The sequence below is a fragment of the Acomys russatus genome, chromosome 23, assembly GCF_903995435.1.
Source record: "Acomys russatus chromosome 23, mAcoRus1.1, whole genome shotgun sequence".
Taxonomy (NCBI): Eukaryota; Metazoa; Chordata; class Mammalia; order Rodentia; family Muridae; genus Acomys; species Acomys russatus.
Genome location: NC_067159.1, coordinates 46,931,773 through 47,075,951, shown reverse-complemented (window position 1 = coordinate 47,075,951; position 144,179 = coordinate 46,931,773). Strand labels below are relative to the sequence as shown.

At 44.9% G+C, this 144,179-nt stretch overlaps 1 protein-coding gene across 3 annotated transcripts; it reads right to left on the bottom strand.

Annotated features, from left to right (window-relative positions):
- Nucleotides 1–62,691: 62,691 nt before the first annotated feature.
- Lpar3 (lysophosphatidic acid receptor 3) lies at nt 62,692–126,545 on the bottom strand. 3 transcript variants are annotated; one of them, XM_051165683.1, is made up of 3 exons: nt 126,416–126,545; nt 105,375–106,131; nt 62,692–63,047 (listed from the first exon to the last, which is right to left on the bottom strand). In XM_051165683.1, exons 2-3 carry the CDS (start codon nt 106,108–106,110, stop codon nt 62,719–62,721), a joined length of 1,065 nt encoding a protein of 354 aa, XP_051021640.1. In that variant the 5' UTR covers nt 106,111–106,131; nt 126,416–126,545; the 3' UTR covers nt 62,692–62,718. The 3 variants fall into 3 exon arrangements, with proteins under 3 accessions (XP_051021640.1, XP_051021638.1, XP_051021639.1); XM_051165681.1 differs by lacking the exon at nt 126,416–126,545 and adding an exon at nt 125,912–126,018; XM_051165682.1 differs by lacking the exon at nt 126,416–126,545 and adding an exon at nt 109,835–110,035.
- Between the last annotated feature and the right edge of the window lie 17,634 nt (nt 126,546–144,179).

The following is a 144,179-nucleotide window of genomic DNA, read 5'->3' as shown; positions in this document are numbered from 1 at the left end:
ACATAAGCTTGTGCTTCCGCCATCACGCCTCCGGAGAGATATGTACAGCCCAGAGCATCAGCATCCCGAGACCCAGAGAGCGAGGGCCTAGTATGAATGTCTAGTTCCTTGTGGCTCCAAACCATCTTCCCCCTGTCGGCTGTTATGACTTCAGCAGGTGCATTGTAATTCCTTGTGCATTGTTACGATGCACAGAGTAGCTTCAGCTGAGGAGGCTTCGGTGGATGAGTTGTTTTTTTGGTTCCCATCAGCTTGGCCTATTCTTGTTCAGAGATGTCATCGGAAGGTTTGCTGATTCCCGGAGCAGGCCCAGCTTCCCTGCCTCCCCGTCTCCAAATCTGCCCAGGGGATACTTCACACACGAGTCTGGCCTTCATGTCCAATGCAACTCATTCCAAACTGAAACTCAAATGTCTATCTTTGTCACTTGCACATTCTACATTTTAAACTATAGGAATGGATGCACGGCTCTTCCATCTGTTCACTTGCACAAGAACACGATTTTGGAAGTCATCTTCATTTTTTTCTTTTGTCTCATCTCCTAATGTTATTCTTTACACTTGTATAATACCAATAGACAATGGTGACAGCCATTTTGAGTGCCTGCTATATCCCAGGCTTTGTTGCTATGTGGTAATAAAAATACGTTATTGTAAATCTTGGTAATCCCAAGAGCCTGGAGTGCAGAAGCGGCATTTGCTCCAGGCGCACGTGCCAGACAGTGGCAATCAGGGTGAGAATTTAAACTCATGACTATAGAAATTGAGCCTGTGTTTGTCTACATATCAGAATGATTTGAAAAGCCCTGAACAATAACCCATCGTGGGCCTGAAATGCGGCTCAGTGGTTAAGTACTTACCTCGCATGTGAGAGGCCCTGGTTTCCAGCCCCCTACTGCAAAAATAAATAAAAGTGTAAACAAAAGCCAGGGAAGACCAGCATACAGGAAGTCCTGTGCTGATGTCACACTTTAATAGCCCTCAGGGTGATTCTGCTTTGTAGCCTGCACTAAGACCCAAACAACTGGTTAAAACAAACAATAATTGGGTCCTTAGAGTACAAGCCCTTGGGACAGCTGCGTATGTAGTGTGGTTCAGTGACAGAGCACTCGCCTAGTTGTACAAGGCCCTCAGTTCCATCTGTAACATGGGGTGGGGTGAGGGTGGGGGTGGAGAAAGAGAGGAGAGAGGAGGGGGCGGGAGACACTGAGCCAGCAGCTGTCATCTATAGAAGGGAACCCAAACCAAGGTTCTCTCTCTCTCTCTCTCTCTCTCTCTCTCTCTCTCTCTCTCTCTCTCTCTCTCTCACACACACACACACACACACACACACATTTTGCTTTTTTTTGAGACAGGGTTTCTCTGTGTAGTCCTGGATGTCCTAAACTAGCTCTGTAGGCCAGACTAGCCTCAACCTCCAGGGTCCTCCTGTCTCTGTCTCTGGTACTGTGCTGGCCTTAAAGGTGTGTGCCACCACACTTGGCAATAGCCAGCCATTTATTCATCCAGTTTAGATTTCAAAACAAAAATGTTTTAACTTTACTGAATAATATAAAAAACATTTGTAAGTAGATTACAGTCATGGCCAAAGCTACTGTCACCCAGACCAGCTCTGCTGAGTCATATTGATTTTATTCTTAGAATATTTATAGAGGCAATTCCAGTCATTAAAGGAGAAATAGACACATCCATACATGGAAAAGAAAGGGCAGACTGCCTCACCCACTGCCAGGAAGTGATTTCAAAATGGTGGCTCATTCTCATTTTGACATTGTGATTGTTCGTGCTTAACAGTCATAGAATTGGAAAAAAAAAAAAGAACAAAACCAAAAACCAAACCTAGCCAAAAACCTAACAATACTGTCCTTGAGCTTGAAATATTTTAAGTCACGTTATGACTATGCATTAAACTATATTCGTAGCTCTTCTTGGATTCTTGTGACCTACAGGCCATGGGCTGGAACACAGTTTAGGAAACAAGCCAGGTTGCCTCATGTGCTGCGCTAGTTCTGGCATCCACGGATCTGCACCTGGACTGATGCAGACATGAGGCAGGCGACAGCACAGTGTGGGTCATTTCAAGGTCAGCTCCTTCCTGGGGAAATCCAGGGATGGTAAACAGGTGAACTGCAGGACATAAGCTCAGGGACATAAGACTCAGCATTTGAACCAAACTGTTCTTTGACCCTCCTACAGAAAGATTCAAGAACCTTGGAAAAGCTGTGTTGTGGGTTAGTGGTGGACGACAGAATTCAAGTTGGTCTGCGTGATGGTCGGTGTTAATTATTAACCTGAGGAAAGTCTAGAATGGCCCAAGAAAAGGGCCTCTGGGCATGCCCTTGCGGGATGCCCTGATTCCTTAAGCAATGTGGGAAGACCTATTTTAATTGTGAGTGGTACATGGCTGCAGAAGTGGATAGAGTGAGCAGAACACCTCTTTTGGCTGGATGTGATGTGACTACATCTCTCGTCACCCTCTTTTGGCTGGATGTGATGTGACTACATCTCTCAAGCTCCTGCCACGGCAGGAACCTGCCTGCTGGGATGGACCGTGGCCTGGACAGGCGGCCTAAACCTTTCTCCTTTAAGTTGCTTTTGCCAGGGTATTTTACCACAGCAACAAGAAAGTCACAAAGCAGCCTGGTATCTAATGACTTTCCTAGACTCCAGCTCTGGCTATGGCCCACAGTGAGTGCTGCTCATTCTGCAGGCCATGGTACCTTCAGCCCACGAGGTCACATCGTTTTGTGAGAGGCTGTAAGGCAGGAGTCACAGCTTTTGAAAATCCATGCTGGCCCGTCTAGAACCAATCAAGTATCTAGAAATCTGAGAGAGAGATGAGTAATTGTTCATCTGAGCAACTTTACCAGCTTCCCAGTTGGTGCTGCCTGATAGCTGTCCCTAGTAGTACAAAGGTGAGTTGAGTCTGTGAGTGTCAGAAGCCACAGTGGCAAGGCCTGGAAGTACTTCAAAGGGCTCTGCAACTCTGAGAGGCTCTGAGTGGCTCCCATGAGGTAAGACATACAGGACAAAGGGTCACGTTCCGCAGAGCATTGCCATTAAGCCCTTTTGGCCAGCTATGGGAAAGACCTGTGCACACTCATACTTGCACTGGAAAATAAAATTGGGAGTGTTTTAATGCTATACCAGGCAAAAATCTATCTGAGAAATAAGTTTATCCTTAGAACAAATATGCACTTCACTAAGTTGTGTCACCAATTTACATTTTCTTGGGCTTCAGGAAAAAAAAATCTGAGCTTAACAGAGATCTTCTCAAGTCTATGAAAGTTCAGAATTGCTTCAGAAGTAGCACGGTAAGAAAGCTTGTGCCCAGAGCGAGAGAAGAGTCGCCTAACAGGGTGGCCATTACCATTACCTAGGCTTAAGTTAGAGCTACAAAGTGCTTTAGCAGTTTCCATGTTATTCCACCCTGTTTTAGGAGTGCTCCTCACACCCACTGTATTGATTGCCTGACCTACTAATGGACTGTGACCTGTAGTGAGAAATCCTCCTGCAGGAAAAAGGAAGATAGGCCACAAACTAAGGACTAGTTGGAAGCCAAGTCCAACTAGGCTGCTCGGAAGTCTTTGGGGATGTGGTCAACTGTATACTCAGGATAGCTGGTCCATGAAGGCCTGTGGCTCTGGTCTGAGAAGCTGGGCTGTCTGGGTGAAGAGGGTGGTTTGTTGTCCGGTATGACTGTGGTGTTCCTTGGCTCCCGACCGTAAGTGTTGAGGCTCTGCTCTGAGAGGTGTCCCGTCAGGAGCCTAGGAGCAGCATAAAGTCACACTAGACGAACAGAGCTCTCACAAGACACTTATTTGGAGGGACGAACCCAGGATGGTGGCTGCTTCTACTTAGGAGAAACAGCAGGGCACTGAGCAGAAAGCAGGGTTTACATAGCATTGGGAGGAGTAGAGATTCCCAGGGTGAGGATTGGTGGGATTTCAGTTCCTGAGCTTGCGTGAGCTCAGAGATTGGTGGCGTTTCCTATTCAGACACTGATGAGTTTATATGCTCAGTGATTGGGGGGTTTCTGTTTCTTGGCCCTGGTCTTGGGCTTGGGGTCAAGTCAGGGTCAGGGTTTTTTGTTTGTTTGTTTGTTTGTTTGTTGTTTTTCCTTTGCCCTTTTACCCTACACTGTCTGCCAGGATACCTTTACATCCAAGCTGTAACACATCTCTCAACCCTGATGACACTTAACCCACACCTCATTTTACATACATAATACTTCCTAAAATTTGGGTTAATTGCATTTTGGGTCTGTTTCCATCAGGGGCTGTGAACGTTACCAACACGATGAGGTTTCACTCACCTTTGTGTGATTTTCATATGTGTGTTTAACACAGACCCCTGTGTCTATAGCAGGTACTTCACCTATATTTGACATGCACAAGGAAGGAAGCCGTAAAAAAAAAGATGTATCAGCACTTCCGAACTCCTTACCTTCTGCCTGTCAATCCAACCATCCCTCCCTCCCTCCATCTGGCTGTTTCTCCTCCATCTATCCAACCACCCCTGTCTCCCTCCTGCCAGCAAGCCAGCCTTTTCTCCTTCCCTCTCTCCTGCTACCCGCCGCCCTCCCCATCCAACACTCCCTGTGTCTACCAATCAGGGTTACTACTAAGACAGGTGAGGTTCATCAGAGATGGTTCCAAAGGAATGAGATCATCAGAGATGGAAAACACCGCAAAGAAGACCACTCACTGAATCTCCTCTCTCACCAAATGCTTTTACTTCCTCAAACTTCTAAAATTCTGTCCCATCAACTCGATGGCCGATATCTGTGTTGTGACAACAGTCACATAAAGGGGGGGTCGGGGGGTGGGGGGACCGCTCTCTCTACACTGTGAAGCACAAACTATGCAAGTTGAAGGACCCCACTCCTCTGCGTCCTCCTCCCACGCTGCTCCCCTCTGGTTAAAAAAGAAGAGATCTGACCAGAGTCTAAGGCTTCTCTCTCTGCAACCAGCCACGTGGCCCTGTACTGTCCTGCTTGCTGCTCAATTCCCTCCATCCTTTAGGCAAAAGGAAAAGGCGGTCACTGCTCAGCCGCCTCGGATCTCAGCCTGATAATTCACAATCGAGGTCTTCCCACACCTTGTGTAAAGGCGGCCGCCCACCTCAGTCTCCATCCCGGGCAGTGCTCTTTACAGCCACACCTAGCCACAAGCTTAACGATTCCATTTGTTTACTTCCTGGATTCTGACCGGCACCGGCTGCAGGTCACCGCTCTATCCCAAGAGGTTTACAGACTCGGGCACGGAGCAGACATAAACACGGTTAAAGACAGGAATGTTAGGGCAGCTCCGAGGAAGAAGCGACCAGGGAAGCCCTCTTTCTCCAAGGAGCCAGACCTAGGCGGAGGCAGCGGTGGAACAACAGCGACTCCAGGCGGTAAATTGTCATTTCCCAGGAAGCGCTTCTCGCCGGACTTGTCAGGCCTGCGAGGGCTCTTGTTGGCATTCTAGCATGGCTCTTAACCCACTAAACTTGGTTCTTTATGCTTTCGCTTAATTAAAAAACTCGAAATCTGCCCTCAAACATCTCCCCACAGAGAAAGACATTTGGAAACCGGCGGTGACTAGGACTGGCGTTGCTATGGTAACTCCCACCCTTCACCCCTTTTAGTGAACCATTTGGAAATCTTCAGATTTGCATTCTTTAAAAATCCCTGCTTACATCTGTGTTGCTTTTTTTTTTTTTTAAACAAGCTTTCCTTCCTTCGAATTGTTGTATTTAGTTCGTTTCACCTTTTAAATGGTTAAAAAACAATTGTTCAAATTCCTCATCCGGGCATGGTGAGCCTAATTCTGTCCCTTGGGCCCACCAGGTAGAAGAGAGCTGCCTTCTACAGTTGTCTGGCCTCTACACCTACGCAAATAAACAAGTGTAATGGCAACTTAAAGTGCCTCCCCACCCCCCGCCGAGGTAACCAGCAGGAAGCTGTACGGAAAGATGTTTGCGGTGTATCCAAGCATCTCTGACAAGAATTTGGAAGCCCCTTAGGTTCCAGGAGATCTACCGAGCTCAGGATTGGAAGCTGCTGGCCCTGCCTTCCTGAAGGTGGTCACCACCGGACGATCTGCTCCGCAGTACTGACTGCCTGTTGCACACACAGTTTCTCATTATTAGTCACTCAGCAGGACAAGCGAGTAAGGGCGAAGGGAAACAGAGCGTTGGCACCTTAACTAGACTGGCCCCTGCACACATCCCTGAAGCCTGCCCATCCCACGGCTGAGAGGAACACTGTCACAGAGCACTTCAGGAACGGCCAGGGGGTCCTTCTGGGTCTGGTAAATAAAGGTGATTTATTGATGTCGTGCGATGTAGGACACTATGACAAATGGAAATATTATAGTGGAAATACTAGGGCGGGGGAAAGCTGTAGGAAGCTTTCTGATGTTTATAGAACTATGAACCCCATCCCAGAAGACAGGCTAGGGTAAAATTCCTGCATCCGAAGGAAGTTAGATACAACACCCTCTTACAAATCGTCAAACAGGCTGTCCTGTCCTTTCTAGCAGCTTCTTCCAGCAAGGCCCAGAGCCCTGGTTAGTGGTATGTTTATCACTTCGCCCACTTCAGATTTTATTTTTAAAAAACAATAAGTGACAGTTGTTGATTGGAACGCTTGCTGCTAGAAAACCCATGCACAGAATTACATGATGAAAGTGTTTTCTCATTTCATACTCATCTTTCCAAAGGCTGCCTTGGTGGGTAAATACATACATGTGCACACAAAAACACATAGGGTGCATGTGGCTGCTCAGCCCCATACAATTAGGTATGTGACTGATGCTAATGAAAGTGGCAGTGTGCAATTTATACTATTACACTGAATTTGAGTCCATAGTCCTTTGCTCTTCTGTTTCTGGAGAGTGACTCTCGCGTCTGCCCTCTACTGGATCCTGGCCGTACTACACTTAAGTCCTTGGTCCCTGTTGGATATCAGCCTCACCAAATCACAAGTCTGGACTTCCTCTAAGCCTTCCTGTTGCTCCCCCACCTCCCTTTTAAGGGTGGTTAATGACATAAGTAATGGAGGAGGATCCCCATTCTAATTCTGTCATGGATTTCTCATTTTTTAGTAGTGGGTATGTACATAAAAGTATATCCATAGGGAAAATGTAAAATCCAACGTGAAACCCCACATCTTCAGAATGGCTGTTCTAACCAATTTGGGGGGGGGGGAGGATGTTTATTTTATTTGCAAGTTATTTTTGTAATAAAGAAAAGTTAAAGCAAAGATGTGACAGTGAACATAGGCCCCACTTTATTTAAGGAAGGAGCACCCACCCCTTCAGTTATTGTTGGGTCTAAAATGTCCTCCATCCACTCTTATGCTTGAACCCCACCAGAACCTTTGAGACTATAAGCTGCAGGACGTTTGGCCGATAGGGGTGGGTCCACCGACCCTGAAAGGTGATACCCACTCTTGCTCTCACTAGACTATCCACGCCCACCCAGCTCTGCGCTGTGGCCGGCCACAGGCCCTTCTGGCAGGGACCAGGCTAACGCAATCACCATTTTTTCTCCACCACGATGGACTGATGTGCTCTAAAACTGAGCCAGAAGGAGCCCATCCTCCCTGAAGTTGCTTTGGACAGGTATTTGGTCATCACGGCAGGAAGAGCAATGCATGTGCCTTCCTTTGTCCCACCCACAGTGTCACAGTCTTCCACCGTCACCCATCACCTCTGGACACATTCTATCACCTCTGTGGGCCCTGTGCTCGCCTGAGCTTTTCCCCTCAAATCTGGCTGATACCTTGCTGTCTTACCATGCAGGCTTGTGTCTTTTAGCTCTAGGGTTTCCAGGATAGACCGAGAGTACAACACACACACACACACACACACACACACACACACACACACACATGGTCTGTCTACTTGGTATATGATAGCTGTTTGGCTTAAGATGAAAATGAGTAGGCAACAAGCAATGTCTCATTGAAGCTCGTGCAAACTGCTTCACTCCAAGCTCACGCTGTTCTTTGTATCCAAGCGGAAGTGTAAGGTCTAATGACTTGTAGATCTTCCACCCTCATGCGCTGCCCAACATCTCCTTCACATCCTTCATTTTTTTACCCACAAGACCCTACATATTGAGAGAGAAGGGCTGTACTTAGGAGGTGACCCTCTGCTAGACACCGTGAGGGATATGAAAAAGCCATGGGGCCAACTCTTTTAAACCGGTGTTAATTGGATTTTCCCCCATATAAAACCCCCCATAGCACTTTATTTCCTGGCTTCGCTTCTCACAGTCAACTTCATTTGCCCATTTAATGCAATTTGCTTCTCATGATAAGATTCTATTAAGTGATTATTAAGACATTCCGAGTTACTGCAGCCAAGTGTGCCGATCATCATTCCCTGCCTCCTGGGGGTGATGCGAGGTGTAATTAGTTAAAGCTCACTATTACCTCCCAGCATCCAGGACTACAAACAGAGACCATTCCACACAGCAGCCCTCCAGCTCCCAGCCTACTCAAGCATCAGGCCTGATGCAGCCTGCTCGCATTTGCATAAGTCCCATAGATCCGTGCTGGATGAGAGTCAAGGTTGAGTGAATTATGTGAAAATAGCATACTGGAAATTGCCTGTCTTTATTTATATCAAATTGTATCCCTAAGGGTTGGTTTCTTTTAGGTTCGAAACCATATTATTTAATAGTCCTAATCTTAGTGTTAATTAAAGAAACACACACAAAACTTCCACTGATAATTGAAATATCCTGAAGCAAATATTCCCAGCAGTACCCTTAAGCCCCCTTTTTTTTTCTTCCCTGAGACAGGGTTTTTCAGTGTAGCCTTGGCTGTCCTGGACTCACTTTGTAGACCAGACTGGCCTCCATCTGCCTGCTCTGTCTCCTCAGCTGCTGAGGTCACAGGTGTGTTCCATGGTGCCTGGCAACTCTCAAGCATTTTATTCTCAAAGTGTCCCCAAATTCATCATGTGTGTGAAACACTGGACTGGGATCCAAAGGTAATGTTGAGAAACAGCCACAGGCCTCTGCAGGAACTAAAAGCCAACCAAGTACAAAATGCTAAGGGATGACTCCGCACACCCCCAAACCTACCTAGGAACTAAGATACAGAAATACAGAGAAGTAGAAATGGAGATGGGGAGAGTGAGCTAGCAACTGGGGGTGGGGTGGGGGTGGGGAAATAGAGAGACAGAAAGATGGAGAGGGAAGAGGGAGACAGTGAGAGGGAGAGAGGGAGAGGGAGAGAGGGAGAGAGAGGGAGAGGGAGAGACAGAGGGAGAGAGGGGGAGAGAGAGAGAGATCCTCCAAGTGGTTTAAATACTTTGCTAATGAAACTGCTCAAGTCAAACAGCACAAACCCCAGGCCCCTGGTATGTGTGCTCTCACAGTGAGCTGGTTTAAAGTCCAGGGACAATGAGAGGCATTTAATTAGGAAAGGGAGGTGAGCTGTTTCAGTAGACACACAGACGGCAGTGAGGACGGACACGGATGGCATCCTTATAATAAGGAATCAGGCAGAGAAACTGAGAAAAGAAGCAAGAATTCATGGAGCGTTGCAGTGTGGCAACATTTAAGAAGGAGGCAAATGGCTCCACAACCCTCAGCGGCTCACGAGGGTTTCTCTGCATTGCAGCGGGATGCAATAATTTATTTCCATAATGGCTCTTTCACATCAAGAAAAGTTTACAACATGCCCAGTGGGCAGGGGAATAGGTCATAGAAAACTGTTCCATCAAAAGACATTTCTAGATGTTTAATCAGCACTTAAAGTAATTCTTCGGTAGTAAGATGAAGTAGGCAAATTCCAGGATGATATAAAAGTGCTTTCCAGCAATCTAAGGTGTGTGGAGTTGGTGACTTTGAAAGATAGTGAGTTTCCCACCACTTGGAGGTATTTAAGCAAAGCACTGATGGCTGACCAGGTGAAAGCTGTGCAGAACTGCGGAAGTCTGCCTGCAGGCTGAAATCCAGCCTCATGTTTCATACAGCTTGAGAGCTAAAAATCACTTTTCCTTTCTAAAGGTAAACTGTCAGATGAGAAAAAATAAAGCCTTTTGCCGGCTCAGTTTTGCCTCAACCCATAAAGCCTAACAAGTCCCAGGCCTTAGCAGAAGTTTGCTGAGCATGGCTGTTTTGCTGTTTCCCAACAGGAGCACAGCTCACTCTCCCATGGGCCTTTACCACGAGTCTGTGTGGAAATTGCCTCACAGCAGCTGGCCAGAGTACTTGGTTCCTAGAGAGACTGGCTGCCTCTGGAAGTGAACCCAGACTCAGTGTTGGGTGATTATTTTGGAGACATGTCATATCAGATTTCCTAATTTCCTCCCTCCCTCCCTCCTCCCTCCCTCCCTCCTCCCTCCCTCCCTTCCTCCCTCAATCTGATTGTGCTGTATACATTCAGATTTCACTCTCTGGCTGAGAGAAAGATGGCTCTATAGTTTATACTAGACAGACCAAGGGAACAGGGCATATTTGACTCCCATCCATGTCACCAGGACATTCCCAAAGCATCCTATACATAAGATCCTGCAGGGTCTGGAATGTTCTTGGATGGCCACAGGAAGATGTGGAAGGAGCAGGGGATGTGCACAGGCCAGAGGCCATCGCGTAAGTTTTACTTTTAAAAACAAGCAGTCACAAACCAAACCAAACCAACAAAGACAACAGCAGCAAAAACAGTACGAAGAGCAAAGTGTTTAAATTCCGATATACATATATATTCTTTGTTGTTGTTGTTTGTTTGTTAACATGTCTGGGGGAAATTCTTAGAGAAATGTTACTGCCATCTGCTTTACCTTTGCTGGGAGATTAGGAGCCATTAAGAGGCCTTAGGCCAATGGCATGCTGGGGCCAAGAAGGAACAGCTGTTTTTGTTGTTGTTGGGTTTTTTTTTTTTTCTTCACAGTCAGAAGTGTGTTTACAGTTTCAGTAATGTCCTCATGATCCCAGGGTCTCTGTGAGAAGAAACAAACAGGGGTATGTTAGTTACTTCTCTAGATGGCTGTGACAAACCGCCTGACAAGAGCTTCAGATGGAAGCTAGGATGGTTGATCTTGCCAGTTTTGATGGAATTTAGTCTCACCATGGAAACAGAGCTCTAGGTGAGTCTGTGAGCAGTTACCTGGGTTTGGTTAACTGATTTGGGATAATGGACCTTCTTCCCTGACTTGCTTTTGTCAGGTGTTTTATCTCAGCGATTAAATGAGTAACTAACACAGAAGGGGTTGCTTTGGCTCACAGTTTGAAGGTACCGTCCATCATGGCAATAGCATGAGTCATTCAGGGACAAGTTCAGAGACAAATGAATGCCGTCATTCAACCGAGGAACCCAGGCCATGGAATGGCACTGCCCACATTGTGGTGCATCTCCCTGTTCTCATGAACCTAGTCTAATCCAGGAAATTTCACACATCCTCAGAGTCTAGTCTCATTGCTGACCTTAGATCCTACCAATTTGACAATCAATTTAACCCAAGGGGCAGCTCTGATACAACCATGACTCTTAGCATAGGGTGTTATGGTACACTGCTTGGAGCTCAAGAGGACATTGATCTTCAGTGGTCCCGTGACCTCTACAGACAAATACAAGTTCCCAATTTCTTCTTGTACGTGATACATGCTTTTACTTGGAGACTGTCTGTAAAAGGGGAGTTTACTATCCGGGACTAGGTATAAAGAACAGATACTTGAAATAGATTCATTAAATTATGCTATGATTAAACCATGAACAATTGGACACAGTTTATATAATAAAGTCAGCAAAAAGAGAAATACCGTTTACAGTGCTTACCACTGAGCCTGTAAATCAACACACATTACAATGTGGCCCTGAGCACAGATTCAATCCAATAAGTCATATGTTAGAATTTAGAGAACATAGCTTGAATTCGACGTCAACAATAGTCATCAAATAACCTTATAATAAGATTTTCAAAACCCAGATCCTACCTAGTCTTTTAAATATGTATATATGAGTGATTGGACACTTTCTGGTATCAGTGTGCCTAGACACGGGCCTCTTACTCATGTCAACAATATCGACATGTAACATATTTTAAGTGTTTTAATCACTTCAAAGGAATTGCAGGCATGCTCGATCACACAGCAATGCATGCAGGGATGCACATAGCCTCCAACCCAACACTGTGTGATGTTCATCCGTGCCTCCTGTTCTGCTCTGTTTCCAATGACAGGGGCACGAGGCAAAGCTGAACACACATCAAGCGCCACACTAATGTCACGAGGCCCGAGGAGACTCTGAACATCTTTCATTCATAACTTCCAAGCAAGAGAGGGTAGAATTCCTGTCACATTTTACTAAGTGTTCAGTTTGCTGCACAAATTACTCCTGGAAAACACTTTCCATATGACCCCGAGGATGATCTCATTGCTACAGCTTCCACAAGTATTTCAGGGAGTGGTAGAGGAGGTAATGGCTGTCAGACTACCATGAGTGACGAATCATGATCAGGAAGCCCGATACAGAACCTCACTTTGCTCCCAGTCACCCTGCCCTCTCCTCTGCCTTCTCTTCACCTTTGCCTCTCACCCCCAGATTTCCGCCCAGTCTCACACTTCTTCCAGCGAATAGACTGGAAGTCAACATGTAAGAAATGACAGTCAGGAAAGCCACATTTTCTCTGTGGTTCCCTGCCCTCCCCTCTCTTCCTCCACAGCCTGTTCTGAAATTAGAATTCAGCTCAGAGAGAAATAAGTGACACTCAGCAGATGGCTGCAGGCGGTCCCCCCATGCAACCTGGACACCCACTCCAGTCTTCAGCTGAGGGAGTCGGGAGTGACAGCCATATGCTGGTGTGCCACTGCAGCCAGCAGAAGACAGGCTTTGTTCTTTTGATGGAAAGGGGAACATAAGTAATACACTGCTACTCTTTCCCCAGCAGTGTTAGCAGAGCTTGCTGGCAGAGCTCCTGGGTGCTGGGTGTGAGGGGCGGGGCTTGGCCAGCAGACAGATAAACTGCCTTCAATTGCCAACACTAAATAATAATAAATAATAAATTGCTTTCCCCCTATTTAATCAGTAAAGAGCTTTTTGCTGAAACAATCGTGTCTCTCTATAAAAAATTAAAAGCTGTTTTTCACACACTCAGAAGACTTCTTACCAAAATTGCAATGATGGATGAACCTCCCCACTGGCTACTATGTCTATCGACATGGAGAGGAGGGGATGACAGAGATGTGGGCAGATGGGCTAGGACCAGGGTCAGCATGCCCTCACAGCCCTGGAGGAAAAGATGTCTAGTGAAGGAGCTTTCAGGTCTGACCCACCGTCAGCCAGATAACCTTGCTTCCTATAGCAGTTCTACGTCCTCTGGAAAGGCATTCATTTCAAGTGTGAAGGGTCCCCAAACCCTCCTGAGGGGTAAGCTGCGCTGACCTCCATCCACTCCTAGTGGTGCTGAGGCATGTGGGCAGGCTAAGTGCCCCATGGTTTCTGCTGGAGAGAGAGAGGTGGGGGAGGGGGCTGCGGGGGGGGGGGAGGCTCAGCGGATGACAGTTTCTTGGGCTAGACGAGTTCTTGACAGTATAAGATGTGTTTTAGGAGTGTGTGTGTGTGTGTGTGTGTGTGTGTTAGTTGTAGAGTTTGCCCCACTGGAGTGAAATCCAGAGGCTGAGGAATGGCTCAGCTGGGAAGTCAGAGCCTCAGCACCCCTGTAAAGCTGGGCAACTGGGTATGGTGGTGTGTGGGTGGAGCCATTGCTGGAGGACCAAGGCAGGCAGAACCCAGGAGCTCACAGCCCAGCACAGCTGAGTCAATGAGCTCCAGCTTCAATGAGAGACTTTGACTGAAAAGACACCTGTATCAACCTCTAGTCTCCATATGCACACATGTGTATGTACACAGGTAAGTGCATCCAGAGACATACAAATGCACACATATACATACATATACCACATACAGAGACATATATATATGTATATAGATACATGCATATAGACCGACACACACGCATACACACACTGACTGATAGGCACATACATACATATAGACAAAAATTCATATGCATACATACATACACAGACTGATAGACAGGTACATGATGTATACAGAAAGTCACACATACACACACACACACACACACACACACACACACACACACAGAGCTCTAGAGGCCAGGCTTGGTAGTTTACAAATGTAATCATAGCTCTCAGAATTGCAACCCACCTTCCAGTGCACACACACATTATTCCAGGAAGATTGTTGTAAATGTGATGGCAGCCTAGGCTACACTATGAGTCCATGTGTGCAAAAGCAAAGCAAGATGAGTGAACCAGAATGCAAGCCATGGAATCTGGGTGGTAATGGTGTCTCTAAACAGCTTCATTGACTGTAACACAGCTCCACTCTAGTGATGATGATGATGGGATCTGTGCTGTGTATATCCAGGGGGAGAGGGCCTTATGGGAGCTCTCCAGACCTACCACTTAATTCTGCCAGGAGCCTAAACATCTTCCATCTATAAAGAAGCAAGGTCTACTGTTTTAATAAAGTATATGAAACGTGCAACTAGTTCTTAATTTTACTTATTGCCCCCCCCCCCTCTCTCTGTCTCAGCCTCATGACTGCTCTTAATATTAGGGGGGGAAAAGCTTCATTTAAGAAGCAAGATACAGCATTTGCCTACCTATCTCCAGGCCAAAGAATGCTGGCAGGAAAGAACTGTAAGCGAATGCACTGTGTGTCATCAACATAGCAACTTCAGTTTACAAAGAGACCGTGCATGCCCTGTGGCAAGTGGAGTGTTATAATGCATGCAGTCACACAGTCACGCCCACTAAAGAAATCTGCTAATGAAGACGATTTGTGTTCTCAGTGCATAATGCAGAGATATGTAAATGAGCATGAACACAATCTTGTTATACTTCAGATGTATGTAAAAGGATTGGTTATCAAGGTGGTGCTGACCAAAGATGCAACACCTCCAGGATATTGGACTTAGGACTTAGGTGGCTTCACAAGGGGCACTATGATTCATCCATCACCTTCCCCCCCTTCACTTCCTGCCTTTAGTGTAAGAGCTTTTGTTCTACTGTACACTCCGACCACAATGAGCTATCTCACCTCAGGCACAAAACAATGGGGCAATTGATCTTGTGCTAGAGTCATCAGAGCGTGGGCCAAACTAACCCTAATTATCCCGACCATGTTGTTCTAGCTGAGTAACAGAAATAGGCAATAATTAATCCAAAGGAGTATGTGGACCTGACCATTAGGCTCCAGTACAACCAGGGCCTCCTGAACACAACACTGGCTAAGAGTTGTGAGCAGAGATGGGCAGCAGAGATGGGCTTGAAGGTGGAACATAGCCAGTGGTGGCTGTCCTTTCACACATCTGCTTCTGGATTGTCCAAGGGGTAAGAGGTAACACTTCAAGCCATTCCCACAAGCCCTGCGTAAACAAAGCAACAGCAACAAAATGATCAGTGTAGAGGCCCGAGTGTTAAGTCGGTCCCATGGCAAGACATTTAGCTGTTGTCTGTTCGTTTAGTGTCTTTCCCCCAATTGGGAAGCCACGTCCATCCTCTGCCAAGCGGTGATACTGGCTGGGACTTATGCAAACAGCACAAGATCATCCAATGCCTTTTGAGGCACTGCTGTTCCTCATCTTCTGTTCGTTGCCATAGTGGGATAAGATGGATTTTATTTGAAAACTTTTATTTTACTCCATCCCTCCCAACACCAGGTAGAAGGGGAAAAAAGGTTAGTGGGGAGAGGGGGCATGGAGATATTTCTAGTCTACTTCCTGTTGATTAGGGGTGTTGAGTTCTTGGGGCAAGTACGACCTTCATTTAGTCAGGATTTCTCCCATTTCTTCCTACTGTTTCTTTTCTCTGGACCACTTGACAAGCCAACAACAAACGGTAACAGCAGGAGGAACCAGCAGCAACCCCTCCCTTGGGGCTCTGGTCTTTTTATAACCCTCTCCAGAGTCCCCAGAATTAAACTATCTTCAGCTGCCAGAATCACGCCCCTGACAGAGCATGCACGAGGCAAATAGTCAGCTGCTGTGGACAATCTGAAGCAACCCCATACCCTACTGTACCTGGAATTAAAACAAAAACATCTTTACATAACATAACTGGGTTTTTAAGGACACCAAAATTCTCAGTAAGTAAGCTGTTGGCTGTTTATAGTTCTTTTGAGCTAGGAAATTTAATGAATCTGAGCTAAGAAAGACGTGTCAAGAGGCTGAAGATCTGTCCTCTAAGGCAGGGATCCTTTTGTGTGTGCACAGTGGACACTGGTCCTGTGGGATCACAGAGTCCACGCTCTAGCACAATTGGTGGGTCCACAGTGTCACTCTGACCTCTGAGAAACAATGAATGGGAGCTGCATTTGGTGGGAATGAAGGAGCAGAATCTGTAGGAAGCGCCAGAGAGAGACCGCGGGGGAGTTTTAACACTCCCCTTGGAAAGCACTGAGCCCTTCCCACCCCGGGCAGAACACAGAGTAAGTGTGCATCTAATAAGAAGAGGAGAACTGCATCGATGTGACTTAACAAGCCGATGGGACACTTGTTATGTCCGCTGCACCCTGATCCCTGCCCTCGGTGAACTTGTGGCCTAGGACATCGATGCAGCCAGTGCCCCAGATGTTGGGTGCCCCAGATGTTGGGGAGAAAGCAAAGACTAGAGGAGTTTTAACCATACCAAGCATCTAGAATAATTGTCGGTTCAGAAATGACCTGCCTGTCAGACACTGCACGGTGGGCATGCAGGAAGGGCGGTGGACCTTTCATGGATCTGTTCTCTTCTCCAGGCTTCTTTGGTGCAACTAACTCTACTTGGGTTCCCTCCACTCTTCCTCTTGCTGACAGTTACTGTTTCACAATGTTGAGCCATAAACCTCCTGCAGGAACCTCTCCCCTCCCCCCCATACAGTATCCATACCCCTCTGTAGAAAGACCTCCGGTTCCTTTTCTAGATGCATTCTATGTACCCCAAAATGAGAAAGGGGGCATCCTCCTTTGGTTGTGGCTCAAGATCTTGACTTTTTGGAGGGACATGTTCTCATGTAGCTCAGGCTATCCTCACTAATTTAGCTGAGGATAGCCTTGAGCTTTCTGATCCTCCTGCCTCTATTTCTTTGGGGGTGCAGGTATGTGCCACTATACCTGATTTATTTGGGGGACCAAACCCAGAGCTTCATGCATGTTGGGTAATCGTTCTTCCAACTGAGCTGCATCCTCAGCCTCCTCGACTATTTTTCAGTTTTCCACTGGGCTCTCTATTTTCTCTTCGCCATAATGAGCCAACTCAAATATTAGCTTTCCTACAGAGGTTTCTCTTATCTTATAAATTCATTTAATTTAACTCAATGAACCTTTTCCTCCCACCGTATTCCCTTGTCCCTAGTGCCTGTCTGGTGCACGGCCTGCGCATGCCGGTGAGCTAATCCAATACGAAACTATTTAGAATGAGAGTGCTAGGAGACGACACGAATTTGATGACCCTGTAGGCCCCAAGCAGAAACTCCACCTGATTTTCATGCAGTATTTAAGTCATGCAGAACAGTATGGTGCTTCAATCGTGATGTGCACTGAGGTCACAGGAAGCGAGTGACAGCACATGTGACATGTTTGCTTTTTTTCACAGCATACTTTCAGAGAGCACACACTCTGGCGCTGCCGTGTAAACAGCACAAGCTTGGTCGTGTACAGTGTTTTGGGAGTGTAACACGCTCATCATCAGATGAGCCAGCTTTTCAGCTGCCTGCGGATTTTCTAACTGACATCATCCAGGATTGGCTTACAGACTCTCAGAGGCCCCACCATCCACAGCTCTGGTTCAATAGTAAGAAAACCTTTTAGAACCCCAGGACACGGCTCAATAGACAGAGCACGTGTGAAGTCCTGTTCTAGTACGGACCAGGCATGGTGTTGTATCCAGTCCTTAGTGGTCAAGGAGGGAAAATCTGAAGTTCAAGGTTGTCTTTGAGTAGCAAATTTGAGGCCTGGCTGAGATTCGTGAATCCCTGTGTGAAACAAACAAACAACATAACAACAATAACCGGTTGTACCAAGTGCCTTCCACATTTAGAATTATTAAGGCATTATCATTATTTGGAACATTTGTTTTCAATAGTCTGAGCCTCAAATTGTCCATATACCTAATCTTGCCTAATGCTGTTTCTACGTTCAGTTAATAATTCGTTCTGGATGCTTAGCAATGAAACTGAGTCTGATTTTTCACCCAGCTACTTGGAGAGCAAAACACTCGCACAAAAGACCAAATATATGTTCTCCCATCCTTAAGTGACTGTGCCCACAGCAGGGAAGTTCGTGCCTGAAGCTCTAGCCAGGTCCCTAGTCTCTCTAACACAGGATCCTCCAATGAGGTCTCTAATAGAAGTGTGGTGGGCCCTGTGGCGCTCTGTGATCAAAACCAACTCACGTAAAACAAGGAGGCCTCCTGAGCTGAGGGTGAAAGCAGGTTTGCTTCACTCTGGGTATTTTTCACTTTCTCCATAAGGCTCTGAAAGTGATTATTTTAGCAATCAGGGAACAACTCTGCAGAGGAAATGCAATCCTTGTAAAGCCGGAGGGCATGCGGGTTCCCTTAACCAGAAACAAGCCCCTACAGTAGGGCGGCCAACTAGGACGTCTCCACTGCCAGGGGAGATTCAGCACAGTGAGGGGGAGTGTCGACGCTTGGCTGGAGGGCAGGCGGCTGCCATTTGAACTAATGCTTTTGAAAATCTCCTGCTGGGGAGAAATGGGGGAAGTGCTAATGGATGTAATGAACCAAGGCTCCCAGGGAAGCCACAGCAAATTCCACCAGCCAGTCATTTAAAACTAGAGCGAGGAAAAATGCTTTGGTAGAGGATGCCTGGGGTGTGGTCAGGAGCCCTGAATCCAAGAGTCTGGCCATCAGCACCTTAGCCCTGTACCCACTTAGCACAAGCATCAGAATGTGTGTGTGTGTGCTGGGGGTGGGGTATCTACAAGCAGAAGGCTCTGGTGTGTTAGGAAGAACTCTGAGCTCTTGGGAAACTGCTGCCTGAAGAAGTACAGACCTAGCTCACAGGGCAGCTGGGCCACGCCCTCACCGAGACCCCTATCCCCATGTGTCTGCCTGGCCATCTTACCTGGCCTGTGTGACCACTCATTTCCTCTAAGTGGTGCAACGAGCTGCTATGCACTCCTCAGTGGCCAAACATCAGAAGTTCAAAATAGGTCTTTGCAGATGGCAAGGTACTGGATGCTGCATGGAAGAGTATTACTTCCTGTCTTTTCTAGTTCCTAAAACACAACCACATCTCTTAGCCCAGGACCTCCTCCCCACCATCAGTCAGCAAAGCTTCTGGATCTCTTCTCTCTGACCTTCCTTCCTCCCCTTTGCCTTCATAGGGACCCCTGTGATTAAATCAGGCTCAGTCAGATGATCCCGGGTATCTTCCCACCCTAACATCTTTCACTCAGATGTTTGTCATGTCAGATTCCAGCAGCGAACACAAGGCATCTATGGAGAGATACCATGGATGGCTTGTTCTCTAGACTGTAATTTCAGCTCCCAGAGTGGAAGAGCCAGCCTGTCCTTGGGTCTGGGACTCAGCAGCCACAAAGAACCATGTGAGCCAGATAGGGACAGGGAGGTGGGTTAGTGTTTTGTTTATTTATTTAGTCAACTTGATCCAAGCTAGGGTCATCTTGGAAGAGGGAACCTCAACTGTAGATTGATGATTGATGTGAAAGGACCTACCCTATGTGGGTGCTGCCATCCCTGAGAAGGGGATCCTGGGGTACTATAAGAAAGCAGCCAAACAAGCCATGAGGAATAAGCCAGTAAGCAGTGTCCTCCATGGCGTCTGCACCGGCCTTTGCCTCCAGGTTCCTGTCCTGACTCCTTTTCGTAGTGGACCGCAAGCTGTAGGCTGGAGTAAATGCTCCGCTTTCCAGGCTGATCTTGGTCATGGTGTTTACTGAGGCAATAGAAAGCAGCCCGAAGCACCTGGCAGACATTTCTTCAGCCACTTTATTTATCCATTGAGCCCTCTGGGGTATGCCCACTCTTCAGACACCTTCTAGCTGAAAGGTTCATTTCCTCTTTAATCCTTCCTGCTTACAGCCATGGGCCCCAGAGGCCCATGGGATTTACTTCAGATTGACTCCCCACCAGAGCCTCACCCTCTCCCACACCAAGAACCAGACCTGACATCACCATGACATAGGTCATCCGAGTCCTGGCACATTTAACTGCATCTTCCAGTAGGAGCCGCATTAGTGCTCGGGAAAGAATTCTCTAAAAGTGTGCTGCCCGCCCTTCACCTTCAGCTCTCTGGCAAAAATGCTGCGGAACCACAGCTTCATCTAAGTGACAGCTTTGCAGCTACTGTGCTGAATTTACCTTTTTGCGGGCATGCCATCTCTACCTCCTGTTACCCTTATGCTTGACTTAAATGGCTGCCTTCTTAGGAGTGTTACTGTTTCCATGATGGCATCACTTCCCTCACTAATGTGACTGAGATGTTGCATCTGGTGGTGATTAACTCAGGGCTCGGGATACCTATTCCTTTTTTTTTTTTTTTCCCCTTATGAGACCTATCACTTCCCATGACCCTGCTTCCTGTTCTGCAAAAAGAGAAATAATGACGTGTCAGCCAATCACTTTTCTTGTTGTTCTGGCCAAGTACCTGACAAGAACAATTTAATGGAGGGGGGGGGGATTTATCTTGGCTCACAGTTTTAGAGGAAACAGTCCATAATCGGGTGTGAGAAAGCTGACCACACTGAATCCATTCTCAGCATGCAGAGAGCAGACAGGAAGTAGGACTGGGCTGTAAAATCTCATGGCTGACCACCGTGTCCCAGGAGACCCACTCTCTCCAGTAAAGCTCTGCCTCCTAAAGGTGTCACAACTTTTCCAGACAGTGTCAGCAGCCCAGGACCAAGTATTCCAGTGCATTAGCGGGAGGAGACATTTTCCATTCAAACTACAGCAAATGGGACTCAATGCAAAGTGAATGGTTGCCTATCCAATATTCAGTTCCTTCCTGCTTGCCTTGAGTGGGACAGAGAGGCTGTGACGTCGAGTGAGTCCTGAAAGGCCACACCCTGCAACACTGCAGCAGTGTTACTCAGAGGCTAACAGTATCCTGAAGATGGAATGACTGAATGTTCAGATTCTGGCTTCTCGTGACTTACAATATTCTAATGAGAGCTCATGGGTATCTTGAAGGATGACATAATAATACCCTGAGGAAAGCAGATACTTACCATGACTTGCTCCTTACCTTCCTACTTTTCCATGTTGTTAGCACATCAGTTCCTCCCCCTTCCCTTCTGCCCCCTTCCCCTCCCCCTCCGTTGGGTTGGGAAATAAGGTGAACTCCCATTGGCTCTTATTTAATGAGGAGAACATCTTCATGTAAGTCTTCTTGCTGCCAAAATGCATCTTATTTGCCAGTGAGTTCTGTAGCCGGTGCATAGGACCCCTTTAGCCCATAGTGCGGGTGGATGGTGGATAGACACATGGATGTGACAGGCTGACAGATGAACTAACCACAGCTTTTACAAAATAACTGCCCATCCAGCGTCATGTTTGGTAGCCACTTCTTCTGCATGTACAGAAAGAAAAGAAAAGCAGAGGAATATTTTTACTGGGATTTTGTGCTTTTAACCTTAAAAACTTAGCCAATGACAATTTATAGTCTACTCCTAGAGGTTTCTATCTGAGCTAAAAATAGCAACTGAGTTGTTTTTCCTGGTCCAGAGTGGTCTGATCTGTCTGTTGCTTTGATGGAATGTCTAAATATGTTGTAAGACTTTTCTATAATGTGGCTCCTCACCGCCCCACCCCCCAAAAGATGACTTGTACATAAGAGATTTTTAAGAAAATCGATTACTGGAAAAAAAAAGATGATGTTTTCATTAATCTACTAGGGAAAATGTTTCCAATACCTTTCTTCTTTTGAGCCTTCACTCTACAAGATAATCTGATTTCTGAAGATCTTGGATGTTCTCTCACTGGAAGAGGGACTTGCTAAGCTTGGGAATAGACCGTGCTTTGAATGCTTTTGAGGCTACATGACAGTTGGCTCAGGTAACATTACTTGCTCTAGCTGAAGGCAGAGATTTCTGCTTCTCTCCAGTCACTCTCTCCACGGGTTTCCACACTTCTGTGGTGTCCAGTCAGAATGTCTCCTGGCTGCCGACGACTGGCCTGGAGTGCTGTGCAGTGCTTGCATCGTTTGGAGGCAGAGAGAATGGGAGTGCCTTGGCAGCTCTGCAGGGCAGTGAGGAATTTGTTTTTTTTTTTTTTTTCCCTCTGCATTTTAGCAGGTGGTTTCCATACTCATGGCCACTTCGTGTTTCACACCCACCCACAATAACACCAGATATTAAATCTGTCTTCCAGATAGGAAGGGGAGGAGAAGAGGAAGAGGGAACTATCCACACCTGTACTCTGCTTATTTATTTTTTAAAAGCTTTTTTGGAAATTAACCCATTGACCAGAAGTAGGAACCATGTGCAAGAGAGGCTGGGTAATGTGGTGATTTTGCTCATTACTAAGGATGCAGAGACTATGAAATACTGAGTAGGAAAATTACCACATGCCTGGCCTCATCTTCATTCCACCTGTCCCTGGTCACCTCCAAATCCATTTAAATCACAATCTCTGACTCGTGTAGCTTTCCCCTTAAACCAGCGCTTCATGTTCCTTATGTGTTAATTACAGTTAAATAAGGAAGATCTGCCCCTTCCCCCTGCGGACACAGTTCTTTATCGGTCACAGCATTGGTTCATCCTGGCCCCTTTAATGGAAGGATGGTGTTTGGAAAAGATGATCCAGGGGGCTCTGTGGTGTAGCTATGAATCTGAGATGGTTTGCAATAATGATACAACTCTGAGCTGTAAGAAGTGTGGAGGCCACCAAGGCTACACAAGCACCCCAGCATTGTCACACAGCTCAGAAGTGGAAAAAAAAAAGGCCAAATCAAAGTAGAAGCACTAATGTAAATTTCCCATTTGTCAAAAATATGAATTCATAGTAGGCAGGGGGAAAAAAGGGGGCAGTTGAGGTAGGAAAAAAATATGATTTCTGTTTGACAGAATGTTAGATAACTCGCAGAAACAAACAAACAAACTAACAACAAACAAACTTGGCATCCAGTAAATATTTTGGGTAGGTTCTGTTGAATGGGTTATCACTCAAATATATCTTGGTCTCTGAGACTTCTGGGTGGTTTAATTGTGCTTCAAGTCCTTTTGGAAACCTGATAGGGCATACAGAATTAGCAAAGACCTCTCTCTTAGTGCCTGCTGCCTCACAGCAGGACCCAGGCAGCTTGTAGAAGGGAGGGTTTACTGGGCCCACAGCTCTGGAGGGGCGAAGGTCTATGAAGGCAGAGGGGAGCAGCGGCAGACAGCGCAAAGCCAAAATGGCCGATTCTTTAATCCCTTCTAGCCCACACACCTTGTCACTCAGATGATGTTTTCATTATTCTACCAGGAAAAATGTTTCTGGTACCTTTCTCCTTTTGAGGCTTCAACTCAGCAAGGTAATCTGATTTCTGATTTCTGATTTCTGAAGCTCCTGGTTGTTCTCTCACTGGAAGAGAGGACTTGCTAGGTTTGGGAACAGATTGCTTTGAGGCACTTGGCAGTTGGCCCAGGTGATGATGTCACACGACTCCTAAGCCCCCTCCCCCCAAGTGGCACCACCAATGGGGACCAAGTATTCAAATGCTGGAGACTACCGGGGTGGGGTGGGGGGGAAGGCATCTCATTTAAAGGACCTCAACCATATGGATATTTTTAAACACGAAAGTGATGGTAAGTTCACTTTCTGATGAATGCCCATGATCTTTGGGTGGGAATTTTCTCCTCTTCCTCTTTAGAAAGCCCAGAAAGCAGGCCTTGGGCACCTGGCCAATGTGAATTGAGTGAGTAGTGAGCAAAATGGAGCTTGCATGCAGGTCTGTTCTCTGGAGTCCCCATCTGCATTCGACCTTCACAAGTATCAGACAGTTGGCGTGTAGAGGATACAAGAGGGTTTGTACTATGTGGCCCCGGCTTTTGGGTCATCTCAGAGGTGGACACCTCGCGACTGGCTCCACTCTTTTTATGCATTTAATTTGAAATGCCAAGCTTTCCCGTTCATATTTTGGCTAAGAACCCAAAACAATCACACCTAAAGAGGGGGAAACTTAGTGCTTGTTGAATAAGACTGTTCTAGAAGTTGGGGGCCTGGATGGTAGTCTTGGCGAGATCTTGTATTTCTCTGAGACCACCTTTTCTCACATAACATGAGAGGGTGGACTAAGTGACTTCTAGGTCCTGTCTTCCTCGGAAATCGCCAGAAGCCTCCAACACACCTGTCTTCGATTTCCCTGAGCATGCCCTGGGCCCGCAGCAATTTCTTCAGTAGAACTCTTTCGCCACCTAGTGGCCAAATTATAGGCATTCCCCTCACCGCGTCTTCTTCCAGGTCCCTCCTCGATTGCAGCAAAAAGAACAAAGCGGTTTTAGCCTTTCCTCCCCAAGAATGCGGCAAACTGCCAGAGCTGGGAGGAACACATGTTTAATTCATGTCCTTGGAAGCTCTGCTGGGTGAGCAAACACAGCGCCACTTCCTATGGTAGAGGCCTTGGTGCAGTGGGCATGTGGTTACAAAGCGGCTCCTGATAGCGAGAACACGCAGCAAGGTGCCCTGATAAATGTAACCCCAAGGAAATGTGTTTGGGTTACTCCCTGCGAGCTAATCTGTTACATGCTGGTCCTTAATGCTTTCAGCTGCTCCCAGTTAATACTCATTAAGCATGCATGCAGTGCGTGCCCTCCTCCAGACATCTGAGGTGGAGGGGGGGGGGTGCTGAGGGGCCCCCTCGGGTCTCCCGCTGATCTGGAGCAATCTTTTATCCTACAGTGGTCCCTATAGGGCTGCTCCTCTCTCCGGCATTCCCATCAGAGGAGAAGCTACTCCTACAGTTCATGTGAGCCTCAAATTTTCATCCATCTGAGCGGTGTGGGGCATGGATTTCACACATTCCTGTATTTGCCGAATGCTACCAGTGCATTCTGGGAATGACAACTCATCTTCTGAGTGCTTGCCATGCAGATCTTGGTGACAGCTGTCCTCTTGGATGGCTTGTTCCACTGTCTTCACTTCCGGCTGCTGTATCTAGGATGATCAGTGCACACTGATACCCGTTTTACAGGCAGGGAAAACAAGGTTAAAACTGGGCTTGGGGACTCCTCAGGTATCTCAGTGGGGAGCGGTGGAGTTATAAGATGACCTAGTTTGAGTAGCTACTGTTTGAGGAAGTCTCACTATTTGCCTTTATAGTCACAATGAGGGGCCATTTCTTCATTATTATTATTATTTTTTTTTTTACCACAAACATTATTGAAAACCATTAATTGCTTGTGATTTAAGTAGCAGTGTGAGGTTTCCTTTTTCTTCCTTGCCAAGCAGGACCGCACCGTGAGCAAGTGGAGGAAACCGTGGGTTGGGACCCTTGTTTAACGTACTCTGTCTACACTGAGCTATAGTGCCAGGGAAGCCACAACTGTGCAGACACCCCATTCCTCTAGAGGGGATTCTTGCCCTCCTAAAGAGCGCAAGGGGAGGGAATTTCTCATTTTAAAAAAGATTTGTTTTGATCTTTAATTATGTGTATATGTGGATGTATGCCACCAGTGCGGGAGTGTCCCAGGGGGCCAGATCTCCTGGAGCTGGGCTTACAAGCAGTTGTAAGCTGCCCACATAGGTGCTGGGAACCAACCTTTGGCTTCCTGGCTACAGAGCCATCTTCCCAAGTCCTGTTTCAGATTTGGGGTATGTTTCAGTGTCTCTCACCTTGAGTCTACTCAGATAAAAATAACCAAGTGAGGATATTTCTGCTTAGTAAGTAGGTGTCATTAACAGGGTCACCATATGGGTTTATTAGCTTATTGTTCTAATTTTAAAATTATTGCCAGGCAGTGGTGGCACACGCCTTTAATCCCAGCAGTTGGGAGGCAGAGGCAGGTGGATCTCTGTGAGTTCGAGGCCACAAAGTGAGTCCAGGACAGCCAGGGCTACACAGAGAAACCGTGTCTCAGAAAAAAAAATCTATATCTATATCTATATATTCTTTGACAAAATGTATATAATGTATTTTGGTCATATTCACCTGCCCCCCGCATTTGCCTCTCTTCTCACCCTCCCACTCCCTCTGGAACCCTTTCCTCAACATATTGTCCCCCTACTTTCACATCCTTAAAAAAATAGTCCCCTGACATTAGCCAGGGTTGCTTGCATGTACACGAGTGTGGGGTTTTCTACTGGATCATGGGCAAGTCACTAGTGCTTATTCCTCTGAAGAAATGTGTCCCCTCCCCCCAGCATCCACTAGCTCCCCAGCTGCGAGGGGTGGAGCCTCACTGGTTCCCACCCCATGCATTCTGGAATGTTGGGGGTCAGTCTTGGCAGCAGCCACAGCTACTGTACAGTTCATGAGTTCAGCGGCCATGTGATGTCCAGAGGGCAGCATTTCACAGCTGTCCACTCGCTCTCCAGCTCTTAACGTTCTTTCTGCCTCCCTCTCCAGCAGTGTTTCCTGAGCTGTGACAGGGTTACTATAGATGTCCTACTTAGGGCTGAACTCTCAATAGTCACTTAGTCTCACAATTAACTACTGTTTGCGTTTGTCACATTTAGCAAAACAATAGTTGTAGCTTCTCCCCTTTGCTCCACCACCTGCCCAGCCATGGGCTTTTGGACCGGGTCCATGCTGCCAAGCACGAATTCCCTCCTGTGAAGCAGGCCTTAAACCCAACCAGACAGTGGTTGGCTACTCCACAGCATCCATGCCATCATCGCCCTAGTGGGCACAGCCTGCCTGGCAGCTCAGCACTGCTGGCAGGCAAGACTTTCTACTGGGTAAGACCACCCGTGGGTGGCGTTAGCTGCCTGGTGACTAGCGTGCTGCCTTCTAGGACAATGGCATTTTGTTAGCTGGGGAGAAGTTCCCAAGCTAGTTCCATCTTGATTTCTGTAAGTGCTGCGGCCAAGGTGAGCCATGTCTTCAGCAGTGTGATCTCATCCTCTGCTTATTGTGGACAAGCAAGTGTAATGGGGCCTCAGGGGCCTCTCTCACCAACAATTCATAGGCGCTATCCCATGTATGACACTGGGGTTTTCACTCAATAATCCAAGACTCCTGATAACATTATCTACATATGCACTTTAAACTATATTTTAGACGAGCTTGCATAGTAGTGGATTCCCAAACGGCCTTTCATACAACCTTAGATTTGGTTACCCTACCTCCCTCCACCCACTTCATTTCTTTAAAAATCTTTCTACTTTTAATATTCCTTCCTCACTTTCACATCAAATGTCTTCTATTATCCCCTTTCTCCTGAAGATCTCTTCCCCTTCCACCTCTCTTGGCCCCATTATAGCTTCCTGACCTCTACAGACATCTACAGACATTCTAAAGCAAACACACATATCTACAGATTTGAAGCCGAACATGGATTTGAAAGAGAGCAAGTTTTGTTTGTGTTTTTGGGCCTGGGTTATTATTTTGTTATATTAATATATATATTTTTAAAAGACAGAGTTTTACTATGTAGCTGGGGTTGGCCTCAAACTCACAGCAATCCTCCTGCCTTAGCTTTCCAAGCACTGTTATTGTAGGCATGTGATACCGCATTTGGAAGCATCTTAAAATTAACAAAAGATTTATTTTAGTTTATATGTATGCATGTTTTGCCATCATGTTTATGTATCGCATGCATGAAGAGGGCATCTGATCTTCTTAGAACTGGATTTACAGATGGTTGTGAGATGCCATGTGGGTGCTGGGAATCAAATCTGGGTCCTTCGTAAAAAAAAAAAAAAAAAAAAAAAAAAAAAGCAAATGCCCTTAACCACTCAGCAATCACTAGCTCTACCTGGCTGACTTAAAAAAAAAAAAAAAAAAAAAAAATCTATCGGGCCAGGCGTGGTGCTGCACATCTTTAATCCCAGCATTCGGGAGGCAGAGGCTGGTGGATCACTGTGAGTTCAAGGCCAGCCTAGTCTACAAAGCAAGTCTAGGATAGCCAAGGCTACACAGAGAAATCCTGTCTTGAAAAACCAATAAATAAATAAATAAATCTATCTATCTGTCATCCATATATCAATTCTTCTATCTATTCATCTGTCTGTCTGTCTGTCTGCCTGCCTGCCTGCCTGTCTGTAATAGTTTTTGAGGGACCTGGACTGTTCTTTTTTGTTGTTGTTATTGTTAGCCATACCTTGAATTATAATTTTAATAATATTTTTACTTTTTTACATATACATTTATATTATTACACATACATAAAATAAACTACATACAGCAAGAAGAACCATGAGACAACCAGGAATTATATTAATGTCACATTCATAGTGTTTTGGCTATTTGTGTTTGGCAACCTTGAAGAAAACATCTTTCCTATCTTGGTGCATCTAAAATTTTGAATGTAAATCTATATCTATCATATCTCATCTCTACCAACTTAAAACATCTATCTAGACCTAAAAACATCTTAACCCCTAAACACTAAACTTAATTGTAAAACTAAACTATCTGGTCCTCAACCCCATCAGAGACTTGAAAAGGAATAAAATTAATTACCTGAGTAAACAGAAAGTGCAAGTTAGCAGCTTCCAAAGTGAAAAAAATTGATAGAGACAGTTTATTGCTTGAACAGTCACCCAAAACTCTCTATAATGTTGGAGCATCATCTTCAGACTTCTGGCAGAATTTATCTGACAGACATATTTGTGAGGCAGGAACTATTGAGGGCTTGCTTACTCTGTCTTGGCAGTGTTTGGACCTGGCCTGTTCTTGGTACTGAATTTTATTTCATTCCCAGGTGATGCATTGCTTTAGGGTCATGTGGAAAATCTGCTTCATCTTGAGTAGCCTTCAAATCACTGAGTATTGATCACCAGGAGCTCTGTACTGATCCTGGTAAGGCCAAGTCTAAGGTTCTATAGGATGGTGATTGATTAGCCATGCCTTCCATGGGCAGGGGCTGGGAAGCGCATAGAGCAAGAACCACACCTTTGTTAGTACTGCAGAACGAAAAAGAGCACAGTAAATGGCTGCAACTGCAAAAGCCAGAGCTGCTTAAAACGGCAGTGGGAAGCAGAGTCTAGCCCCCAACCTCCTTCCGTGCTTAGCTGCGTCTACCAAGTGACTTTTATCCAGTGTGAGCAGTCAGGGCTTAGAAGATAGCTTCTGACACAGTTATGACCAAATGCCTGCCACAGCTGACAGGTGGAAACAAGAAGGGAGGTGGATGCTGGGACAGGTGAGAGGACGAAGGGGAGGGAGAGGAGGACAAGGGAACACGAGACCAGCTCGCCCTACCCAGACAGATACGCTGTACTGTGAAGGAGCATGCTGTACGCCCTGGCTGGTAGCAGCACCCAGCCCATCAGCCTCCCCTGATAGCACAGCAAGGGCCCTGATGGCTTTTTCACAGGGGGCCCTGGAGCTTCTGCCCTGAGCATATGTATGCCTGCGTTTTACATCCGGGTCCCACCAGGTGTTCCCACAGAGGCCTTGTCTAAGGGAGGGATGCCCATCCTTAATCTTTATCAGGGTTGCTATTCTGCCCAAAGTGCAGCTTTCTCATCTGTCAGGCGCCAGGGCATGGAGGATGCTGCCTGACAGCTGAAGTCTGCATCCTGAAGGGTCCTTTTATTTGCAAGGGAAGAAAGTATACCCTCAAGTGAAAGCAAACACTGTGTATATGTGTATGCCACCTACTCGCGTTGGTCATAGGGATCCAACTCGCAACACTAGACTTGCTGGGTAGGTGGTGTTACTCGCTGAGCTATCTGCTGGCCTAAAGCCAACCTCTTTAAAAATCCCTAGCAGATGAGGGCACAACTGCCCTGCTGTGAAGCTGGAGTTCTACAAGCTCCAAACTCCAGACAGTGAAAGCTCGGGGTCCACCAGGTGATGATGGATTTCTTCCCAGGCAGGCAGCTGGGAGGAGATGGGGCACACAGTGACCAGACCCATTTCAGGGAAACAAGAAAAAACTTCTGCCTTTTCCTCTGGAGCAAGTCACCTTCCAGTTGGCCCCTCTCTCAGGAAGATGTTTCCTGCCATTTGCATAACATCCCTACTCAGCTCTGAGAGGTGAAGTTCATGCAACCTCCTCCCCTATGGTCCTGTGACAAAGGGACATTCTGCGTGGGTCCTGACGTCTGGTGATAAAAAGAACCCATTCGTCGTCTCATTCTTTTCTTTGTCACTATCGCCACATGGCCCCTTTTATAAGAAACATAGGGAGAGTGGATGTCTGCCACCCAGGGCCTGTGTTTATTTCTACGCCATAATTATGACCAAAAGTTATTATGAAAGGAACATTTGTGGAGCTCTGAGCAAGTTTAGATCATTCAGAAAAGAGTGGCTTAGATCATCCACACATGTTTATTACAAGCTGGCAGAGACCAGAAACAAAGTTTCTGTGAGGCAGCTAGGGAGGGACAATCACTCCTTGAACTGAAGCTGGAACTCAGCTCCCAGAGCTGTCCCTGACTTCTAGGTGGGAGAAGGAGATTTTTCTAAGGATTCTTGACACCAGCTGTGATTGAACTCTCGTATAAAGGGCTTTACCTGGCTTCTGTCTTTCTTCTCTGGGTAGCTACCCACTCCAGCCTCTCCCTTGTGTAATATGTTGGGAACTGCACAGAGACAGTAGATGAAAGCAACCAGCTTCTTTCTTGAGACATGTAGAACTGAAAGTCATCTTAAAACTAGGAAATCAAGGCGAGATGTGTGTGGGTCTATAGGTTGGCTTGTAACCTCAGTATTTGGGAGCCTGAGGCAGGAAGATCGCCATAAGCTTAAGGCCAGCCTGGGCTAGAGAGTGAGCCTGTGTCTCAAACCAACCAACCAACCAGATGTGGCTCATTTTTTCCACAATCACAGACCACTGCCCACCAGTCTGAGCACCCATCAGCTGCCCCTGTGACCCTTTCCCCTGGTGACCCCTGGGACATAAATGGCAGACTAGCTACCCATCCTCTCAGGCAGATGGCTTTTCAAATAATGACAGGTTCCTTTTAACACCTTACATCTTAGTTGGCTTGTCATGCGATAAGCAGGCAGACTGAATTCAGTAGTGTCCTGACAGGACACTGATTAAAAAAAAAATATTCAACCATTTTGAAGAATTCAATGATTTATTTTTGTTAGTGTATATTAATGGTACAAAGTAACAGATTTCATTATGATATTCATATACATGCAAATAATGTATTTTATGATCATATTTAGCCCCTCTATTATTTTCTGTTGCCCCTCTCTTTCCTCTCTATATCCTACATACTTAGTCCCTCTTCATTTTATTTCTAAAAATTAACTTTATTATTATTGCACATGTATTTGTGTGTGTGCACATGCGTGACATGTGTATGTGTTAATGTGGACATGTGTGTCATGCGTCCGTGTGGAGGTTAGAGGACAGCTTTGTGGGGTGAGCTCTCTCCTCCCACCTTTACATGGGTTCCTGAGACCTAACTAAGGCCAATAGGCTAGCACAGGAAGGGTTCTTACCCACTGAGCCATCTCACCAGCTCTCCCTACTCCTAGGCCTCCCTATTTTATCATCTCCTCCCTCTCCTCACCCTCCTCCTCCCATATGTGTTAGCAAACACGTAATGCTTGCCTTTGAGGGATTGGTTTATTTCACTTAATGTGATGACCCACCCATTATCCTGTATACAGTATAGTTTCTTTATCTTTGTAGTTAAGTAAAACCCATTTGTGCAGCTCTACCACATGTTCTTTATCCACCGATATCTGACTGCTGCAAATAATACCTCTATAAACACGAACGCAGAGGTACCTTCCAGTGAACTGATTCTTTTGGAATGGTATGATGGTTGGATCATAAAACTACATTTTTAGGGTTTTGAGCAACCTCCATGATGTTTTTCATAGTGACTGACTGAACTATGTTTTATTCTTCCCGGCAGTGAAGCCCTTTCCCCCATGTTTTTGCTGATAGTTGCCATCTTTTTTTTTCCTTCTGTGCTGATGTGGTGTGCTTGTGTGTCTCTGTGTGTGCGCATGTGTTTTCTTGATGTCATGCTGGGGCTCTTTACACTAAAAGCATGTGTAGACCTATACCAGATTTTCCCCCTGCATTTTGGTGAGGTATAAATGCACTTTATGTTACCCTCAGACAGTTATGGGAAAACCTATGCATCCAGCAAGTATTATTCACTAGCTGCAGTGTTCCTGGCACCATGCCAGGCTCAGAGTTCCCCACAGGCTCAGAGAGATATGCAACAATTGTAAATGGTAGAGGTGCTGTGTTATCAGCGCGTGTTAGGCTCCTCGTGACACAAGGTCATTTCCATTATAAGGAGAGGCAGTGATAGCGGAGGCCACAGGGATGCTGCCCAGTATCTGGAGTTGCTTTAGACAGAAAGCTGACATATGGAGGTCTAACATAATACGGAGGTCTTGCCAGGCTTTGGTCCTCTTCCAGGCTCTTTGCCTGCCCAGTCTAGTAGGAATCAGCCTTTTGCAGGTATATGAGCCCCTGCAGGTTTCCAGGACATGAAGAGAACAATAGGCTGCCAGTTCCTAATGTTCTGTACCGGGAGTTCTGTGTCCACTGCGGTATGGTAGTCTAGGGAGAAGCCACTTCCTCCTGGGTACAACCCTGCCCCTGAAACTCCCAATAGAAAATTCCTTCAAGAAGAGATAAATCTGGGAAGCAGCCACATTGGTAGAAAATTGCGAAACAAACAAAGAAAACAACCCATCCATCACCAGGGACTTGATCGTTGTCTAGGAAACCCAGGAGGATTGTGCAGCATAAACATTGACTTTTGACTTTGTGTGGAATGGCAGAGGAACACAATTCCATGGAGCATGTCTGCCCTCCCCTTCCACACCAGCAGAACAAGATCAGTGGTCGAAACACCCAAGGTCAGCATTACCATAGCTTTTAACGACTGTACCTGCTCACAGGCCTTGCCCAGAAAAGTTATATTCAACTACGTAAGTTATCGTGTGTTTGTGGTGTGTGTGTGTGTGTGTGTGTGTGTGTGTGTAGACAGAGAGAGAACTGCAGCTTAGATCAGAGTCAGAGAAAATAATGCAAATGAGTACATAAAAATGTAAAAGGAAAGGAAACCAAGCTGTATTGATCAGCTAAACCAGTGATCCTCGAGCCCCAGGACTCTCATCCTCACTGTGGCCATGGGCACGCCAACTTCTCTGGCAGTGATGACCTACTTATGAGAATATGCCTCTTGCAAAGGATGGCTTGCCTTCAGTGCTGCCCAAAGAGAAAAGAAACACCACACAAAAGGAGTAGTAGAGTACTGCATACCTGCCTTGTTGGTATGAAATGTCAGGATGCGGCAAAGGGACTTTGGTGTTTATCCATGTTCAAACAGTAGCTCTGTGTATTGACCACTCAGCCAGCCCACAGGAGCAACAGAACGGTCACTGAAGGGTGTTCCTGTGGGAAGAACTTCCACCAAAAACATCTGCATCAAGACAAGGGATACATATTTCAAGACACACTTCGTGAGCATCCCCTGTTCACTGTAATGCTATTAACACTAGCCAAGACATGAAAAGCCTTAAGAACTCATCAGTGGATGAATTCATAGGGAAAATGGCATAGACAGATGTCATTGTTTGGATGCGAAATGCACCTTCCAGGCTCCCGTGTTTGCACATTTATTCCTCAGCAGGTGGAGCTGTTTGGGGTTGTGGGACATTTGCAGCTGTGGCAAAGGGGGTGTCTGTGGCAGGTCTTGAAGTTGATTCTACCTATGGTTGTGGCCTGAGCCCTCTATGCCCCCTGGCCCACCAACATGACAACAACGCTCCCATCACGAAGGGCGGGTGGGATGCTGTGACTTCCACACCATAGTGGGTAAATGAACCTCCTTCCCTGAAAACCTTTCTGTCACAGCAAAAACTAAGATAGATGGGTAAGTAGATAGAGATAGATGATAGATGATAGATAGATGGATGGCTAGATAGATGGCAGATGGAGAGATACGATTGATATGTAGAATCGGCTTTACAGAAGGAGTGGCCCATTTGGCCATTCAATACAACACAGATGAACCTGTAATACTTTATGTTAAGTGGGGCAAAACAGACCAGACCTCCCCCCAAAATCCTGTGTAACAGAACATGCATGTGGAAAATATAAATAATCAATTACACTAAAACAGAGAGGACGGTGGTGGCTACCCCTGATGGCAAAGATGAAGAATGGGGTTTGCCAAAGGGGGACAAGGTTGCAATTATGTCCAGTGGGTAATTCTAGAAAACTACAGTTACTAATATTGAAAACTAGTTAATACAGTAGATTTCAGGTATGTGTGTGCATGTGTTAGTGAGGGAGTGTATGTGTGTCCATAGAGAATGGGAAATTAAAGGCTTAGTGTGTCAACTTGATTACCTATTATAATCATTTTCTATGTGTGAACAATGACATATATTCATACATTGGTTAAATATGATAAAAGTCAAGTTGAAATAAAACAACCACATTTGGAGGCTGCAGGTGTGACTAGTACTTAGGATTTGGGCTCTGAGACAATGCCTTTGTGTTCAGACTGTGCCTCTGCGGCTTTCCAGCTGTGCAGTCCTTAGTAAATTAATCAGCACCTCTGGACTTTTATTCTTCTCACTAAGAAACTGGCCTAATAGGGCTATTGTGAGTACAAGTAAAAAGGTAAGTGTGTGTGCGGGTGAATATACACGCACACACTTGCACCCACACAGTGTGCATGGCTCCAACAGCTCCTAATGAATTGAGAAACACGTAAGAATTGGTTATTAGCATAAAGGAGAGGTCAATAAATGCTTATGATTCCTGTGTATTAGTAAGAAGAAAAAGGATGCGAGAGACATGGTAGAATCTTGCAGTGAAAAACGCATAATTTAGAGTTAAATTTTACAGACCATGGGAAAATGCAGTCACTTAATTATTCAGGGACCCATTTTTCTCTAGGAAAAGCGACCCACAACACTGTGCTGGGGAAACCATCACCTTGGCTAAGGACACACAGGGTGGCTCTTGGCTGGGCGAGGATCAAAGCGCAGCTCCAGGGCTCTCTCAACTCGCAGAGAACAGCGGGGAAGGCAAGTGCATGTTACACCGTCGTTAATTAATTTCTCAAGGGCTGCAGCAATCAGGGGCTCATTAGTGTGCTTAAGCCTGCCTGTCATTTAGAGAGTGCGCTCTAAGTGTGTTCGCAGTGCACTTAGGGATCTGAAAACTCCTTCAGTGCTTCAGTGGGGGAGAGAGAACCTCATAGCCTGTCTCTGAGGAAGAGGAAAAACCCACACGGGCTTCTTTAATCACAACAAAGCATAACTAATCCAGCAGCCGCGCAGGCTCCCTGTGGCGTCTTAAAATATTATCATTTGAACCTGGTCGTTCCTCTCCTCCTGTATAATATTTAAAGACACCACATTCCATCCATATTTATATTGCTCCCATCGGGGAGCCTAATTCTGAAGGGCAAATTGGAGGGCCTTCCAGAAGGGGCCTACCCTGAGGTCCTTAGATATACGCGGGAAGACCCGGACCATCTTTTACTCGAGGCTCAGTGCTGTGACCAGACTGGGAGCTGAGGACCAGCCAGAGGCTTCTGTAATTCTTCAGTGCCAGCTTCAGGATTACACGTGTAGTCCTTCATTCGAGTCTTGACCTGGCTGGAGTTTCTGGCTCTGAATTAATGCCTTTTCCTCAGTAGTCAGCATGTTTCAAACGCTAAAAGGTTGCAGAAGCCAGAGCTACCAGACAGCTGCCAAGGAGAGCTGCTGCGTACAGGGACTGGAAACAGCCTAACAGAGATGCGTGTTGCAGGCACCGACGTCGGAGAGAATGGAGCCATTTAAGCCCTTTGGTCCTAAAGCCCCAGACACCAGACGCGGGGCTGGTGGGACAGCCCACCTTGAGTTAGCTGTGCCTGGTTTTGGTCTTGCTTTGTTCCAGTATTTCCTCACTATGTCCCCATTCCTCCTTTTTGTGATGGCTTTGTGGTTATATGCCATTGTATGTTGGAAATATGTAATTTGTATTGTATTTTATTTTATGGGGGTTACAGTTATAAGATTGCCTTGCATCCCAGGAGAGACTTTGGGCTTTGAACTTTCCAACAGTGTGTTAAGACTGAGAAGGACTATGGGACGTTTACATCCTGCCTTGTGAAAAGGCCACAGGCTGATGGGCAGTAGGGTGTGCGGGCTTGAACCTTGAACCGGAAAGGGGCCCCATAGGCTCACACATTTGCATGCTTGAGCTCCCACTGACGGCTGTGTTTTGGGAGGTAATGGAGCACTGAGAACCTTGCTGGAGGAACAGGCTTCCAGAGATTATAGCCCCGCCCCTTCCAGTTCTTCCTGCTTCTGGCACATGCCTGAAGACGTGATCTTTCAGCTTCCTGCTCTGACCACCTGCTGTCGTGGCTCCCCCGCCACGGACCCCTCCACCCCCATTTGGAACTGTAAGGCAAAACAAATCCTTCCTTCTGTAAGTTGCTTTTGGCCAAGGTGCTTGGTCCTGGCAACAAAAGTAACTGATACAGCCAGTATTTAGGAGCCCCTGGGATTGATCCCAACACCCTCTAAAACTGGGTGTGATGATACACGTCTCTAACAGCAGCATTCCGGACAACAGGCAAGAGAAACAGAAGTTGAAGGTTATCCTCTGCCACAGCGCTAGTTTTGAGGTCAGCCTAGAATGCCAAGCGACCTGCCATGGCCCACACGCTCCTAGGTGAGCACGTGCCACTGAGCACACACTATGCACTAAGCTCCGTAGTGGATGCTGAGGATGCTGAGTGGAAAAGGCATATCTCCGTATCTCAGGAGGAGCCTAGGATCATGAGTCTGATAAACAGGAGCTCAGAAGAGGGCTGGCAAAGCAGCCTCAGCTCCCTGGGCTTGGGGAATGAAACTGGTTGGTTTCCAGAACAGAGATAGGTTCCTCATTCCACTGAGGGGAAGGTAGGCATTCCAGATATAGGCACAGAGGGACGTTGGGGTGCTCCTCTGAAGTGAGACAGTGCTTGGAGCTGCCTTGAGTGCTGGACCTGTATCCTATAGGACTTGACCCAAGGGCGTTTGAAGCAAATTGCCAGCAGCAGAGTCTTAAGTGAAATGCTTTCCAGTTTATGAACTTCCACTATCCAACAAGAGTTTGTTCCCACTTTCTGTCTACAGCCTGACACAGTCCACAGTCACAATCGTGAGCGGAACCCAGGCACATGTGACTTGCTCAGTGCTCCTCGCAATAGTGCGATCTGAACCAGTTTCTCAACTGTAGTAAGAAAAGAGTCTTAATTCTAGGCCTAGACAAAACTGAGCCAGGGCTGATACTTAAAAGAATGGTGTTTCTTGCAATGTCTACTTTTAAGTTACAGCTGCCCCTCACTCTTTAGGATTACTACATTAAAAAAAAAAAAAATTTATTATGTATACAGTGCTCTGACTGCGTGTGCACCAGCATGCCAGAAGAGGGCATCAGATCACATTATAGATGGTTGTGAGCCACCATATGGTTGCTGAGAATTAAACTCAGGACCTTTGGAAGAACAGTCAGTGCTCTTAACCTCTGAGCCATCCCCTTTGCTACATTTTTTAATGGCTGAAGATGGAATGAAATAATGAGTGAAGGGTTTGAAGTTGCTCTGCCTGTAGTTTGTCGTGTCTGCCCATGTCAACGGGACGGTCTGCAGAGGAGTTGAACCCTTTATGCTCCTAGGGGTAAAGGAAAATGACCTATGAGCTTGTGTGTGTGTGTGGGGGGGCATGTTTAAATGTTGATTGTTTCGACTGTGTTTAATACCAGCATTGCTCTCTATGTTTGTGCCTTAGCCCTATATTCGTTACTTCTGCTTGTGATGGCAGGGGATCAGGCAGAAGCGATGTGGGTGTCAGTGGGTAAGGTGATTCCTTCCATCATGGCAGGTGGCTCCGTGGCAGCAGGAACACCCACCTGGGGCAGCTCAGCTCCCCATTTGTCTGCAGAGTGGGAGGAAGGACTGGGCTGTATGCCTCAAGGTCCACCTGACCTGGGGATCCACTTCCTCCAGCTAGGCTCTACCTCCAGACTGTCCACCCCTAGCTGGGGACCAGGTGTTCAAGTACAGGAGCCTGACGAGGCATTCTGCATTCAAACCACATCAGCACTTTAATGAAATGACAAGAATTTGAAGTTCTAACAAGTGTCTGTAAAACACCACACATTTCTAGCATGTAACCTAAATGACAAACACGTTATTTAGACTGACTAAATGCTAGAAGGGCTCTAGAAGGATATTAATGTGTTGAACACCACAGGACTCGACAAAGCGATGCCTGACAGTCTTTTACCTTACATCTCAGGTGGGTAATGAGCCCTGGAGACAATGCGACCAAGCCAGCCTGAATATTCATTGTGCCACTCACCCACACTATCCACCAGCTCAGCAAACATTTTGACCTCTGACCTCCAGGCTCAGCATCTGTTCTCCAGGTTATGCTGGTAGAGAAGTCCAAAGGACTTTCTTGGAAGCCAGGAGATACATTAGAAAAGAGACCCTTCAAGCTGGGCACGGTGGCCCACACCTGTAATCCCAGCACTTGGGGAGACAGAGGCAGGCAGATCTCTGTGACTTCAAGGCCAGCCTGGTCTACAAAGTGAGTCTAGGACATCCAAGGCTACATAGAGAAACCTTGTCTTGAAATAAAAAAGAGAAAGAACCCAACAAAACAAAATAGCAAAGAGGAGAGAGAGAGAGAGAGAGAGAGAGAGAGAGACAGAGAGACAGAGAGAGACAGAGAGACAGAGAGACAGAGGGTGGAGACTCCTCTCCCCTTAGCACCTCAACAAGTTGGGGCAGACAAGGTTGGCTCTATCTTCATTTTGAAATAATGAACCATTCAGTCTTGGGGAGAGAAATGAGTCAGCAACCCGGGGCCCTTCCAGCGGGACAGACAGCTGCCAGCTGGACAGCCTGTTTCAAACAAGCAATTATGATGAACATGCACATTGACTTGAGCAAATCCAGGCGCCTCTCACCGGACTGGCATGCATTTCTGCGTGAAAAGTAAAGTTGGCCTTCAGTGCCGTTGTTCCATTCCAGAGAATAAGCTTTATTTCTCTCAATACTCGCCATTCTTTTCACTTTCCTGATAAGAAAGTATGTAAAGTCACTGAAGCCCACTAAGGGAATGGATCCAAGCAGAAAGAGAGGCATCTTGCCCTGTTTCTCTAAACATGTCAGCTAGTTGGTCTTGTGAGCAAGACAAAAATTCTACTATCAGGTTGAGACAATCTATTTCAATTATCCACTGTGGTAGACAAGCAGCTAATGAAGGCTAGAGATGCCAAATCTAGTACACCAGCCCCTGCTTCTGTTTTGTTTGTTTGTTTGTTTGTTTGTTTTGTTGTGGTTGTAGCTGCAGTAGTGCAGCATTCTGCTCTGGGATGAAAAGGCCTTTCTCTTCAGAGTGGAATGAGTTGCAACTTATTCTTCAGTGTCTGATGGAGAGAGAACATAACCTGAAGGTCACGTGGATGAGAAAAGCGCACAGTGTTCCACGCACCCTTCGTCCAGCACTCCCCCGGGTATGAAGGCATGTCAGTGGGAAGTGGAGAACTATGAGGTTGAGTGTTAGTGAAAGAAACAGTCACATAGAGATACTTGTAGCTCCATGCTGCAGTCCTAAGGATCTACAGAATTTTTATTTAGTATCTTCTTTGCCATGTGTATGAATGTGTGTGTGTGTGTGTTCGTGTGTCTTCCTCCTCTTTTCCTCTCCTCCTCTTCCTCTTCCTCCTCCTCTTTTTCTCCTCCTCCTCCTCTTCTTCTTCCAGGGTGTTGGATCCCTGGAGCTGGAGTTACAGGCAGTTGTAAGCCAGTACTTAGGACCAGACTCACGTCCATCCTGAGAGCAGCACCATTCTTAACCACAGAGCCATCTCTTCAGCCACTCTACATTATATTTTGAGACAAGGTTTTCTTCTGAAACGGGAGCTTGACATTTCTGCTGGACTCGATGGCCAGTAGGTACCTGGGCTCCACTTGTCCCTCTCCATGCCCTCTGTGCTGGGGTTACAGGAAGTGTGTGATGTCACATTCGCTAACTTCTTTTGATTTTTACACCAATGTGCTTCTGGAATGGAGGAGAAGAAAAAGAGTGGTGCAAGAAAGTAAAAGCCAGGTCCCCCTTGTTCCGGGAAGACATTGATTAAGCTGAGCTAATGGGGCAGGAGAGACTGAAGGGGCTGGGAATCCTTCTATACCTCAGTGCAGCTGATGCCTCTGCTTTGATTAGTGTCTCTCTATGTTATCTGAAAAGTCTATCACAAAAGCAGAAAGTGGCAGTGCTTCAAGGAGCAATTGATGAATCTGTGATCAGTGTGTGATTTATCATCTTTCATAGTAATTGATAGATCAAATAGCCAAAAAGCCCCAGTGACATTATAAAGACTTTGATAAATATGATTTAAAACTCTGATATGAAACTCTTAAACGGAACACTGCATTCAACCATCAGATAATATATGTTCTTTTCAAAATTGCACACCGCATTTATGAATGCTCATAGCAATTCAGGACATAAAGGAAACCTCAAATTAAGTTTCAAAGAATCAGTATCAGAAGGTCACATAACAATTAAGTTATAAACCAGTTAAAAATGTGAATTAAGGTTCTGGGGAGATGGCTCAGTAGGTAAAATGCTTGCCATGCAAGTGAGAGGACCTAAACTCAAGCCCCTGGATCCCATGTTAAGCTGGATGTGGTAGGTAACACATGTCTGTAATCATAAGACACCTGTGATGAGGTGGGAGGTAAAGAATCCCAGGAGGCCTGAATGCCAGATATACCCTAGTGTATACACTGGTGACAATAAGAGACACTGATGTCAGCAAGATGGAAGGCCAGGACTGACAGAGACACAGCTCTGCAAGTGTATGCCATGTGCACATGCCAACATTCCTACACATGAGCACACACATACATACATGATACACATGTAAAGATTACTATATATGTATAACTAAACCCATGACCTCTCTGGAGAGACAGGAAGCGGCTTGGAAGAAAGGAGAGTTTCTTTGAGTTGATGAGCATGTGTAGACGCTAGACTGCTGCTGGAGTATATACACTAATACGGTTTGATTTATATTAACTCATTCCTACTGAATTAAAAAATACTCAGATCTCTGTGCTTCAGTCCTAACGTGTGGATACGTGAATGTGCACAGCTGTAGAATTTAGCCAAGCTATACCATTATGAGATATACTGTTCTGTATTATATGTTCATATTATATGTTAATTGTATATTCATATTTCTGTATTATGTTTGATAAGGAAGTTTACAAAATAGATATAATGGTGCACACTTGTAATCCTAGCAATTGAGCAGGGTAAGCAAGACGATCAGGAGATCAAGACCAGTGTTGTCTATATGGCAAGCCCAAGGTTAGCTTGATCTATGTGAAAGCTATCTCAAAGTGCCAAGAAAAAGAAAGAATACAAAAGTTCAAAAAGAGGGCTTGAGAGATGGCTCAGAGGTTAAGAGCACTAACTGCTTTTCCAGAGGACCTGAGTTCAATTTCCACCAGACACATGGTGGATCGCAACCATCTATAATGTGATCTGGTGCCCTCTTCTGGCCTGCAGGTGTAAATGCAGACACAACACTGTTTACATAATAATAAATAAATAAATCTTTTTTTTTTTTAAGTTCAAAAAGATGGAAAACCATGATAGCCTTTACATCAATACATTTATAAAGGCACACTAAAATGAACTGAAAATATGATTTAAAGAACCCCCCCCCCACCTAAATTAGAAAGCTCGAGTAATAAGCAATAAAAAGGCTAGGACAAGCCCTGAGCCAAGACAGTGCTGTTTGTGTGTTTTTCAGAACACTTCGATTACAGGCTCACGTTAGAGCCAGTGTGATAAACAGACAGGATTATGGGTGTGATCAACAAAGCTATTCCACGGTTGTATCCTACTGTCCCTTTAAGCCTTTCATGCACTGGTTGAAAACAAAGGCAAGATTCTGACTTGATAATCTATATAATATTTTATGGTTGTTGTCAGGCAACAGAGGTACCTGTATTCACTTTTAGATGCAAGATTCAGACTCAGATGAATAGCTGGAATGTCTGGTCTGATACAGAGCCAGGCTGTCAGTTGAAAAGGTGTGACTGTATTCCACCTTTCCTCTTCACCCAGGGCAGCGATAGGCCGTGTGCCTGCTCTGAGGAAGGGAAAGTCAGTTTTCTTTTTTCCTCTCCCATTCTCTTTATCACCCCCTCTCCTGCACCCTTTGGAGCTTCACCAGGAATCAGAAAACACTCTGGTTATCCCAGAAAGAATTGGACATAAAGAACTATTAGCTACACGGAAGACTGCAAGCTAGCTAACTGAAGCAATGATGGGAGAACTCTAAACTAATATCAGCAATAATTTCAGGAAGCAGATACCACCCCAGGGCTCCGGACATGCAAGGAAAAGGTTAGAATTCTTACATCCTTCAAGATTTTATGCACTAACAGCCCATAAGTGATGTGACCCCAGGATAGCTAGAGTCCCAGCCAAACCCCAAATCAGATGCTTACTTTAAGTGTGTGTGTGTGTGATTTTTAAAGATGCTTTGCAACTTGATGGCGTGGTTCTCCAGCATAAACGTTGTAGGCGACAGCTGTTCTGTTACAATATCAAAAAGCTGGATGTCCCTGAAAAGAGAGTGAAACTTGGTTAGCGCTGGGGTTTGGGGGATCAGAGGAACAGCCCCAGGAGACCAACACTCAGTTTTTGAAAAGTAGTCACTGGGTGGCATGTAGGACAAATGAGGCTGAGTAATGAAAGTGGGGCTGCCCTCTTTTCATAAAGACACGGTGTCTGGAAGACACAGAGCGAACAGGCAGGAAGCCCACAGCAGCCAAGGCCAGGGGCCGTGCTCTCTCTGCCCCTCCAGCCTTCCCACCTGCCTCTGGCAACCCATCATCCTGAAACAGCTGGCAAAGCAGAGCAGAGGTTACAAGGGTGTTGCGTGGGGGCTGAAAGCTGAGACACAGAACCGGGGCATTACCCCTGGCACCGCCCTTTACCTAACTGGTGCTCCTCTCGGAGTGTTTTTCTCTCTCTGCACCAGCCAGGGATTGGAAACTGATTCTTCCTCAGACTGCTTTCATCTAGACTTTGGAGAACCTGTTTTTCCTCCCCCACCAGGACTGCTTTCCTTTGATCTGAATGAACAGACCGCATTCTGGAAGTTGTCTGCCTTAGTGGCCAGTGAAGTGATGTGCGAATCCAGTGTCTCCTGTAACGAAAGCTCTTCACCTCTTCAACCGACGACACAGTATTTGGATTAATCTATGGTGATCGATCGCCAAGCTCTTGTGTGCACATCTGGCTATGCCCTAGGCAAGAAAATGCTAGACTATTCTTAGTCCGGGCACATTTGGGAACAGACTCAAGCCCGGCAGCAGCCTTCGACATCACCAAAGCTGCTAGACAGTCCTCTTGGCTTCTGAGTTTTGGGCGGAGCCAAATGCAATGTCCCAGGATGTGCCAAGACAATACGAGGCAGGAAAATTATAGGCCGATCTCACTGATAGGCAAAGTTAAAAAGTTTAAGCCAACCCTTGGTTGTGCACCAGAACTGGATGGTAAGACCTTATTGATAAAGTCACCATGGGCTGAGGTTGCAGGACTCAGGGACACCAGGCTTGAACTGGGCTTTCTTCTGATAGGCTAGTTTTCATAGTTCTGCAATGTCCTACGCAGGCTGTTGGGGATGAACAACTAATTAATAACGGTGAGACTGATGCATCTCTATCTGTGCTCACAGCATGGAAGCTAGGTTCTTTTTCAGAGCCAGCAAAGAAGAGTGTCTCCTAGCAAAACTAATATTATCATCAGGCATATCATAATCCAAAAAGGGCATACTATTGTTTTCACGCAGTTCCATTTAAAATAATTACAGATCTGTTTGTTCACACTCAATGCAGGAAGCCCTAAACAGATGGCAGACTGTGTAGCAAAGGAAGATTTTTGGTCCAGTTGCTAAACATAAGGAAATCTCTGAAGCAGGCGATGGTAAACAGGGGCTAAAGTTCTAAAGAGAGACACGGTGACCACTTCAAGCTGTATTGTCCTGTGGTTTTCTCTTTGGGGCACAGGATTTATTTATCAATCAAACAAAAGAAGTAGAAAGAAGAAGTGCGTGATTGTCACATTTGCATCCCCGTCTGTCCCAGCTTGGGTTGGGGAGCAGAGACAAAGATGAGAGGACAGATGTCAAGTTTAGTGGACTGCCCATCGTCTGCTTAGTCGGCCTTTGGACTTGACATTCCCCACGTGGGAGAGGATGTTTTTCCCCAGAACAAAGGCCCTCACCAGTGAGGTCTACAAGCCCCTGCTGCAGCTTACCAGGTCTTCACACTTTTTACACTGATTTATGTCTGTGGACCATCTTCTCTGGCCCCGATCCCACAGGATGGAATAAATGAAAAGGTTTCTTTGTTTTTATGTTGCTTCTATTAGAAGTAAGCTTTTTTTTTTTTTTTTTTTTTTTTTTTTTTTTTGTGCCCTTAAGTGGTTCTTGAGGGCAGTAAACACTATATAGAGCTTAGCATTGCTTTTAAAAATTAATACTCCATTTATTAAAGTTACAGATTAAGAAACCTAACTTTTCCCAGAGTTTTTAATCATTGTTTCTTGTAAGTTGCAAGTAGCCTACGTGATCATTTGAGTGAGAAAGTTTCCCCATAAGCTCAGACATTTGAACATTAGCCATTAGTTGGCGAGATACTGTTTGGGGAGGTTTAGGGTGTGGCCCTGCAGGAGGAAGTATGTCACTGGGTCAGCCTCTGACCTGCTTCTGGCTTGCTCCCGGCTCTGTGCTTGTGATTGAAAATGTGAGTTCTCAGCTTCCTGCTCTTTCTGCCTTGCCAGGCACCAGCCACCATGCGTCTGCCAGGGTGACTCTCTTCTCTCTGGAACCTTAATCTCCAATCAGCTCCCTTCTATAAACTGCCTTAGTCATGGTGTTTTATCACAGCAACAGAAAGGGAACTAAGACAGCCTCTCATATTTTTAAAAACTATGCCAAGAGCTTTTGAATAACATGTTACCCTGCTTTTAATCTTAGCTAATATAACACTGTTACATATTTTAAATTGCATTCATAAATCAATGTGTTTCCTTAAAAAAAAAATCAGTTCAACGTTTTGATTAAGCTAATATAACCTTCTTAATATAGCCTTCTGGAGTATGAAGTTGGAGAGCAATAAATCAAAGTCACAAATAAGGCTAAGCTTAAGTTTAAAAGAATTTCTGTAACTGCACATAAGCAGTAGAACTGTCATTTAAAATTCTAAAGTGATCACACACACAAGCTAGAATTTTAAATTTATTACTCACACTATTGGCTGAAATTCTTTTAAATATGCCAGGCACATGAGATGCAAATTTGGATCTCCTCACACAAAATGCTAATATATTTAGGCTAGGTTCCTCGAACACTAGTTGTGGCTTCAACATGCCTTGTGGGGTGTCCTCATAGGCTGTGTTTGAATGCTCGAACCTCAGCTAGTGTTGCTGCTTGGGAAGACTGCACAACCTTTATGAGGTAGAGCTTTGACAGACTCTGAAATCAAAGGCTATTGAGAGCCTGCTCCCTCTGGAGGAATGAGAGGGAACCCCCTAAGGGATGCTAGCACCCCTTTCTTCCTTAGCCTTTTGCCACATCACTAGACCTCCATCTCTGTCTCTACTCACCTTCTCTCAGTGTGTTTTCTGTATCTTACAAGGCCATTTATCCTTGGATTTGGGGCTCATTTGGGTTTCATCATTACATCACAAAGATCCACCCTCCATCCTAAATAAGGTAAAACTCACTTCTCAGGGACTTAGAGACTGACATATCTCCCTAGCGCATCATTCAAACCACTATCCCTGCAGAAAAGCTGCCATTCCAGTGAGTCAAGGTAGAGCTCAGACCTGGTATGGGGACAGTGACAGCCTTCCTGGGAGCCACATTTGTGAGGTGCACTTGCTACTATTAGAAGCAGCAATGTTGTGGTGTTCAGATGCAGCTGTATTGCAGCCTATGGCCCCAAGTTCAACTTCTGCTTTATAGACAGGTGGTAGCACTAGGCCAGGTCTCTGGGGTCTCTTTAGTAAGGCAGGAGCTATTTTCAGTCTCAATTTGCCTCTCACTGTCTCTGTTGCTCTCTGTCTCTCTGTCTTTGTCTCTAAGTCATTCTCATTCTCTCTCTCTCTCTCTCTCTCTCTCTCTCTCTCTCTCTCTCTCTCTCTCTCTCTCTCTCTCTCCCTCCCTCCCTCCCTCCCTCCCTCTGAGACAGGATTTCTCTGTGTAGCTCTGGCTGGCCTGGACTTGCTTTGTAGACCAGGCTGGCCTTGAACTCACAGAGATCCTCCTGTCTTTGCCTCCCAGAATGCTGGGATTACAGGTGTGCACCACCACACCCAGCTCAATTTCCATCTTAAAAGCGCCACCCTGGGTATAAGGAAGAAAGGGTAAAATCTGGGAGGCTAATCATAGGATATGTAGGAATCCAGGAAAAGTCGAAGATGAGAGAAGCTTAGAGTGGAAAGTAGCCTGGCAGGTCATGAAAATTAGTCAAATGTTTCTTCTACAACAAAAATAGTTACAGTGATTTGTTGGTATTTTGGAGGCAGGCTGCAAGACAAAGAGAAGCTAAGGCAGGTAGTGGGTAAGCAGAGAGGGTTTGGGGAGAGAAGAAACGCTCTCTAGACACTGGAGTGGAATATTCCCTATGGGTTGAGGTTTGAGAAGGAGAGAACTTGGTTCTAACTATACATTTAGGTTGTCAATATGCAGAAGATACGTCAAGCCAATAGACTGCTTGAGATGACCACAAGAGTGTAAGTAAACAAGGAACAGGCCAGTGGAAAACCCAGCAACATTCAGAGACAGGGAGAGGACCAAAGCCAGTGAAGGAGACTCAGGAAAGACAGCCAAGCGAACACAGTGCCCTGGAGCCAAGGGGCAGGGTCCCTGTGGCGCTAGGGTCTGTATCTTGGACTGTGGAATGGCCTTTTGTAGTGACTGAGTGCTTCTTAACAGCACTCGTCATAGGTGTCATTGTCCTAGCAGCCCAGCTCTTGTCTTTATGTTTTCTGCCTACACTTCTATAGAAATAAATTTAAATAATGCAAAAAAACAACAAATTAAAAAGATCAAAGATCATGCCTCAGGATAGTAATAATCTTGCAGTATACTGTAACTTATTTGCATAATCTGCATATCACCACATCACATGCAAATACTCCTGCAGCTATGGATTCTTAACCACTTCAGTAGCAGTAATGAATTTACTATCAGACAAAGGAAGTTCTCCTGGCACTTTTTGATAGCCACGGATATGAAGAGAGAATTAGTCCTGTGGTTTGGACAGTATGGACAGGCTGTATGCAGGATCCCCCCACTTCTATGAACACCTACTGGAACAATAATATGTTCTTTCTGAACTCCAAGCCTTGTTTTCTTTTCTTCAGTGTCTTTCTTGCGACCAGCACAGTGTCTGGCCTGTGCTAAGTGTTTTAGATTTGCCCAATACATACCAGAACGGTGTATGCTGCATCTGTGATTGACTTCAGCTACTTTTTAGGATAAATCTGAAGCTCAGACAAACACAACAGTTATACTTAGAAGTTCTCATTTATTTACCTAATTCAATGCATAACTTTTAAAAGATGTATTTTATTTTTATTTCTGTGGTTGTGTGTGTGTCTTTGTGTATGTATGCACATACGTATGGGTTCCCTCAGAGAACAGAAGAGGGAAGAACCTGATGTGGAACATCTGTCAGCTTCAGCCTCTGAGCCCTATCTCCTTAATTTGTTTAGACAGTTCTATTTTATGTATATGGATGTTTTGTATGTATCTGCTCACTATATGCATGTAGTGCCTGAGGAGGCCAGAGGAGGATGTTGGATCTCCTGGGACTGAAACTAACAATGACTGCTGACTACCGTTTGGTGCTGGGAATTGAACTCTGGTCCTTAGGAAGATCAGCCAGTGCTCTTAACTGATGAGTCATTTCTCTGGCCTCTCTAGTCTCATATTTTAAATAAAATCACCTGTACTTTTTGTGTGACATGAAAAGTTGAAAGTGGGTGATTTCGACCAACAATATGTCTTTCACTTTCTTTGGACCACAGATATTGCAGAAGAAAACAGTAGGTAGATGAAGAAGAGAGGAGAGGAGAGGAGAGGAAGAGAGGAGGGGAGGGGAGGGGAGAGAAGAGCAGAGGAGTAGAGGGGAGGGAAGGGAAGAGGAGAGGAGGGGTGAGGAGAGAAGAGGAGGAGAGGAAAGAATGGGAGGAGAGGGAAGGGGAGGGAAGAGATGGGAAGAACAGAGGAGAGGAGAGAAGAGCAGAGGAGAGGAGAGGAGAGCAGAGGAGAGGAGAGGAAAGTTCTCTTGAACAGTACCACTGAAAAAAGAGGCTACTTTACTTCCTATCACTTTCTTTTCCTACACTTTTAGGACTTAACAAAGTCCTGTGACTGTGAGACCGTAAGTGAGATAGTATGAGTGAGAAATGTCCCCATAGTCTCAGACATGTGAATGTTTGGTCCTCAGTTGGCACTGTTGGGGGAAGTTTAGGTGGTTCAGCCTTGCTGGAGAAAATATATCACTGCTGGCTGGCAAAGAGATTTTAAAAAAATTACATCCCCACTTTAGGCCCCTCCTTCGTCATCTCCTGCTCCAACCCTCTCTCCCTCATCCTTCCTCTCCCTCCCTCCCCTAGTCCTCAGAAAGGGGAGCCCTCCTCCCCTATCACCTGACCTCAGCCTATCAAGTCTCATCAGGACTGCCTGCATCTTCTTCCTCTGTGGCCTTGCAAGGCCTCTCTGCAGGAGGAAGTGATCGAGTGGGTGAAGGAGAGATAAACACGTTTTTTGTTTAGATCACAAGTGGGGGATGAGAAAAAGACTTGTGAGAGAGCAGGTGATGTTTATCCCCTTAGAAGTGGAACCACCATGTGGGGGAGATTGGTTGTTAACCAGCTGAAAAACATCCTTGAACAAAATATGAGAGGAGGTATAAATGAGAGCCAAAGACAAGAGGCGGGGCCTTTGGAGACTGGGCATAGTTTTGGCTGTTCACTGTTCCACTTCAAGACACTCCTAGAGAGAACCACTCGAGGGAAAGCTTCAGGGCTCCTGGCTCCTGCAGAGGTTCCAGGTTCTGGTTGCTCCAGGCTTCAGTAGAAGAAATCTTGCTGATTACACCAGGAGCAGTGGGTCTAGGTCCCACATGCACTGCCCTTGGTTGGTGCACCAGTCTGTGCAGCATCCCTCCCACCCCCCAACACATACCCAGATTTGTTGGTCCATTGGTCTCCATGTGGAGTTCCTGTTCCCTCCAGGCCCTTCTGTCCCCCAGCTCTTCCATAAGATTCCCTGTGCTCCACCCTGAAGTTTGTCTGTGCATCTCAGCATCTACTTGATCCCCTCTTGGGTGGAATCTTTCAGAGCACCCCTATGGTAGGCTCTGTTCCTTCTCTTCAACTGCTTCCAGTGTCTCTTCTATTTGCCCTTTTGAATGAGAATCAAGCATCCTCCCTAGGGGCCTCCTTGTTATTTAGCTTCTTTAGGTTTGTGTATTATAGTGAGCCAATGAGATTTAAAAAAAAAAAAAAAAGCTTCACTTTTCAGTTTTCTCTCTCTGTTTCATGCTTGTGGTTCAAACTGTGATGTCTCAGCTCTGTGCTCCCACCACCTTGCCCAGTGCTCGCTGCCACACTTCTCTGCCACACTGGACTGCCATCCCTCTGCACAGCAAACCCAATAAGCTCTTCCCTCTGTAAGTTGCCATGGTCGTGGTGTTTGATCACAAGGATGGGAGAGCAACTAGTACTGTAGGTGGAGGGAGCCCCTGAGGACATCACACAGGTGTGTGTAAGAGGCTGAGCCTACTGGCCAGGAAAGCAGAAAGCAGAGTAGCCCTGCAAGGCAACCAAGAGGACCACGTGGGGGGGGGGGCGGCGTCAGCATCATCTGGATGCTCAGCGGTTTATCATGAATCTCTTCTCTATGAGGAAGTGGGAGAAATAGAGATTTATGCTGTCAGCCTGTTCTAGTTTTTCATGTGACTCTCAGCTGTCTTTAGAAGTTTTTCTCCCCCCTCCCCGTGCACTCAGATAGACAGCTGTAAAATTGATTGGCTTGAAAGGCAACTAATATGAAAGGCAGCAGCCTACTTTATCATTTAATGCCAGCTATTTATTATGAGCAATGCTGTGCTGCGATATCGATCCCAGGGTTAGAGCTGGAGAAATATAGATCTGGAGAGTCTGTGACACATAAAGCTCCCGGCCACAGTGACAGATGATAATGAGTGTGTGCTTAGAGGCCGTCTTCTATCTCTGTGGAGCCCAACAGCTATCATTTTTTCAAAATAATGAATTGTACAAACAATGTAGGGAACATTTACTTAGCAGCTCTGCAGTGCAGCTTTCATGGGCCAAAGTACATCGTCAACTACTACATGGTCTGGGTGTTGAGAGCACCCTCTCCAGATTCATTTCTTGTTGTTTGACTCATTGGTCAGTGTTCCTTCATTTGCTTTAGCCTATCTGGATTAGGCCAGCTTTCTCCTTAACACTTCCTTACAGTCATCATTCATTCATTCATTCATTCATTCATTCATGCAGTTTGTGTGTCTGTCTGCCTCTCTGTGTGTTTATGTGTATGCCTGTATGTGTGTGAAGATCAGAGGACAATTTTGAGTTGTCCTTCCACCTTTTGTTTAAGAGAAGGTCTCTGGTTGGCCTGAAACTTTGCTAAGTAGTTTGGCTGCGTAGCTATGTGAGATTTGCCTGTCTCTGATCTCTCCATATGGACACTGCTTGGATCACACACACTTCCTACTATGCTGGGTTTAGTATGTGGCTTATGGGGATCAAACTACAGCCCCCGGGATTGCAAGGTAAGCGCTGTACTAATGGAGCCATTTCCTTAGCATTTATCATGTCTGGTTTTTTTTTTTCTCCATCTGAGAAGCCTTTTCACATCTTCAGAATAAACAAACAAACAAACAAAAACCCAGTTATTCTTTTAACACACAGTTCAACTTTCACATCTCCCACAGAATCTTGAGCAAAATGTTAGGATAACATGGTACTGGGCCAAATTCTGACTTTAGTGCCCACTAGCTGTTAGCTCTTGCATAACCTTTCTAAGTCTCAGCTTACTCACAATAAAGGTTGTTATCCTTATCCTCAAGGCTTTTTCAAGACCAAGCATGCAAAATGCTGAGTGCAATTCTCCACTCACGATGGGTAATGAATAGGTATTAGCTCTCTGCCCCCACTTGGCTCCTGCCCACTGAACTATAATAGTCAAATCTATTGCCACATTTATGCAACTCATTGTACACTGAATTTTCAAGCTGGTTTTCCTGGATCTCGGGCCATTGCATGATTTTTCCTAGGGATATATAAAAAAGAATTGAGTCACTCCAGCCTAGACACCAATAGATAAAATAAATGACTTCATCCAAGCTGAGCTTAAATGTTAAATGAGGTTACTTTCAGGGGCTTGGGTGAGAGAGTATTTGAAGGAACATGGGTAATTAAATGGTTTTACTGCAATACGAACGACAACTTATGAAAGATGTAATGCTGGGGCCCACACCACCAATCTTCCACTCTAGCACCCCCCAAGACCACATGCATCTGGGGTGCAGGAAGGAGCCATAACTAGAATCCAGAGTGCCTGGTAATGCTTGCGTCTCCATCTTAGAAGCAATTGTTTACAGCATCATTGCCATTTCTGCAGGCTCAGCTTATTGCCTCACCATGACTGTGAGTCAACATACTGTGTTTCATGATGGCCACTGGGCACGCCGTAAGGAAATAGCTACACTACAATAGTGTACTTTTCATTTACGGTTTCCAATGTGGTCTACACGTGAGAGTCAATTTGGACGTACCCATAGATCCCAAGAGAACCTAGGCAAGTGTCAGGAAGTCACTTTGGTGGAGTCTAGATACCGCCAAGTAAAACAATTCAAGGCAGAATATGCTGCAATGACCCTCTGGGATGGAGAGAGTTTATGGTCTTCCTCTATGACCATACCCTAGTTATCTGCATACAAACTTCATAGTAGATTGGGCTGCAATCTCTATCTAGTCTGTTAGCCCATGGATTCCTGTGTATGCTCATGGATGTGGGGGCATTCTCTGGAGTCCATGCAACCATCCAGTGGCTGTATCCCAGTGGCATTCCTTCCCCCCGGCAGTGGTCTACTGCCAATAGCTCTTCAGCTACCGGTGGTCCTTATGAGTACCTCCCCAAGCCATGCTGGGATTTCGACTTAATCTTGTCCAAGCCTTGTGCAGACAGCCATAGTTAATGTGAGCTCATGTGTGCAATGGCTGTGTCATGCCCAGAAGCAGAATTTCACCGTGCTCCTCCTCATAGTCTGAATCTTTTCTCCATGGTGTCCCTTGATCCTAGTGGTGGTGGGAGATTGATATATATGTCCCATTTATGGATAAGTACTTGACAGTCACTGGTTATCAATATTTTGACCTGTTAGAAGTCTTTGTATTAATCACTTCCAACTATGAAAATAAGGTTCTCTGACCAATGTTGAGAGTAGCACTATCTGTGGCTATAAACATAAATATTTAGAAGATAGTTTGGACAACATGATCTTTTAACAAGACAAGAACCTGTGGCCTCCCCAGCCATGGGCTTCTGACCAGGTTCTCTGTACCAGGCATGAATTCTTTCCCATGGAGCAAGCCTCACATCCAATGTGATAGTGCTTGGTTATCTTTGTAACATTCATGCCACTGATGCCCCAGTAGGCACCTTTTGTCTAGAAGGTCAATACTGTATCAGACAGAGTCCTCTACTGGCATCTCCACATAGTTATCTGTTCTCCATTAGTGACCTATGTAGAGCTTTCTGACTCTGTGAAAGTTAGCCAGCAGGGAGCATGTTTCTGGATGGTTCCAGATTGATTAGTCTAAGTTCTACACCCCATGTTTTCAGCAATAGGGTCTCACTATCTAATTATAGGAACAACTAAGGGCAACAGTGACAGTTTGTATTGTTTTGGGGGCCTCTGGGGACTCTGTGATCAATAATTCAATAGGGAGATATCTTACATGTCATTGAGATTTTTATTTAATAATCATATCTTGAGGAGTAGCATTGTCCACTATGCAAGGAACTTCCATTCAAACTCCTCCAAAAGTACCTTTAATTAGCTTACAAAATATTGACTTTCCATAAGGCTTTTTCATACATCTTAGTTTCAGCTAAGGGTTTGTTTATATTGTTTATCTTTTCAAAGTACCAATTCTTCTTGTCTTTGATTCTTTGTGTGTGTTGTTTGTTTCCATTTCACTAATTTCTAGCCTGATGATTTCTTTTTGCCTACTGACTTGGGGTTTGGCTTGTTCTTATTTTTACAGAGCTTTAAGATATGTATGTAATAGCCTCCTGATTTATTTAATCAGGCACTTAGAACTGTAAACTTCCCTCTTAGGACTGCTTTCATTGTACCATTTTGCTTTTATTATATTCCATTTTTCCATTTGATTCTAGGAATATTTTTATTTCCTTCCTGATTAATTCAAGGACCCCTTCATTTTTCAATAGCCTGTTGCTTAATCTCTATGAGTCTGTGTGTCTCTAGTGTTTCTTCTGCTGTTGATTTGCAGTCTTACTCTAGTGTGGTCAGGTACACCACAGAGAATTATTTTAAGTTTCCCTGTATTTGTTAAGACCTGCTTTGTACCCTAATATGTGATATATTTTGAAGGAAGTTTCACAAGCTTCTTGGAAGAATATAATTTCCCAGCCAGTGCCTGTATGGAATATTCTGTAGATGTCTGTGGTCTATAATGTCCTTTTATTCAGGTGTTTCTCTGTTTACTTTCTGTTGGGATGACCTGTCAATTTGTGGGAGAGGGATAATTGAATTCTCCTCCTTCCTCCCTCCTCAGTGCTGGCTCTGGTGTTGTTTTCCATCCAGTAGTACTTGTTTTAGGAAATTGGGTACACCTGTGTTTTGTGCACAATGGTTTAGCATCATAATGTCCTCTTGATAGATTGTTCCTTTAATCAGTACAAAGTGGCTTTTTATCTTTTCCCACTAGTTTTACCTTGAAGTCTATTTTTGTCAGATATGAGAACAATGACGCTTGTTTCTTAAATCCATTTTCTCAGGATTCCATTTTCAATTTTTTTCCTGCTTTTTAAAAAATTAATTTATTCTCCTTTCAAATCTTTCACCCTTAAGTAGTATCTTCCTTTTGTCATGATGAGCATTTCTTGGAGGCAACACATAGGTACTTCCAGATTTTTTTTTTAATCTAGTGCTAGCCTATGGCTTTATACTGGGGAATTAGGAATATTAATATTAAGCTACTATTATAACATATATTTATCCTGCCATTTTGTTAATTTTGTAGTGTTTGAATTTTTCTCTTTTCTTTCTTCCTTAACTGTTTCTTTCTTGTGGCCTTGTGCATAGATTTTCCCTTTACAGTCTGAACTATTTCAAGTATCTTCTGTAGAGTTAGCTTAGTGGTCATAAATTTCTTTAATCTATTTTTGTTGTGGAAAGTTTTCCTTCACTTAGAACAAATAGTTTTGCTGGGTATAGTAGTGTGGGTTGGCAGTTTCTTTTAAAACTTGAAATACATCTTTCTAGGACCTTCTGGCTTTTAAAGTTTTAGTTGAAGAATCAGCTGTTTTTCTGATGTGCCTGATTTGTATGTGACCTGGTGATGTTTTTCTTTTATCACTTTTAATATACTATCTTTGTTTAGTATATTTAGTATTTTTATTATAATATGACCAAGGGAGGTTCTTTATGTTTGCTTTCCTAAATACCTCATGAATATAAATTATCATCCCTTTTCCCAACTCTGGGAAATTTTTTGTTATGATTTTTTAAAAAATGTTTTCTATGCCTTTAGAATGAGCTTCTTTCTTCTTCTTCTTCTTCTTCTTCTTCTTCTTCTTCTTCTTCTTCTTCTTCTTCTTCTTCTTCTTTGTCATTGTCAATTATCTATAGATGTATCATGAATATCTGAATATTACTGCCAGTTACTTTTGTTACATCATCTTTGTCCTTGTCGGCTTGTCTGGTTCATTCCCTATGCTTTTAAGCTCAGATATTCTGCACTCCCCTTGAGTCTGAGTCAAAGCATTGCTTAGACTTTCCGAAGAGTTTTATTTTATTTGACGCACTGTTTGTTTTGTTTTTTTAGTTCCTAGCATCTCAGGTTGTTTTTTCTTCAGTAGTTCTTTCTCTGTTGAATTCTTCTTTTGCGTAATCTATCACCTTTCTTATTTTGTTCTACTTGTTGTGTCTTTGAGCATGCTTATAATTATTATTTTGACTTTTAAATCTGGGACTTAATCTGACTTACTCTCATTTGACATCTTTACCAGAGGGTTATTAATTTTTGGAGGAATTATGTTGTCTTAGATTTGTGTGTGTGTGTGTGTGTGTGTGTGTGTGTGTGTGTGTGTGTGTTTATGTTACTTGGTTAAGATTTACACATCTGAGCTTATTTCTATGCTTGGTTTACTTATTTTTATTAGGTATTCCTTTCAATTGAAGTATCTGAAATGTTCGTATGGGATGTGGATACAGTAGGCTTGAATGCAAAATTCAAAAAACAGTTCCTAAGTCCAGGTGCTCAGGTGCCTGGTATAAGCATTATATTGCTCCCCAAGTACAATATTAACTGAGAGTAACAGCAGCTGCTTGATATGACTATTAGGTAAATGTCACAGTATCCAGCTAACATCAGTGAGTGAGCCTTTGGCTTCCGTTGCTTTTGCAGGATGAGATGGAGTGTACTCAGCTGTGGAGGGTAAAGTAACCGGGAAGGGAAAATTAGGGAACTGTTATGATCCACACACTATAGAGATTGTTAAAGCCATGGACGATTATAATTAAGAAGTAGAAAGAGAAGAGAGACAAGAGAGAATGCTTGGGGGTGTGGCTGAAGGGCATAGTAAAACACGTTTTATAGAAAATTGAGTGGAAAAACATAAACAATACTCCTAAATCTTGACTATAACACACAAAAGCAAAACCATCATGAGACACATATGCAGGAGTGGAACTTAAATAATGAAAAATAATTTTAAAATACTTAGAGAGGGAATTTCTGGCTTAGCTGCTCTGAGTTGAAGAGTGATGTTCTCAGACTCCCTCAGGCTCTTCTGGTAGGTTTCAAGTGGTCCTGGGGTCTGGCAAGTGGGAGCTGTTGGTCACTGCGTCCCTGCGTGTCTGGTGTGTGAAGAGAGATTTTAAAGCCTTTCCTGATAGTTTCCCCTCAGACTTCTGCATTTCATCCACTGTGGCCTCGCCTGGCCCTCTAGGTGGAAAGCTGGTGAGGGGCGGGACTTCCTTGTGCTTCCTACTGCTTTTCCGGGGCAGCCTTATTTGGCTGGCTGGCATGGTACCCACTGGGGCTGGGCTCCCAACAGTGCTCTGATTCTGAGCTTCCATGTAGAGCTCTCCCCAGGCATGGTCTCTTGAGGGACAGGAGCATACTGTGTTTTGTCTTTGCTACTTTCATTTGTGAAGTGTCCGATGTAAGGCTTGGACTATGATTTCCGTATCCTTTTCTCAACCCCTAACTCATCCAGACTTGGCATTATTCTGTGCTAATAGCATGCAATACTCGTTTACCTGTAATGTAGGAAACAAGTGACTACATCCCTCCTTCACTATGTCTCCCTACTCACACTGTGCTTGCTTTTTCTTCCCTTCTCTTATGGTGAGTGGGATGTCCCTGTGTGACCAGACTCTTCCTGAATATTTTTCCCCATTCCATCTACTATTGTCATTGCTGTCCTGAGTCATCACCCATTCTTTTCGGCGTCTATTCCCTCACTGACCTCACATGCTCCTCCAGATGCTACCCTGTTTCTGTGGTCCCATTTCAGGAAAAACAAAACAAAACAAAACAAGAATTGCCTTAAAAAATAACCAGTCCCCGCTGCTTCCAAACCTCTCTTCCCACTTTCCTTTGAACCTGTTTCAAGCTGGCGTTCATCCCCACCGCTCGCTCCACTGAAACCACTTTGTCAATGTCCCCATAACTTCTAAGGCCAAATTAACAGTGAAACCTTAAGCCTTGACTCGGAGTGTTTGATAGAGACGTTCACTCCAAGGTCTCTGTGGATATCTGGATCTTTTCCTTCCACATGAGCGTTGCCTTCTGTCTCCTTGATTGACTTTTTCTTTCTCTGCTTTCAGACATTGAGACTCCTCAGAGGCAGATCCTCCATCCTGCCATTACGTCTGTATTCACTCACTAGCCGAGTGAATTCTCAGCTCGAGGCCTCAATGTCACTCGCATGCAAATGTCTCTGAGATTGAACTCTCCAATCTAGATTTGTTTACCCGGATGCTTTGTCAGCATCTCCGCATGCTTCTGTCTCAATAACATCAGATGTCCCAACTAAAACTGAATTCTAATCATCCTACGTGGGGGTGTTCTGGTGTCCTGTTTCTGCAAAAAGCAATTCCACTTTTGTAGCAGCTCTGACCCAAGCCCTTCATATCATGCTTAAGACAGATCTCTTTAGACAATATTCAGTCTGTCAGAAAAGTCTATAACAGATACGTTTTGGATATTAAGTTATTCGTGCTTGTAACTTAAAACTGCTAAGCAGCATTCCACCAATAGCAGTAACCATCATGCCGGGTGTCCAACCCTCTTCTACATGTTTTAGCTCCATAAAACCATGTGAGATATAATTATTATCCTTCTTTAAAGATAGATAAAGTAAGGCACAGAGCAACTTGTCAACATCACCTGCCTAGTTATGAAAGAGCCACAACAGTGGCCCACACTGTAGTGCATTACACTATACATTTGTGCATTTACATAGTTGACACGTTCCTTGTTACCATATAGCAGGCTGTATTAACCACCTGTGTGTACAAAGCCCTTTCCAAGTTTGGAATCATTTCTTTACCATATATTCTCAAAAACTGGATTGCTCTGAGAGTAAAAGCCTTCTTCATTAGGGCAACTTATAGTTATTAAACATCGGCTTTTTGAAATCTGAAATTGTACATAGTTAGGAAGAAATCAACATTTTTTTTTTAAATAGAGAAAAATTTGGGGGGAACTTAAATACATTCCACTCTTGATTTAGTCACAATTTACTTTGGACACTCACTCAGCCTTGTGGTTTTTAGTTCTCTCCAGTGTTATATGGAGATGCTGTCCATGACAAGTTCCTCCCAGGTGCGTTAATCAGACTCTTATCTCTATCAAATGAAGAATCTTTAGTGATACTCCCCTGCAAAACAGCAACAGACCCCATACTCTGTTCCTTGGATCAAATACAGTTATTTTCCATAAATGGTTTGATCCATGTTCTCTTTGAAGGTCACAGGGACATGAGGAATGGGTGATATCAAGATATGCTGTCCAGGCCAGGCGTGGTGGCGCATGCCTTTAATCCCAACACTCAGGAGGCAGAGGCAGGTGGATCGCTGTGAGTTCAAGGCCAGCCTGGTCTACAAAGTGAGTCCAGGACAGCCAAGGCTACACAGAGAAACCCTGTCTGGAAAAACCAAAATGAAAAAAAAGAAAAGTGAGAGAGAGAGAGAGAGAGAGAGAGAGAGAGAGAGAGAGAGAGAAGAAAAGAAAAAGGGAAAGAAAGAAAGATATACTGTCTATGGTTGTTTCTCAATTATCACCACGAAGAATGTTATTTGAATTTTGATGAGTATCGTATCAAATCTGTACATTACTTTTGGTAAGAGAGCTGTACATTAATTCTGCCGATCCAGGAGCATGGAAGGTCTTTTTTATTTATTATCTTCTTAATTTCTTATTACAGCATCTTAAAGTTTTCATTATATACCTCGAGTAGGATATTTTTCCTAGTTTCCTTCTGAGAAAGTTCCTTATTAGTGTATGCAAAAGGACTTGGTTTTGTGAAGAGTTTGTAACCTGAAATGTTGCTAGTCAGCAATCTCTAGGCTAGCAAGAGGCCCTGTCTCAGAAACAAGGTTGACAGTGCCCTGACAAATGACACCTTTGTCATCACCATCTACATCTGGTCTTCTCGTTCATGAATAAACATGTGCACACATACCCGCACGCACGAACATGTACAAACACATGAAAGTGTAAACATGACTTTAGGAAGTGGCAGACATTTTTTTCTAATATGCACAAAGATGCAGCATGGGACGTGGCACATAGCTTTCCCCATTTTGATCCGATACAGTTTACTGTATAATGTGCAAGCTCTAATCTCAGCAGCAAAGAAAGCACAGGTGCATTTTATGGAAATTGGATTGTACAAAATTGAGATTGCTGATACAGAAAAATATTATGTGTAACTGCATAAAATTGCAACTTAAAAACAAACAAACAAACAAACAGCCATGAACTGCAAAATCCAAAACTAGGTTGGACCGGTGACTTGCCAACTTTGGTCACTGACTGCCACTTACAGTCACCGTGTTACATAGTAATGTGGAACGCAGCCCTTTATTTATGTACTCGGAGACATCTGCACAAAAGTCAATGTTCCAAGCATTGCTGTTTGCACTATAACCCTTATCCTTGATGTTACAATCGATAAACCACTCTGTACGCCCAACAACAACGGCGATCAATAATCTGCCATCTGATAATTTAAGAAAGAGCACACTCAGAGATGCAGTGGAGAAATTAATAAAATATAGCAGCAAGGCAAAGAGAAAACCCACAGCAGCAGCATGCCTACTAACGCTTATATCTCGGTGGAAACTAATAATAAGTTTCTGAGCAAACTGTGTGGTGTGTTTGGGAGAGCATCCATCACACAAAATGTGCTTTCTCTTATGTTAAAGATCTTCATCTTTAAGCAATCGCAACCCCAGCTTCTATGGCTACATGAAACTGGAAGGAGCTTTGGGGCGTTCCAATTTAACACCGTGTTTAGTGATGCACAAAAGGGAATGGGGTTCTGTGGTAAGCTTCCCAGAAGTCAGATCTGCTTCTCTTCAGATTCTCTTCAGAAGTCAGATTCTTTTCAGGTCACACTGAGATGCATTGTGTTGTAGGGTAATGTTGAGGCTATTTTTATCCCAGATTCTAATGAGTTTTGAGTTTGTCACTAAGTCACCTTCATGGTGTCTCTATGTGGCTTACCTTCACTATACTTGTTCCACCAAGGAGGAAAAGAGGACCAAATAGTCTTTACACCATTCTATCGGGTGATCAGAGGACTAATGAGCTAACAGGTGAAGCTCACCTACAAACAGAGCTTAGTAAATGCTGTGGCCTGCGTGGCTCGATGGCTGCAGGTGAACAGAATCACACTTGCAGCCATGCACACTGGACCTTGGACTCAGGCTGTCTTAATATAAGGTGGGCATGTGCTGAGAGTGCCAGGGCATCAAAACAGACCCATTTTGACTTTTAGTTTTTGTTTAAAAAAAAAAATCAAGATACTAATTTTCGCAAATGAATCACAAAGTGGAGGCCTGCATGGATATTGGACATTACTATTGGTCTTATTTGGAAACATAACAAGCAATTAGGCTTTTTTGGTTGTTGTTGTTTTGTTTTTCGAGACAGGGTTTCTCTGTGTAGCCTTGGCTGTCCTGGACTCACTTTGTAGACCAGGCTGGCCTTGAACTCACAGCGATCCGTCTGCCTCTGCCTCCCAGGTGCTGGGATTAAAGGCATGCGCCACCACACCCGGCTCCGAGATAGCAGTCTTCATACTGGACTAATTTCTCTCAACAACACAGAGTGATCAGAACACCACAGACAATGCCACAAACTTAAAGAGAAGACTTGTAGGCTGAGGATCTTAGAGGAGCCGGAGGAGCAGCCTTTCCTTGCATTTATTCCCCTCACACACTAAAGGCGGGATTTTCTGAGTAGTCTCAGTGAACCCGGTGACCTTTCCAAACATCATTCCAAATATACATGAATTCCTTGTTCTTGTGCCATTCTCGAGAAGCGTGTGAGCATAAAGACAAAAGCTATATATTCCTACCCTGTGTTTCCGCATTCTGGATCCCCTCCAGACACCATTCTGAATATGACACTCAGATGCAGGGTACTAAAAATGGTTCCTGCCTCAAAATAAAACCTTTAAAGATCCCTTAGTGGCTATTCAGGGACTGGAATTCAATTTCAATTCTCCACCCTTTGGCCAGCTGTAGAGTCGGAATGCTTACATAAAACACCGAGAGTATGTACTTCATGGCAAATTTGATTTTTCTTCTGCAATAGAAATGTGAGTCACGGTTACCACACACTGTATTTTTTGCTTAGGTAATATACAAAGCAATAATGGACCTCATCAAGGGGAAACAGGTCCTTTAAAATTTTTTATTTTATAGGTAGCTTTAACAGAAGCTTTGGGTACACCCACCTACTGCATCAAGCATGTAAAAATCTAAGCCTTAAAATCATAATGCTCTATATTTTAGGCCATTATATCTCAAAGCATGACTTCTTAAATTCTTTTTTTGTTACAAGTAGTTTGTGCACATTAATGTTACATCACAACAGCAAAGGAAGAAAGAAAACACGTAAACGTTTGAAAACTACATAAATACTACAGTACCTGCGTTGAAGTTAATCTTACTCTAAATGCCTCATGTACACATCAGCAGCCTATGTGTATGAAGCACTATTTTTGTTTTTAACCGATCTGTCTTTCATAGGTCTTTGAAAGAGAAAGATACAAGATCAAAATTTAGTCCACAAATAAGATAAAGTACACTGGCAGCTACTAGATGAGCAATCACTGTGCACACGGAACCCAGCGTGCCTACCAACAGTCTCCAGATAACCAAGATGGAGGATCTAGTTGCGCACCTACTTGACGCTCTTTGGAAGACGTCTAGCCTGCCAGTCGACACTGTCATTTACTCTACTATACAGTTGCCAGTTTAGGAGTAAACAGTTTTTCTGTTCTTATTTAGGGAACAAAAGTAATTCCTAAAGCCACTAGCACGGACTGGAAAGTCTAGGAGGCAGTGAATTAAGGTCACCATCGCTGACTGGCCTCTTTGAATTGTATACATTGAATTGGATGGACACCCGTGCAGAACATGTGCAGCCATGTATGCTAAAGGACAAAACGTTCTTTTCTACACTGCAACCTTTGCAGTATTCTTTTCAATAAACGTTTTTCCTCAGAAAGCTCATCTGGCTATAAATCAAATTTTACTCCAGAGCCTGTTCCGGTTTCCCAGATGCCTACACCACATCTAGCTCCTGGCCATGGCTTCTATGGGGAGGACAACGCTCACTGCTAAAACATTTTAAACATTTCAAATGCATGCGGAAACAACTGCATAGACTCTAGCAGCTACAGAAGGAGGCTCAAGGACCATTATTTATTATTTCTATTAACCTAGGACCTTCAACACCATCTTTTAAAACACAGAGAATGATGGCAAGATCGCGGCAGAGCCCAGATGCCTCACAAGCTGGAGGATGTCCTGAGCGGACAACAAACAGGAACCCGCTGTTCATGTCTCCCGCATCTGTGCACTCTAACTAAAAGCACTGTTTTATCTTCCTTGACGTTGAAAACCCCAGCAGTGAGTTGTGGAGACTTCAAACAACACGGTCAGTCCACGGGCTTTGTGGGATAGGCGAGCAGTCTTAAAAGCTCTTTCCCCAGGGAAGAGGGCTTAGGGGGTCCTCGGCTTAGGAGCTGTTTTTATTGCACACCTGGCCCTGGCTGACGCTGTCCTCCAGGTACTGGCTGCCAGTATCACTCCTGCTGTTGATGGTAGAGGGGATGCGAGACGGGCGCCTCTCCGCGCTGCTGTCCTGCGGGGCACAGCAGAGCATCTTCTTCATGGTGCTGTACATGTCCTCGTCCTTGTACGAGTAGATGATGGGGTTCATGACGGAGTTGAGCAGCGCCAGCAGCAGGAACCAGCGTTTCACATGCTGCACGTTACACTGCTTGCAGTTCAGGCCGTCGAGCAGCAGGACCACCAGGCCCGGGGTCCAGCACACCACAAAGGCGCCTGCAGGGAGAGAGGAAGAAACAGGGGCTGCTCAGACCTCTAGATGCCGGCTCAGAGTCTCTGTCCCAGGCTTTACGGTTTTACGTCCTCCAGAGGAGGGTTAGAGGTTGAACAGCTGGGGGCCCCTCGCCCCTTCCATTTCACCATCCATGGTATTCTATCTTGCTGCTCACCCAGGCCTCATTATTGATAAAAAGCTAACCTTTGCAACGCAATTATAAACTGTTCCACATATGTGAGCCCCTAAAGTTTTCTGAACCACATTAGAAAACCACTGTAGTTTTTCACATTTGACAGGAAACTGAGGCTCTGTTTCTAGTGTCTGTGTGAAGGACCCCAGCACTCATATTTTTTTACCCATTCTGTTCCCAACTCCAGGCTTTTAAAACACGTTCCTGAAAATTCTAGCAATAACTAGTGCACTCTACACACAGCTACAGCAAACCACCCCACCCCCACCAAGCGATACACAATGGGCTTTGTCAGGGGCAGGCAGGCATGGCTCCTACCGCATTATCTTCAGACTTTAATAAAGTCAAAAGTTCCATCCATCACAAATGCACACTGGGCCTTCCTAAACTCCCTGTTCTCTTGTGACATGTTCGCAGGCTATTTTCTTAATCATCTGCTGTCATCTCCATTGCTTTTGTAAGAAACAATTCTTCCACGGCATGATGGATAGAAATGTGCCTTGTAGACCATGGTGGAACATGACCACCGCCCACTAGTAACTGGATCACACTGACCTCACCTCTCAGCTCAGTGATGTTGAAACAGGTCCGATGGTTTCCTGCTTCCTTAACATGGCCCCGGGCAATAGATAGCAGCTAACTTTTATATGCTTACGATGAGCCAGGCCCGGTGCAAGAAATGCTTTTCTTGATTAACCCACAGGATTACACTATGAATCGGCACCAGAGAAGTTATATATTTTGTCCATAGTAAGTAGGGTTTAGGAAACATTTAATTGTGAATGTGTGTTCTTCCTCCACAGATGATATTCTTCACTGTAATGGGACCCATCTCCTTACTATAAGGTGGTTCTTTTCTCTTGGTGATGCCATTGTTTATATGCCAATAAGCATTCATTTCAAGCCTCCATTGTGCTTGGGGGCTATACCAGTTTTCTGTTCTGTGCTAGGGAGCTAAAAGCTCACAGGGAAACCAATACACAAGTCTATAAAAATCATACCAACAACTAGTTAGTTACTCTTATTGGTTAGAACTGTGCCTGGGCAGTTTTCTCCTAGGTGCTCACATAAACATGAGAATCAAAGCGGGTGAGAAATGGGCCCCAATACTGTGTTTGACCTTTTGAGCTGTGGCTTTGCTTGGACCCAAGTTAGATGTGTAAGAGATAACAGTAGACGTTAGTTCTCTAATTTAGAATTACATGTCACCAAAACCTACTGTTTCCCCACCACACGTGTTTGTTTTCTGGTCCGACTAACACATGGGTAAAGAGCCACATGTGAATCTCAGAGAGGTTAGCTGGGTCCTCACACACTTACTGTGCATCTCCTGGGGATCCAAGCCACGGAGTAAGGACTGGGCTTCCTTGGCCATACATCAGGGACTTTAGGGTGCATCTAAAATTTTAAACTGTGGCACAAATCCTTTGGTAGGTGTGCAATTAATGTAATGAGCTTGTACCATTTTTAAAAAGAGAGAATGGAAAAGGATCGAACAACTCAAGAGTATTTTACACAGACTGGGGGAACAGTTGTTTTATTGAAAATGTACTTAATTTTATAAATTGCACATTGGTATACTGGTGATGAAACAGTAGACGCTTAGTTTTAGGAAGATTTATTTTTGTTGTTTTTAATGACGTGTGCTTGTGTGGGTGTTGGCACATGAGTGCAGGTGCGTGTGGAGGCTAGAGGCATCAGACCTTTGGGAGTCATAGGTGGTTGTGAGCCACTTGATGTGGTTGCTGGGATCTGAACTCAGGTCCCCAGAAAAGCAGCATGCCCTCTTACACACAGAGCCATCTCTCTACACCCCCGGGTGTATTTCACAGTGCTGGGCTTGCTGAAAACTTCTGAAAAGCACTAGTGTGAACCTTTCTGTGTTTTTCACAACAGTGACTTTTATTCATGTTGGTGTTCCTTAAAGAGTGTTGCAGTGTTGTCAAGATGAGAGTCAAGGCAGCCAGACATCCCCAAGGCTGCCAACTTAGACGTGGAGAGACTTCTCTGTGTGAAATTGTCCAACTGCAAGAATCCCCTGTGGGACTGTCCCAGAGTTCTTTGGGGAGTAAAGGAAAGCTAATGGGAAGAAAAGGAAAATAATGGGAGGAAAGAAAAAAAAACCCAGCATCTGATTTACATTTTGTTGAGCACACAGAAAAATTTAATAAATATATAACTTCTAAACCTATGGGTGGGAGCACTGGAACTGAAAGAAATGAAAACCACCACAATAAGGAAAAAGGAAGTTTTCAGACTCTCTCTCTCTATGGTCTACAAAGGGAGTTTAGGACAGCCAAGGCTACACAGAGAAACCTTGCCTCAAAAAAAAAAAAAAAAAAAAAAAAAACCCTTTCTATGAATTAACCACTTAATATTTCAGTACATTTCTCGCAAATAGGCACTAACAAAATTTTCATTTTAGATGCAAGGCCCACTACCACCAGGTAATGTGCTGGTAGCTGGCAAAGCCTGGATTTCAAGCCAGGGAGCCTTGTACCTAGCCCGGTACTAGGCCGGCTGCCTGGCAGTGGCCAAGGCATATCCTGCTTCTAAAGGAAGGGAGCAGAGAGGCTGCCTCTGGGCTTTAAGGTTCGATTATGTCTTATCTGACCATGGAGCAGCATCCAGGCCAGTTCCTAATGTGCAACAGGGAGATTTTTCTGGCAAGAGAGGGAGAGGAGAGAATAGAAGGCAAAGGTAGACTAGATGGAGGAGAGAAAGAAGAGAGGCTGGTCACGGTAAAAGGATGTAAGCGGGTCTTCTCTGAAAGAACAGGCTCAGCAGGGGGCACAGGTGCTGGATGCTGAGGGACATGTCCGACTCACTAACTGCCACAGAGTAAGACCCTCACCCTGAAGGCCACATTCTCACCCACGTGCCCAACAGAATGCAGGTACCATGGCTCTACCAGCTCATTTTCTATAGGTTCTTACCATATGTCATCCATAAGGCATGAAGCCAATCTCTCAAGACATTTTGAATGGCATGTCAGAAGCAGTTGGGGCCCCCGGGATCCGTAATAGTAGAACATTCTTAGAGAATGTGGGGGACGGTGGGTGTGCACTGACAACTGTATTAACTCTTAAAGACAGGAGGAAGGGGCTGAGAAAGGAAGCTGGTAGCCTGTTTGCCTGGCATGAAGCCACTGCTGCCACCAAATAAACTGAATGGCAGTGCACACGGCGAGGTGGAGCCCAGAGGACCAGAAGTTTAAGTTCATCGTTGGTTGTGTAATGAATGAATCTCTGTCTCAAGTAAAGTGAGCAGGGGTTGGGAGAGGGGAGATATTCTGGGAGGTCCAGCTCACTCAGCCCCCTCCCAATCTTCTATACATTCTAGAAGAAGAAAAAATATATTAAAGGAATGTTCTTTGTGTTAGTTTGCCTCAATGCATAGACAATTATTGCTAGGAACTATCAGGGCTCAAAGAAGTCCTGATGAGATCAAGTTTCCACCTAACACTAGAACCGGCATTAACCAACAGGCATCGACCCAGTGCTGCCTATCTGGGGACCAGTGGAAGAAACTAGGGATGCTCTTCTTGGAGGAGAGAAGACTAATGGAAGACATGATGGGCCAACTGTCTTCTAAAACCCGCACGTTAATCACGCAGAACAGATGGGCAAATGAGCTTGTCCTGGGATGTTCCAGGAGGTCATGTGGGACAGATGGAGTTGTACAAAGAGCTAAGATTTGGGTGTAAAGCTTCAAGTAAATGGAGGGATTTAAGAGAAGCCTGCGTTTGCAGGTTGAGCCTCACTGGGCTAATTATTCCCTCAGTCTATGTCACTCTAGGATGCATACAGGGGAGATTTTTATGTTGAAATTAAAATGTGCTAAGTCTCTTCCGGCTTGTTTCATGTAGGAAATTATCAAATTCTGTGTAACTACTAGGTTTAACTCATTATAAAATTCAGACAAATATGACTTGTTTTCAGCATACATGCAGTGCCTTGGCTTAAAACTGATCAAGGTGAATTTTCTAACCTGGAAGTTTCCCAAGTTAGCTAGCAAAGGCTTTGCCCAGTGAGCAAGCTCCCCAGCCCAACAAGAGAAAATTTAATAATTTACCTTCTGCTCCCCAGTGGACCTTTTATCAGCCTCTCTGGGAGGGTGTGGATGTGTGTCGGACTAATAGACTCCCCGAGTGAGTGTAAGGTATAGCCCATTTTATAAACAATCTCTAGACGGACGCAAAATGATTCAGCCAATCTGAGCCCGAGGACAAAACCATAGGCTCCGTAAATATTATTTTTAAAAGGGGAAAGAAAGGGGAAAGAGGCAGAATCCTTTAAAATGAGAAAAAACATATCTCTAGAGATTAATATCTTCACCTCGAATTTGGAAAAATGTTCACACATACATGTATAAATCAGGGTGCAAACCCTAGCCTCGAAATTAGTCTACAGTCAAGACACACGTGGCCCTCTTTGGGCGCCATCAGCTCTTTGTTCTGCTTGGTCAGAAATGCCTTTCTATCCCTCAATCTGAGGTCTAGCTTTCTTTCCAAACTTAGTTCCCACTCTGCCTCCTGCACTAAACTGCTCCCATCCGCCACCACAGGGACTGGTTCTTTTGCCAGCTCTTCTAGCACCTTCTACGGCGACAGTCCCATGTCTCTGGGCACACTGCCTGCTTCAGTCCACATTGTCATCTTCTCATCTTCTCCGGAGCCCCTGGCCAGGCAGAGTGCTTACGGCTTTAGATGGGCCTCCCATTTAAAACACTGGCATACAGGCTTGCTATCTCAGTCTCCTAGGTGATGAACTTTGACATTCAGAACGGCTGAGATTGAGCTCAGGATACAAGGCCCCATCTCCCTATGCAAGCTTTTTAGCACTGCGCATTATTTGAAGTGATTTTTTTTTTTTAATGCACGGCTCTTATCTCCCCTTCAGAAGCCTCCTAAGCAAGCAGGCTTTGCCTCAGACATCTTTGTGATCCTTAGCAGGAAGCTACATAGTCAGCAGCAAAGGAGATAAGTCAGATGAACCTACAAAGAGTCACTTGGCCAGGCACGATGCAAGCCAGCTGTGCCATCACCTGCCGTCACGGGCAGCACGCTACCTTGCCTCTCAGGGCATGGCAGGAATGGAAACCAGACCCTGTGACTCCAGCAGCTCTCAGAGACAAGCTCACAGGAAGTAGCATTCTGTTGAGCTGGTACTGAAGGCCGAGATTGACTGTGCAGCGGGGTCAGCAACAGCTCAAGGCACCTGGGGAATCCCAAACGTCTCGGGATGGTTTGAAACCAGGCGAGTGACTGAGGAAGTGAGACGGAGTCTGAGAACTAAAATCTACACAAGCTCCTGTACAGTACTCAGGAGTCTGGGGTGATGTAGTGCACACTCCAGAGGCCTTCTTCAATGACTTCCCCCAAAGGAGTAAGCTAGCATGCTCCCAGACATCCATTCTAGGTGATGAATTAACTTCTCTCCCAAGCATCCGAAATGGTGTGAGTTATGTGCCCTTCTTGAGAGAAGATTAAGAAAATATTTCTTCTTATGGTTCATAGAAGAACTCCAATAAAGAAGACTAGGTCAAAGGTTTCTCAGACTCTGTAGCAGCCCAATGGATCGTGAAATCAGTGTTGTAGTTCACAGCCGGCACTGAGAAGAAAAATGAGCCGAGCAGAAAGCATCAGCCTGCATACACTGGAGTGAAAGTATATTTGTTTCATAGAACTTGCTTCAGTCACACACACACACACACACACACACACACACACACACACACACACACACACACAAGTGTGTGCTGGCCTGGGATTTGGAAGCTATGCTGTTTTTTATTGCAGATCCCAATTCAAAACTAAAATTGAAAATCCACTTCTATTTATCAGTGGCTTTCAAATCACCTTTTTTCCATTTTATTATTTTATTCATATTACATCTCGATTGTTAGCCCTTCCCCTGTTTCCTCCCATTCTTCCCTCCCTCCCACTTCCCCCCTTCTCCCCTCCCCTATGTCTGTGATTGAGGGAGACCTCCTCCCCCTATATATGCTCTTAGAATATCGAGTCTCTTCTTGGTAACTTGCTATCCTTCCTCTGAGTGCCGCCAGGCCTCCCCATCCAGGGGACGTGGTCAGAAAAGGGGCACCAGAGTTTGTGTGAGAGTCAGATCTCACTCTCCACTCAACAGTGGAGAATATCATGTTCGTCGGCTAGGTCTTGGTAGGGGTTCGAAGTTTAATGCCTATATTCTCCTTGGCTGGTGCCTTAGTTTGTGGAAGACCCCAGGACTCAGGTCTGCCTGTCATAAAGTTCTTCTTGTAGGTTTCCAGGACCCTGTGGGTCCTACTATTTCCTTATTCTTCCATGTTACTCTCGCCTAAAGTCTCAATAGGATGTCCTCTCCTCTGACCCGCTTTCTTGGTAAGTAAAGCTTATCATGGTACGTATCCCTTGGACTAGTGTTTTGATATAAGTGAGTATATACCATTTGTCTCTTTTTGCTTCTGGGTGAACTCACTCATTATAATAATTTCTAGATCAGTCCATTTATGGAAACAGCCTAAGTGTCCCTCAGTAGAAGAATGGACTAAGAAACTGTGGTGAATACTACTCAGCTATTAAAAACAAGGAATTCCTGGAATTTTTGGTCAAATCACTTTTTAAAAGTGGAAGAATACTTTCCCCCAAAGGAACATTCTCATCAGGAGTTTTAGTCAGTTTTTTTTTTTTTTTTTTTTTTTTTTTTTTTTTTTTTTTTTTTTTTACTAAAGAAAGCAAAGGAGAGGAGAGTGTTGATGAAGGCCCACACAGCAATTTCACTCTCAGTTTTATCCCACAGTCTGTCATCCCATCACTTACTGTTACGGTTTGAACCAGTTCCCCACAGTGTCATCTTTTTGAACACTCGTTCCCCAAGTTGGTGGCACCGTTTGGGAAGGCTGTGGAGCCTTTAGAAGGTGAGGCTCGTTGGAGGAAGGTATGTCAGTTGGGAAGTATGACAACCTGCCTCCTTCCTATCCTACCCACTGTTTCTTATCTGCCCCACGCTCTCACCAACTAAGCAACGTCTGATGCCCTAACCTGTCTTACTATGATGACCCTCAAATCCTCTCTAACGCCTCCATTGCTATGCTGCTTCTGTCTGGGCATAGTGACAAGAAAGCCTAACTCACACACACCTGTGCAGTCCTTGGTGGTCCCACTGACCACGCTCTGGCTGAGATGCGAGCTAGGCATCTCCCAGTTTAACCAGTTCCCTTGGGAGTGTGTTAGCATGATAAACTATGGGAATCACCAGCCTGGCCAAGGCATCTGAAGACTGGCCGACCAGGATCCAAGAAAGCATGGCTTACGTGGATGGAAGTCGATGAGTTTGAGGGCTGGGAAGGAAGACAGAGCTTGAAGACGTGCTGTACTCTTGGATCTCGGCAGTGAGGGTAGAGAAAGGATCAAGGCTATCTGGGACACATGTGTCTGTGACTGCCAAGCAGAGGAAGCTGAGGTGGGCCTTGTCTGGGAGGAAGAAACAGGCTGTTCCATCATAGGCACCTAGAGTGTCTGTGGCTCTTCTGCAGGCAGAGAGCAGCTGGTAACAACGTTGTGACTCTGAGAGCAGTGGGTAGAAGTATTGACCAGGGAGCCATCAGCTGTAGGCTGAGACGGGAGCCATATGCCCTTCTGTTAATAAATATTTACTAAGTAAGTGCCTACTGCAGCAGATTCTAGAAGTGGCATCTACGTGGTGATAGCGTTTGAATGGGAAGTCTGATTTCCTTCTATTGCCAAGTGACAGGTCAGTTGTTCTATTCACATACAGTTGTTTCTCAATGGGGTTCTATATTCTGTTTTAGAGACTTGCTGATAATCTAATTGGACTATATGTGAACTATCCTCTCATAATCAAATAAACTAGCTTGAGCATCATACTTAAAAATCAAAAACCAAGAGCTGCCAAAGTTAGTTTTTAATCATGTATTGGGATATCCAAGTCCAGCACTGAGATGACAGTGCGATGACTACAGTTTAAGTTTATCAAATATATTGCATTAAAGTCACTTCACGTGCACACTGCCATGGGTAGCGCCATCTTTGAGCAGGTGGTCCTAGGTTGTATCAGAAGGTAGCTGAGCAAGCCATGTGGGATATACCAGTCATCAGTGTCCTCTGCCTTTGCTTCTTTTTCTGCTCCAGGGTCCTGCCTTTAGTTCCTGCCTAGTGTTCCTTGATGACAGGCTGGGACAAGTAGGAGGAAGAAAATCATTTCCTTCCCAAGTTGGGCTTGGTCACAGCGATTATCATAGCAACAGGTAAGCAAATTAAAACAGTGACAGACAGGATGTGTACATGACTAGACTCTCAATCGTGCTGCACAAAACCTGATCTTCAGGACTCAAAAACTTCTGTTCCGGTCTCTTAGACATTACACATATTTTCATCTGCTTAAAAATTCACACATGCAATAAAAAAGAAAAAAACTATGACATGAGAGTAGCTCACAAAACTCCCGTAATGACAAAAACAGCCACACAGACTAGTCTCGCTCTGGCACATGGGCTACTAATGTCATCAAACGGGAGGATATATTTTAAATCTGTTCACTCTGTCATTCTTTGTTTTTAGCTCAGGAAAAAGCCACAGAGCACAAGCAATAATACTAACCTAGGAAGCCACAGGGCTGTCTGATTTACTAAAATAGAAAATTACAGCCCCACATAAAAGTCAGGTGGTGGACTTCATTCTGGCAAAGCAGTCTTCATATTTGAAAAAGCAAAGCAAAAATGCAAAATAAATAGGGCTAAAGCTTTATAATGTAAATGTCATATATTATTAGAATATTTAAGGAAAAGTGATCTTACAGTATTAAAGAATTTGTCCCATGATTTGAAAGTAACGGTTCCAGATGTAGTTTGTATTTTAACTCATATTCATTTGCTCAAGTGTTTTAAAAGCCAAATAACTGAGAAAAAAAAAAAAAGACTGCCACATAGCTAAAAGAAGAGAAACATATAGCTTAGCAAACATGAACTGCTTCAAATAAACAGCGAACAGTTAAACTGTTCTCAAAGACTCATTTGACACTGTTGTCACCACTGTCAAAACTCTTGAATCTAACAAAGAGTGTTTGAACACTTGTTTTAAATGTGTGACCAGCTCCAGAAAGTTGGGTCTTTCCATGCCAAGCCCTTATGAGGCACCATGTGAAGCAGAGCACGCCAGCTGGAGCCGCAGCCGAGGCCTAATTCTAGGCTTTAACTGGGGCAAGAGCTGGAAGTCATAAATTCCGTTAGCAAGTGCTTGTCTCCATCTCTAGATTACACTTTAACAGCTTGTGCGTGGGCCCCCCCAATACTGGTGAACCTTAGCAACTGTTCTCTCGAGGGCCTCCCCCATCTGAGGAAGGTCAGTTGTGAGCATAAGCAGAGAGGGAGCCGTTAGGTATAATATATACTCCTCGGTAGCTTAATGAACATTTTACACACACACACACACACACACACACACACACACACACACACACACACACACACACCATAGCTTAGTACTTCCCAGTGGATATAGCCAAATCATTAGGTGTGAACTCACAGATACCCTGATGAGCACCTACTAACCCATTTTATCATGCTAAGATTTGCCATTTGTAATGAAGTTTTTCTTAGAGAACCTCACCTAGAAAACTAGCTACTCTTGAGTCCAGACACATTCCATGATCATTCTAAATTTCCCCAGATTCTTTTTCTTTCCTGGCTGAGGTTTTCAATGGGTGATTTTTAAGCATATTTTTTTCCTTTTAGATTAAAAAAAAAAAACCCTTGGAAATCAAAGAATTTTGTAACTCAGCTAACAAGATTCCGCAACCCAAATCAATGGCTAAATATAGGTCATAATGGGAGATTGGATTTAGATTGAATCCGACCAAGAAATATTACATGGATGTATGACATTATCAATGGGTAAATTAATAATATTCTAAAAAAACTAAAAGTAAAAATGTATCACACCAGTGAAGGTTTATCAAATAAATTGTGATTTATCCAAACAGTGACATAGCTGTCAAGAACAATATTAATATGGAAATGACATGTGCTCATAATTTATTACTTTTTAAACAAAAACAGGCCATGAAATATCATGCACAGTGTGAACATAATATGCTTAACTGAATTGATAAAGTCATTAAATGAGAAGGTTAACCAATTATGCATTCCTGGTTGTGTATTTGTGTATTCAGACATGCTCTAAAAGCAGATATGTAAAATTCCTAGCAGATGTTTAATAATCTCTAGTCGGCATGACCCAAGCAGTCCTTACTTCTTCCTTATGTATTTTTCACTGGTGTGTTAATTTCTTCCATAAGCACATCTTGGTTTCAAATCATATACCTCCACTAAAACTAATTCTGTGGATTCCACAAGCTGAGACATAGGAAGGTCACATCTGCCTCTCCATTGTGTCTACAATGAGGTCAATAAATGGGAAAACGCAAAGTGAGTGTATGAGTCACCGAGCAAGCAGATCAACACAGACTGAGGACATAAAGTACGGCGCCTGTTATTGTAAGACTGATTTCTCTGTATTTTTTTGTACTGTAAGTCACACAGGTGATGTAGGATCAGTACAGATCAATTATGCAAAGCATGGTGTTCGTTGTTTTAAGACTCATTTTTGTGTATTTGTTGTGACATTAAGTCACAAGGATAAAATCAGGAAGTAGCCAGGGCTGGGCAGTCTTTGAGGCACTGACTTGTAATCCTAGCTATTTGGGAGGCTGAGGTAGAAGGATCACAAATTTAAGACCAACCTGGGCGACTTGCCAATCAAACCTTGTCCTAAAATATAAACGTGAAAGGATGTTTGGGACCATAGCTCAATGGGAGATATTTGCCACATACTAGGCTCCAGGTTCAATCTCTTTTATTGCGAAGAAGAAGAAGAAGGAAAAAAAAAAAGACAATTAGAAAAGAAAGTGGCCTGGACAAAGTCCTGAGCCCACAGGTCCCAAATGATCACCGACCTTCTGCCCTAAGAGAGCAGGATGGCCACTCCCAGCTGAAAACAAGGGCGCCAGGGAGAAGGAAGCATCAGGCACAGAGGGATGCTGGGCTTCTCCAGTTACCTAGCCCATCTTTCAGACAACTGAAGCATAAGATTCCGAAGTAGAAGCCTTCCCACATGTGCTTGTACCTAAATCTTATGAGTGGGATCTACTTGACTACCTTATCACAACAGTGAGCACCTGGTGCCTTCCAGCATATGTGCCACGTGTCCCACACTCTGGAGGCCGTCAGCTCTGTTGTGGGCTGAGTGAGAGATGGCCCCACGTATACTCATGCATTCGGACATTTGGTCCACAGTTGGTGCTGCGGTTTGAGAGACGGAGCTTTGCTGAGGGAACTACGTCATTGGGATAGGCTTTGAGCATTTACAGCTCCTTTCAACTTCCAGTTTGCTCTCTCTGCTTTCCGCATGTGGTTGGAGATTTGCTCTCTCAGCTTCCTGCTCTGGCCATGTTCTGTCACACCATCCCTATCACAATGGGTTCTCCCACTGAAACTATAAGCCCAAATAAATTCTTTCTCCCTTAGTTGTCATTGGTCATGGTGTTTAGTGCAGCAGCTGTACACACCCAGTGGTCCCTACACCTCTAAGAGTGTTGTTGTCCATCTTATTCACTGTGCGGGTCTAAGGTACTATAGGGATGGAAGCAACTACATTTGCTAAGAAGTGCAATTAAATGGTTACACTAAGCCAGTGAAGCACTGAGGATATCAGGAATGAGCCACATTGAAAGACTTTAGGGAAACATTTTGCTTGCTGCCATTTTCCACCACTGATTGTTAAGGACTCTAAGGAAACACAAGTCACTGCTGTATGGCCAGAGTAAGGTGTTAGGGCTGATGTGCCATTAAAGACTCTCATGAAAGATGGAAAAAAGAATTTATTGCCATTATTATTGCTTAAAATGAAAAAATCAAACCAAACCAGCTCTCCCTCTTTCTAGCTCAACTCTCGAGATCTAGACTCTGGTGCTAAGATACAGGAAAAGCATAGTCGCCCTGTTTTCTATTCCAAGCCCCTTGGTGAAAGTAAGCCAGGTAGGCAGTGGGCACACAAACACAGACGTGAGATCACCTGCTAAATCTCAAATCACAAGCTTTCCCGATAAGGCATCTTGCTGTCTTTGTGTTTTTATTGTTTTCTGTTGCTAAGAGTCCAAACGACAAACATCTATAGCTTTCGCTTGGCCAAGGCAGCATTCAAAGGGCCATTCAAATCCTATTGAATACTCTAGTTACTTCCGATCATATCTGACTTTCCCCAAAGCCAATTAGAATTAGTATTTACCAGAACTTGCTTTAAGGAAATGTAACGTGACACCGTCTTTGCCTTCTGAAGACTCTGATTTCAAGTTTACTTTGTAATCAGCAAAGCAATGCAAGTGCGAGCATACTGTTCCATTCTAAGAACATGGCAGCCGTAGCTGTGCGCCACACCAGAGGAACAGACGCAGGCTTGCTACTCCCCTCCTCGCTGGGTCCACTGCCATTAACAACCCTTTCTTCTCCTGTGCGTGTATTTATTAATTTTTAAGTAATTTTCATTAGGAGTTCTGACTGATCCTATTTGAGATAGAAATGTTTAACAAGGCAACTTGCAAATTTAAAGACAGTCACTTGGGCTGGAGGTCTAGTTCACATTGGTAGAGTCTTGGGTCCATTCCTCAGCTGCGCCCCTTCTCAATTTCATTGTTCAGATTCAATCCTTGGAATAGCATTGCTGTCTGAAGATTTTGGAGTCATCTAATAAACAGGAGCCCATATCAGACCTTTACAACGGTCCAACATTAGTGTTAATTGCTCGGGAATCAAGTAAACAAGAAAGACTTAAGATTTCTCTCTCTCTCTCTCTCTCTCTCTCTCTCTCTCTCTCTCTCTCTCTCTCTCTCTCTCCCTCTCTCTCCCTCCCTTGCCCGACACATCAGCTCCTCAAGTCACTGCAGCTTTTCATAGTTTAATTCTAGAATCACCATCATTGGTGAGGCGCTTTCATTCCACAGGGAGCAGCCTCGCCCTGCTCAGCCCCATCAATGTTGCTCTGACTGGGTCCCTTCTGTTCTCCACAATTATTTTGTGTATGGATTGACTGGTTAACTGTTTAACAGTCATTACTCAACCTGGGACATACATACATATGAAAGTGGGACTTTGCCTCTTTAATTCCTTCACAGGCACCACGTGTGCAGTGACACAAAGTCCCCTGTGGAGACTCTGATTCCGAGAGTCAGGAATGAGGCCATAAGTTAGAGTGTTTGAGGGGTGGACTTTACATCAAGCAAAACCTTTACTCTTAGCTGCCAACCCAAATTCTAATGGCCATCTCAGCCTCTGTAGGACTAGGAACATGGCTTCTTGAGAATCCTTCTGTTAGAAAGAAAGGGGCCTTCAATCTTGAGATCAAGGTTTGTATGGGATGTAATTTGGTGATAATGAATAGCATGGGTCCATGGGGACCTGGAAAAACATTATGGGCTGGGCCCATGTTCAAGCTCAAGAGGTTGTGTTGTGTTGTGTTGTTTGTTCTTTCTTCTCTTTTTTGGAGGGTGGTCACAGGGTGGGAGGACTGAGGAGTGAGTATGAAATTCCCAAATAATAAAAGTACTATGTTGGAAGAGAGAGAGAGAGAGAGAGAGAGAGAGAGAGAGAGAGAGAGAGAGAGAGAGAGAAATGGATCAGTTGGTAACGAACTTATTTCACAAGCATGAAGACCCAAGTTCAATTCCCAGAACCTACTTTAAAAGAGGAGTTGCCTAGTGGTCTACAGTTGCAATCCCAGTGCTAGAGAGGAAGAGACAGGCAACTCCCTGGCACTGGTTTGCCACTGAGTCTCCCCCACTTGATCAGTTCCGTGCTACTAGACGATGCTGTCCCCCAAAAGGAAGGTGTTACATGATGCCTAAGGAAGTACACCGGAAGTTGTCACCTTGCCTCCCCATTCATGCACACAAGTGCATGTATACCTGCGCACACACGAGAGAGAGAGAGAGAGAGAGAGAGAGAGAGAGAGAGAGAGAGAGAGAGAGAGAGAGAGAGAGAGAGAACCTAGACAAAGAGTAGGCTAAAGGAGAAAGTTGACCTTTGACCCCATGCCTCCATCACACTCTTCCCCTGCACCGTTACTATCTGCTGGGTCCTTCCTTGTTTGCTCAGCTTTGTTTTGGGGACAGTGTCTCGTTCTGTAGCCAGGACTGGCCTGAAATTCACAGTGACCCTTCTTCTACCTTAGCCTCTCGATGCTGGCACCGTAGCTGTGAGTCACCAGCTTCTGCCTTCCCTCTGTGCCCTTTAAAGCTTCCTTCATTCGTTAGTCACCTGGGTTGAGCCAAATGTTCCCCATTCCCACATCACTCTATATCTATCAAGCTAAACAGCAGCACATCTTCCCCACTGTGGCTGGCTAGATGAAATGCGCACCAAGATACGGGGTCCTTTTAATTCCCCACTTGGCACAGAGTTCCCATGGAGACACTTTTGTATTGAAAACTGGGTTGGGCTTACTTCCTGTTCCTCTGTTCTGGAAAGCACAGCACTGGCCTATAGGAGGAGGACTGCACCCCATTTGCTGTACTGCTGAACCTTCATGGTATCTAATGGAATATTCTAGTCTGTATAGCCACGCACAGACAAGGCCCTTCCTGATCTCAGACCAGAGAGCAGTGTGCCTCTTCCCAGAAATGAATGGAATAGGCCAAAGAGACAGGAATTCAGAGTGGGACTGTCAGAAAGAAAGGTGATGGGGTAGACAGTACTTGAGGGGCTTGTGAAGAGAAGACGAAGATTGGAATTATTGGAAGGGGGACTATCCGTAATCTGTCACCATGTTGGTTGGCTAAACTTACACCATATAATCACATCAAGCGTCTTCAAACTCAGGACCATGTATGATGCCGTAATAATGACAAGCTGGGGCAGGGGCCACAGCGAAAGGAAGCTCAAGAGCTGGGCTATCTCGGGAGCCTGAGGCGCCAGGGCTCCTCCTTGCATTTTAAAGGGCTGCTATGATCTAAAACACAGGAACCAGAGGCTCATACCACAGCCATTGTTTGCGCACATGTGGACAGTGAAACACATTGGGCTTTGTTTGCTTGCTTTTGGTTTTGTTGTTGTTGTTTGGTTTTTGTTTATTTGTGAGGAGGTCTTGTTTTACTGTTCAGGCTGGTCTTGAAATCCTGGCCTTAAATGATGCTCAGGGGTTAGCCTCTGGAGAAAGATATCCTAGTCTGTATAGTCAACCACAGACAAGCCCCTTCCTGACCTCAGAACAGACAGGGCAGTGTGCCCCTCCCTCTTGGCTCTTACCCCAAATCACCAACATGACAGGGGCTGTACTGCACCACTACACTCAGCCGTGATAAAGAAAGCACATGTAAGCTGTCCTGCACCATGATTAGAGAATTCTCTATTTAAAACTCACTTTTACTAGTGACTTACTAGCTTTTGACTGCTAGTAATAAATAAGATTAGCAAGGTAAGATATGCAAAGAACTATAAACATGTTCCAAGTTGTTAGTTAATGAAGAAAAGCCTCCGAATCACACAAGTACAGAGGCGGACAAGGAGCATTCTAAGCATAAAGGGGTCTTGTTGAATGAATGGTCATTGGCCACTGAGGTGGCTCAGACTGTAGGGGTGTTTGTGACCAAGTACAACACCCTGGGTTTGATCCCAGGGACCCACATGATGGAAGAAGAGAACTGTACAGGCAGTGCGCTAACAGATGGCTGTACCATGTCGGGCTTTAATGTGGGCTCTAAGATTTCAAACTTAGGTCCTCACTTCTGTGAGGAAAATAACATTTACCCACTTACCCATCGCCCCATCCTGAAGGGTAGTGGCTTTAAAAAAAAAAAAATCAACTTATTCACTTAAAACTAGGTAAATGGAACAAAGCCAGAAAAAACAAACAAACAAACAAAACTGCCAAAATCTACCTATTTGGAACCTTTTGTATTAATTCCAAAATGCTGTGGGCATTTTGTTTTACTGTTAACTTTTCTTTTTTATGTCTATTTTCTCAACTATGCCAGGTATGTATCAAGACCTGAGACCATACGGAGCAAATTTACTTTTAGATCCCCAGGGTTTTTTTGTTTGTTTGTGTGTTTGTTTTTGTTTTTGAAGTATCATTACAAAATGGGCTCTGGATCAATATTTATTCATGTGTCAACGACCAAGTGACTGAATAAATAAATAGTCTTTTTGATACCTGTAGATGCTTGCCCAAGTGTAAGACGGCCTTTGAATGCTAACAGAAGATCCATGTAGGAGCCACTGACGGCTGTGAGGCTAGGACAATCGGAGCCGTTCCTCTGACCTGGAGCCCCAGCTCTTCTTTTTTATTTTTTTCCTGAACAGCAGTTGCGGTATGAATCATCCTGTTTACTCAGCAGTTCTAATTACTCTTGCCAGAACAAAGGTATTTCATGAGCCTTTTGCAAGACTGTTTGGCTTTTTGCAGATGATACACACTTAGACAATTAAAGTACTTAATGTCATGCCTTGATCGCAGGTGAGATGGAGTCCTTGGAGCTGCTGAGGAGAAGCACTGGGGTGAAGAGACAGGAGGGGGCTGAAGGGAGTTTGTAGGGAGGCTGTCAGCGTTTGCACTGACAATTAGAAGGTTTACTTTCTTTTTGTGCCACTCGTTATTTGCACCAATGTAAAAATGGAATGGGATTTGGTTCCTACCTTTGTGTAGAAATGAATTTTCTTGTTTGCAAAAAGAGGTGGTCAGAATGGAATTTGGGGCTGGAATTAAAATGATGTAATGAGAGATGGCTCAGTGGTTAAGAACACTGGCTGCTCTTCCAGAGGACCTAGGTTCAATTCCCAGCATTGGCACAACAGCTCACTACCCCCTTAACTCCAGTTCCAGAGGATCCACACCCTCTTCTGCCCTCCATGGGCACCAGGCATGAGAGTGGTGGACACACATATATGCATGCAAAACACCCATACACATTTTAAAAAAGCTAATTTAATTTTAAATTATTTGATTGATGAATGTTTAGAACATATACTTATAAAATATCCTCCCTGATATGATCAAAACACATTACATGCACATGCAAAAACCTTACAATGATGCCTGTTATTACGCATAATTAAAATGTGCCAATAAAAATATTTAAAAATGCAAACACATAAGTAGCTTCCTTGGATGGGTGGACCTTACCTACTGATATAATAGGATATGGCCTGAAAGCTACCTGAGAAATTAAAATTTTGGAAAATAAGGTCTTGGTTTGGTATGGGGCAGGAAGAGTACTAGATCAACTGTCTGGGAGCAAGCCAGGCTTTTGGGACTAGGGAACAAGCAGAGAATACCACAGTCGGTGACAACAGTCTTGTCACTAGCATCTCAACATGAACCCTAAGACAACTGTCCTGGACAGGGCCGACACCTGCATCCATGGTGGATGCTTTCACACACTGCCCTCTTGCCCCTCACCCTCCACCTTCTATCTTCCCATGGTCCTGTGAACAGTGACTCCAACCTGTACTCACATGGAGTTAAAGATGTTCCAAGCTAGAACGAACAGCACTCGGGTCTGCCCAGTTGTCGAGACTGGACATTTGGGTGTCATTGCTGGGATACCACAGTGCCTTTTTTTTTGAGAACCATCATTAAGCACCAATGAACCTGAATCTTCCATCAAGCCCTGGTCTGCCTATCTCTCTGAGGGTGGTTGCATCAGATTCACATCGAATCCAGTATACTAACTTAACAATCTCTCATATGGCCTTCCTGCCTCCAGTTTTGTTACTTCAATTCATTCCCTTATGTGACCAGCCATTTTTTAGGTAAAATAAAGCAAGGCTGGCCAAGCTATCCTGTAGTTTAGTAGTCCTCTGAATAACGTCCAAAGGCCACAGCCAGCAGGGCAGGCAGATCTCATGACCTCACCCGACTGACTAGCCAGCTTTCTCGCTGCTCTGAACAACTCCTGTTCAGGTGGTTTTCTCCTGTCTTCTGTGTTACCTGCAATGCCATGAAGACCCTTCCGCTTTCAACATACTGTACAGATTCACAAGCCAGCACCTCTCTCAGCTGCGCAGGTCAGGGCACTTAGATTAATACTTTTACACTTAGTGTAATGGGTTCCACTCAAAATAATCTTATATGTGCCACCATTTAATGCTCACATGTATCCTTTAAGGTAGGTGAGGCCATGTATCCCTTTCACAGAACAAGGAAGCTGAGGCTGCTGAGAAAACACCACCTGATGATTCTCAAAGCAAGGACCCTCTTCCAACTGCCCCCAAAGTGCCACACTGGTGACAGAATTTACAATGATTTGCCTCTTTAATTTTCTGTACTATAGACTAGGTTCTTAATGAAAAAGACCAGCCTGGCATGGAGTATCTCATATAGGAGGCTTAATAAATATTTGTGGAACTAATAAACACTGACAACTCTCTACTTCATGGAATGTTCGCACTCATGTCTCAGCTTGTCTCCTTACTGCCCCTGTGACCTTGAGCATGTGACCTTCAGCAAATTAGTTAAGTTCTTTGTCTAAAGCTGGGATAACGAAAGTCCATTCTTCAGAGAAGAACTAAACCAGTAAACATCTTTAGAGTGCTTCAAGAGTCCCTGGCACCAAGCGAGGATTGTCTGAGTGTTTGCTTTGCAGTTAGGAGCATTTACGATGATGGAGCATCTACAGGCACTTGTGGGGTGGAATGCGTGGTGTCGGCAGGGTTTTACAGGAAAGAGGAACGACAGAGATAACATGACAATCTTTAAACACACGCTGGGCCTAATAGCATCACCCAAAACCGTGTTGTATGTCATCATGTGCCTCCATTAAGGATTCTTATCGAATTGAACTCCAATAGGGGATGACCTAGAAGTGTCATTCTGAGTAAGCACACAACTAACTTACACGAAGGACACATTACTATACAGAAGGACCAGCTCAAATGAAGTTAAAGGGAAAGCTGAGAGGTGGCGGCACACGCCTTTGATCCTAGCACTCCAGAGGCAGAGGCAGGCGGGTCTTTGTGAGTTCAAAGCCAGCCTGTTGTACATAATGAGTTCCAGGACAGTCAAGGCTACCCAGAGAAACCCTGTGTCAAAAAACAGAGATGGAGAGAGAGAGAGAGAGAGAGAGAGAGAGAGAGAGAGAGAGAGAGAGAGAGAATTAAAATAGATGTTTCCTTATATCTGTGGGAATGTTCAGTATGGAAGATGTTTTGTTTTACAAGTTTTTTTTTTTTTCTTCCTCTGAACAGTTTACTAATGGCAGGGAAAAGAGTTACACCTTAGACAGGGGCGGGGCAGCGGGGCTAGCTGTGTGTATTCTTCAAAGCAAAGCAAATGTCTCATTAAAGCAATAATGTGGTTGAAGACAAAACATAACCAAAGGAGCTGGCAGCATGCCAAGAGTTTGTGCAGTAATTAAATGGTGAACCTCTTGTTGGGGACACCATCTCTTCTACAAAGATTATTGGATTGGAGATCTAGTTTCCAGAAAACACTGGCTGGTTTTCATCTGAATTTGAGTCAGAGATGACCCTCTTGCTAGGCCATCCAAAGCCTTCATCTTGATAGCTGTGACATATCTAAGCCATCAGTGGAGTTTTTATCTGAATGGTGCCCTCAGTTCTGAGCAGCTACCCTGCCTTTTGCAATGCTTGGCCTTGCAAATGACATGTTCGCTTGGTTCCACAATTTTATTTTCTAGAGCATAACTGAATTTTTGAAGCCTCTTTCCCCATTTTTGTGAACTTTATTTTAAGTGCCACTTAAAATATAAGCATAATCATGAAAATATTTCTCGAAGAGCTCTGCAAAGATAACCAGTAATTTCTTATGACACATAGTGTTTGGCTTGCTCATTATCTTAATCAAAACATTTTAAAGCAACAATAGCTCATTATGACAAAAATTATCAGCTATAATATCAACACTTATGAGATGGAAACGAGAAGATAGTGACTGCCTAGGTTGGAAGAACCCTTTCTCAAAAAGAGAGAAAGGAAGGAAGGAGGAAGGGAGAAGAGAAGAGAAAAGAAGAGAAGAGAAGAGAAGAACATCAACAACAGAAAAGCCCCACCTCGAGTGTTGTTTTATTTTATTAAAGGGAGATTTTTTTCCTTCAGAGGGGAAAAATATAGCTGAGGCCCCATGTGGGAGCCTAGGAAATTCTACTGGTTCCTCTGCCAGCCTAGAAGTTCTCTGTTCTAGTTTCAAGTCACTTCATGCATTCAGCCTCATGTTCTGAGACTGAAGAGGACAGATGCAAATGAAAGCTCTTTGCTCTATAATGGAGTTATAACAGTTATAACCACTGCTGTGTGCACAGCCCTGTTAGTCAGTGTCTCTCTCTGTCTCTGTCTCTGTCTCTCTCTGTGTCTCTCTGTCTCTCTCTCTCTGTGTCTCTGTCTCTCTGTCTCTCTCTCTGTCTCTCTCTCTGTCTCTCTCTCTCTCTCTCTCTCTCTCTCTCTCTCTCTCTCTCACACACACACACACACACACACACACACACACACACACACCTCCAGCCAAGCACCGTCACAAGGATACACAGATGAGGCTCATGGCATGAGTTGGCATGAGCCCTTTGCTGATCAAAATTGGTTTCTTTGAAGTACCCAACCCTGACTGTGCTGGACCAACCAGAATCGCTTTCCTACACCCCAGCTTCCAGGCAGACAGAATAATCTAACTTTTCAAGGGATTGGGATCAGAACTCTAACTTCAGGCTGAATCCACTGAGCTAGTTAAAGAGAATATGTAAACAGAAAAAAGAGAGGCATTTTGATACAGGCATACAGGAGCTGTGGGCTTCCACACACACATACATAAACAGAAGCAGGAGGAACAAAACAGGCATCAGGAGAAAAGCCCAGGTGAGAGCCAGACAGGAAGAACTTTCCAGCATGCCCGGGGCTTTCCAACCTCACCCCAGGCTGCCCCTAGCCTTACCCCAGGCTGCACCTAACACATCATCTCAACAGCCTGGCATCGTACGGAACTGCTTTTTTCCCCCCTGAATGTGAGGCCATGCCTGTTTCTGCCATCAGAGGATAGCTAATGTACAAATGGGATGCTACAATTAAATAGAGCTTCCAAAGCTGAAACTGTTCCTCCAAGATCCATCAAGATCTTTAGCAAAAGAACTCCATTCACTGGCCAAAACCCAAAAGTCCCTAGAAAGTGAGAAACCCCCTCATTGTACAGTTATGCAGGTGGCTTTACTGCCTCAAGTGAGCATGCAGGTGCCACGTCCCAGGCACTTCTTTTTGCTTTATGAATTGGAGCCTTGAAGGGGTGCTTTAAGAAAAAAATGCTTACATAGCTGAGTCTCACTCTGATAAAGTGAGTGGGGTTACAGCAAATGGCAAGTCCTGCAGCTCGCCAGCTCCTCACACTCTCACAGTCACTTCCGATAACCAGGGACAGTGGGCATTTCTTTTAAGTGTTTCTCAGCCATTGATACTCCTCTGTTGAGAATTCTCTGTTTAGTTCGGAATCCCATTTCTTAATTGGGTTATTTGGCTTGGCAGTGTTTAATTTCCTGAGTTCTTTACATATTTTGGATATTAGCCCTTTGTCAGATGTAGGGTTGGTGAAGATCTTTTTCCAGTCTATAGGCTGTTGCTTTGTTCTGTTGACAGTGTCTTCTGCCTTACAGAAGCTTCTCAGTTTCATGAGGCGCCATTTATTAATTGTTGACCTTAGAGCCTGGGATGTGGGTATTTTGTTCAGGAAGTTGTCTCCTGTGTCAGTGAGTTCCAGGCTCTTCCCCACTTTTCTTCTAACAGATTTAGTGTATCAGGTTTTATGTTGATTTTTGTGCATGATGATAAACATGGATCTACTTGCATTTTTTACAAGCAGCCATCCAGTTAGACCAGCCATTTGTTGAAGATGCTATCTTTTTTCCATTGTATAGATTTGGGTTCTTTGTCAAAAATCAAGCACCCATAGGTATATGGATTTGTTTCTGGGTCTTCGGTTCAATTCCATTGATCAACCATTCTATTGCTATGCCAGTACCATGCTCTGAGATTCCACCTTATACCCATAAGAATGGCTAAGATCAAAAACTCAAGTGACAGCACATGCTGGTGAGGATATGGAAAAAGGGGAACACTCCTCCATTGCTGGTGGGAGTGCACACTTGTACAACCACTTTGGAAATCAATCTGGAGCTTTCTCAGAAAATTGGGGAAAAGGCTACCTTAAGACCCAGCTATTCCACTCCTTGGAATATACCTGAAAGATGTTCTACCACACAACATGGACATTTGCTCCACTATGTTCATATCAGCCTTGTTCACAACAGCCAGAATCTGGAAACAACCTAGATGTCCCTCAGTCGAAGAATGGATAAAGAAATTGTGGTGCATTTACACTATGGAATACTACTCACCTATTAAAAACAATGAAATCTTGAAATTTGAAGACAAATGGATGAAAGTAGAAATGATCATCCTGGGTGAGTTAACCCACACCCAGAAAGACATACATGGTATATACTCACTTATAATTGGATACTGTGGAGGTATGCTGAGTGGACGTAACAATTGTCAATAAAGTGCTGTTTAACCAATCAGCTTGGCAGAAGGACAGGGAGTGGAAGGCGGGACCTCTTGGAGGAGAGCGAGGAGGATTGTCAGTTGGGGAGAGAGAGACCATTGACTGTGTTGGAGGACAAAGGGGAGGATGGCCAGAGGAGCATCTTAGTGACAAATGCTTGGGGTATATGTATTATATATCAGTTTAGAGTAGTTTGCTTACCATAGTTTAGGACAAGATTTGTATTAGTTTAGATTCTGTCCAGCGCTGTGCTGGCAGCCTTGAAGTACGCTTCAGACTCTGTGTCTTTTATGAGCAATCTTAGGCTGAACTGATACATTTTTAATATAACAGGATACTAGCCCAATATGGATGTCTTCTGAGAGTCTTCATTCAGAAAGGGATTAGGACAGATGCTGGGACTGGCTATTAGGACTCCAGGGGAGAGTGGAATGGAAAAATGGGGAGATAGAAGGACCCTCTGGGTCCTTGAACCCTACAAGAAGACCATCAAGGCTGGCAGATCTGGACCCAGGCGGGCCCTGCACAAACTACAGTACCAACCAAAGACAATGCATGCAATAAACCTAGACCCCCTATTCAGATCTAGCCAATGGACAGAGCATTCTCCATGGTTGTGAGGAGAGCAAGGTTTGTCTCAGACATGAACTTTAGTGCATCCTATTTGACCACTTTCCCTTGGTGGGGAGGCCTGGTGCCACTCAGAGGAAGGGGAAGCAGGCTATTAGAATGAGACCTGACAGGCTGCGGTCATATGGTGAGGGAGGAGGTCCCTTTCTATCACAGGTCTAGGGGAGGGGAATAGGGTGAAATAGGGAGGGAGGAGGAACAGGAAGATAGAAGTGAGGGAATAACAGTTGGGATGTAATCTGAATGTGTTATTTAAAAAAAAAAACCTACAAAGTACTTACAGGCGAGCAGATTCAGTTTCTCTATGCAGGTGGCTGAGGATAGAACTTGGAATTCGTTTAGGAAGAGAAGAGGGTAGCAATCAGTCCTGTGTTTGAATTCAGGCTTAATATCACATGTGGCGTGGACTCCAGAGTCTTCCAGGGGTACTGTTTTGTTCACAAGGAGGTGTTTTTCTTGTTTGAGCCTTCTTGCATAAGTTTCTTGGAGCAGAGCAGTGATAAATAAAGTTTCCTTACATGTTGAGACATAGCAGAATCAGTGCAGAGCAAAGTCCACCCAATAAGCAATGCATCCGTCTCCAGCAGCTTCCTCCCAGGCAGTTCCATCTGTTCCTTAAACAGGGCATCTTCAATTATGGAGCCCAAGTGCTGCAGAGAAACGGCCTTCGATGACTTGGTCTTTACTAGAAGTCATCAGAGTGTGCGTGGGTGGCAGGGCTGAGCCCCGAGGCTACAGCTGCGGTGAATTCTCCATCTTCGTGTTGAAACTGTCCGTGTTCTTTCACCTGCTCCGTCTTTCCCCACACAGCCATTCCTGATGGTTTCAGCCTGTACAGAACCTGTAGGTCGGGGCGGGGCTGTCCTTTGACACAGGGCTAGCAAGTAGAAGGTTTTCTCTAGGACCATTCCCCAAAAGAATTCATTTTTAAAGTGTGATGTCCTATCTTCACTGTTGTTAAACACACTTATGAGGCAGTGGAGCATGACGAAGCACAGCCTTTTCCAAGGCGGAGGTGCCACAAGCCACTTTATCCTTATTTAAAACCTCACAATTCATAGTCTTTTGCCAGGGGCAGGGATTGTACAAACTCCAGGATTCTCTGATTGGTATAACTGTTTGACAGTCCAGCTGCACCTTCTAAAGAGACTTGAACAGTTCACAAGGTCACTCCAAACAGAAAGGACGTTACCCAATGTTCCATTTCTGGCAAAGCAAGTCAGTGCAGCTTTAGTGCTATTTCTGGAACGTTCCCAACTGGCTCCTTTCTCAAGCTCTTGCACTTGCTGATGTCAGCTCTGCCTAGACATTGCTTTCCCAGGTAACCAGTGTGCTCAAGCGTTGTGAGGCTGGGCTTCTACTGAAGTAGAAAAACCTTCCAGGATCCTCTCCTCACCAGCACTACCATCCCTCTATCCTTTTCTCCATTTTATTTGTCTTCATATAGCGTGAACTTGTACTCTTGTGTTGTGTTTGTTTATGGCTCAAGCACACTGGGAACTCATGAAAGCAGGGATTTGTCCTGGGTTTTAAGTAGGCTAATATAGCCATTCTCAGCCAATATCATCTGAATGAGTACATGGGAACAGACATTGGCTCTCAGTTCCTTGGGTAGTATGTGCCCTTTCTTGTGCCAAAGTGGAAGTGTCTTATTTAAAGAAGTATGAAGTTTAACAGCCTGGTGTTGGTGGAGAAAGGGAAACTGCACTGTTTGTGGATGTGCACTCTGACACAACCTGCTGGAAGGTAGTTAAGAAACATCTAGCAAGATTTTAGAACAAGCATTTTCTCAATCTACAAATTTTCAAATGACATAGCCTATCAAAACTGGCATGACACGAGCATTATTTTCATAATGAAATATTAGAAAAAGCTCATGAAGTATCAACAATTCAGTGTAAAATAAGATGTGATCTTAGAGTCACTGAAGAGGGGGGCGGGGACTTTTATTTTCCAAGCCTTAGTCTTTGTAATATGTACATACATTTAAGCAACAGATGAATTGTAATCTTAAAGACAAACATACAGATGTTTATTTAAATCCTGGAGCCGAAGCAATTTAGTATTCATGAAATTAAGTTCTGAGCTGATATATTTACATGAACTAACTCTGTCACTCTTTAGGCTTTATTTATAAATCCCTAAGGACTTGCCCCAGCGATGGCTCAAGGTTACTGAGTGGTTTAACCAAAGCAACGGGAAACATTGTGAGATCCCTGAACACCAAGTGGCCATTGTGTGTGCTGCTTAAACTTCTTATTGGAATTATCTTTCATTTATTCCCAAGAACACATTTGTGTGTGTGTGTGTGTGTGTGTGTGTGTGTGTGTGTGTGTGTGTGTGTGTGTGTGTGAGATGTCTTTCACAGATGAGGAAAATGTTGTGGAAACTTAAATTCCTTCCTGGGAAGTAGAGGCTTCCTACCCTGGTCCCATCTCCCCAACTCCTCCTGTCTGAGTGTGAGTGGTCAGCATTCGGCTCATACTTTTAAGCACTCGTTCTGGAAGGTTGTGGAAGCTCAGAGGATGAAATGTTGTCAGAGGAAGCAAGTCCAATGGGAGCAGAATCTGAGTTTGCTAGCTCAGCCTCACTTGCCACTCAGTTCTGTTATCTGGTTGCAGAAACACTGTGGCCAGTTGTCCCAGGTTCCTGCTGCAGGCCGGCCACACCATGACGGCCTGTATCCTTTCTATAAAGGAAAATACATCGTTCCTCCATTGTGTTGCTTCTTGTCAGGGCTGTGGTCCCAGCACCATGGCATGTTAACCACTACATACACTATGCAGAGAGCAAATGAAAACACCCTAAAGTGCAAGTCTGCCAAAGACGAAAGGCCTGAGGACTACAGGCAGGGCTGTGGGGAGGGAACACTCTTTGAACTATAAAATAACATACCAACGACAGTGAAAAACGCATGTTTCTTATATTGCGAAGTGTGTTTGTCTATTAGTGTTAAGAACAATCAATCATTTAAATCAAATGCACCCAAACTGAGAAACCAAAACAGTTTACAAAAACCTCTCCACAATCAGGAGGGTTAAAACAGAAGAAAAAAGCGTAGGCACTAACAAAGCATGCTTTATCAGAGGACAGGGATACTGTTAGAAAACCACAGGGGCATTGAGTGTCTGAGAGCATGCCTGTCACCACAATGCCACTCTGCAAACACAGGATGGATATAAACATACATGCAGGAGAACACGCTCGGCCAGTTTCACATGCGGCAGCTCCTGCTAAGGCTTCATACCAGGGACCTCATATCTAAAAGCACATCAGTGGGCTGCAGACAATGAGGCTAACGGAGAAGAGTGAATATGATGGAAATACATATGTACGTGTGTGTATGTGCGTGCGTGTGTGTGTGTGTGTGTGTATGTGTGAAAATATCACGATGGAACCTTATTGTGTTATTACAGATCACTAAAAAAAAAATGCTAATAAACAGAAATTCACAATAGAATGTCTATTAAATTGCTAAGTAGGCTCCCCGAAGTTTCTTACAAATTAATAGAGGTGTCGTAAAGATGTCCCTGATGTGCAAGGGGTCAGTAGAGAGTCACTGGGGTCACACCGCCCTAGTGAAGGTCAGAAAAGCCCTATTTACAGTCCCTCAGCCACTCTAGTCCCCACCGAGGGTCACAGCACACATGGACGCAGAACCCGACACTGATCTTCTTAAGCTGCTGTTCTACCTTGCCCAATTTAAACATCCTGGTGTGGCGATGTGTCTTTTAAAACCAGTAAATCCTGCTGTTGGGTTAATTTTAGAAGGCCTCTCTTGCCTCTCGCTTACAGTGTATCTGTCTCCCTGCTTTTCTTTTCGACTTTCTGCAGTCTCCAAAGTGTTTTCAGGATGCCTTCCTTCCCACTTCCTCAGGGGTTCAGAAGAACAGGACGCACCGTTTGCAGGTCACTGCCACGAGGTCAGCGAGGAGTTCCAGGTGTTAATGGCTTGAGTAACAGTGCTTTCTCCTCCAGACCACACCATTAAATTGCCTTCCTCACCCACAAAGGGGTTGTTTGTGTTGGTGCAGATGAGCCTGGATACAACCCTCACACTGGCTAATTTCAACCTAACAAAACTGCTTACTCCTAATAACTAAAGGAACAAGACAATGACAAAATATTGAAAAAAATTAAATAATATACAGGCAAAAGTATATTTTTAAAATGGAAGCCATTAGACTAAAATGGTATTACTTCAACCAGCTATTTGGAAAATTGTGCGGGGCACCTTGTAGTTTATTCTCTGAGAGATTAGTGCAGAAGTTGTCTTCTGGGGTGCTATAAGAAAGGATATCGTGTTCTCTGGGCAAGTAGGGGATTTCACTTCAGGACCCTATTTTTTTTTTTTAATTGAACTTCCCCTGTTTCTAAATCACTGTTTTGTCATTTTGTTTTTCCACTAATCAAATTGAATTCTGCCACTCCCCTCTGTCACCACCTCCTGGGACACATGACATTTTAGTGCTTTAAACCCTATTCTTTTTCCCTGCTTCCCACTAGTGCAACATGTCGCTTGTGAAATGCACACCCTCTTCCACCCTCCCACCCCCCACCCCCAGAAGAAGAGTAGTCACCCAAAATCCATGTCAGGGCTCAGCCAGAAGACCATGGAATTAGAAACGTGTGTGAGTGTGTGTGTGTGTGTGTGTGTGTACGCATGCCTCTTTATGTATGCACATGTTTATTCCTACATGTATGTGAGTGCCTGTGTATACATTTGTGTGTGTGGTGTGTGTGTATACATGTGCATGTATGCATGCATGTCTCTGTATGTATGCATGTGTTTATTCACACATGTTTGAGGGTGCTTGTGTATACATTTTGTGTGTGTGTGAGTGAGTGTGTGTGTATGTGTGTGCTTTCAGGAGGGAACAGAGAACTCATGTAAAAGCTGAAAATGCCTCTTGACACAAGGGCCATACTACCTCCTAAAACCACATTTCTATAGTGAATTGTCAGGTGTGAGCATCCTCCACACCCACACACCTGAAGCCTGTCTGAGCCCACAGCAAGCCTAGGAAGCAAGCCTCCTATTGACCAGGAGAGACCTGGTGATCCACAGGTCTCAGCTGGGCATCTGACTGACCTAGTGTCACAGTGTCACTTCCAGGGTCTTCATAGCAACCTATTACTCTAGGTCAGCTAAGCTTGGGGCCTCCCTATCCCGCCAGTCTTTCTGGGAGTCTCTGGCTCTCCGGAGGATACCCCCAACTACTGATCCCCGACTGCTGACCCCAAGTGCACCTGAGCCAGTGGCTGTTAGTTTTGGCCTCACTGTTCTCCGCCCTTCTTTCAGCTCTCCAGGCATATTCTGTGGCCCAAACTTTGCTCCTGTACCGTCTTTGGCTGCGGTTTCATGCTGTTCTTTCTTCAGACATCCCTACACTGCTCTGAACAGCAGTCTAAGCCTTGAAAAGTTGGCCCAGCCAACCAGCCCCTCCCTTTCACGGGATCCCACACAGCCTTCTGGCAAGCCTAGCCTTTCCAGAGCCCACGCAGCCAAGTCAGAGGCGGCAAATATTGCCCAGCTGCATGTGCCCAGCCTAGTTTTGCTCTCCTTCCTTCCCCTCAAGTGAGCACAGACCTTACTATCACCTCCTGACCTTTCCTGGTCTTCCTTGTTAGATAGCCCCAGCTGTCTAGAAAGCCAGTTTCCCCCTCTATCCTGGTTGTCTATTTAGCCATGAGAAAATGGCCAGGGAGCTCTCCAAGAAACACAGTCGTACCCAGAGATGCTGGTGGACTTTATCAACTACGAGAAGTAAATATACGTTATGATCTTAGCAACCTTACTTCATGAAGGAGTGTTACAGCCCACTATCCCAAACTAATATATTCAGGATATCTAGAATGTTCAGTATGTCCTGAAGGGACCATATCAGAATGAAGTGTCTCGCTGGGTCTGGTGGCGCATGCCTTTAATCCCAGCACTCAGGAGGCAGATGCAGGCAGAGTGCTGTGAGTTTGAGGCCGGCCTGATCTATAAAGCGCGTTCAGGACAGAGAGAGACCTTGTCTCGAAGAGAGAAAAAAAAAAAAAAAAAGAATGAAGTGTCTCTTACACAAACCTCAAACTGCAGCCTACCCCCCAGTTCACTGTCACTACAGCTCTCCCTCTCAGACCCCAATCTCTTAAGGTTTTGATCCCTACTCATTCTACCATTTAACAAACTCAGATGAGTTTCTTCTTAAAATCAAACAAACTAAAAAAAATTACTTCTTTTATTTTTCTGAGGCTATAAGATAATTACATTGTTTCACCCTTCCTCCCTCCTCTCTTTGCTCTCCTTCAAATCTGTGGCCTCTGCTTTCATTAACTGTTGTTGCATATTATCAGAAGCCATCTTTGCTCAAATACTATGCTTTGCCCATCTTCTCTGAGCCTTTAGACCTTGTTATGTCAGTCTCTGATGCAGCCATTTGTCCTAAAGCTCTGAGCCTTTAGAAAGTGCCTTCAAGTCTCTATGTTCCTGCAAGTCCCCATGTTCCTACAAGTCCCCATGTCCCCACAAGTCCCCATGTCCCTGAAAGTCCCTATGTCCCTGAAAGTCTCCTTGTCCCTGTAAGTCCCCATGCCCCTGAATGTCCCCATGTTTCTGCAAGTCTCCATGTTCCTGCAAGTCCCCATGTCCCTGCAAGTCTCCGTGTCCCTGCAAGTCCCATGTCCCCACAAGTCCCCATGTCCTTGAAAGTCCTCATGTCCCTGCAAGTCCCCATGTCCCTGCAAGTCCCCATGTCCCTCCAAGTCCCCATGTCCCCACAAGTCCTCATGTTCCCACAAGTCCTCATGTTCCTGAAAGTCTTCATGTCCTTGCAAGTCCCCATGTCCCTGCAAGTCCATCCTTAGGATTTTATAGGTTCCACAGAGCCTCATCTTAGTGAAGTCCCCAGCTTCACCACTTCTCTGTCAACTCCTCTCTTGTTACCTGAGGCAAGCCTCAGCAGCTCCCTCAGCCAGCAGTGAGCCCTCCCTGGTCTGCCTCCCATGCCTGAGTTTGCAGTAATCCCATAAAACTTCAACTTAACAATTTAAGACTAAGATGGACATGGTGGTGCATGCCTTTAATCCCAGCACTTGGGATGCAGAGGCAGGAAGATGTCAGTGAGTTAGAGGCTAGCCTGGTCTACAAAGAGAGTCCAGGGCAGCCAGGGCTACACACAGAGAAACCTTGTCTCAAAACAAACAACCAACCAAACAAAATCAACAACAAAGAACTTGAAACTATCCTTGCTGTGCCCCAAAGCTGGGCACTCTCATAACAAGTCTAGAAACCCAGTGGTTGGCTTCTGGCACTGTCCTGGGGACCAGAGAGAAGGAGTGAGGAAACTCTGTGATCCATTGTTATATAGAAGCCGGCAAAGAAGAACCAGGAAGCTTGAAGATTGCCCAAGCCTATGGGTTGCCTTAAAGCACAGAGACATTTCTTTCCTTTTCAAGTCAGCACAAATGGACAGTGGTCTTGACAGCACTCCACAAATGAGCACTGGCTTTTCTAGGAGCCCTGTGATTGCTGACGGTCCGTTATCTCATCCTACCAAAGAGGCATCTTCAGCTTCTGAGCCTCATACAGACCATCCTAGGTTCCCCAGAATCCTGCCAAGTGTCAGCAGAAAGGACAGTCCTGGGGTTGGGAAGGCGACAAAGCCAGTTACCGCAGCATACGAGTGGCAGTAGGCAGGCAGACAGATTGATGGGGCTTCCTGGACAGCCAGACTCACCTGATCAGTGAATTCCTGGTAAAAATTAGAGGCTCAAAACTCTGTCTCAAAACAAAAACAGAAACAAAATCCCTACCAAGGGAGATGGCTCCGGGTGACTGACACCTGAAGCTGACCTCCATACACATGTTCACAATGCACACATGCACAACTCCACAAACATGAATGCACATACATGTACCAAGGAAGGAAGAAGGGAAGGAGGAAGGAAAGAGGAGGGAGGGAGGGAGGAAGGGAGGGAGGAAGAAAGGAAAAAATGGAAGGCAGGCAGGCAGGCAGGCAGGCAGCTAGCTACTGTTTGCCCTGTATGTCTGGCATCACAGGAGAACAGCAATCCCAGGAGTACCTGTTTTACCCTCAGACAAACAAACCGAGCACAGTGACTCTGAGGCTCAGAGCTCTTGCAAGGGCATCAGGCCCAACTGTAGGAAGCCCTAGGGACAGGCAGCTTGGGGTGTTCCCTGCAGAGGAAGGCGTTGACCCTCTAAGGGAGGAACTGTTCAAGCTGGTCCGAGGCTCATCTGTGGGCTTCTTAAAGGTGAAGTCAGTTATGAAGGGAGCTGACCCGGACATAACATTTATTTCATTAGCCCCGCCTTGGACCAAATGAGCAGACTGAGAACAGAAGAGGAATGATCTGTCTTTGACTCCTCGGTGAGCCCAGCTTGGAAATGCCAGGAATGTGGACGTGCTAGGGGAGGCCCCGGGGACTCCCCCAGCCGCCAAGATAGCATGCAGGAACTCTCAGGCGCTCAGTGCCACTGTCCTTTTGTCAGTGTCCCAGCTTGATGATAAGGAAAAGATATCAGCCTGAGAGAAGAAAAGGCTTCAAAATCAGGGAGATTAAAGACTAACCAACACACTCAGAAAGTCCTGATGCAGGAGGGATCTGTTATTGAGCTCCTGGCTCCTGGCAGGGTTAGCCCTGTCTATCCAAGGTTGAGAGGTCAGTCTCGTTGTCCAGGCCATCATGGGACAGCCACAAGAGGCCATGCTTTGCTTTACAGAAGGTCCCACATTTGCTTTAAAACTCTACTCTAGCTGCCTTAACGCGTCATTATTTTTATCTTGACTTTGCTCATTCTTGAGGGGACCACGGAGCAATGAAAATGTGAACTGAGGAGACAGGGAAAGAAAAAAAAATGGCTTTGCACTTTTTAGAGCCTTCACTGTGCTCTCCCGCTGCGGTTTGAAGGAGACTCCCCCACACTATGTAGCAGGGCCCTGACATGACATAAACCCACTCCATATAACAGGCTGTCTTGCGGAGGGAACATCATGGAAAACCCTGGAGATCCTTCAACCTCCAGGCCCAACAAAGAGCTCTCCTTTCATGCCTTATGGTCAGTGGGGAAGGTCAAACCCTGCTCTGGATGAATCCCCACTGAGAAGCAAGCACGTCCCATGAGAGGCTAGATATTACTGGTGGAAACCAGATGGGAAGAGATTATGTCACAGTGCAGTATGACAGACCTCTAGTGACATGGGGCAGACCCCATAGCATTGGGACTGAAGGAGAGGAGGCTGCTTGTGCAGGAAAGCCTAAAGGGAGGGAACACTGGCTGGTCAGACACACCCAAGGCTGAGTACATAAACACTGGGGTTGCCTACTCTGAGGGGCCACAGAGCTGGCACAGAAGAGAAGTCTGAGTGGATGCTTCTTTGCCTTTTGGCTTGTGACCTGGGCAAGTTTCCACCTTTCTCAGACTATGCCTTCGTATTCAAGGTGGACGTGGCACTGTCTTCTCTGTAGTGCCGTACAATATGGTTTTCATTTAAATAAAATTCTGTTCTGTTTTGTTTCTGCACAGAGCCGGTATTAGAAATGAAACTATCAGGGCTGGGAAAGAGGCTCGGTGGGGAAGGTGTTTGCTGCCTTTAGGGTGAGGATGTGAGTTCAGATCCCTAGAAATGATGTAAAGCCATCCTCAGTAGCACACAGCTATTAGCCCAGAGCTCCTATGGTGAGATGGGAGGCAGAGACGGGGGATTGCATGCCACTACACGGCACATGGCCTGCTGCGCTGGGGACAGGAGATGTCCATGCTATACCATCATGCACCATCACCTCAGGCCCAGCTCACACTCTCATACCTGCCTGGCCTCTGCTGCACATAGAACCGTAATACAGCATCTGATGATACAAGGCCATCTGTGCTCTGGCTGCAGCATGCCTTACACCGCTCCCTTCCCACACACAGCCCTGGCGTGCCTTGCTGGCCATGTGCACATGCCTGTCTCCAACCTCCAAGGGAAGCCTTCAGGGACCATCCGGGCCACAGAACTCCCCTGCTCCATCCTTTGGTTAATCTCTTTTAGTTACTTTTTCTGAGTGGGCGTCTCATTTCCTCAGATAAACCCATCATCAATCGGGTTCCTGTGAGTCATCCATGGGGCAGCCATACAGAACAGCTCTGATTTAATGTGATTGCTCATATGACACACTGTTGACTCATGAGCCTTGGTCATCCCCTGACAACCATAAAACACTAAGGCAAGACACATGCACAGTGTCTTGGGCGGGGGAGGGGCCAGATCTCAGGAGGCAGTTGGTCAGTAACTGATTAAGAAAAGAAGATACAAAACGCAGAAATCTCTTCTTGTTGAGAATACACAGAGAGTAAAATAGGCCCACAATTACATGCTAAGCCCTGTGCATCGCTGACATTTGGCACCCAAGACAGGCAACTTGCTTCAAGGTGTGAGGTTGGGACCTGTTGTAGCAAGAAGCAACCAGGAAGCCCTGAGCTCTGGCCACAGCACTAGCAATGATTTACACAGTGGCTATAGTCAGCACTTTCAAAAGTTAGAGGTTCTTTAAGGCCGCAGTGTCTTTTCAGTCAGTACAGACCTCACAGAAACAGTGTGGTTGTCAAGGAAAGGAGGTGGGCGCAATAAGGGGGGGGGTCCTTGGGGGTGTCTCCAGTCAGTACCTCTTGGTTATCCTGCCCTTTATTTTTGGGGGGGACATCTCATTGTTTCCTCAGTCTGTGATGGATGTGATTCCAGAAAGCATCCTTCTTCCATGACTCCCACCCAGCATACTTGCCTCAGTTTCCTGCTGAACACAGCAGTCCCTTGTTGAAATTTCCAAACAGTACCATGTTAAGGTGAATTTGATAAAATGCTACCACAGGCTGGCATGCAATAATTATAATACTCTGGCCGTTAATTTGGCCAGAGGGTAGTGAGAGATGGGAGTGAGCATACACTGTGCCCACAGTGAGGGCGAAAGGGCGTTACAGGGTTCTGCAATGCTGAGCCTTCAGGAGGCTCGGCTCAGACCCTTCCCAGAACCCTTCCCAGGAGCTCAGATGCACAAAGCACTTCTGTCCCTTGCACACAGAAAATGTCCCATGATTATTCAATCTAGCTGAAGCCTCCTTCAGTTTCTGAAAACAAGATAAGCCCGATGAAAAGCCAAAGAAGAGGGGGAGAAAGGAGTTTTACAATGCTGGCTGCATTTATTACAGCAGTACTCTTGGGGTGCTGTGGGATGAAACTGAAGGGGGTGACCAAACTGTGATGGAAGGATGGATGCTGATCTGGACAAATGGGTGTCGAGCTGACTGCAAAGAGAGGTGCATGAAGCAGTGAGATGGGTAACAGGATGATGGAATGGAGGGGACAAAGGGCTACACGTGGAGAAGCAAAACCAGACAGACTCCTGGTAAGGCTGTGGGGACGGCGTCGAGGAGAGGTGTGACGCAGATACAGCAACAGACACAGTGGCCTTCTCCGTCCTCATGCAGTCCCTGGGGAGGGGGAGTAGAGGATACATCTGAATTGCTATCTAGATTATATTAAGGAACACCTGTGGCACCAACGAGGTTGGTTGTATAGGGCATTTCCAGAGAGGGTTGCCAGATGGGTAAGGATCTCCTGAGGGGCAGAGCCTGTCACAAATACTGCCTGCACCATCCCATAAATGAATCAAAAGAGGAAAGGGAGGAAGTCAGTTGAATACCAGAATCCCTTTCTCTCCTCCTGATCCTCTGAGATGTGAATGAGCACCCTTACTCCCTGCTACCATGGAGCTGCTGTCCCACCATGGAGCAGCTGTCCCACCATGGAGCAGCTGTCTCACCATGGAACAGCTGTCTCACCATGGAGCTGCTGTCCCACCATAGAGCAGCTGTCTCACCGTGGAGCTGCTGTCCCACCATGGAGCAGCTATCCCACCATGGAGCTGCTGTTCCACCATGGAGCAGCTGTCCCACCATGGAGCTGCTGTTCCACCATGGAGCAGCTGTCCCACCATGGAGCAGCTGTCTCACCATAGAGCAGCTGTCCCACCATGGAGCAGCTGTCCCACCATGGAGCACATGGAGCAGCTGTCCCACCATGGAGCTGCCACCACCACATAGCTCTTACCATGATGGATGGTCTCTATCATGTGAGAGCCAAGATAAAACCTTCCTTCCTTAATTACCTTTTGCCAGGTGTTGGGTCACACTAATAAGAAATGAACAAGAACAAGAGGGGACGAGTCCAGCAACACTTTGGGGCAGCTGCTAAGGGGCAGCTGGATCTTGCACTCACGCCTCCCCAGCCTGCCTGAGAACAAGCATCTCTGCCAGGCAGCCCACAGATTCCATTGCACAGCAGGGAGCATACAGGTCAATTGTTACTCAGCGACTCCAAGACAAAGTTCAAGCACCCCTAACCTCTGTGCTAAGCCTTGGTGCCTTGATGGCTCCACTCCGAGTAGATTTAGTCATGGACCACCTGATAGGATTCTCTGCACACTGATAAGAGAGGGAAGGCCCTGGACGGCAGCAAGATGTTCATTCCACAAGGCAACACCAGGGCCTGTTTTTCTTTTTCTTTAGGAATTTGATTACTGAGGCACACTGTTAGCAAATGCTGGAAGCAGGTGCCTGAGCTGCAGAGCACCAGCAAAATGCAAGACGACAAAAGCTGGAAACAAACATCTAAGAATTCCCAGGAACCCTGCTTAGCTTCTTTGGCCTTTTTGTTTTAGTGTGTGTGTGTGTGTGTGTGTGTGTGTGCGCGCGCGCATGTGTATGTGTATGCACGCATGTGTGCGCACATGTGTGTACATGTATACATGCGTGTGAATGTGAACATGCAGTCATGCACATCATTGCACTCACGTGCTTGTTTGCCTGACTTCCCTTTCCTCCTTCCCTTCCTCTCACACTTTCTTCCTTTATTTTGTTCCTCCCATCTGCCATCTTTCTCTTCTTTCTAACGCACAACAAAGGCATTTCAAGGGACAAAGCACATGGACAGGGTCAGAGCCATTCATACCTTGCTTGTCAGTTGGAGCGTCTGCACTGGATTAAGAAGGGTGCGTGACATAGCAACCTAAGTGCTTACCGCACTCAAGCACAGCCCTTTCTCTCCTTCCCAGGGCAGAACTCTCCCTGACTATGGTTCAACTTCCAGTTCCTTCCTCATATTGGAGAATGGGGTACCCATTGGTTATGAACTGACCATGAAACTTCCTCCACGGGCACATGTGTTTAAACACTTGTGCTTCAGCGGGTAGCACTAACCAACCCAGGAGGTGTGGAGCCCTTGGGAAGTGGTTGTCTGCTGAGCAGACCTGGAAGCTTATACCTCGATCTTCTGTCTGTGTCTTTGCTCCTGAGAGCAAGGAGCCTGCCACTCCTGTCACCGCAGCCTCAGGCCACTCCTGCCAGCATGTTGTCCTCATCACAGCAGACTGCACCCTGAAAATCATGAATCTGAAGAGTCCCTTTCTTCCTCGAGCAACTTTTTCCTCAGGCATTTGTGAAAACCAGGAAGAAAATTGCTAGCACATTCCTTCTAGCTGCTGCCCACTTAGCAGTCCCATCTTGGCCACAGCTACTGGAGTTCAAGCAGCCTGGATTCTTCTTTGAGGTCCAGGTTGTCAAAAGCCACGAGAGTTGTCTCAATCTCAATTTCCCCACTTATTAATTCTGTCAAAATTTAAAGCAACATGTCCCCAGAAAACAAAGGAGAAGAAAATGCCTTGCCTAGCTCCTTGTTGTAATTACCATAGACTTTTGCAACAGCCCTTAGCATGTACATATATATGTACATATATATTTACATATGTATATGTGCATATCTATATGTATATATATGTGTGTATACACACACACACACACATATATATTTTTTTTTCAGTGCTTTTGGTAGAGAGAGGCAGATGAGGAGGGAAAGAAAGAGATAAAAAACAATCTCTTTGACCTTAAGGCCTAGCTTTTCAAATATTCCTGATCTTAACCCATGGAATGGATGCATTTTAGATCATACTCCACACACAGACACATACAAGAATAAAGATGAGGACATGATGCTTAAGTCTATTGAATGCAATGTATGCTCACCATTCCTTTTATTGCATATTGGTTTTTTTAATGTGTTGATTGGAGCCTCACTACAGTAACTCTCCTTTATTCAGTTTCGGTGGCTGGTAATCAACTGTGCCCCAGAAATATGAGATAGAAAATTCCAGAAGAGTTCATTAACTTTATATCTACTCCATTCTGCTCAGTGTGGTGAAATTTCACCTCTCTGTCACACAGGACACAGTTGTCCAGCATATCCACACTGAATATGCCTCTCTTCCTTTAGTTACTAGTATGGGCGTCACAGTGGCTCGAGTTGAGTTAACCTTATGTCACTTAGCAATGACTCTGAAGTGAAAGTGTATTTACACTGGCATTTGGTTATGACAAGGAGAAGCCATAAAGAACTACTCCAAGTTTAAAAAAAAAAGGAGGAAAAGACAATCCTGTATCTTGAAGTTGCTCGGCTCTGAACAGTTACTCTTGTTAATCTAATCTATATATTAAACTTTGTCATCAGCACGTGTAGGGTTAGGTACAATTGAGTTCGGTGTATACTATCTACCTTGGGACATCCTCATAGATATGTGGGGAGTGCGTTAATGGATTACAACCCACAAGCTGAATCACGCTACAGAACAGGAAGTTTCATGGAAGACTTTAAAAGCATTAGGTTCATTGTTTCCTTTTACCTGTTCTTTTGTTTTGTAAGACATTGCAAAACAGGAGAAATTCCAGCAGGTTTCTTATGCCTGTGCCCACAGATCACATGGTATGTTGCTTGATAATACACTGAGTTTTGTGTGTATGCTTGGTAACTGCAGCTGATCAGGCTTATTGACAAGTAGGATTTCAAAACTGCCTCTTAGGCAGGGCTTGGTGCTCTTCAGAAAGAGGGGTCACATATCTCCCATGTCTTTTCGATGAGTACTGGTAAGCAACTTCCTCCACGGACAGGGGTCTGCATACATCACAGCCCAGAAGTGTGAGCTGCCTCGGGGATGCTAAAATATGAACAGGATGCCGGCATGCCTTTCCAGACTCACAGTCCCACCATCAGCACCACTTTCAAAAGACAGTCTACCCCTGATCTTGCTCTGTGTGGCTTCCTGTCCAATTGAGAGGCCAGTCAACTATTCTGGCTCACTGTTGAGCTCTTTCTGCAGCGGCATAGCAAGTGGCTGCAGCCCTGGGCCTTTCCTTGGGTGCTACAGAGGCTTTGGGTATTTCTACCAACACCTTATTCAAAATTACTTTAGATTTATTTATTTAATTTTATGTGCATTGAATGTTTGGCCTGCATGCATTTACGTGTACCATGTTTGTCCCTGGTGAGTGTGGAGGTCAGAAGAGGATGTCTGATCCTCTGGAACTGGAGTTATGAATGGTTGTGAGCCACCGTGTGGATGCTGGGAATAGAACCTTGGTCCCCGGCAAGAACAAGAACTCTTAACCAGTGGCTAAGCCTCTACTCCAGCACCCCCTATTCTCCCCTTTTGATGGTGCTGTTTCTCATACTTAGGACGTCTTCTCCCACCCACACGAATTCCTCCTTTCCTTTCACACTGCACCCTAGACGTTCTAAGAGCCTCCTCCTCCGTGATTTCCTCTCCAGACATGAGACAAAGCTCACTGAATCCATGCAGCCACTTGCTTCCTGGAGCTGCTTATAAATATTCATAGATTGACGTTTCTAATATTTCAAAAATGTCTCTAAGAAACTTTGGGACTTAATCCTGTATGACTATTCTCTACATAAGAAGGTTTAGTATATTTCCATTGTAATACCTAAATCATATAGCTATTAAATATACCAGTTTTAAACAACTTATCTCCACATTCTGAGAACCAGTGACTACGATGATGGTAGACCCAAGAACTCTTTGTTTATTTCTAACATCCCACCATTTGGGAGACTTTAGTCTAAGACAACTAAATTCTTACATGAGTAGAGCTTCTGGGAGCTGTCTAGGATGCTGCGAGACACTCTCTTGGAAAATCACAGTTAATCACAGAAATCTGTGTTGGCTCCTGACCTACAGAGTCTCATTCATTCATTCATTCATTCATTCATTCATTCATTGTTCTGAATTTCTCTCTGTAACACACACACACACAAACACACACACACCTCTTCCTTTCCTTTCCTTTGGCTACTTACATCTTATAAAGAAGTTAAAGGCAAGCTATTCAATACTAGATGAGGAAATTTAACGCCAAAAGATGAAATAATGGGCTTCAGATCACTATAGAAAACCTGACCCCAAATCTCTTTCATTAAATAAATTGGAGTCTAGACATCTTAAAACATTGCGTCCCAGCTCTTCAGTTTCATTTCCCTTTCCCAGACTTCCTCTCTTTTACCAAATCCCTCTGCCTCACCACTGGAGAACTCCTTTAAGTCCTCAACTGTCTCCTTGTCACTAACCAATTCCCCAACGCTGTTACACTGGAATCCCACGACTTCTCCTCTCCTTCTTGCCAATTTCACTATTTATTCTGGTTTTTCTGTTACCCAACACCACACCTATGAAAACCACACAAGTCCTTTATTTTAATCTCATCCACAATTTTCAGCAAACTCACACAGTGAAGCCTGTGATGGTAACTTAACTACTGTAAAGACCTTTCCCCCTCTGTGGAGACAAAAGCCTGTTCTACCTCTTGTTGTGTGGTATAGACAATGTGGTGAAAGCAAAGGTATTCTCTCAAGTAGTCAGGTAATTCCTCAAGACATATGGTCAAGCAAATAATTAGCCCTACAAATTGAGCAGGAGATGTACCCCAGCTTACCGACATACCTGGTCAAGCTAACCTTCAGTCTTTACCAGGAGAATCAAGATCCTGTCTGGCTTCAGGAGGAAATAATGACCATTTCAGACTTGTTCTTCCTCATACTTCTAATCTGCTGAGGTTGTCAAAGGAGGTGGATGGATAGAAAAAAATACCAGCAAACAAGCAAACAGAAGTAGGGCTTGGAAGTTTGTTTTGTGGATAAAGTGTTTGCCTTGCAAGCTTGTGGGCCTGAGTTTGAGCCACAAAATCTATGTTAAAGGTTAAGCATGGTGGTATACACTTGTAATCCTAGTGCTCACAAGATAGAAATAGGTGGGTTCCTAAGGCCTGTTGGTCAGCCTCTTAGCTGCTTGTAAGCACCAGGCCAGTGAGACTGTCACATAAAGTGAAATAGACAGCATCTGAGGAATAATTTAGCCTCTGACATAGACACACACACAAACACACATGCACAGACAGACACATATACACCACACACAGATGACATCACCCTACACCCCCATACATATGTGTATACACCCATACACACACATGCACATGTGTGCACAGACAGACATGTACTTACCTCACACATATCACCTCAACCCACACACATGCATGCATGCACCTGCGCATGCGCGCACACACACACACAGCATCTCAGGAATAATACCTGAGGTTAGCCTCTGACATAGACACACACACACACACATACATGCACAGACACATATACTCACACACACACACTCACACACACTCACACACACACAGGCGCATACACAACTGCACAGACACACAGAGAGACTGTGACATTAAGCATGCACATTCTTAAGGTCTTGGCTCCACCAAGATTTAGGGCATACTGCTTAAACCCCACATTTCGTTTCCTTACTTGGCCATGGTAGGATACCGGAAGCATCAGCCTCATACCGTTGCCACGAGGATTAACTCAATTAGTAGTTATAAAAGCCACCCAGAGCAATGCTGGTTACATATTGGGCACTATATAAATGCTTATTAAATAGGCCCTTGGTTTGAACAATCCTCCTGGTGTTTCTAACACTCAGATCCTGGAGACATAGCGGTTGTGTCCATCCACACCACGTATACTCAGCCAACAGGGTCAAAATATTCCAAAGCCTTCGATACTTTCCTTTTTAGTACAAAACACAGGAAGTCTGAAAGGCTCTGTTGCTACCTATTTTGTATCAAGGAGCCTCCATGCAGATTCCCTCTCTGTGGTTGCCATCTCTTGGCTTCCAGGCTGCCTGAATTTTCCGGGTGCTTCTGAAGCCCCTCTGCCAGCCAATCTTTACACCCAGGCTCCTCCCTTTATCCTCTTCACCAGACAGGTGTGTGAGTGGACGCCCTGTCTGACAAGTGTCTGAGTGGACGCCCTGTCTGACAGGTGTCTGAGTGGACCCCCGTCTGACAGGTGTCTGAGTGGACCACCTGTCTGACAGGTGTCTGAGGGGACCCCCTGTCTGACAGGTGTCTGAGGGGACCCTTGTCTGACAGGTGTCTGAGTGGACGCCCTGTCTGACAGGTGTCTGAGTGGACCCCTGTCTGACAGGTGTCTGAGTGGACGCCCTGTCTGACAGGTGTCTGAGGGGACCCTCTGTCTGACAGGTGTCTGAGTGGACCCCCGTCTGACAGGTGTCTGAGTGGACCCTCTGTCTGACAGGTATCTGAGTGGTCCCCTGTCTGATAGGTGTCTGAGTGGACCTTGGCCTGACATCTGTCTGACCTCGCCTCTGCCACCCTCCCCTCTCCATCTTCTGTCTGGTGAGAACCAGGCCACCTCTTCACTAGTACCTTTACATCACTGCTCCAAGACCACGTGGTCCACCACAGGCCTTTGAGAATCACAAGCTACACCAGTGTGGCACCTGTTCCTCCTTCCTGCATTTTTTTTTTAGCATGTGTCCTGCCTGCCTTGCTTGCCCCAGCCAGAACACTCGTTTCCTCACTATTGTGAGAACGTAAGCTCTGTGACTGAGGACTTATGTCTGATCTCTTCACTGCTGCCTTCTGACTGCACAGTGAGCGCCTTGCACACAGTGAGCGCCTTGCGCACAGTGAGCATCCACTGCATGCCCTGTGATTGGCTGCACGCCGGCTCTCTTGTCTCCTCTTACCTAACACAGTCATCACCGTCTTCATTAGCTTCATGGGAGCCCTGCGGCGGCTGATGGAGCCGCTCGTGTGTGGAGACAAGACATTGGTTTTCCTCTTGACGTACATGTAGATGCGCACGTAGACCACCACCATGATGAAGAAGGCCAGGAGGTTTGACACGGTCCAGAAAATGAGGTAACTCCTACTGTAAATGGGGGCCAGAGAAGAGCAGGCCGAGATGTCACAGAGGCAGTTCCAGCCCAAGGTGGGGACCGCCCCCATGAAGATGGCGATGGCCCATACCAGCAGAATCAGCAGTGTCACCCTCTTTTTGGTCAAGTTGCTGTGAACTCTCATCCTCATGATGGACACATGCCTTTCCACAGCAATAACCAGCAAATTGGCCAGGGAGGCAGTCAGGCTTGTGTCCAGGAGCCCCTGGCGGAGGAACCAGCGGCTGACAGTCAACGTTTTTGACACCGGGCCAGTGTTGAACATCAGGAAGACATAGGCGATTCCGGCAAAGAAGTCTGCAGCGGCTAAGTTAGCCAGCAGGTAGTAGAAGGGGAAATGAAACTTCCTGTTCGTGATCACTGCTGCGATGACCAGGGAGTTAGAGAAGAATATAAAGAGGCAGAAAAATGTCCCAACACACAAGACGATCACAAGCTTCGTCCCTGTCCACTCGTCGGCGGTGTCTGTGTTGCTCTTGTTGTAGAAGAAGTCCATCCGCTTGTCATAGTGACACTCATTCATTGTGGAGAAGAGCCGGGCATCCTGGACAGGAACACAAGAAGACAAACATCATTAAGTGGGACCATGCACTAAGCCACCTACTGTCACCATGTCACCCCCTTCTCCAGGTGACTCCTTTCAGTCTCTTCGCTTCAGTCCATGCATCCCTACCACAGCGCATGGTTTGCACGCAAACTGTTTCCCAGGATAGGCTGAAACCTCCAGGAGGGAGAGTCTGTGTTTCTTTTATTTGCACCAGGATCCAGAGGCTCTGCCTGCCTCATGACAGGTAATTGAGTGGCTAGCTAAGGAATAAATAGATGGTCAAGGAGGCATCCGTATGTCAAGTGTGCTGTCTTACAATTTCCACTCTGTACCAGTGACAATGACAACATAGCACGGATCACTAATGAATGTTCTCTGCTGGTAGCATCCAGGCCAAATTTCTTATTTATGAGTTCTGCTCAGTAATCAAGAGCAGGCTGGTATGCCAGGCATAGTCTTGCCAAGATAACACTATTGAATTACGCTTCCATGGCAAATGCCTTCTCCACGAGATCATCCCACCCTCTACCTCCATCCAGTCTTGACCATTCTCTCACTATCATTTATCTCCAGGCTACAGGTACAATTACTTAGTAAGCGTACGGTGCAGGGGAGAGACTTTAGTCTTGATACCCGACCCTTGTCTTCTTCATCTCTTCCTCATAGTCTCCAGTGTGATATATTTTTTTTTAATGCGAGGTTTTCCAGTCTAATTACCTCGGGTCAGTTTCTGCACTCTCTAACCCACAGGTAGTGGAGGACAAGGCCTCTGCAAGTGCCACCAACATCTAGGGCTTGTACAGACATCCAATCCAAGGCGAATGGTAGGCTTCCCCAGCTAAGTGAAGGCGAGTTCTTGAGACTTGTGGGAAAGGAGACACCAAACTGTGGTCTCAGGCTTGTAGGGATGACACCGGTTCCTCTTAGTATAAGACTTCTTGGACGTCTTGGACACCAAAGACAGAGATCTTAGCCACAGCAAGGCTCTAAGGACGCCCACTTCTCGCTATGTGTGGTCAGAGCTATGAAGCGTCCTGTCAACAATCCGCTGGAGTTGAAGGTGGAGACCCTAGCTTCTGACTGGAAGGGATACCTCATTTTTTTTTTTTTTTTTGATTTTTTGAGACAGGGTTTCTCTGTGTAGCCCTGGCTGTCCTGGACTCACTTTGTAGACCAGGCTGGCCTCGAACTCACAGTGATCTGCCTGCCTCTGCCTCCCAAGTGCTGGGATTAAAGGCGTGCGCCACCACGCTCGGCTCTCATTTTTTTTTTTTTTTTTTTTAAGCTGGGATTTATCCCCTGAAGAACCAGAGGCTCAGGCTCAGCAAACCTAAGTGTTGACCTGTCTACCCGCCGAAGTGTGTGTAACAGGGAAAGGGCAGTAGGAATCTCACTTTGAAACTTCCGGCAAGATTCTGGAATCTGATTCCACACCGGAGTAGGAATTAACAGCCTAGACAACAATTTTAAGTAGTATAAGGCTGAGCTGCATCTTGATAGCCTGCTTCCCAATTTATATCTTAACTGTATAGTGATTTCTTACCTGATTAAATACCATTGTGAGATGTTTTTTTAAAGTTCACTTTTTATAATTAAACAAATCGTATAACTTTAACAGCTTTTTAGCATTCTGTTATATATTCTACGTGACCAATCCCTAGATTTGGACACCGAGGTTATTTCCAGTGTTTGGTCTTTATAAGCAAGTAATCTGTATATACATGGCCAACCAAAAGAGTGATTCATTCTTTTCAGAATGAGATAGAGGATAGCAAGGCATATGGAAAATTCTGATGGGTCTTGTCAACCTGCTTGAAAGAGAGTGTATTTCTAAGTCTGCCAGCACCATAGGAGGGCATAATGGAAAATGTTAATTAGAAATTCAATTGAATACCCAAGGAGAAAACTCAGCTTTCAACAATGTTAAAGCTTATATAAAGATTCCAGACAAGCTGAGAAACGCATGCTGTGGATGGTCTGTGGTGTCACTGCCAATCTGGAGCCTCACTGTGGAGGGGTCACTACTTGCTGGCCCTCATCACTGGCCCCCCAGCGCCATGAAGACCGCGTTGGATTCCATTTCTCAGTCTACCTCATGTGGATTCTACAGCAAGGCTCCATTTTTAAAGCAGAGGATTCAGCCTTCCCCAGACAAAATCTGATGGTGCCTCTCTCTTGGATCTGGGACGTCCCAACTCCAGTGAGACATAAATTCTATTTATATATACCTAGTCCAGGTAACTTTGTTACAGCCACAGGAAGAGATGACAGTACTGTTTCCTTTCACTAAAAATAATTTACACATTTTGTTTTGTTATATGTCCTAGATAGCTAAGAAAAACATTTTTATAACAAGTATAATATCACTCCTGAGTGATTTATTAGGAATATTATATAGAATGTTAGAAATTAGATGTTTTAAAAATCTGTTGAATTTTCCTTATTTCTTTAAAGAGAAGCTAGATTTTTAGTTTCGGTTGTTAAGTTTGGTCAAATCTGTGGTTGTGTGAGGCAGTAAAGCCTCAGTGATTGGTACTTCAAAGTCTTCAAATTCTACATTTCTTCCATAAAAATGAATTTGTATATTCCTGATCATTTTTTAATGGAAAAAATAGTTCTGATTGTTCTGAGAATAAGAAGTCGTTTTGTCTTCAGTGGAGCTGTCTCAGGAAAACTATGATTAGCAGAACTTATATTAAATAGCTCCCTCCCCACTACACAGAATTGTACATCTGAGAGAAACAGTGAGGGCAACAAAGTTCATCCTGGGAGTTAATTTAAAACAAAAAGGTTACATGAACTATCAAGCAGTAAGTGCAAATCATGGCAGGAAATTTTTTTAGGAAAAGAAAAGGCTCACCATTATTTTAGTTATAAACAACTACATAATACAATTAAAAACACACAAACAAACTGTAAATAGATCATTAAAAAGGAAGAATTGTGGGTCATTTTTTAAATTCTATTTTTCTATATCTCAGAATCTATCTATCTATCAGCTATCTATCTATGTTTGAGACAAGGTTTCTCTGTGTAGCCCTGGCTGCTCTGGAACTCACTATGTAGAAAAGACTGGCCTCCAACTCAGAGATCTTGCCTGCCTCTGGCTCCTGAGCGCTGGGATTAAAGTGTGTGCCACCACCATGTGGTGTTTAAACTTTTAAACATGATTTCATAAATTCTGTGTCCATCCTTTTAGCTGTACATTGATTGCTCTGAGAAACAAGATATGGTTCAAAGGAGAAGGCTGGGAGATGGGAGTACCCAGCCAGCCATCACCAGCTCAGCTCACTTTAGGGTTTTTTCACTGAGAACAAGGTTTATGTGGGTTTTGTCTAAGAACCTCATGTCTCTCTAAGACTTTCTGTGCTGAGAGTTGACCTCATCTGGATCCAACCTTTACCAATTCTCCCATAAAGAAAACTTCCTGCCAACACCGTCCCTTCTTTCTGCATTTGCTTCCAAGTTTACTGATGGCTCCCTGTGCGGATTAGCCATACATTAACATCTTCGCTAAGCTGGAAACCACTAAAAATCCTAGCTAGTTTAGAACTAATTGCCAAAGTAGCATTTCTTGACCTCTCTCAGACCTTTCAACGTGATTGTGTGATTTCAAAAAAAACGTTGATAAATCTGAGTCGTTTCACTCTGGCCTCGGGCTCTCTGCAAGACGCCTCTGACTCATTCAACTTGCCATCACTTTGGGAACGTGAGGGCCACGATCCAGCCTTGGCTCAGGTACCTTGCAGCCCACCAAGGCCCAGGACTTTCCTCCACATGAATGTAGAGACGCTGGTGTCCAACTCCCATCCCAAGCCGCTCTGCTCCAGCAGAGCAGGGATCTGCTATTATGCTCAGCCTGGTAGTGGAAGACTCGGTAAGCGAATGTGTGATCTTTGTCCTCAGCTGTGTTCTACTCCCCCAAAAATCAAAAGTTGGAGTTAAGCATCTTTACTGGCTTACACAACAGCCACACAGCACAATAGGGTGTTTTCGTCACTTATTAACTACATGTTCTCAGTGAGTTCATGTCTCCTCTCCAGTCTAATTTAATTACCAAGTGCATACCCTGGGCCAAGTGCTGGACTAAGCGTTTTACATGGACCACTTCATTTCATCTTCTCAACAACGATGCATAGTCGTCTTTCGGGAGGAGAAACATAAACACCTGATGGAGGTCACACAGCTGAGAGGCAGGTGTCTCTAGCTGGGCAACTTTCCCAGAAGCCCACACTACGTGCTGCTTCCTCTCTTTGGGCAAAGGCAACACTGGGAACAACTGGGAGTCCTAGATTGAATGGTAATTGCCATGAAACTGAAAAAGGGACAATTTGATCAAATCACATTCAAAGACTGATCCACAGTGTAAAGCACAGGTGTACATTCTAAACAGCCTTTGGCCCCCTCCTCTTTTAAAATAGCCCTGAGGTGAGGAGAAAAAAAAAAAGATATTTAAAAAGATACATGTTCAATTTTTACAGTAAGAAGGAAGCAATACGGTCATATCAATGATGCTAACTCTTATTTCTGCCCCATCTCAGAGGCTGTTTGTTTCTCTGCTAAAGGTTTAGGGGATTTAGTAGGTACTGACACAGACCCACAGGAGACACTCAACTTTGGAGCAATGACCACAACTTCAAACTGCAGTAATGTAAGCCTTCATAAGATGGCGGTTTGAAAAAAAAAAAAGACGGTGGTTTGGAAAGTCTATATGTGGAAGCAAATGAGAACTTCACCAGCGACGCTGTCATTTAGATCCTCCCCAACTTGTTTCTTTGAAGGGGGAAAAAAAAAAAAAGATAATCAGGCAAGTTGGAATGTGGAAACAATTATGGAAATGAAGCCATCAGAAAACCACACAAGTTGCTCTTATTCCTAGCTGTATTTTGAGAGACACATTTTGTTGCCCGGTTTTTTCACTAGGACGCCCCTCCTCTGCAAGGACAAGAGATGCAGAGACGACAAGGACAGGGCGGGCGAGTTGATGCTGCCTGTGTTTTCTCTCTCTGTGGCCCACAAAGAACAACCCTCTCCCCCTTAGAGACCTCATGGCTCAGTTGCCACCTTAGGATGCCTGCGTAGGTGATTATGCTTCTTCACTGAATTCAATAATTCATGGTAATGGTAAACAAGGACAGGAAGGAGGATTTAAATGCACCTTTAATCCCTGGGGTTCACTTTGCTACCTCCCAGGCCTCTGCACTTGCCGGCCCATCTCTGCAGCCTCCTCTTGCCCCACATACCCACAGGGCTCATTTTCCTATCTCATTCCTGAGCAAACATCATTTCATCAGACGGCCCTTCCTCATAGCTCTCTAAGGGGAACCAACCCATATGCTGTGCTCAGGCCATTTATTCCGCTCTGTGATTTGCAGCATTTCTCATCATCTGACAATCTAGTTGGGGACCTGGTTGCTCTCTCCAGCAAGAAGGCACATTAAGGAAGGCATGCATTTTATGTTGTTATGACACACCCCCGGACCCTGGAAGAATGCCCAGCACACACATGGACTCAGCAAACGCTTATTAAATACAGACTTAAGGGAAGAACCCTCAGACACCCATGCCTCGTGACTCTAACCTTCTAACCAAGCTGACCCTTACCACGTTCTGCCCCCATAGGCACACCCTCTAATTTGAGTTTCACAACTCTTTCATTTCCCTGGCTTGACTTGGCACCAAATCCTGTCAGCAGAGAGGTGTGAGGTTGGCGTCTGCTTCCCTTGAATGTGGCCTCACCAGAGCTGACAAGTCTGGGTGGTCTGAAGAGCAAATCCCACCACAGAAACTTCCTGTGTGCACAGAGCTCAGAAATATGAGGGTTCCTCTCGAAACATAACTTCAACAGAGAAAGAGAGGCAGTTGTCAAAGCTGGGCCCATCCAAGTCATAAGACAAAGGAGGAATTACAACCTGGGGACCCTCCGTATCCAGGGCTCAGGTCTGGATAAAATAGTTGGAATGAAGACAAAGATCTCCCTAGCAGACAAATCCCTGATAAATCACAGATATACCACTGTTAAGAAGGGAATCTTAACATCCGGTCCCTAAGGCTCTACCTAGTGACGTCCTTTCAAAGACTTCCCATCTGAATATGGACACAGAGAAAGCAATGACTCTTCAGTTGAGGAGCTGAGCAAGCGTTACTTCAGTCAGATGGCCAAGTCCAGTGTCAGCAGCCCAAGGTTCTATGATTGTCTAACTCTTGAAACCATGTGTGAGAAATAACGATTTACTGTGTGATTGTCTGAAGCACCCCAAACTCTGCTAACCATGTGGGGGTAAAAAACCAACCAGACAACCAAACAAAACCACCACCACCACCACCACCACCACCACCAGAAGCCAGCAGAAAAGTACCCTTCAAACCTATACAGATCTTCAGAAAGAGACGCTTTCACCACTGTCACAGCTAAGAGGCTTAACAATGGAATAGAATGTGTATCCTAAAGGTTTAGGAGATCTAAATAAAATAAGCATTTTAGTAGTAACAATATATGTGCCAGTTCAGTTCAACAGTTGTAACAAATGAACCACATTAATTTAGGATTTAACAACACAGCTCTTGTGTAGGGGACATGAACTAGGAAGTCTATTGGGTGCTCAACATTTTGGCAAATCTAAAATTGCTTGAGACCTGATAGGCTGGGGTCAGATGGACGGGGAGGAGGGATCCCCCTTTCAGAGGAATAGGGGAGGGGGATGGGGAGAAGAGGGAGGGAGAGCGGGAACGAGAGGAGACGAGAAAGGAAGTTACAATCAAGATGTAATGTAAATAAATTATTTTAAAAATTTAAAAGAAACAAAAGATATTACCACCTCCCTTATATTATTCTAAATAAATTGAAAGCATCCTCCTTACCCATGCCATGTGGATGAAACATAGACATAGCAGTTTGTCAGAGCTTACACATAAGCCAATTTTGTTGGTAATAGAATAGTAGATGCCCCTGGTAAACTTAGATAAGGCCAGTGTATTTACTTTAGGAGTACTTGCTAAAGGCAGGGCTGCTGGGGGTCAACCTCCTCATCCTGTTATAGACACCCCGTCATCTCTCTCCAGGGAGCTGAACGGTAGCCTCTGTTATTAAGAATGAACCTTCAGCTGGGAGCCTGTGCCTGTCACCAACAGTGGTCTCCAACCACTGTCCTCTGCAGAGTCAGTTAGGTCCTAGGGGAGTGGCCCCACAGAGGACCAGCAAATGCTCACTTGCTGTGACTGGGAAAAATCCCTAATAAAATGAGAAACTGGAGCTAAGGGAAATGACTCAGTAAAGTGCTCACAGACATAGAGTTTGGTTCCCAGAACTCTGGTACTAATAAAAATGCCAGGTGTAGTGGCACATGCTTGGAATCCCAGGCCTGGGGAGGAGGAGGCAAGAAGATTCCTGGGACTCACTGACTGGCTAGCCTGGCGCGAGCTCCCTCCTCCTCCTCCTCCTCCTCCTCCTCCTCCTCCTCCTCCTCCTCCTCCTTCTTCTTCTTCTTCTTCTTCTCTCTCTCTCTCTGGCTCGCTCTCTCTCTCTCTCTCTCTCTCTCTGAGAAATTGACATTTCCAAGTCATCATGCACTGAGAGACAGTGACATTCAGGACAAACTGCAGGCCAGGCTTAGCAGCATAAACAGGTGATCATGTCAGAACACGGTGCAGAGGCCTTCAGGCAGGGAGGGTGGCGTGAGACGTGTCAGCTAGTTCACCTACCACCAGCTCTCTCTAGGGAGTGGGTGGACTTACAGCGTGGTATGCACCGCAGCTTCTGCCCTTGGACTTGTTTAATAAACAGCTGTAATCAAAGGCATTGTTCCCAGATGTTCCTGATGGCTGGGGACTGTCTTAAGCCCCTTGATTAAACAGGAAACAGCAGAAACACAGTAAAGAGAGAAAAACACATGAATTTTATGCGATCAACAAATTCTCTGACTTAGTTTATCCAAATGTTATGTAAATCCTTAATTTTGTTTACCTCATTATAAAACTGTAATATGAGTCATTAAGCTAGCAGGAGATAGGCTTTGAACTTTGATCCTCATTTTTAATGCTAGTCAAATGCTTAAAATTAGTATTATTTATATATACTATGACAGTCTTTAGATCTCTGTATAATCACATTTCAGAAGCTTCACTGCTCAAAAGAGCTGGCTAATCACATGAAAGGAAATACATTCCTTAACCAAAAATTTTTTTATCTATATAAGATATTTTGACAACTTTCACCTTGCAGCCTTAACACCAATGATTTCCCATGAGAGGAAAATAATATTTCTTCATAATATAAAGTCTGCAACAGGCAAATTTTTAGACCAAACTTTTTTTGTTGTCAACTAGCTATGTGCCATACCACTTCATGTGGCCTATCTCTAGTATCCAGAAGGACATTAGGGAGTCCTAGTTTGTCCTAAACTACCTCCCATGGTGCCCAGGGACAGGTCACTGGTGGTATGCAGTGCCTTTCCTGGCAATAAGGCACCAGCTTTGCAGTAAGAGATAGGAGAGTCGGAGCCATGTTGACTTCCAGCCACCTTCTTCCCAGGTGTGCTGGCTCAGTTTCTGCTGGGCAGCCCTCTCATGGGGAGAGAGTATTAACTGTTCCTTCCTGTTTCTGCCTCAGAAATGCCATATGGCTTTGGCTGTTACCATCACTTTCCTGTGCACGCATGCATGTGGAGGCTGGTGGATGACCTCAGCTGTCATTCGCAGAAACACCATCTACCTCCTTAAGGGAAGATCTCTTACAGCCTGGCGCTTAACAATTAAGATGGGTGGCCAGAGAGCCTGAAGGGTCCCCTGTGTTGGCCTCCTTGGTGCTGGGCCAGTGCTGGGATCACTAGAACATTCCACTATGCAGCGCCTTTTTATGTAGACTCTTGGGGGCAAGCGCCTTTACCCGTGGCACCATCTCTGCAGAGCAAAGTGTTGATTCTCCTGAAGTAGCTTCTTAGTTTCTAAGATTCAGACTCTCTTTCCTGGTGCATCAAGAACTCTTTAGCTGCTACGCTGTGTGAGGATTTTCTGGCCATGTCTGTCTTCACCATCAGATTATGCGGGTCTTAGTGCACGGACAGCATTTGTGGCCCTAATGCTCAGTACAGTGTGGAGTAATTGATGTTCAATAAATGTTTAGTTGTGGTGTGAGCGTCCGCTAGTTGGTTGGAAGGAGGTGAGGTGGAGCCTAAACGTTCTGTGCTGTTTGATGCCTGGGTACCACATACTTAGAAAAGACAGGCTGAGAAATGCACGGCACCCCTCCTAAGGCCTTCATCACACTCCACTAAATATTCATTTTGCCTAACCCCACCTCTAAGTTTGTTGTAAGCAGAGCTGGTGTCCTTCTGTCTCCCACTTCTTAGAAATGCAAACACAGAATCTGGATGGTAATGGGCACATGTTTTTAGTGCATTCGGTCTGAATAATTCTCAATTCTGTTTCTAGCTCTCCTTTCACAGACTGACAACGGATGGTCTTTGCTTGACACTCCGACCCTCGGCCTATGACTGGACTTTCCTGCATTTTCTACATTGTCCTCGACATTTAGTCTTCTGTTCTCCCACCAGCCTTGAGCTACAGACAATCTTGGTTCTTAACTGTCTTTTCTTTTCCCCTTGAATTCTCTTCCATTAAAAGATAATTGCTCAGGCTGGAGAGATGGCTCAGCAGTTAAGAGCACTGGCTGCTCTTTCAGAAGATCTGGTCTTGATTCCTATCGCCCACCCTGTGGCTCCCAACCTTCTGTTACTCAAGTTCCAAGGGATCTGATGCCCTTTTCTGACATCTTGTGGGTGTCACACATGGCGTACAGAGACATATGGTACATGCAATGCATAGACCACCCACAAACATAAAATAAAACAAAAAATTAATCATTTTCAGAGGTCATTACTCAAATGAAACCCTATATGCAAATATCAATATATCATGATCGTCAGTTTGACAGGGTTTAGAAGCTCCAGGGAGAGGCACGTTTTCAGACATGCCTATAAGGGGACTACCACAGTGTCCCATGGCTGTGGGCTTGCCGAGTGCTCTGGCATAATCTTGTGGATTCTAACTTAGTTCCCTACCTGGGTATTTGCCTTCGGGACTTCCTCTGAGGACGGCTCTCGGGTTCTCACTTGAACTTCTTGTTGCTAACCTCACCACACTAGACCACCAGGCTGCACTAAAGGTCTAGTGCGACAGGCCTGTTCCTCATAATGTGGCCCCCAGCTAGACTGGCCATGCGAGCGTAAGTGAAGTGTACTCTGCACCGTCAGCCCTAAAACACTAAGCAGGCTCAGCCGTGTGTTCTTTTACGGTCCTCCCCACCTGGGCCCAGCACTGAACACAGATGCAAGGGTAAAGCCCTGGGGCAGCACAGGTGAATACAGCCGTGAAAATAAATACAGAAATTGAGAAAGTATGCTTAGAAATGATTACAATTTAACATTGCTACAAGATTAAACTGCAGGACAAGTGGAGTTGTCTCTAGAAAATACACTAATCTTCAGCAGAAATGCTTTCTTTTCTCTTTTGTACTTATTTATTGGTGCTGTGGTCTAAATCCAGTGCCTTGCGAATGCTAGGCAAGGCTGTCGTTGAACTGCACCTCCCCTTTTAAAGCAGATTTGATAAGCAACGCACCAATGTGTGGCACATAAACAGGAAGAAAGGACCCCTTGAGCTTGAGCTCACAGTACTGAAGGACTCTGAATAAGACAGAAAGACAAATGTCTGCTTTATTCAAGTCACCACACTTGAGACACCCTTGCCTATAGCTCTAGATGATGGATTAGAAAGAACCAGAGCTTCAGGGAGGACTGGCTGCTCCTTGTAGCTTTTAGTAATGTACTTCCAGAGAGAGATGGTCTCAGGTGAGAAGTGTCTCTCTGTGAGCAAGGGTAGAAAGGAATCGAAAGTCTTGCAGCTGAGAGCCTCTGAGCATTGGAAAACACAGCTGGTTCTCTAATCTCAAAGAGTGGGAATTTTCACTAAGCACTTATGTCTTCCCCCAAGGCCTCTTAGATGCTCCAGTGGGACCAAGGGGAGGAAAGCTTGTAGGAGAAGAGAGTCAGGGTGCATTCTTCTGTCCATGTGTTCACATCTCAAAGTAGATACTGAAGGAAGGATGAAAGAGACAGGGTAACCATCAGAGCCAGAAGGTGGGAGATCTCGGGAACTTGATCTGGAATTCATGTGTGGTATAGAATTCACTGGAAGCAAAAAACAAACAAACAAACAACAAAGCACAAAGAACTGTATTGGCAAGAAGAGGCTCCTGCTTGTCCTTTCTCGTGAGCCCCACGTTTTCAACACTTCTGTGAGACTCTGGACTCCAGAAGGCCAGCCTCACAGTTCGCTCAACTTCATGAGAGCTCATAACTCCTGTCTAGCTTTGTAGGTCCCTGTCACTGTTATTTGTCCCTGAGTGTGAGTTGCAAATTTGTTTTTCTCCTCCATGGTATTGTAGGTTCATCAGCCAAAACAACACATGGACACATCGGCGTTTGAAATCTATGGGACAAGGGGTGGTCAGTGCTGGGCAGCACACATGAATCAATAGGGGGAGGGTGGGACATGTGCTAAACCTGCTTCAGATGGGGGGAGCTCCTCCTTTTCAAAATGGCTCCGTCTGACACCTGTTGATCTAGCCATTGCCCGTTCCTCCCTCTCTCAAACTGGCATACTCTTTAAAACCACACAAGATTTACCAAAAGGACCAAATCAAAGCAATGCTTCCAGAACACAGCACAAAAGTCCACCCCCAAGAAGATCAGAGTATGCAAACTTCCTGAAAGTGCAGTGCTATCATTTGGGCTTTGGTGGTCTGTGGACAAAGTCCCCCAGTCACTATGCTAAAGCAGCAGTAGTCCAGGAGAGGCTTTTCTCAGACTGAGTCAAGGCTCAGTGCTGCAGCATGTGGGCTCCAGACCTGTTGCTTTGCTCTTCCACTGGCCCTGGCACAGCAGGAAGACAGCAGGAGGCAGGACACCAAAAGGAGGAAGAAGAGAGGAACACACCATGGAGGATATGGGTCTCAGGTCCAGGGTCTGAACACAGGCTGATGAGAGCTATGCTGAGCAGTGAGTGACGAGCTAACACCATACTCAGTGAGAGAAACTGCCAGCTGTCCTCTGGATGGGAACACGGCTGTGCTGTCTCTGCGCCTTTGTTGAGCATCCTACCCAGAGCAAGCAAGCAAGGAACGCCAGAGAGGCACAGAGGTGGCAACAGAGGAGTTAAAACTGCCTTTTGATGGTTTTGACAGAAGCCAGACACACAGCAGAGCCCATTCCATGTCTATATGTTCACACTGAGCTCACAATAGAGAATAGGAAAGCAACTACATTCATAATATCATCAAAGCAGAGCAAAATACCGAGAAATAAGCTCAGCCAAGAACACAAAAGGCTTATACATGGAAAACTATAGAAAGGTGATGAGGGAAATTAAAGAATACACAAATGAGAAATGAAAAAAAAAAAACTCTCATATTCATGGGTCAGAGACTTAAAATTGTTAAAATGTTCCAGACCACACTAAATGATCTTACAGATTTGTAGCAGAAATAATTTTTTTTTTTAATCCTGAAACTCAAATGAAACTGCTAAATGTCTAAAATGACCTTAGGAAAGACCAAAGCTGGAGAAGTCACTTTCTAATTTCAAACCATATTACAAAGCTACGGCAGCTAAAATGATATAATACAGACAAAGGACAGATGTGTACACCAATGGAACAGAAAGGAGAGTCCAGAAATAAGCACACACTATGTATAAACAGTCAGCTGACATTTGATGAGAATGACAAGAGTATAAAGTGGCGATGGTACAAAAGTGACGCCCATTCCCTGGAAAGTGTGTTTCAAATTGTGAATTTTGATTTCCCCCCCTAGGCTAGTACTATGTAGTGTAATGGCCTCTCCCAAAGCCAGGCAGTTCCCACAGCTTTCAGTTAACTGTGAAATCTGTACCCTGTAGTGTACTGTGTCACTAAAGACGGGTGCTTGGTCAGTCAAGTGTATCAGAGGCACTTCAACCTGTGACATTTCTAGTTACTGCGGGGTTATCAGGACACAAAATTCAAGATTTTGCTGACCAATTCTGCCAAGGCATTGGAGTTGCTTATTACAAAGCAACATCTTCCAGCTCTCTGTAACTCCCTCTTCCTTCCTACCTAATCACACAAGGAGACGCCAGTGCAAAGTGAACAGACTACAAATGCGATGCTAATTCACTCTGCTCAGCTCCCCACTTTCTGGCCCAAGGCCCTTTTCACTGCACTAACCCTCAAAGTCTCTTCTTTTAGCCAATTTTCTGCTCACATAAAAAACGGAATACACAGAACTATTCTCTATAATGATGATAATGCCTTCCACAAGCTTTTACTGATTCCAGAAGAAATATGATCTGGCTGTGATTTTAAAAATATCAATTTTGTAAATGCATCTTTCCTTCAAAAGTTTGGCTAAAGTTTCTAAGGGGAAAAGTTCATGTGACAAAATGGAAATGTCATAATGAAATTAAATACATTATAGCAAACAGCAATAACTAGTCACTGTTCCTATTTCAGAGCAAGCTCGGAAGACAAGCAACGAGTTTTCATCTGTCAAGTACCACAAATGATCAACTTTCACAAAGCTGGAGACTTCATGCTCTGACACTGATAAGTTCAGGTAGAAATGAACAGGGAACGTCCTGGGGACAACCCGTGGAGATGTAACTGTCTCGATTTGGCTTCCGTCCTGGTTGATCATGGGTTCTGAGCTTGTGGAAAGCTTTGTGCATATGATAAGCATGTTCCCCTGGACCCTTAGAAGCTACCCACCCACTCACTGAGTCTTCTCTTCTCTGCCCAGTTAAAGCTTCTCGCTGTTTACGATAAACGGGAAAGCGGGAGAGAGAAAGAGAATGAAATCCAAAGACATTTATAAGGCTATAAGTTGCCTCAGAAAGCTCATGGTACAGAGCAGTGGGCTCCAGCTGGGTCCAAGTCTGTCCTCCTCCCTGAGAAACCCCAAGGCATTTACAGACACTGGCAATGACTAAAGATGCAGCATGCCAACACAGTAGGCCATGCAAAGAGGCATGGGCTATGGCTGAGAGCCGCAGAGCTACAAGCTGGATGGGAGAACCTGGACTGATGATAATCTTCAGAATTGTAGGAACCAGGGAAGGAGAGGAATACAGACGGGCAACTCGGAGCAGACAAGAAGAAACAGGAATTGACTCTCCAATTGCCAGAGAATCTTTGAACACAGACACAAATGGGAAAGAAAGATCTTCGCAGGTTTACATTACAACTGCCACTTTTTGGCACAAGGTCCAATACTGAGAAATAGAAAAGTGTGTGTGTGTGTGTGTGTGTGTGTGTGTGTGTGTGTGTGTGCGTGTGTGTGTGCGTGTGCGTGTGTGTGTGTGCGCGCGCGCGAGCACATGCCTGCTTACTTCCCAATTCTGTCTCTGGAGGCCTAGCATCATAACCCAGGTACAGTGGGGCAAATAAGCTTTCCAGATGTTAATGTCTTCCCACTGTTCTCATATTACATCCTTAGACTTATTCACCTGACGCAAATGCGACTTTGTCCCTCCCCATTTCTATGTCCCCCCACCCTGTAGTGTACTGCTGAGAGTTATTCTCAATAGTATGGTAATGTGTACTGCTAATTTTCCAAGAAGGTAGATTGTAGTTACTACACACACACACACACACACACACACACACACACACACCACACACACACACACACAACTGTATTAGATGAAAGTATGTTTGCTTAACTGTAGAAACATTTTATAATGTATGTATGTATTGAGACAAGTATACCAAAACATCACATCAAAACCTTAAATATCTACAGTTTTAAAATGAGAAAATAACATCTATAAAAGAAAGGATAGACTAGTTTACAGAACGTGCAAGATGAGCCTCTTACATATTGTGGCAAAAAAGAAAGAAAGGAAAAGGAAAGAAGAAAGGAAGGAAGGAGGGAAGGAAGGAAGGAGGGACAGAAGGAAGGAAGGAGGGAAGGAAGGAGAGAAGGAGGGAAGGAAGGAAGGAGGGAGAGAAGGAAGGAAGGAAATAAGACTCAATAAGTGAAGAAACACAAGAGCAAGCACCGCAGAATTTCCAGTGAGTACAACACGAATGTCAAGATAAACACAAATATAAGATTTCAACATATTGAACACAAAGGGGTCCCCTGAGTGTTTCCTGCTGTCCATGAGCACAGGCATGAGAAGGTGTATGCTTCCTCACAGGAGAATGCCAACTTACACATGAAGGAGTGGTGGAAATAACGACTCGCCCTTGGCATCCTCCGTAGACACAGCTGACTCTTGTAAAAGTCACTGGTGCGTATCAACACTCAGTGTGGAGGTTCAGAGAGAAGCAGCCCATTCACATAGCCTAGAATTCCCGCCCCGCTCCCCCCGCCAACACACAATAACAAACTCAGAAACAAAAACATGGTGATTTAAGGTGGGGCAGCCTGGCAGAAACCAGGATGGCCGCATGCACCCTCTGCTGTGAGACACTAGGAATGGGGTTTTCTTCTGCAGCATTTCCACTAGCAGCCAAGTATTGAAGAGCGGCCAAGGGATTGCCGTAAAGTTTTGTTCATAAAACAAGCTCACCGCTTTTACTGACTGCACACTTGCCCGGAAGGCCTTTGGGCAAATGTGCATGCTGATTCAGGGCTAAGTGACCTCCAGCCCAGCCCTGCCACTGGCCAAGCCACCCTTGTAACTCCACAGGCAAGTCATCACATGGCTGAGTCAAGGCCAGAGCTAGAAGAACCCGGCTTACATCTCAGGAACAATAAAGACACGGGGCTGTCAGATGAGCAACTAGAAAGCCTGACTAACGATCTTAGTAGGGGATAAGGCTGGCTGTTCTGGAGGGGTAACATACAGCCTGTAGTGTCTGACGAAGGGAGACAAAACTTATGAGGATGGAGTGATAGCAAGTCATAGGCAGGATAAGTTGGAGGACAGGAGTTACAGAGCAAAACGAGAAGGAGGAATAAAGAAGAGCGGCTAGGCCTGGAGGACCCAGGAGGAGGTGGCTACAACCCAGGATGTAGGAATCTTCCCCTCAGGAGAAATGACTCTCCTGGCTCATCGTCAGGTAGAGAGCAAAATATCTCTTTCTGACTGAAAGAAGTAAGCTGCCAAGAGTTCGGGCTCGAGCCATGCTATCACTTTGCAAAACAAGTCTTAAAAACTCAAGTCATCAGGAAGTCACAGGGCAGGGAGGATGGTGTGGGGGGCCCAGTGCCGTGTCTAACTGGTATAAAAAGTGCTGTTTCCACTGTCTTCCTGGCCTTAGGAGGGTAGCTAGCTCTTGGGGTTTATCCACCAAGAACTGAGGTGAGAGATGGTTTTTCACTTTAAAGCGTCTCGGAACTTTGCTTTGCACTTTGCATGCTGTTAGGTAACCTCGCTTCAGCAATTAGCTTCCTATTCAGAGTGGTTTCTTAAGCTCTGCTCGCAGTTTCCACCCTGGAGTCTAATATGACCTCAGAGAACAGGAGAGAGGCCTGCCGAGGGAGGGCAATGATGTCCACTTGGTCCTCGGGACACCCACATGGAAACCCTACACCCATGTACGCAGCACAGAGTGAAATCTGCCCAGGACCATCCACATCTGGATGTCCCAACTCTTTAATTCCTAGAAATATAAGGCCCCTCCCAGAGCATAGTGCTCATATATAGGACTGAACGGGACCTATCACTAACCCGTGAAGATAAATGGAAAAGACATTTAATTCCCATCATATAAATGATCAAACCAACTTAAAAAATGACAAGTAATATATATTGAAGGCCACAGATCCCACAAAGATGACGGAGCTGCCATAAGAACCTAGACTCTCATATTCCAAACACCTCTAGCCGGCCACTTACAAAGCACAAGCTTTAGGTTAGTGGTTCTCAACTTTCCTCATGCTACATGGTTCCTCTTGTTGTCATGATCCCCCCAACCATAAAGTTATTTTTGTTGCTATTTCAATACTGCAATTTTGCTACTGTTATAAATGGCAATGTAATACCTGATATGCAAATGGTCTTAGGTGACCCTGCGAAAGCCTTGCTCCACCTCCAAGGGGGCCGCACCTCAAAGGTTGAGAAGCGTTGCTCTAGGTGTCTCTAGGTGTTCATGGAGGCAATTCAGCACCTTCACCTCCTCCTCTCGTGCCCTTGGCTGAACCTAAGGCTTCCACCCTGACACAAAGTCCAGGACGAGGGTGATGCATCACCAAGGCCAGAGAGAGGATGGCTCAGGGCTTATGGAGAGCATAGACAGACAGAGGATAGGCCTGCTGTAGGTCAGAAGTAAAATGTCCCCCACAGCCACTGCTTTGGGGACTAGCTGGAAGAGGTGGGTTTCTGAGAGAAGGTCCTTGAGGTTTATAGCTGTGTTTTCTGTCCCCTCTCTGTGTCCTGATCCCCCAGATGTGAGCAAAAGACCCTTGCTCCTGCTCCTGCTCCTGATACCTCAAATCTTGAGACAACATAATTCTTGCCTCCTGTAGAAACTTCGTGTCAGGCCTGTGGTCACAGCAGTGAGAAAAGGAACTAATCCAAATCCATGTCCAGGAGAGCAGGCAACACATAAGAGCAGTGTGTACACTGGGATTGCTGTACACTCACTGGCACAATGGACACTGTGGCCAGGTTTGTGTGAACACCACATTTTTAATGTTTAGGAGAGAAACAGGACAACCACCATTTTGGTTCTTCCTGTCCTCGAGGGACCCTCCTGTTTTCTCTTTTAATCTTGGGACTTGAGTGTAATCTTCAGTTTTACAGATGAGCAAATTAAGGCCTAGAAATGTAAAAACAATATGCCTAAGGTCACAAAGCCGGCTAGAAGAAAGGCTGGCCTGGCTGGAAAGCCTTGTTGCTTCCTTTATCTCACATTAATAATGCCCCTAGTCTGGTCCAAGCCATTTAGAAGCTTACAGTCAGACTTAACTTCCCTGTTGGGTACAATCACAAGCTAGAGAGCATTTGAACTAATATATATACTGAGGAGAGTGGCTAATGGGTCATTTGAGTTGTAGTAATTCATACTGGGATTATACTGACTTCCCCCTTTGCTCCAGCCCCAAGAAATAAGAGGTTGGCTTAAGTTATGATGGACTGCCCATCCTTAGGAGGAAGCTAGGGACCTTAGGGAAGAAGCTAGCTGCTCACCTTTAGGCATGAGTGTTCAACTTCCAGTGAATTAACTTTATTTGCTGACTGGCTCTAATACTGTGTGTGCATGCCTTCTGTGTCTGTGTGGTTTGGGAGGGTGGGAGGGGAGGAGGAAAAGTAACTCATTGTAGCATCTCAAGTCCTGATGAAGCTACATGAATAATCATAGTATATTTAATGGTTTTACTCATGAAAACATATGTAAATCAGTTCTATTAAACATCTTATAAAACAGCCAGACCCAAATTGAGCTTATCTGATAGTTGTAATTGCTGAGTGCATTTGGCAAGATTTGGATTTGTCACTAGGTCAAAGAAAGCATCAAGGTTTTGAATACTGAAGAAAAAAAAAATTAAAAAGAAAAAATTTCCTAAACAATCTATTTCACTGGCAAGTACTATCCCATGTTTAGATGTCCAGGGTCACACAATCTCAAGGCACAGAGACCACCTAACTGGCAGGGTTTGTTAGCTAGACTTCTTTAGCCCAGATTGCTTAGAGAAACTGTATTAAGTGAACCAAGGCTGTCCTGCCTACACCATCACTTCTGGAGGGAGCAGGGAGTGGAATTCAAGTCACTTGTTTACCAGACTTAAATCGCCACACAAATTTGAACCTAAACCTCGCTGGTAGCAGGATTAGCAACTATTGGTAGAGTAAACCCAAGAAGGCCCTTTAGCAATTCAGGCGCTGGGCGTTCAGGGAACACTGGGCACGCACCCAATGTTCACCCACTTGCAAAAGGAGTTTGTCTAGGTCTGCCATTCACTTTGTTCTCAGACTTATAGATTACTCGAAGGAGCCCTGAAAAGTCGAGTATTTTGTGGCTAATGTGACATTCCCAGACCAAGAGTTAGGCAGGAGAAAACTGCTGCAATGTCAGGAGCAAATTACGAAGCGTTTGAGGAAGATCGTTCCATTTACAAATTGACCTCTAAGTGCTTTGGAGGGCCGTTCGGTGATCCCGTTAATAAGACTAAAATGTTTCCAATATCCAGCCACTCGTCAAATCACAAGCCTGAGAAAATTTTAAGTAGTTTCTGATAGCTGCCACTTGCACAGAGAAGGCAATGAAGAAACTGCTACAAAGAAAAGCCCTTTTGTGAGGGGGGATCCTGGAGACCTTTGGTTCATCCCACACAACTCTTACAGCTTTAGGAGCTGGTCTCAGTAACTCTTTTCCAAATCTTGCAGTAGGCTCAAGCTTTTCCCAACAGACAGACCATCACACAGGTGAAACTGCAAGGTGCAAAACGTCACCTCCCACAACTCCTAGGGAACCATTTCTCATCACCAGACGAACTTCACAGAGTTTGGAGAGAAGCGCCCCTGCAAAACACGCTGCGATGGAGCCCAGTGTCCCCATACCCGGCTCATCAGTCTACAGCCATGGCCAATGCAACCGAGCGTTTTCTCTATCTGCTTTGCTTTTTGCTTTTAGGAAACATGAAGTAGGAAAGGGCAGGGTAGGACACACATCGAGAGGAAAGTTCCGTCCCAGGAGTTTGGAAACGATAGGAGACCAGAGAACCCCGAAAAAGCCCCGTCCTGAGGCGACTCCGGGAACCCCCATCCCGCGCGGCGAGGTGCACCGCACTCACCGCTCTAGCTTGCTCCTTCTCGCTGCCGAGCCCAGAAACCAAGTGTCCCGCCGCTGCCGCATGCCCCCGAGGGAGCGCGACGGGGCGAGGGGGCTCCGGCCAGCCAGCAGTGGAGTACACGGGGCAGGCAGCGGCCAGCGCCTGCTCTCCGGCGTCCGCGGCTACGCGCCGGGAGTCCCGGGCAACTTTGCCAGGGCGAGGAGGTGGGGGTGGAGGGGCGGCCCGGTCCCGCCCGGCCGGTGCCTCTGGAAGTTCCCACGGGAGCGCGCCCCCCGCCGGCCAGGCTCGGATAGGCGCCGCAGAGAGCCAGGGCGTCCCAGGGAGGCACTCTGCAGAAGCTTGGCTGGGGACCTGGTACCCATGGGGGTGGCCAGCTCGAGGAGGCCACCTAAGGTTCTCTAAAGAGCCAGTAGCCCATAAGGGCCCTACAGAGAGAGTCGCCCCTCAGAGAGAGACTCACACTGGAACGCATTGCTCTCACCCTTTCTATATAAGTGAAATTACCTGTTTGAGATGGCTGCTGGGAAGTGTATCCCAACCCCACACCACCTGTGGGAGGCAGGCTCTTTGCCAGGACCAGATATGATACTCTAAAGCCTGAATCCCCAAGCTATGCTACAGTGCAGGCAATCAGAGTCCAAGAACAGTCACCTTTGTGTTACAACAAGAAACAAAGCATATTTAAGCTTCTTGTGGGAGTCTTTCTGGCCTCCCACAGTGAACAGTACTGGATACTCTGTTTCAAAACTGACCTACCTTTGGCAAATACCATGCCAAGAAAAGCAGGGTATAAAGACTTAGCTCTCTCCGCTGAAAAACAAAATCTGGGTCACAGCATGCTAGAAGGTGGGCCTTCCTGGTCGCCTTATGAGAAGATACTGTGAAGTGACAAGTCTTTCCCACTCGGCCTCAGACGCTTGGGAAATGTCTAGAGTGTGCGTTCGGGCGTACGTCACCAATTCATTCAATCATGTGTGTTCAATGGGACCCTTCTCTGTGTCCATTGATGGCTCAGTTGGTAAAGTGCACAAGCTGAGATTGAGTTCGATCCTCACCTGCCACGCCAGGTAAAGGATCTTCTTCGCTGCACCCGCCTGCCCTGCGAGGTCCATGCTGGAAAGGCGGAAACAGGATGATCCTTGGGGCTTGCTGGCCAGCCAGACTACCCCAAGGATGAGCTGCAGGTTCAGTGAGAAACTCTCTCAAAACAGAAAGTGGAGAGCGATTGAAGAAGACCTCTGGCCTTCACACACACACACACACACACACACACACATACACACACACACACACACGTGTGTTCTAGAACCACCTTCTAGGAGACAACCATCTATCAGAATCTCTGTGATCACGAGGTACAATGGGTCTGACAGGTGGCCACAAGATGTGCCTGCTTTCCCAGAGGATCTGAGCTTCATTCTCAGCATCCTTTGTAGTTCCACTTCTGGGGCATCTAAGTCCCCTCATCTGACTTATATACACACTTAAAAAAAAAAAAAAAAAACAGATTTTGTAACCTTTGAAGCCAGTGTGCTAATAGCATTCTATTCAACCATTGGCTCTCACCTCCTAAATGGTGAGAGCCTTATGGGCCCAGGCCTCCATAGGAATATGCCTAGATTTTGAACAGCATGTGCAATCTACGATGATTTCATCTGGAAGCTCAGCAAAATCACTATGGTGTGTTGCGTCTGAACTGGATAGAGGAACACAATTTAGTAAACTAATATTAAAGAAAGATTGTATGTTTACCAGAGCAAGCAGGAATTTTGCACATGGGTGCATAAGAATTGAGTTAAAAGAGTAAGCAGGCCATCCACAGACCAACATGCCCAAGGGCAATGCAGAAAGTCTCAGACACCAATCCTCAGGGCTCCTTACTCTGCAGTGGCAAGCATCAACTTGATGCTGTCAACTGAACTAAGAAGTGTAAACACCACTCACTGCCTTCCTTGACTTGGTCAGAAGACCTGTTCAGAGGAACAAACAACCTCGTAGCAAAGGGCTTTGGAAACATCGTTGCAGCCTGGGGACTCCATGAACTCTGCAAAGGAAAACCTTGATCCTACCGAGTCAGAAGGGATTCGCGTTATCAGAAGGGATTCGCGTTATCGGTGAGTCCTTCAGAAAGACTGACGGCACCTGCGCCAAAGGAGAATGCCGTTCCAGCACCCCCTAATTTTTAACAATTGGGGTCAGGTATGAAGCGAAAGCCCTGAGTCTTAAGATGAAGTTCACGGATTATCCTTCAGCACCTTCTTTAAGTCTTTGTTGGGTCAAGGATGCATCACTTATGTTGTTGTTGTTGGCTTTTTCCAGACAGGCTTTCTCGGTGTAGCCCTACTGTCCTGGACTTACTTTGTAGACCAGGCTGGCCTTGAACACACAGAGATCTATCTGCCTCTGCCTCTGCCTCTGCCTCTGCCTCTGCCTCTGCGCGTCTGGCATTACAGGCATGTGCCACCACGCCTGCCTGTCAGTGCATTACTTCTTTCCTAAATATTTTTATTAGTAAAACTCAATTAAAATTAGTACCACTTAGTAAAGACAAATTAAAGCCGATACCACAAATGGCAAGCTGATGATGGCTACTGGATGGAAAGTCTCTCAAAACCTTTTAAACAAACACTGAACAGCTTCCTTGTGTTCTTGTATTCCTGGGAAAGCATTGCTTCATAGAGGAAAAGAGGGTTCAAGACTGCAGCCTTGACAGAGCTGTGCCCCCCTCCATCACACGCATCTTCATGGTATAATAGAAGAGCTGCAAGATAAATTATTAAACAAATAAACAAGAAAAGCAGCTGCTTGCTGTGGAGAGAGGCAACAGGATCCTAGGATGACTTTCCTGCCTGGTTTACGGAAATATGCCTCTGTTCCTCCATCTACTCTTGGACCTGCAACCATGTGAGCAAGAATTCACACGCCCTTTACTTTGGGAACACTGTGAGCTGAGGCTGTGTTGAAATATGCTGCCGTGAACCACTTAGCAAAGAGGCTGCCTCCAGCAGCAGGCAGATGTGTGAGAATGTGGAATGGTGTAAAGCGAGAGATGTCAGTGCTCCCCTCCACCTGAGGGGAGGTGGGCATAAAGTCCCACCCCTTAGCTAAGGAGGTCTCACCATTGATAGCCGATGGGAGGGAGAGGGAGTCAGTTTTCTTAGAGACTGAAGCTCTGGCCACCAACAATGCCCATAGCAAGGCCACAGCTGAGAGCATATGGGGAGCACAAATTGTTCAGTTTGCAGCACTTCTGTCAAATGGTCTACGGCCACCTGTAACTCCAACTCCAGATGATGCAGTTCCCTCTTCTTCCTGCCTACATGGACACCTGCATGCAGACAACAAATGAATACAAGCACATAACATGAATAAAAGTAAACTCAAATCTTTAAAAAGATAACTAATGTGTCAAGACGGCCACAAAATAGTTAGAAAAATATTAATGCCTATTCAGCTTTTAAGTTTATGAGAAGTTCTTAAAAATAACAGAGACGGTATAAAACATCACAAGGAATAATAATTGATTTTACTACAAAGGGATACATGTGTATTTAACAAAACTAATTTCATATTTTTAAAAAAAATAGTCAGGCAAAACATGTGCATGCATGCACGTGTGCATGTGTGTGTGCTTGTGTGTGTGTGCATGTGTGTGCATGTGTGTGCGGATGTACATATGTAAGTTCAGGTGTCTGAAGAGCCCTGGCACATCTGATTCCTCTAGAGCTGGAGTTCCAAGCAGCTGTGACCTGTCTGATGCGGGTGCTGGGACTCATCCTGGGGCCCTTTGCCAGAGCAGCAAGTGCTTTGTACTGTGAAGCCATTTATCCAACCCCAACAATTTCTTAAAGGTTTATTTTTAATTTGTGTATGTGTATGTGTGAGTGGGTGGAATGTGTGTGCACGTGCCCTTGGAAGCCAGAAGGCATCTGATCCCCTGGAGCTGAGAGTGCAGTCACTGGGAGCCTGTTCGGGAAGTAAACTTGGGTCCTCTGGAAGAGCAGCATGTGCTGTTAACTGAAACCATCTCACCAATCCCAAGAAATTCTAATAGTCAAAAATTTAATATCAAAGCAGGACAATAGTATCCATCAATTGGAAGGAAAGTGGCCAAAAAACTACATGAAGATATATTTCAGTAGGTCTAACTGTGAAAGAAGTACAAACTGAAAGGAGACACTGCTTACTAGCGTCCAAACTGGCAGACTGCTTTAATTAGCATATAAATAAATGGGCTTTGGTATAGCATGTTCATATGTACTATCTCTAGATCCTCTCTTGCCCTGTCTCCTATTGGCCTCTTTTCTTTCCTGGTGGTCCGCATTCTGCTTTCATTTCATGTAGTTAGTTTTGTGGCCTACACCTCCACAGCCTACATACATGAAAACTAAAATCTAGGATCCACACATAAGAGAAAATATGTGGCATTTGCCTTTCTAAGCCTGAGAGACTTTGGTTTACCTAATAATTTCCAGCCTCGTTCAGTTTCAGGCAAATGCCATGCTGAATAAAACGCCATTGTGTTGTACATATCCATCATATTTTTTCTTTATCCATTTATCTGTTGATGCATATGTAGCCTGGCTTTTTTCTAGCCATGGTAAATACTGTAGAAATTGCCAGAATGTGTTTTTCTTTAATGGAAGTGCCCAGTATTGACTAAGATTTAAAGGGAATGTATAACTTTATGCATTGCCGGGTGAGAGTACAAATTAGTTCGATGATCCTGCTGGGTGATTTGCAGTACATTGCATTCCTTCTCTCAGGGACATTTTTACTGAGGTGTGCCTTATGACCAGTGCTGACCAAGCAGCAGGGGCGCCCTGTGGTCACTGCCCATGCATTTTAAGAATGGAAGTTGGGGACTGGAAGAAAATCCTGGAACAAAGAAAGGGTGTTTTTATTGTTCTTAAGGCTGCATAGCAAGGCTTCTGAGGGCACCAGTCAATCAGTGGATATGGAGAGAGACCTGTAACCCACTCAGAAGAATGGGGAAGACTAGGTGTGAACACTGTAACCAAGGCTTTAACTTCTCCTTTACAAATACACAAAAATAAAACAGAAAATAACTGTTTTGTGTTTAAGAAAGCCCAGAAATTCAATAATCACAAAAGGAAGGTTAGAAGTGGTAAGAAAGCATTTTTTCACTGACAATGTATAGATGTATGTCTCATATACATCTATAAAATAGTAATATATACTGTTATAACTTATGAGGACTACACATGAGAGAACTGGAACATCAAGAAACCTAACAATACCTACAATATGTGATTGGGTAATTTAACATTTGGGAGTTATCCTACAGACACCATCACTACAGACTCATGAAGACTTTAACATATGTGTGAGCATTTCAGGATACATAATTAATATGCTATAAACAACACAAATATCCAATGAAAACTGTAGTGAGAAACTGTTCAAATATATTTCCATTCATTAGCAGAATAAAATAGTATGCAGACATAAAAATCATCATTCCTAGTCCAGATAATGAAAACAATGTTTATCATTTCATATTATATTTTTAATAAAAGGCAGAATACAGATCTATATAATCAGTTTTGTTTGCTTGTACTGATTTTTGAAAAAATGAATACTAAATCAATGCACCATATGTGTGAACTGATATTATTCAGAGATGGGTGAGAGAGAGAGAGAGAGAGAGAGAGAGAGAGAGAGAGAGAGAGAGAGAGAGAGAGAGAGAGAGAGATCTTAAATATTTGTATAGATGTTTCCTGAGGATTACATATGAATCAACAACTATGGATGCCCTTGTGAAATCATGGGATGGGTCCACTGACAACCTCTAGTGGAAAGAAGGACAATGCTTATGAGATCCCTGGGACTCACCAGCCTGCAGGAGATCTGCCCAAGACCTCCTCTCCCGAAGGTGTATATGATAATATAATGTGACTTTCCTTTGTGGTGCAGCTGCCCATGCATTGCACAGAGGACTTCCCAGTAATGCTGCCTTTTAGTCTTGCTTGCTCCTGTCAGCAACTCTAATAAACCCACTGGCTCCCCCAAGATGGAATCCTTTCTTGGGCCTTTCATCCTCTGGATGAATATAAACACATTTTTTTCTTTCTCACCAAGAAAACCCATGCAAGAGTGGTGTGCTCAAGCCAGGCGTGGTGGCACATGCCTTTAATCCCAGTACTTGGGTGGAGGAGGCAGGCAGATCTCCATGAGTTTGAGGTCAGTCTGGTCTTCAAAGAGTCCAGGACAGCCAGGACTCTGTGTAACAGATAAACCCTGTCTCAAACAAAACAAAACAAAACAACAACAACAACAACAAAAAGACAAAAAAAAAAAAAAAAAAAAAACCAGAGAGTGTGAACTCCATATGAATATAGTCACTTCCTTTCAAATATTAACAATTATAAAGAAAATTATAGCATGTATAAGGCATCAGGCATGTATAATACTTTGTAGAAATAATGTATAAAAAGAGAGACACTCAGATGAAGAAGGGATGGCTTGTCGCATTTTAAATTGTTCATGAAACAAGACCCTAAGTTGAACTTTTGTTTTACTCATTTGCTGCTTCCCTTGAGCCCCCTTGAGTATTGGTGTGGTAGACCTGTGTTTGACAAGCACTTTACCATGCAGTCTCCAAAGGAAAGATCCTTTACAGATTGGTCAGCTGTGGCAAGCCGTGTACAAGAGATGACAATCCGCCACCACCTAGGGAAGCACGCTTCAGAGGTTCGCTCAGATCCGGGCCTCCTATGCAGGCTTTATCTTGGCAGTTTCTTCACTGCTATCCAGTGGCGAAGAAGAGCTTGCATCTGTGGCTTCCTTTGATTGGCTATCGTTTGCTGCTCTGGGACTCTTCATCCAGCCAAGCCAAGGGAAAAGACAAAAAAACAGCACCAAACACATGAACAACAAATCGTTGAAAGAAAAAAAAAGAAAGAAAAAAAAAAAAAACAGAAAGAACAAACTCATCTACCCACATCTGCTAAGTTGCAGGGAGATTGCCCCCAATTCCAGCAGGGAAAAAAAATCTTAAATAAAACAAGGTCTGTGGTTTGGAAAATCAAGTACTCTGAAGCTTCAAAGGCCATGGCTTTAATCCATGTCAGAGACAAGATGAAAATCGAACCATCTTCCTTCACCGGGGAAAAGAATTTGATATGGGAAAAAAAAAAAAAAAGGAAAACATCATGAAAACAATGGGCACAGGACCGCTTACACCTTGCCACCAATTATCTAAGAGGCTACCAACCCCCCTTAAGTTTGAGAAGATGGGAGTCATGTGGTGGCTTGTGTTTTAACATATTCTTGGTGCACTGTTGTCAGGCGTCCCCATCTGACTTGCTGTGCCACAAAGAGGGTGGGGTGAGCCTTACTAACCTGCACAGGCTCACTTCATTCTCTTCCCTCAACCCAATGGCAGTTATGTTAGTTCCTGCCCAAATCCAAGGATGAGCAGCCACGGATCCCACAGGGCTTAGAACTGAGCTCCTGAGCTGCTCAGCTACTAAGATATGAGAAACATTGGTCATCACAGCACAGGCCAGTACATCCTGACTCAGACAAAGAGTGAGAAGTGAGCCCATTCTGGTTGTGTTTCATGGCATAGCATTATGAGAACTGGTAACGTGGCAAACTAGACCCAAGAGTGGCCGGCCCTCTGCCTGGGTTTTCTGTGGGTCCAGGAGTGATGGAAAAATAGCACTTAAGACAGTTATCTGGGGCCAATAAAGACCTGGGAAAATACCAGCATTGGATGCAATGGGGACAGGGACTGGAACCCAAAGATTAGAAGGAGTTGACCTTCAGAAGAGTGAAGGGAGCACCATAACTCACCCACTGCTTACTAGCATCTAGACACTAGAAAGTCACAAGGCAGAGAGCATCGATGGAACTGCTGAACTTTGCCTAGGGAGTGACAAAGTAAAATTATGCCAGTGACAGAAATAAAAGATACACCACCAAACCAAAACACCCAATTGAGAAATGGGGCTTGGAACTAAACAGAGAATTCTCAACAGAGGAATATCAAATGGCTGAGAAACACTTAAAGAAATGCTCAACCTCCTTAGTCATCAGGGAAATGCAAATCAAAACAACTCTGAGATTCCATCTTACACCCATCAGAATGGCTAAGATCAAAAATTCAAGCGACACCACATGCTGGCGAGGATGTGGGGAGAGAGGAACACTCCTTCATTGCTGGTGGGAATGCAAACTAGTACAGCCACTTTGGAAATCTATCTGGTGCTACCTCAGAAAAATGGGAATAGGGCTTCCTCAAGACCCAGCTATTCCACTCCTTGGAATATACCCAGAAGATGCTCCAGCACACAACAAGAAAATTTGCTCAACCATGTTCATAGCAGCCTTATTTATAATAGCCAGAACATGAAAACAGCCTAAGTGTCCATCAGTAGAAGAATGGATAAAGAAACTGTGGTACATATACACTATTCAGCTATTAAAAACAAGGAATTCCCGAAATTTGTGGATAAATGGACTGAGCTAGAAATGATCATAATGAGTGAGTTAACCCAGAAGCAGAAAGAATCAAATGGTATATGCTCACTTATATCTGCATACTAGCCCAAGGGGCATGTCCCACGAAAGCCTTCACTTACCAGGAAACTGGGACAGAGGGGAGGACATCCTATTGAGACTCTAGATGAGAGAAGCATGGGAGAATAGCAAAGTAGAAGGATCCAGAGGGTCCTAGAAACCTACAAGAAGAACATTATGATAGGCAGATTTGGGCCCAGGGGTCCCGCTCAAACTAAGGCACCAGCCAAGGACAATACAGGCAGTAAACTTTAAACCCCTACCCAGATCTAGCCAATGGTCAGAACATTCTCCACAGTTGAGTAGAGAGTGGGATATGACTTTCTCACGTACTCTGGTGCCTCACATTTGACCATGTCCCCTGGAGGGGGAGGCCTGGTGGCACTCAGAGGAAGGACAGCAGGTTACCAAGAAGAGACTTGATACCCTATGAGCATATACAGGGGGAGGTAATCCCCCTCAGGAACAGTCATAGGGGAGGGGAATAAGGGGAAAATAGGAGGGAGGGAAGAATGGGAGGATACAAGGGATGGGATAACCATTGAGATGTAACAAGAATAAATTAATAATAAATAAATAAATAAATAAATAAATAAAAAGAAATAAGAGATACAAAAGAGGTTCTGTATCTTTGTAACACTATAACAAAAAATAGTGTTGCATTTGCCTGCTCAAGTTCTCAGCCTAAGCAGCATTTGCATTACACCAGAAACCTTTAAGAAAGAATGACGTAGCTAACAGCTGCAAGCTGCTGAGGGTCCACTCAAAAACAAGGCCATATCTGGACAACAATAGCATATACCTTATATAACAAGCTATCTCCTCCTCCTTCTGAGCCCCTTGTTCAAGCTATGACCAGATATTTGCCTTGCCCGAGGCAGTCAACAAGAACCTGCTACTAGCAACACTTTCAGCTGTGCAAATATTTATCCTGGTAAACCTAAAAAAGAAAAAGAAAATACGTGTAAATAAACCCTGCTAGACTTTTGTGCGTTCTATGTACTCAGTGTTTTTCCTTGTTTTGCAACAGAAAGTTGTAACATGATCCTGGCATTCTTGTCTCTGGGATTGATTTTCTTTTTTTTTCAGTTGGAGATGATGGATCCTGGCCAAATTAATATTTAATGTTCTTGTGTAATTTGAATAATAACACAGCGGACTGGTCGAACTACACTATAGGAGCAATCTGAGCTGTTGCTCTTCGGTCCATTTGACATGGAAGGCAGCAGCTAAGCAGTTTTCCGTGTTCTATCACTTGAGGGAGCACAGTGGTTAGTGTTTCCATGAAGCAGGTTGGGAGGAGGCTTTGCTGCAAAGCGATCCATGAGGAGGCACTGCACGCGGCTCAGAGTGAACAGGGAGGGGTGGAAGAACTCACCAGAAATGAAGCATTTTCCTCGGACAGTAACTTTAGGTAGTTCGATGCTGGAGTGAGGCGGGTAAGTGATGAGAAGCCCAGAAAAGCATCTTGGGGAGAAAGGCATAGCAATTGAGTATTGGGGACCATACGTCAATGTCAGGTCAAGACAGTACCACACGTAGCACTACACCTTCCTTCTGTTCCCTAGGCTCCTCCAGTGGTGTTCAAACCACAGTCCCAGGCCATGTGACCAACAGAAAATGGTAGGTAAGCTATCTACTGCATCATGAAACCTATGCAATTATCTTTTGAATCTCTGTTGCATGTTCCTTGAGGATGAATTACGTAGAAAACAATACTATGTCCCGATGTCTAAGGGTTGGATACAGTCTTAGGCAAGAAAATGAAACCCCAAACTTCCAGATGCCCCTCTGACACTTTAGACTTCCCATCTGGGAAAACCCAAGCATTGAATGAGAAGAACTTTAATGTTGAGTGAAATCCAGGGATGTTCTGGTTGTGACAGGCAGCATGTTATAGTTTCAGAATAAGACAGATCATGTGTTTAAAACAAGTCACAAGATGCCTAATCACCTAGTGACGGTTAGCACATGAATATAGCCTGTCAAGTTTTCACTCAAAGAGGTTGTGAATTTCAGCAAACAAGATGGGTTTTAATTTATCTTCTGTTCATATTGTGTTGCGTTCACCTTCTTTAAGAAACTGACAGTTTAGGAAGATGCTTTCAAAAAGGGGGGGGAAGGTCATTATAAAAAATAGAAGTGAAAATCTGACTTGTCAAACTACATAGTAAAACACTTGAGGTTTTAAAATAGCTAGAGATAGACTTACAGAACTGAAAGGTATGTCTGGGGAATTCATTACACAGCAACATAAGAAAGGGGCGGAAGTATGAACAAGAGGTCAAGAGATGTGAAAAAGATCATAAGAAGACTCAACATGTTTGGCCAGACTAGAACAAGGCAGAGGGAAATAACAGAAAGAAAGTCATGATCAGGTATTTTTCAAAATTGGGACAAGGATGGATATCCAGATTAGAGAGGTTTAACTAGTTCAAGCAATTACGCTGAGCGTACACTGCCATATTCACAAACTGAAGTTTTAAAGACGAACACAAACAATATTACCATTTAATGAGAAAAAGCAGGTGAGTCGAAGCAACCATAGACTTCTCAGCAGGATTAGAGGCCAGGAGAAACAAAACATCATTCCCAAAGGGATGAAGAAAAATACTAAGCAAGTCAGATTTTAAGTTCCATGCAAAGAAGTATAGGAAACTGGGGGTTATTTTTTCACTGAAGACCAAACCTCAATTTTTAAAAAAAGTAAAGAAAGGAAGGAAATGAACCCCAAAAGAAGAAGTGGTCTACAGGGAGCATTTTCCTTGTGGTAAGGGGTAAGCGTATGAGTAAGTGTGAATCCACGCTGTCTGCAGCCAACAGCAAGCAAAAATGGCATTGAAGAAAGAATTAAACATTAGAAAAGAGGAGCATGTAATGGAGCGTGCGTAAGAATGAAGGTGACTCAAATCACAAGGTTGAGTAAGAAATGAAATGACACTTTGAGGAATACAAAAACAAATAAACAAAAACACACTTGCACACCCCAACACCCACACAAGTGAATAAATACATAGCACATGAACCAACAAATACAGCCACATGTTATCTTAATGAGACAGACGCAAATTATAATAAGAAAGTTAATATTAAGCAGGCATTAATGAAAGAAAGTCCACGTAACATATCAAACAAAAGAGACCATACTGCAAAGAAAAAAATCACATTTGTGAAAGAATTAATTGCTTGAGGAGTGGCTTTGCTGAAAAGCATCATTTTGCCTATAAGACCATTATTTCACAACTTGCTTCTCATCCTCTAAGAAGGACACCCCCCCCCCAAAAATCAGTTCTAAAACTACTAAAGCCAGTTCCTTTTTCTCTCTTGTTAATTAACCCAGTGACAATCAAGCAGGTGAAAAGTCGCTTATCTCTCAGCAATGTCAAGACAGATGGCTCCTGTTCAGTGTTTGCCCTGTTTTACTTGCTACACACAATGCAGCTGAAAGGAATTTAAAATAGAGCAGGGGCTTGCTCTCTGCATGCAGTGTATGAATAACGGTACCAAGTGTTAAATATTATACAAAATAAACCTGGCTTTCGAGGCATAGCAGCAGGTCCTAAGCCTGGTCCTAGCTTTCAGACATATCTTTTATAATCCACATCCACCACCAGTTTACTTTCTTCCCTGTTTCTCTCTGTGAATGAGTAGATTCACCATAGATGGGACAGAGGTGATGTACGCTCTACCCAGCACGTCTACTGTGAAGTTGGAACTAAATGCTGTACAGGGAAGCCCTTTAAAACCTTTTAGTGCAGTGTGAGATACTATTTATACTGTGCTGTGCTCCTACGATGGATGGCCAACATTAAAACCACTGTTTCTTGAACAGGTATGTGAAACCGCAGTTATCTGTTACAGTGTGTCTCGTCGAACCTAAGACTCTTAAGAGCAGACTGCTGTCATTTATATATGCATTCAAATACAAGATAAACAACGGCCAAGCACAACACTGTCACCACTCTCCTTCCATCACTGGGTGTACACACAAGCCTAGAGCTACATCTGTATCCAAAGAGGAGGAAAACAGCCTGGGAGCTCATTGTAAATAAATATTTTCCCACCTCTGCCTTCCTGATGTTCCCTGAGCCTCAGCTGGAGTTGGGTGGGAGGAGGATAGAGGCATCTCATTGAGAACTGACCATCCACAGTCACCTAAGCTCAGCAATTTGAACACCTCTAAGTTTCTGCAAAGACTACTGCCTGCTGCAAAAAGAGAGAGAAGTTTCTCTGACCAAGGTTGTTCATTCACTGGATCACAGGTAACTCCCCAGTGGCCACACCCTTGAAGTAGAATGACTCACCATCCCGCGTTAGCTGCAGCTCCTCTGTAAGGGGTGGTTCCTTGACAGAGCCTCCTCCATTACTGCTGGAGCTTTGCCTGGCTCCACCTTGTGCAAGGAACCACAGGTGCTTGTGAATTCATGAGAGAGAGTGATAGCCATGCTACGTCTATAAGACAGCAGTGCACAGCACCCTTACCGACCCTCTGACCCTGCACTAATGCACATGGTGCAGCACCAATTAGACTCAGTACATAAATGAGAGGGAGGGGGGACAGGATGTGTTGTGGGAGAGGGAACAGTTCGAGATAGAAGTGGGAGGGGATATGATCACATTTCATTGTGCACATGTATGAAATCCCAAAGAAATTTATTAAACATTTTTTTTAGTGATGGATTTTATAACTCTGGTAAATGTGACTCCATTGACTTTGCCTTCTCTCACTGTGTTTGGTCCTTACATTTTATTTAATCCTGAATTCTTGAGGTAGACCACATGAATCTAAACAAACAACAGAAAATGAACGAATGAATTGATTAATTTTTTTAAAGATATGAATTGTAACGCTAACCTAGTCATTGGCTGATTGTCTTGGAGAAGTCATTGGGGAGCATGCCCTACCTGGCTGGATCTTAAACTTGGTCTATAGGGAGAGAGCTGAGTCCTGTATACCTATGACTAGACCATCACTAAGGAAAACTTGACATCGTGTCAATCGTATGATGAAAAGGAACATCACTATGAGGGTATAGCACCAAATAGGTCACCCTGGGAAGGATACCCAGGTGTTTCTATGGATTCTGTCCAAGCTGCATAGCCTCAAGCTAGTCACAGGCAAACATCAACAAAGGAAGGTTAAAGTGTTATATATGTGAACTAATGGCCAGCTATTAAATCTCTGTGCAATGGGGGGGGGGGGGGCAGGGAGAAAGGCTGAAACGCTTTGGAGACCAAAGCAATAGACACCTAAAGTTAGTAGTGACCCTGAGGTAAATTTTGTGCCTAAGAGGAAAAGAAAGTTATACAGAGAATTGGAGCAAGTGACACATTGCGTTATAGATTTAACCTGATAAAATCAAGTGTTAATGTTAAAGTCCCTGAACCTGAGCACTACACCCTGCTTAAACAAAGGATTAATTCTGAGCTCAGGAAAGACACAGAGAGGCATTAAGCCATCCATCCCTGTTGTAAGTATGATAGTCATGCTTTGACCCTTTCAGTCCAGCCAGTCTTATCTCAAGGTGTTCAGAAAAGTGAATTTTGCAGACTGGAGCGCTCCTGTGGAGGGGGCTTTCTGAAGATGTGTTCAGCTAAAACTCCTTACAATGCTAGCTCTCCTGGCTCGCAGCCAGTGGCAAGAAAGAGAAACTGAGCCCAGTTCTTACGGGTGTGGCGATAATCTTTTTCACTCTCATTTGGTGACTCATTGTTGCTCATGCCAGAGACATCACTGTAGAGGACATGATTTTAAGTTTCTTATTAGCATATACAATCACCCGTAATAATGGGTTTGGGTATAACAGCTTTGCATGTGCATACAATGTATTTTGAGATTTTGCACCCTCCACTTTCTTCTGTCTCCTCCCTAATTCCTACTAATCTGCCCAATTAGTTTCCCCTCAATTTCCTCAGCCCCCTAGATTTGTGTCCTTTTTTTCCCCCCCTGAGTGAACCAACAAGCTCCATAATGCATCCTTACAGAAGTACAGGCAACGGTCAGTGGCTTCACTACTGAAGAAAATCTCTCCTCCCCTAGAAACGTTAGCTGCCATGAATCTTCAAGGGAGGGGCAGGGCTTTGGGACATCCTCCCCACCACCCCCTCCACACCCCCAGCACAATTTTTTTTTAAAGAATGGGAGTCTAACTGTGACCCTGCTGGCTTTTGATCCCTTAGTCAGAACTGCCTGGTGGTTTACTTTGACGGGTTGCGAGCGATGGTTTGTCTGACCACATATAATTTAAACCATATTACTCTCGCCTAAAGTCTCAATAGGATGTCCTCTCCTCTGACCCACTTTCTTGGTAAGTAAAGTTTTTCATGGTACGTATCCCTTGGACTAGTGTTTTGATATAAGTGAGTATATACCGTTTGTCTCTTTTTGCTTCTGGGTGAACTCACTCATTATGATAATTTCTAGATCAATCCATTTGTCCACAAATTTCAGGAATTCCTTGTTTTTAATAGCTGAGTAGTATTCCATTGTGTAAATGCGAGAGTAGCATGGAAGAATAAGGAAATAGTAGGACACACAGGGTCCTGGAAGCCTACAAGAAGAACTTTATGACAGGCAGATCTGGGTCCTGGGGTCCTCCTCAAACTAAGGCACCAGCCAAGGAGAATATAGGCATTAAACTTCGATTCCCTACCAAGACCTAGCCGACGAACATGATATTCTCCACCGTTGAGTGGAGAGTGAGATCTAACTCTCACACGAACTCTGGTGCCCCTTTTCTGACCACGTCCCCTGGATGGGGAGGCCTGGCGGCACTCAGAGGAAGGATAGCAAGTTACCAAGAAGAGACTCGATATTCTAAGAGCATATATAGGGGGAGGAGGTCTCCCTCAATCACAGACATAGGGGAGGGGAGAAGGGGGGAAGTGGGAGGGAGGGAAGAATGGGAGGAAACAGGGGAAGGGCTAACAATCGAGATGTAATATGAATAAAATAATAAAATGAAAAAAAAATAATTTAAACCATATTAGAAAGCTGATACTAGGCTAATAAAGATACTGTAGGCATCTAAGTAGCCTTTTCTGTTTCTCACAGTTCTTGCACTAAATCAACCTTAGTCCTTCAGGTTTTATCTCAATTTACCCGACATGCCATTTATCATTTTCGAAGCCTGCCTCGCATACTTCTCCTGGACCTTCCGTTGACTTGAGAACACTGTGGCTCTCAAAATGGGCTGCCTGGGTCCCACCGGGCTCTGGCAGTTACCCCTTGTGTGACCCTGAACATGTTACTGGGTCTCTCTGTCCTCTCCATTTTACCTACAGATAGGGATTCCGAGATTTGGAGCAATCTCCCAACACATCTAAATCTCCAAGCAACTGAGCAGTAGGCTCGGAGCCTCTAAGGGTCTTTTGGCTCTTCCACAAAGGTAGGAAACAGCGCCTGTCAACATCAGCAATGTCTGAATGCAAAGTGCATTCCATAACAAGGTGATGGCTGAAAACGGAAGTCCTGTTTCTCACAAAGCAAGCTCTACATTTGTCTGCCATGCAGTTACAATGAAGCATTTCCTCACAAAGGCAGACAGCAGAAAGGCAAGGAAGGAGACAGCTTGAGGTTTAAAACCAACCTTCACCACCTACTCAGGGCGTGGTCTTGCTCCAGTAAAATGGAAATCTTGCTGGGTGTGTGTGTGCATGCGCACATGTGATAGGTCAGAGGTCAATGTGCACTGTCTTCCTTTATTGATTTCACCACTGTTTTAGGACAGTCTCTCACTGAGCCCGGAGTTCATCAGTTGGCTGGAGAGTCCAGTCAGTGAGCCCAGTATCTGCCAATCTCCACCGCTGACACATACCACCACTCCCAGCACTATGGTTATAGATGCACAGCCACCATCCCTGGCTTTGGAAATGTTGGTATTTATCCCTTCTGCTTGTTAGGAAAAATAGCAATAAAACCTGTAGATGGTACCGAGTCAGTCAAACATAGCATCTAAAAATGTATGGTGCCTGAGCATGGTGGCCCACACTTGTAATCCCAGCACTTAGAGGCTGTCCGAGGAAGATTTCTGATTTTTTTTTTTTTTTTTTTTTTTTTTTTTTTTTTTTTTTTTTTTTGAGACAGGGCTTCTCTGTGTAGCCTTGAGTGTCCTGGACTTGCATTGGAGACCAGGCTGGCCTTGAACTCACAGCTATCCACCTGTCTCTGCCTCTCCAAGTGCTGGGATTAAAGGTGTGCGCCACCACTGCCTGGCTAGATTTCTGAATTTTGAGACTAGCCTGAGCTGTATAGTGAGCTCCAGACCAACCTGGAACTATAGAATAGACCCTGTCTCAAACAATAAAGTAAAAACAAATATCTTGTTGAAGGTCTGCCACTCTCCAGGAACCTTATAAAGCATATGAATAAGAGACAGAACACAGTGTCTGCCGTACTCAGGCCAAGTAGTGGTCCCTCGAGGAGCTAGGGTGCTGATAAAGCTGAAATATGTGACTATGTTTCAGGTACCTCTCCCTTTGTATGTTTAAAGTTTTATTTCCACTCCTGACTTTATGAAGGGTTTGTTGTGCTTTGTTTTGCATAGTCAGATCTATCTAGTTTTTAAATGGTCTCTTGCACTCTTGAACCTAAGAAAGTCCTTCTTGACCCTGGGGCGGGATCCGTGTTCATCTCTGGTTTTCCTTATCTGTTTCTGGGCTTTCTTTCTTTCTTTCTTTCTTTCTTTCTTTCTTTCTTTCTTTCTTTCTTTCCTTCTTTCTTTTTTCCCCCCCACTTCGTACTCTGTCACCCATCTGTAATGCTGTGGTTAAAGGCTCTAATTGTGGGGTAACTGTCATCTGAATACCAGCCCTCATCATGCGTCTCCCCAACACTGGCTGAGGCCACTTCTTGCCAGTGGATTGTTTTCTCAGCTGACTACTGTGAAATGGACCGCTATTCTTGGAAAAACCAGAGACCAAATACGTACTTGTGAAGTCCGTCCTATTTAGTTCTTTCACTGTGTGCATTTGTGTGTTTTATACTTGTTGATGTGGGTGTGTGAGCATGTGCATATGTCTGCCTGTTCGTATGAGCATGTGCATTGCGCATGTGCATACATGTGCATGCGTACCTGTGCATGCCAGAGGTTGACATGGTGTCCTCCTTTGTTTACCGTATCTTTGGAGACAGGTTCTGACACTGAAGCTGGATGTCACCGACTTGGCTGGGCTGGCTGGGCAGCAGGCTCCCCTAGGGACTATCTCCACATCCATGGTGCTGGGGTCACAGATGTGCCACGGAACTTTTGATGTGGGTGTTGAAGACCTGAACTCAGGTCCTTAGTCCTGAAAGCAGGAAAACCTCACCAGCCACTAGTTGCTTCGGTTTTTTGTTTTTTGTTTTTTGTTTTTTTAAGGCAGAAAATAAATGCGGTTCTTTTGTCTCCATCAACGGTGGACATGTTGGCAGAGTATCTTACATATAAGGTCTAAAGGTCAAGGCTTCCATAAGCCTGAAGCAAAGGGTAAGGCAGAGCTTAGTGTGACATCACCCTATGGTTTATCCCCATACCCAGCATCCTTTATCAGCCTGAGGTCCCGTCCCTTTGTGCTCATATTTTCCAAAGTTCGGTGGAACCATTTATGCAAGGAGACAGAGATCTAGCAGAGGCATCAGCACAGATCCACCTACCCCTTCACTTCATTCATCCATTACTCTGATGCCTCAAAAGCTGGTCCAGGAACCTGACCTTCCAAAGGAAAGATAAAGGAGGAAGTG

Coding starts and splice junctions, on each gene's coding strand:
- Lpar3 (XM_051165683.1), bottom strand. CDS start 106,110: ATGAATGAGTGTCACTATGACAAGCGGATGGACTTCTTCTACAACAAG. Junction 63,048..105,374: donor GACGGTGATGACTGTGTTAG/GTAAGAGGAGAC, acceptor CTCTCCCTGCAG/GCGCCTTTGTGGTGTGCTGG.